Here is a 115639-nt window from a genome sequence, read left to right on the forward strand (position 1 = left end):
ATGGGTCTTAGATTTTCTAGTTTAGGAGGCTTGCCCGGCTTTGGAATTAGGATCACGTTTGCCATCTTCCACTGGCGTGGCAGGTGGCCTTTAGTCCAAATTTCTTGCATGTACTCCGTCAGAGCGCTGATGGAGGCATCGTCCAGATTTCTTAGAATTTTGTTTGTTATCCCGTCAGGGCCCGGGGCTGATTTGGTTTTTAGTCCCAATATTACTGCCCTGACCTCCGCCTCCGTGATGGGTGCGTCGAGCTCCTCATTGGGAGCTCCGTCGTATTCCGGAAGGGGGGTGCTATGCGTATCGCCAATGTACATGGTGATCAGTTTGTCCATAAATTCCACGTCTGTACCCTCATACGCGTGCCTGGCTTTTGATAATCTAATTCCCGATAGGGTTTTCGAATTAGTCGGATCTAATAGGTGTCTCAGCAGACCCCACGTTTTGGAAAGGTTCATGCCCCTCTCCATCTCGTCGCATCTGCTGCACCAATTCTGTTCGCATAATTTGATCGCGTAATTTTCAATTTCTTTGTTATGTCTAGCAATCCGCCTTCTAAGATTACGGTTCCATTTTTGCTTCTTTAGTCTGCGCTCCATACCACGTTTTGCCTCCCACATGTGAAGCAGTTTGCTATCTATTATTTCCGGGGCATCATCCCCTTCAATCGTCTTGGTTGCCTCTTCAACGTGACGCGCGATGACCTCCGTCCATTTCTCTATGTTTGTGATTTTCCCTATGGCAGCTTTCTCTCGCTTCTCCCTAAATAATCCCCATTCGGTGATCCTCGGTTGACGCACACGACGCGTCTTCACCCTTTTTTTAAGGATCGAGGCCAGAACGAAATGATCACTTCCGAAATTGAGCTCCGAGTTTTTCCAATTCAGATCTGTCATGTTTTTTGAGAAGGTCAGGTCAGGGGAGGTGTCTGCGCACACGCTGTTACCCACCCTGGCCGGACAGCTAGGGTCCGTGTGTAGGGTGAGTCCTAGCTCGTGCGCGTCCTCCCATAGCTGCCTACCTTTTGGATCTTGCTTAGCGTAACCCCATTCCGGATGCGCTGCATTAAAGTCACCTACTATTAGCAAGGGATTAATCCCGGCTGCCTGAATAGCTTTGCGAAAGAGGGCCCTGAATCGCACCTTTCTCTGCTGTGGAGTGCTGTACAAGTTTAATAGGAACACGCTCGGTTCCTCTTTTCGTCCCGTAATAATTTCCAGAAGCACTGCCTCAATGTCTCTCGAGTTGATTTCGTGCACGATTGCCGCAATATTCCTCTTAATGAACGTAGTGACGCCAGATTTCTCACCCCTGTCACTTGAAAAAGCTTGGTATCCCGAGAGTTGTGCTGCTTTGCCCGTCTCCTGCAGGGCTATAGCTAGCGGTTTCTCATCTAATAGCGTCAAGTACTGTTGCACTAACGCTCGCTTGCGTTGGAAGCCGCGACAGTTCCACTGCCAGATTACAGACTCACTTTGCGCGCCTCTGGCCATGTTGGAGCTGGTCGAGCTGTTCCTCCGCTTTTAGTTGCCATTGTCCGATGGCTACTAATTCTGCCCTTTGCTTTTGTACTTCACCCGTAAGGGCTTGGATCTGGCTTTGAGTCTGCTGTATTGCTCCCATAATTTGGGCCATGAAAGAATCAAATTTAGCTTCGATTTTGGCTTCTAATCTTTTCTCTAGTGCCAACAACGGATCAACGTCTTCCCCTTTGCGTTTCATTGGGGGTGGTCTAGCCGATTCGATAATCATATTTTCCTCCTCCGGTGCCGCAGGCTGCATGGGAGTCGCAGCCATAGGGACCGGGCGGGTTGGTTTCGATACCAATTTTGGTTGCGCGTTGTGGTTGGAGGGGGACCCCGTGCACGCCTGTGATTTTGATCTATGCAACTCTTGAGTGAGCTTATTAATGACCTCTTTAAGCTCCCCAACCTCTTTCCGTAATTTATCGATCTCCTCATCTTTCTTATCTTTTGCCTGGGAAACCCCACTGCCAAAGCTTACATTGTTTCGGTCCCTGCTCTGCTTCCGCTTCTTAGTCCATGGGTTCGCCGGGTCCCTGGAGCTTGATCTCCCCCTTTGTCTGGATCCGGAGCGGCCCCTGGTGCGGGACCGCGAACGGCCACGCTGCTGTTGCCCTCCGGTGGTCTCCTCCAGCCTCGGAAAGGAGTCGGTTCTGACGCGAAAGTCCTCGTTTTCGCGCCTGACCTTGTAACAACCCCTGGGATTCACTTCGGCAGTCGCTCCGGCTTGCTGCTGCTTTTGAAGTTGCTGCTGCTGTAGCATGTTGAACAGAATAATGAAGTACGTACCTGCTGACCTTTGGTGGATATTCTTCAATTTTTCTGCCTGAGTATTCAGCTGCTGCACTCTTGCATGACAAGGGCCATAAGAGATTAAATATTGAATAAGAAAAGTAATACATTCTGCGCAATTGAAATGACAAATCTAGAGTACAGCAGAATACTCTTGAAGTTATTTATATTTTACTGCCTTTTATTAGCATTAATGTTGAAACAAGGATTTTCCTCGGGGCGGACTAGATTTAATAATTAGTATGGGACAGCGTGGATGGGAGAACGGTTGTTTCGTTCGCAGCATCGCTCGTCACGTTCGTGTACGTCTTGTTGACTCGCTCTTCTCCAGGAGTTCCTTGCGTATCAGCAGACCTGTATATATTGATCCTGGCAGGGAAAAAAAAGACACGATACCACATTGCAAGTACGTCATTTAATTATCCCCAATAATAGCGGCTGTGGTTATAGCTTATGTTCTAGAATGAGCTCACTGAGCATACGGAGGTCAGCGACCAGCTGACTGATTAGCGCTTACTGATGTCGCGGCACTGACTTGCCAAAAAAGGCCCCCGAGTTTTCGGTAAACGCGCTGACTCGTAGCACAATACCCACGAAGCCGACTGCAGGACAGAACACAGGCACCGAGAATTTTGCGTGTGAGGACTTTCCTCTAGTTATGAATAGATGATGTGCGATAATTAAGATTTCGTATAGGTATCCTTAGAGCCTTTGAACAACGAAAGGCCGGTCTCGCCACATGAAAGCGCTTGAATCTCATGGGCAATAGTACGGGACTCCATGGGCGCCAAGTTACAGCCACATGGAGCCAGTTGAAAATACAGGGAGTTTCAATTAAGTTGCTTAACTGAAATCTGGGAATAACAAGGAAAAAGAACTTGGTCTCGGTGGGAGCCGAACCCACATCTTCCTCAATACGCGTGCGATGCTTTACCAATTGAACTACGGCAAGGGCTGGCTAGCCTTCGAAGATATGTGTGTTTTGGTCATCATTAATATTATGTAGGAGGAATGGAACCCTGAACAACTCTTGAATGCCTTCCACGAAAACTGCTCAGTAAGCTGGGCGTTGATTGTGTGAAAGATATGGTAGAACTTGAGCTATTCACAAACGAGCTGATCGAACCAGGCATGGTGGGCAAACGTTGCCTACCTTGCCCAACATTACACCATTGTCTATACAGCTCATTCCACATGGGTTAACGCCAGCGTTCCTAACACGTTCCAAGAGTGCTATTAACTGTGACATCCATGACTTCGTAACCTTTGAAACGTTTGTGTCCGACGAAATATAACAAGCTTTCGGGATGTTTCCAGACTGCAATGTCTGCACGCTGTCGAAAGAAAGCATATGTTGCATGTTTAGCCTTTACGAGCCATCAAATATCAGCCTATGACCGCCTCCATGGGAATCGCGAGAAAGGCATTACATGGTTAAAATATAAACAAATTAGGAGAAGTGCATCACAAGTGAACAAGTTCTAAAGAAGAGTCACGTTGCGCTGTAAGAAATTGCTTACGCGTCCCCTAGAAAAACTTATTGATCCCAAAGTGCTTGATGTGGGAAACTACGTATAACTTTGTCTAATATAATAATCAGTATTGCTTGCCTTTTTCTAGGCTAGTCGGTCATTTCCCGCCACTTCTCTCTCAGAAGCTATTTTTCCCTTTCATTGCCGTGCAATGCTACGGCTGCTGCTAGGTTGCCGTTGCGTTATAGAATGAATAATCGATGACATAGTTGGACAAACGAAACACGTTGAGACACTGAAGGCCTCAAAGCTAAAGTGGCACAACGTGCACCCCTTGCGAAGAAAATGCGTGAAAACGAGCTGATATTGACGATAAGACCTGCAGTATCTTCGGCTGGTCGTTTTGGAGGGCTCTAGACCACTCTCGCAAGCAGCGTTCTCTTTGACTGGTCAAGAGAGCGCCCTCGCCTTCGTTCGGCTGATTCTTTTGATCGCTCTCCTTGACGCCTCGAGCGCTCTCAGGGGCTCCGAGTCCTGCCATCGAAGCAGTGGTTAGGATTCAGCGTGTTTCCTGCCACGTCACCACAACATAGCATAGCGATCGCAATTACGGCGATGGTCCACCGTAACCTAGATGAGTGTGCGCTGGTTTCTCAACGAACGCTAGTCCCACCGCCGCGTGGACCCTTTTTTCGCCGCGGCTCCGGGGGCTTTGGTTAAGCGAAATTGGATGATTGCTGTAGTAACGTCGTTTAGCCTCTGCTATTTCCTCCTCGGAGAGCGAATGGCACGTTCCTCTTGCGTTTGAGTTCGAGAAACTACGTGTCTGCCCGACTCCGATTCGTCGGATGGAGGCGAACAGTTGAAGTGCCATATATGTGATAGAGCCGTCTTTCGAGTACGCTTGCACAGGTGTCAAGTGTCCGTCACTCCACTATGCACTCACAGCCAATTTGTGGTGGTATCTGCTTCAGTGCGGTACTCGTGAGCTCGGCGGAAGGTGCCACCAGTGCGACCTAGGGCGACGGCCGTTGTCATGACTGCGGTAACCAGGATGACGACCGAGCAGGCGATCGTCCAGAGGCGCCTGCTCTCATGGCGAGGGTCAGTGGGTGGCGGAGGCTGGGGCAGCTCCGAGGTGCTCAGTAACTCCATACGTTTCCTGCTCTTTCTGTCCCCGGTTATCCTGCACAAGGCCAAGGAGAACGTAACGCAGGCCCCGAGAGGTTCCTGCTGCGTCTTTTGATAGTGAGAGCTGGCCGCATGAGAAGGAAAGTTGTGCATTACGTAAGGTTGAGTTAGGGCTGTGTATACGGCCTTTGTCAAAAGTACACGGGTTACACAGCGCCTTCACCATATACGGCGTGTTTTTTTTACCTAGACATAATTTTTAAAAATCGCCTTTGGCAGACAGTATAGTTGTAGTCATTGAATTGGATCGCTCACGGAGGTGAACATTACTTGCACATAAAATCGAAGTGCATTATCTGACTTTTAACAAACATTCACTAATTGAGTTTGCAAATGATTATGATAGATATTACAATTTACGAATGGCAGCAGTCGAGTTTGTAAGACGTAGCCACTTGGAAGGAATTTTCATGATGACCCCAGTTTGTACATATTTACAACGGCACTGTGCGACGAAATACATGGTCGTTGGAGTTACTTTTGTGCTGCGATGCACGAAACGCTGGTTTCCTATCAAAGTAAGTGGAACGATAGTGAATTTTTAAAGCCAGTTTTAAGGCGCATATCTCGAAACACAATCGATTTGCTTAGTAAGCTCACCGGCTTGAATTCGTAAATTGCAATATGTGCCATCAGGTAATGACTTAAGATTACTTCACGAATTCTTGTTATCTACTCATTTATGCATTTCGATTTTTCGTACCAGTAACGTCAGTCACTTCGAGTAATCTAGCTCAAGGAGTACAATTACGGATTACGCCACACGCGATTTCTAAAAATATTGTACGGTCTGTAAAAGACAATTATGCAGGCACGCTTGAGACTGCTTATGTGTGGGAATGCGAAAGCATTACGCTGTTTGTAGGCCACGGCACCTCACGATCGCGGTCGTTCTATACACTCGTGACGTGGCGCCGCATCCTCCCCATTGGCTGCACTGTCACGTGCCCAATGACGCACGTACTAGAACGACCTTGAGTCAGCCAAAAGCGTGGAGCTGCCGTAATGTCGGGCAAGCGTGCTCTTCTCGCACCCAGGAAGCCCACTTTCTATTCCCACACAGACCGAAATGCACAAAACTTCATTTTCAAAGCCACTTCGTGCTTATTTTACAGGAACCTCCCTGAGAAATTTGACAGCAATCCGTGCAATTGTTGATGTGTTTGGACGTTTTACGCCGTCGGACATTTTTCATACCATCGTTCGGCAACGTCGACGCCGACACATTTTCGCGTAATGGGGCACATAATGCTTTCGCAGTGAAAATTGCGGTAACCCGCCGTGGTTGTTTAGTATGGTGCTGTGCTGCGAAGTACGAGATCACGGGATCTAAATCCCGGCCATGGCGGCCGCACTCCGATGGCGGCGAAATGCGAAAAAGCCCGTGTACTTAGATTTAAGTGCACGTTAAAGAAGCCCAGGTGGTCCAAATTTTCGGAGTCCCCCACTGCGATGTGCTCCAAAATTAGATCATGGTCTTGGCACATGAGAGCCCATAATTTAATTGACTCAGTTGTAGAAGATACCAAGTTAAAGAAGCGATTATGAGAGCACTAAGATGTAGGTGGCGGCTTAACCGGCCCGAACGTTTTAGTGCCAGCAACGTAACTCGGCGGGTCAGGGGCCCTGTAACGTAAAACTATTCCAATGTGTTTTTATTCCAATCTCCTGACGTTAAGTTTGCGTAACCACCGACGCAAGCATCGGGAGGTCACCTGCAGGGTTGTCTGAACAGACAAATCAAACGGTCTCCTCGATCGTAGGTTACTTTTCTTTGCTTGAAAAACGAACAACATTGCTTACACTGAGCAGCTTGTCTAATCTAATTGGCTGACAAGAGGCGAGAAGCATGCTCAAGAGGGTGGTGCCGGCGTCTGCGATTGGTCCGCTTTCCCTTACTTAGTTTGTGGTGGCCGGTCGAAAATCGCGGCGGCAATCATCGGAAGCTTAAGAATGACGCTAAAACCGATCCTCAGCAAAGAAGAGTTTCCAGAGCGGGGTCGTAAACGTGTCGAAAGTGCTCGAAAACGTTACACGGCCACGCAAAAGGTTTTATCATACTCAAATAAACCAATTCTCTCTTGTAGTGCGAGCAGCCAGTGCCTGAGCGATCGGCAGTAGCCATCGTTTATTCCTTTCCGACATTCTGAATAGTCTGTGGCTATTCAGAAAAAAAAAATCAATTTTGTTCGGCATATTAATGCACCTTTCATGCGTACACGTCCCTTTGATGGGGAGAGATTTCGCGGTATTGTGACTTCGCGTGACCGGCAGGCGAAGTGGGTGCAGCCCGAAAACGTTTGACCAATAGCCGAGGTCTTATGGCAGAAAGGCATCGAATCAGAAATAATTATTTTTCTTTTGTTCGGTCCAATCATGCATAATCAGCATGTGCAAGTCATATCATATGGGAAGCTATCGCAGTTTTCGTGACGTCGCGTGACCGACAGGCAAAGCAGGGGTGGTCCAAAAAGTTTTTGACCAATTGCGGAGGGCTGATTGCAGAATTGGAATAGAAACTTTAGAATAGATTTCCGTTATAGCTCTCTAGGTCGTATAACATAACGTCGCGGTGTGTAATTAAATCACATACATAGCACACGCTAAATAATTTACTGAGTGTTGCCTCTACATGTTCAGTCTGCGAACATGTTGAAATGAATGTGGGAGATGCGTTTTTTAGGAGGAAGATTCGCGTGATAGGCCGTATCCCACCGCAGCAGACAGATGCGTTTCTACTTACTCCAGCACCTCCGGCAGTACCTTCTGTTTTTAAATGAAACTTTCGAGGAAGTTCCCTGGCGATAAGGAAAGTATTGAATGACCCCGGTACTGCGTTCCTAGGAGTTGCAAACAGAATGATTTGTCAATAGCGCTTTTTGCTGCCTACAACTGCAAGTTGCCGTTTACCCGTTCATCCTCCTGAGTGAAGCTGTAATACAGATTTCAACGATGTGCGTTTGACGGAGCGGGAAGAACGAATTTGGTACGCGAGCTTCAGGAAATGCACGTGAGTAAAGCTGAGGCCACACGAGTGGACTTATCATTGACTTAGTCTGCAATATGGCGCAGGTCACTTGCAACGAATAGCACTGCTCGCACCACGTCTGCGAGGTCGTTGCGTGCGAAGTTATTTGGTGGCAGCAAGACACGTCATTAAATGAATTTGGGATCCATATCGCCTTGTGAATCCAGCTTAAAGGAAAACGCACTGGACACTGCATCGGTGTGCTACCTAACGCACGTTCAAATAGGGCTCCAATGGTCTGATGCAAGAGCAAATTGTTTGATTACGGTTTCCTACCAACGGAAAAAGGAGTCGTAAGTCTCGCGTTTGTTGTGCTACCTTAGTTGACTTTGAACGCGTCTTTCTACGGCGCTTTCTTTTATTTTCATCAACGCACGCTACCGCTGCGACGATCGAGAGAATATGTGAACAGAAGCAGTGCGAGAACAATAAGCAAAATGTGTGGACATTGTGCTAGCGCAGGCTTGTTGGCTGTCATAACCGCGGTTTCACGTCGTCTTAACGGCACATGGCTAGGGAAATGATCAACGCAACGCTGTTGGCATGGTGAGCTGGGAATGACGAAATTCCGTTGTTTCCTTGTTTCTTTTTTCTCATTTCTCCTGCCGCATCACTGTTTTTTTTGTGTGCAGCTCCGCGCAAAAGCGCAGCGCTTTCCCGCTGAGCTCGTTCAGTCATACGGCGGTGTGAACGTGTACTTGCGGCATATATGTTGTGCAGTCACACTTGCATATATATTGAATTTGCGGGAATTTCCAAGAATTTGACTTGAGTAGTTTACGTAAGAAACGCATTTGCTTTGTCTCATATTGGCAAGACGTATTACTATATCTAGGCCGTCAGGCCCTACGTCTTAACCATATAAAGACGCCTGACTGAAAAAGATGCGTGATTACGCGCACCCTCACGGTTGTTTAGGAACGAGGAAGAGATCAATGTTTGGCTCGACTAAATTTCATCATCTAAGCAGGTCTTGTCAGTTCTGATTGTTGTTCATACAAGCCACTCATACCACGTGATTTGTGGCCGTGCACTATTCGTTATTCAACCATTATTTCAGTAATTATTTTCTCAGTGCCCGTCTTTTTTTTTTCTCTGATCATTGAGTTTCATCCAAGGAACACGAGTAAGGTAACTAGTGCTAGTGCCTGGCTAAGCCGCCCTGATTGCATTTCATTCAGCGTAGAAATGATCGGCAGTACAATGATTTGCATAAGCTCCGTCTTTCTTGGTTCCCACAACCATGGGGATTGTTACATTAACATATTGAAGTGAACTGTTTATCACAACTTGCTTGCACCGCGCTTTGTTTTATGTAGTCTCTAAGGTCATTAAGAATAATAATAGTTATACAATGAAGAAGTGTACCAATCTTGGTGTAAAAAAACAAGGCTCTTAATAGTTTGCGTAAAAGAAGTGCGCATGTGTTGCCTGGCGATCGTGATCAGGATAAGCGGACATAAATACTCGAATTTTTCGTCGATTTATGCTCTTGTTATCAAATGAAGTAACTGCGAATGTAAAACACTTATTCGCTACAAGCATACAACAGACAACATAATCTAACTACAGAAGCATTACAGACAGCCAGAAGGTACGGTGCTTTTTGAACGAAGCCACGGATAAGAATATTAATAGAAAAGCCATGTAATGCGTTTTCCTGCGATGACTCAATCACTGGAGCGGAAAATTTCAGTCTGGTTTTCTTAGTGGGAAGCTCTATGAACGAATTAGGCATTCAACCATACTAAAAGGTTGTGTGAGTGGGCTTGTTCGCTCACCGTGTCAGCGGTCTCTTCTGGCTGGGACTCGGGAATCCAGTATGGAGCTGAGGTGGCACTATGGGGATTCCTGGCGAAGCCCCAAAGAAGCGGCGCTCTGCAAAGAAATAAGGACGAAGTTTCGCGCTGACTTTTGGAAGTTTCGGAGAATCGTCATGTGGTCCTTTCATACATTTGTCGATGTCTTTTTTTTAACCATCAAGGCTCTGTCACATTAGCACGACTAGCTGGTGCTTATCGAACAGGAATTTGAACCTCGCAGCATTTATGCGTCACAGGCTGTTTGTTATGCCTATAGATCATTGTGGCGTTAATCGCAGGCACGCGGGTTTACCACGTCCACTGCACTAATAAAGCTTTCCTCAGCAATATTAATTCAACCCTACCTTCCATGACGCGACTGCATTCCAGGTCTGTAAATTTTCTGATCTCATTTCTTCACCAAGCTGTTAACCTCCGTAATCTGCATATCTCTTCCCATGGCAACCAGTCTGTAAATCTCAAAGAGCATTGGTTAATTGTTTTACGAAGTAGACGGCTTGACTACAAGCACTTATCACTGTTAAGCACACTCGGGTCGCGAACTGCCATCGGCTGCTCTATAAATCCATATCTCCCTTTTTCTGTTCCTTATGGTCTTGCGTATTTTTGATTTTGGTCTCAGGCAGCGTGAAGGGAGCAGCACTTGATCGAACTGCAAGACTTGATGGGGTACTGTAGGGTTATACTAGCCCCACAGGCCAGGTACAGGCACAGCCATGATACGAGGTTTACTGAAAGGCAGAAAATAAACTCAGGTGACAGAAGAGGAACTAGCAATTTTAGCCAGTAATTGGACACTGTCTATAAGTGAACATTGTCTGTACGTCCTTGTCTACTAATACGGGAAAGCGGTAGAATTCTACAGCGGGCACAAAACATTCACGCTACTGTCCCATCGCAGACGTGAGCGGAGGCGGAAGGCTTGCTCTGACCAGTACTTATCTAAACCAGTGGCTGCTGCAACCTTTCCTGAATAAACATTCGAAACATGGCTGCGCGTCGTCGTCTGGATGCAAAACCTGTGGGTCAACTGAGTGCACAGCGCCAAAGACACATGACGCTCTGTATCGGCACCGGTCGCTCGACTTCCTAACCCGCGGGAAAACCGTGTGACGCAAGATTTCGGTGTTTTTCACGGATTGTAAAGTTTTAACGCGACAGCGTTAAGGAGCTTGTGTCGCAGAAAAGCCGGTGTCGTCGGCGTTGGCGGCGTTGGCCGTGAGCGATAAATCCCAGCAGGCACTTCATTAATAAAAAACAACTTGCAAGATGGGCTGGGTGGGAATCGAACCAGGGTCTCCGGAGTGTGAGACGGAGACGTTACCACTGAGCCACGAGTTTTTTTTTTCTTTTTTTTCCTTTAATGCCTGACTTTGACAAAGAAAGAACAGCAATAGCAATACACAAAGCAAGACATAAAAGATACAATGAACACGTAGTATTGACATAAACAGCCTGGTAGGGGGCTGGCAACGCCACATTAAAATTTATTTAGAGCCATCAATGGCTCCACTCTTGACAGCTACTCGGGGGTATCGCCACCGGCCTTCAAAATCTCAACAAACCGATGCACAGTTTCACGGAAATAAATTCGCGTAGGTCGTGCATAGGGATCACAGTAGTATCCTGCCATTCGAGAGCGCCAAATACTGTGGAGGCCAATTAACATTATTAAATCGAACGGAAAACCATCCTCGTTAGTAATGGGTAGATACCGTATTCCATGAGGGTCGACGGGGAATTGTTTCTTTAACGTTCTTTGTAGTACGTCCCAAAAAAATACCCCTCCCCAACAATGAAGAAAAACGTGATCTATCGTTTCTGGTTGTTTGCAGATAAGGCAGTGAGATCCCCATGGAAGAAATAAGCCCTTTTCCTGTAAAAACATTTTTACTGGCAACGTTCCAGTGTGTAACTTAAAAAAAAAAATGTTTTAACCCCTGGCGCAACTTGCATTTTTTTTACTCTCTTTAACACGTCCCTACCAGGGCCTCCACTGTACAAGGCTCTGTACATTGGCTCCGGCAGAACAACTTCACACAAATCCTTGTACAATTTTTTCTTTTTGACAGTAGATAAATACTCATTTGAAAACCTCGTTGCAAGGAATCGTACACTTGCGACAACTTCTCTAAAATATCCAAAAATGCCTCCCGTGAGTGTTTCGGTTGAAACAACAAAGTCTGGCAACGCGCGCCCGAGCCTTACTTGGCATGCGGTGCGCAAGAAAGGATCGCTGACGTCGCGAAGGAAAAGAAACCTGTTCACAATCTGCCGCAAAAGAAGGTGTCCCAGGCCCAATCCACCATTCTTGACTCCTCTGAACAAATTTGTTCGGCTGCACCTTTCCCATTGCGCATCCCACACGAAAATGGCGAAAATTCGATGCAGCTTCTGTACATTGAGCCTTGCACAATGTAACACCTGCATTACATACCACAGCCTACTAATAAAGAAAAGATTGCACACGGTGGCTCTAGCAAAAATCGATAAGTTCGTTCCTTTCCACCTTTCCGCCTTTCCACGTGTGTCATGCGTCTGCGCTGTCCAATATGTCGCGCTATCACGGTAGCATTCTAGAGGTACTCCCAAATACTTCGTTGGGGTCGTAACCCAGGACACGTTTGCAAAGCGGTCGGGCGTAGATTGCCATTCTCCGTGCCAGAGCCCTAGTGATTTTGCTAAGTTCACTCTGCTGCCTGTGACTTGGCAAAAGTTCTCTACACATTTAATAGCCTCAGTTACACCTTCCCTACTGGTTGAAAAAACCGCCACATCATCCGCATATGCCAACAGCTTGACTTCCGCTGCTTGCAACCGAAAGCCGGGAATTGTCTGTTTTTTCACGATGTTTAAGCACATCGCCTCTATGTATATGCAAAACAAAAGAGGGCTGAGGGGACAACCCTGGCGTACCGACCGCTGCACGCTAATTGGGGCCCCCAGACTCTGGTTAACGATCAATCTCGTCGTGCAGTTCCGATACGCCAGGGCGACACCCTCGCGAATAACAGAACCAACGTTAACATGGTCTAGTATGCAAAGCAAAATTGATCATAATGTGGAACACTATGATCATAATGTGGAACGTTGTTTCTGGTAACGTAAGGCTACATGAGCCCATAGTTTATAACAAGTCGCTAAATCACGTGAGAATTGGCAAGAAGTGACGCTGAAGAGGGCACGTTTATCATTTCCTTTCCGTCAGCCATGATTGTGTCCAACAAGCCAGAGATTGTATAAACAGCAATTGCAACGAAATTTTGTGCCCTGCAAAAAAGCCTGACTGCAGATAGTGCATGCACCGAACAACCAGTATGCAAGATTTTACGGTTGAAATAGTGGATGCGCCACGAACGCCTCGTAAAAGTAAGCAATTTCCATACCGAAACTGAAAGAAAATGGAACGCCGCTACTACCTGTTGCGAAATGGCGGACGACTCCGAATGTGCAGCTCCTCGGCAGGACCTCTGAGATTAGGGGTCACGCACGGCTGGGCGACGCGTGGTGAGGAGTCGTGCAAGAAACGTATTGGAACGTTAAACTTATCCGTTGGCAACCAGGTTCAGGCGTCGTCTGCTTGGATACTTTTTAAAGCTTACTAATAAAAAAAATACACTTCTCAGCGTCGCAGCATCGCTAGGATTTCTTCTATAGATGTATATGCTAATCCCTTGAAACCTATTTAAACAAAGATAAATTTTATTGAAGGAGTCATTTAATGCAGCGATGGCATATTGTGGGCGAACGCGAAAGTGGACACTCGCGAACTGCAGCCAAAATAGCGACAAAGGAGATGCCGAAGTTATTGTGAAGCCTAAAGACGTGAACGCGCGGGATCAGACAGCTATCAATTTAAAAAGAAACTGCACGTCAACGAAATGAGTCGCTTTTGAACATGTCACGCCCGCTATATAGCGAATGTGGCCACGTTATTTCTTGATAAGAGATTCATTATTCACATATCACTTGTTTCCTGGGAGTAAAGGATCATAGCGCTCGCTGAGGTGAACAGCAGCACAAAACACAAGGACAGATCGCAGATATGCGATAGCTTTACGTACCTCATAAAAAATCTGATAGGCAAGCTCCGATGAACGTTCTTCTTCTTCTTTGGGCACCACCAAAAGCGAAGAAGAAGAAACTTTATTAATGAATGGTCCGGCAGTTTTTGTTGTGGTGGTATCAGGTGGCGGCTCGAAGTCCTCGGACTCTGGCGGCATCTTCGGCTTGCCGGACGGCCCAGAGCTGGTCTGCCAACTCTGAACTTTTGAGAGCCGCCTCCCAGCGGCGGCGACGCCGACGGAGAAGGTCACCGGTGGCTCCCGCAAAAAAAAAAAAAGCGAACTCGAGGCTTCCCTCGAGCGAACTCGAGGCTTCTCGTACTGTGGCAATGGCCGCGATTACGGACGCGTCGCGAACGGAGGTGGTTTCATTACCGTGGTTGCCGGCACATTCCCAGAGCATGTGTCGCAGCGTTGCTCTCTGTCCGCAAGCTTTATAGGCACCTGTTGGATAATAACCCGGGTAGCAGTGATGTAGGACGGCGGGGCTAGGGTAGGTGTGTGTCTGGAGCAAGTGTAAGGTTACGGCCTCGTTCCTGTTTAATTTATCGTGTGGGGGCGGGAATGTGCGTATTTCGAGTCTGTAGTGTTGGGTGAGGTTTCTGAACGTGGTCAGGCGATCGCCCCACGCCAATTCTGATTCTTGTTGCTGTATTCTGTTGTAGTGTCCCGATCCGGCAAATCCGATGCCCGGCTGTCGGGGGCGGAGGCGGCGGCCACATAATCTGCGGCGGCTCGGCGTCCGAGACCTCGAGCCGTGGCGTGGGCTGTCTCGTTGCCCGCCAGCGAGACATCGGTGTGTTCCGGGGTCTACAGGAGCAAGACCGTAGAATTCTGGGGTTGCGAGGGCGATGACGAGTCGCCGTCGTCACAAGATTGGAGTATGCGGGCCGCTTCCCGCGAGACACGACCGCGCGCGAAGCCTCGGATTGCCGCCTGCGAGTCGCTGATCACATACGCAGCGTTCAGCACCACGGCCAGTGCTAGGGCTATCGCGGCTTCTTCGGCTGCCTCCGTGTGTCCCGTGGTCACCATGGCTCTCGCGAGGCACTTGCCCGTGCGGTCCTCAACAGCGACCACGTGTGCGCTACTCCTTCCTGCATATCGTGCAGCGTCTACATGCACCACCTCGTTGCTGTTACCAAACTTCTTCTGAAGGTCTCTTGCTCGTTTGTTGCGTCTCCCGGCGTGGTGCGTCGGGTGCACGTTTTTGGGAAGCGGTGGGGTGATCAGGCGGTCGCGGACCGAGGCCGGAACCACCATCTTTTCTCCGTGCTGAGTGTGATACGTGATGCCGAGTGACTAGAGGATGCATCGACTTGTCTTTGAATTACATAATCGTTCACATTGCGCAACGTCGTGCGCCTCGATTAGATCAAGTGAGTTGTGAAGTCCGAGCTCTAAACCTTGTCGGTGTTCGCGTTGAGTGGAACGCCTACCACCCTCTTGAAAGCCTTTGGTATCATGCATGCGAAGTGAAATTTTTATTGATAATAGCATTCTTTGCTGCCCATTTCAGCCGTTTTGAATTTGTATGTCTGTCTGCCTGTCCTATCTGTCTCTCTCGCTCTCTCTTACGCCACCCCAGTGGCCAGCGTTGTCTACGTTCTTGGGCCTTTGGATATAAGCTCCTGGTCATGATACTGTCGTGGTCAATCCGTTGCCGCCATTCCAGCCTCGTGATGTTACTCTCGCTATGCCGTCGTCATAACGCCCTCTATCATGACCCATTCGCCGTCGTGGTCTTTGAACCGTCTTTGGTCTTTGAACATTACAGCTTTCTCATCTGACAATCGTCATGCAGTCACAGTTCCGCCGTCGTCTCACAGCCATCATCCATTCATGCCATCGTGGTCGTTCAATCTTAGTCATTCCAGTTTCGATGTGTGACTCTCTTCACGTTGTCGTCGTCACATCTTCGACTTCTACCTAGTCGCCCTCAGTGTATAATAGATTGTGCCACTAGTTAAGTGTTAGGTGTCATGATATCGTCGTGATCATTGCATCGTCGTCATTCCAGCTTTGTCATCCAACACTCGTCATGCCGTTGTCATCACGCCATCGTCACACATTCAATTCCAGCGCAGTGGTGCAAATTGTCTAATAGTTTGGACTGCTAGGTATGTGTTCGGGTTCGTCATGTCGACGTGGTTATTGCATTGTCGTCATTCCAGCTTCATCATCCCACACTGTTCCTGCCGTTGTCATCACACCATCGTCGTCGCACAGCCGCCGTCATGTCGTCCTCGTCACGCTGTCGTTTTATCATTGTCGCCACTTCAGTAAAAAGTGTTATTGTCTTCAGTAAGGTCATGTTATTGTCGTCATGCCATCGTCGCTATACCCCCTTCATCGTCCCATCAACGTCAATATTCGTCATCGTATTGTATGCCATCGTCGCTATACCCCCTTCATCGTCCCATCAACGTCAATATTCGTCATTGTATTGTATGCCATCGTCGCTATACCCCCTTCATCGTCCCATCAACGTCAATATTCGTCATTGTATTGTTATCATACTGTCGCCGTTAAATCATGACTTGGCGTACCTGTCCTACTGTCATCATCAGTTGTTATCATGTCTTTATTGTCAGACCTTCGTCGTGTTGCCATCGTGGTCATGCCATCATCGTCGCTCCAGCTGCGTCATCCCACTCTCACCATGCCGTCGTCGTCACCGCGTTTCGTGATGCAGTCATCGTCACCCCATTGTCATCACACCCTCCTCCTCATCCCATTGGCCTCATTCCATTGTCTTGCCATTGTCATTTCATTATCGTCTAGCCGTCGTCATCATACCAACTTCTTCGTTCCATCGATCTCGTTGCTTGTTCGTCATTCTGTCACATCAAGCTGTCGTAATTCAATCGTGATTCGCCGTCGTTCTCATCAAATCGTCGTCATTGCGCCATTGTTGCATAGACGCTAGCTATAATATATCCGGTGTCATTCCATGACCGTCATGCGGTCTCAGTCGCGCGACCATCGTCGTTCTCGCTTCATCATGATGATCATCATCATCATCTGGGCTACGCCCAGTGCAGGGCAAAGGCCTCTCCCATACTTCTTAAACTGCCCCAGTCATGGGCTAATTGTGGCCATGTCGTCCCTGCAAACTTCTTAATCTCATCCGCCAACCTAACTTTCGGCCACCCCCTGCTACGTTTGCCTTCCCTTGGAATCCAGTCCGTAACCCTTAATAACCACCGGTTATCTTCCCTCCTCAATACGTGCCCTGCCCATGCCCATTTCTCTTTCTTGATTTCAGCAAATATGTCACTACCTCGCGTTTTTTCCTTCCCCCTATCTGCTCTCTTCTTATCCCTCCCGCCCTTAATGTTACACCCATCATTCTTCTTTCCATAGGTCGTTGCGTCGTCCTCAATTTAAGTAGAATTCTTTTCTTAAGCCTCCAGGTTTCTGCCCCGTAGATGAGTACTGGTAAGGCACAGCTGTTCTACACGTTTCCCTTGAGGGATAATGGCAACTTGCTGTTCATGATCTGAGAATGCCTGCCAAACGCGCCCCCCCTTCCCCCATCCTTATTCTTCTGATTATTTCAGTCTCATGATCCGGATACGCGGTCACAACCTGCCTTAAGTAGATGTGTTCCCTTACCACCTCCAGTGCCTCGCTACCTATCGTAAACTGCTGTTCTCTTCCAAGACTGTTAAACATTACTTTAGTTTTCTGCAGATTAATAGTTGGACCCACCCTTCAGCTTTGCCTGTCCAGGCCAGTGAGCATGCATTGCAATTGGTCCCCTGAGTTACTAAGCAAGGCAATATCATCAGCGAATTGCAAGTTACTAAGTTATTCTCCATTAACTCTTATTCACCATTCTTCCCAATCCAGGTCTCTGAATACCTCCTGTAAACACGCTGTGAATAGCATTGGAGAGATCGTATCTTTCTTCCTGACACCCTTCTTTATTGGGATTTTGTTGCTTTCTTTATGGAGGACTACGGTTGCTGCGGACCCGCTATAGATATCTTTCAGTATTTTTACATACGGCTCGTCTACATCCTGATTCCGTAATGCCTCCATGACTGCTGAGGTTTCGACTGAATCAAACGCTTTCTCGTAATCAATGAAAGCTATATATAGGGCTTGGTTATATTCCGCACATTTCTCTATCACCTGAGTGATACTGTGATTATGGTCTATTGTTGAGTCACCTTTACGAAATCCTGCCTGGTCCTTTGGTTGACAGAAGTCTAAGGAGTTCTTGGTTCTATTTGCGATTACCTTAGTATATACTTTGTAGGCAACGGACAGTGAGCTGAACGGTCTATAATTTTTGAAGTCCTTGGCGTCCCCTTTCTTATGGATTATGTTAGCGTTCTTCGAAGATTCCATTACGGTCAAGGTCATGAGACATTGCTTACACAGGGTGGCCAGTTTTTCGAGAACAATCTGCCGACCATCCTTCAACAAATCTGCTGTTACCTATCCTCCCCAGCCGCCTTCCCCCCTTTGCATAGCTCCCAAGGCTTTCTTTACTTGTTCCGGCGTTAGTTGTGGAATGTCAAATTACTCTAGCCTATTCCCTCTTCGATTGTCATCGTCGATGCCACTAGTACTTTATAAATTTCTATAGAACTCTTCAGCCACTTGAACTATCTGATCCATATTAGCAATGATATTGCCGGCTTTGTCTCTTAACGCATACATCTGATTTCTTGCCTATTCTTAGTTTCTTCTTCACTGCTTTTAGGCTTCCTCCATTAACGACAGCGTGCTCAATTCTATCCATATTATACTTCCTTATGTAAGCTATCTCAAGCTTGTTGGTTAACTCGGAACGTTCTGCCATTTATATTCTAGCTGTAGGGTTAGAGGCTTTCATATACTAGCGTTTCTTAATCAGATCTTTCGTCTCCTGCGATAGCGTACCGGTATCCTGTCTAGCGAAGTTACCACCGACTTCTATTGCACACTCCTTAATGATGTCAATGAGATTGTCGTTCGTTGCTTCAACACTAAGGTCCTCTCCCTGAATTAAAGCCGAATACCTGTTCTGTAGCTTGTTCCGGAATTCGTCTATTTTCTCTCGTACCGCTAGCTCATTGATCGGCTTCTTATGTACCAGTTTCGTCCGTTCCCTCCTCAAGTTTAGGCTAATTCGAGATCGCACCATCCCATGGTCCTATATGCTATAGATATATATGGTCGTACCATCCTATATATATATATATATATATATATAGGCATCTATGTATGTTTCTACTATCTGTCCATTCTACCTAGGTCCCTGATAGTCACTAGTTACTGGACTCTCGTCTTGCCGTCGTCATCGCGCCTTATACCCTGATCCAGTCACCCAAGACGCCTAATAGCTTGGTCGAGTAGGTATGATTATATATATATATATATATATATATATATATATATATATATATATATATATATAACAAAAACACAAACAAAACAAAAAAATGCTTGTATTACTATTTTTCTCGCCTTTTATCGGTTAACTTATGTTGCTCACCATATAAGCAATACTTCGTTTAGACGACGCTAAACCCGAACATGTCTCTACCATTCGGTTGTCGAGAAATATTTCATTATTTCGAACATCCGAGAATACCGAATAGTTCCTTTTTGATTACAAATTGAATAGTTAGTGCGTAGTGCTCGGTTTGTATCTAAATCTTCTGATATTCGCCCACTGCCTCATAGGCACTGATGCATTCCTGATATACGAAAACAGCACAGCGTGATGCGGCCGCCGCTTTCCACTGCGTTATTTGGGAATACCATGTCCTCAAGCCGCACCCAGTTCCGTAGCATTAGGGCTCGCAAGAAAGCAAACTTCCCTCGGGGTCAATACCAAATGTCGACGACTTTACATCCACGTATCACCGTACCTCCACATAACAGCGATTGCTGCGGCTGTTCAGCTGCTAGATCACCTCGAGTCAACAACTTCTGAAACATGGTATTGTTACTCGAATGAGGGACTAACCGTCGAAGGCTATTTACAAAGTATGCATCTAAAAACAACTGCAGCACCAAATACATATATACTTAAGGCGAAAGATTGCATTAGATTTGATTTCTTTCTCCAGTGGCGATGCCTGCTCCTCGCTTTCCCTTTCCTGTTGATTGTACATATGTGTTCGGAACACATAATAATAATAAAGGCGCGTACCCATTCCGGGGGATTCACAAAGACTTATATGGTATTGGGAAGTTGTGAATATTAAATTTGGTGAAACTGTCAGGAGGAAATGAATAAACATAACGCATGAAGAGTTTAAGAGAATCTCCTTGAAATAACAATGAACTCCTCGGCAGCTGACCAAACATCCCTGTGGTAGTTTCCAGGAGAGGAGGCGCCTAGAAGAAGAACATCCAGAATGGAAAAGAGTAAACCAAGTGGTCTGAACGTTGAATTTAAACTGTCTTTCGTTAAAGATGAAAAACGGTGGCAGAATAAAAAAGAAACAATGATGTATTGTCCTCACCTCTTTGCAAGTTGGGCACAGTGGGGAGGGCGCGAGACCAGCCCTGTGACGATAAAAGTTTAATAATGGTGTTCGACAACGTAATCGGGTAAAGATTACTTCAGTTTTTCTGGTATGAAAGAAATTTTTGTGCCAAGAGAAAAGGAGATGTCGACATGCACAAAAGTTAGCCATAGCTCTGTTCAAAAAGACGAACGATTGCACATCTCCTGAATCTAGCAGTAGTTAGGCTAGCTAATCTAGGAAATGATAGTACAGGGCCATTTAGGGCGGCTCTCGCGAGACTGTCAGCCATTTCGTTCATAAATAGTCCCTTATGTCCAAGCACCCAAAATAATCCAATTAAACTTATGTGGGTAGGCACTATAATATTGAAACGTAGGTAAAACGTTAGTTATACTATTTGTTCTGAGCGATGAACGTAACCACGAAGAATCCGTTATTATGACTGCCGTCTATAATGATGAATTTAGTTTGCGTAAAGCCATCACCACAGCTACAAATTCAGCCAGAAATACGGATAAGTAGTTCCGAATCCTGATTGAGAATGATCACCATAGAGCTGGTGGGAAAATGCCAATTCCAAATTTTTCGCGGAAATGTGTGGCGTCTGTCGCAATGACAGTATTTTTAGGTAAACTCACTGAATGATGTTGTAGTAGCCCATTTATGTATTATGTGCGAGAAGTCTGGCGTTGTGTGGGCAGATGTCGTCGTAGATGATTTGTACAATTTATCGCATGTAACAAATAGCTGGCAGCTCCCAGATGCGAACATTTAAGGGATTAACCAATGTTTGTACGAAGACCACTTGTGTTGTATGTAACCGAGACAAGTACACCACAAAAAAAAAATAATGCAGGCTGGGAAACGAATGCAATTTTCATCTTTCTAATAGGACATGCGTACATATCTAAGAATGGTTGCACCGTCAGTAAAGGAAATGTACACAATATGGGGGGCAACCTTACTTCTCGATGTGGTACTTTATCGGCAACAAATTGCGGTAATCCGCAGCGCAATCTGTGGGCTTCCCGCTCAAGCAGAACAGCAAAGTAGTGCTAGGCACGCATTCCCATGAATCGCACTTTCAAATAAAGAACAAAAAATAATAATAACAGCCATTTCACTTTGTGAATGTGGGCTACCTGCGACGCCGTAAAAAAGACACAGCACACCACTTACTGTAAAAGTTCACTTGTTTTGGGGATTTTTCTTAACGCGTTTGTAGAATAGTCTGCGAACACGCACAACCGCTACTTATAGCGGCTCAACCTGTCGAGGTGTCCAAATTGAAACGCGCCAAGTGTCTGAACACGGTAGTTTGCCGGCAAGAAATTCACAGGAGCGTTCTATGCCGCGTGTCGATGCATGTACCTGCGGCGTGATGGGACCACCAAGAAAGATCTTCCGTTAGATCCACAGAGTATTCAATACTTACCTACAGAAAACGATGATGGACTGTCGTTTGACCATATTGCGCTAGTTGGCCTTCACTGTTTATAGCGCTCCCGCATGGCAGGGTTTTATGGCGATACGGATGCTCGGCCCGAACGACTGTATTTTCGAAAATGCATGACCAGATATTTAGAAATTCAGAAAGCACAAGAATGTGTACCTGCGTGGCTGTCGAGAGTGGAACCCTTGACTGCGCTAAATGAATTTTAAAATAGGCCAGTAAGGCTGACACTTGGTGTAGAGAACTTGCTATTTGATTTGATTTTATTTTCCCAACATTTCGTTATTGTTTGATGTTGCATTACAAAACAGGGAATAAAGAAAAAAAGCGTCCGTGGCGTAATATTTTCAATGTCGGCCTTTTGTACTAGAGGTTCTGTGCTGGAATCCTGCCGATGGATGGCTTTATTAATCTATATTTAATTACTTTTTGAGCAGCACTTTTTTGAAAACGACAAATTTACAAAGTTTAAGAGATTCAAAGCCTCAAGGACGAAGTTTATGAAAATCCATGTACTTCCGATAATGGCCATCGTGGCTGAATCGCCCCGATTGCAGCTCCCTTAGACACTAGCGCCACACTTCCCTCTAGTAATTATGTTATGAAATTATGCATTGGGTGGTTTTAGTTTTCCTCTTACTACGCCAGGTGTCAGCACATGCCTTCCTGGTCTGCTTTGCCTCCTCATAGCGGGTGCGGGAGCTTTGAGGCACGGACATTGAAAAATGTATGGGACGGTAGACATATACAGTTCCGCAGTAATATACCTTTAAACAAGTTGGAAATTGTGTGAACCACTCATGTCGAAAAGAAGAAAACACCGAGCCACTCTTATCGTAAGGTTCAATTACATTAAGAAGAAAACAGATCAAAAGATTGCTATGGAGGTGCCAGACACAACACGGTGGCGCTCTCACAGGACCACGGCAGGTCAGCCGGAGTCAATTTCGACGCCTCCCACCTCCGTCGTGACCACAGGTCCTCTTACAGGATGCGAGTGAAGAAAACCGGTTAGTCCCGGTCAGACAGAGTCGTTTCTGTAGGCTCAGAGCCGATGTCTTGAGACATCGCATCTTGCGCGAGCCGGGTAGCTTGGCCGCGAAGTAGGGGAACTTAAGGTGGCGGGGGCTGCAGGTTCCTGACGGCGGTGTTCGGCACAGCGGCAGGTACATCTGGTTGTTAACGCACTTCTCGATGCACGCCTGTCGACTGCCGAAGAGGTCACCGTCAGCCATTGGACACCTCCCCGAAGGGAAGTCCCACGGTTGGCACGTTTCGCCCTCGAAGAACCACATGCTCTTCTTGAGGTCAGCGCTGCGTCGACGCGAGAACAGCGATGTGATTTGACCGGCTGACGGAATAATTGATTCTATGAATTTACTGATGGCGTTTAGCGTCTCAGAGCAACACAGGAGTTAGGCCGGATGCCGTAGCGGGGGAGGGGGGGGAGCATCGGATGACAGTTAAGGTGAACCTGGTTTATATAACGTGCCCGTTAAGCTAAGCGCACGAATGTAATTGCGTTACAGGTCGTTGAGAAGCCACCGCGGTGGCCACAAATCGAGCACATGGCTCCGTGTTCAGAAACAAGAAGCTGCCGCAGCTTACAGCCACCGCTAGCTATTTTACTACATTAGCTACGATGAGTCCATCTGAGTATACAAACTGAGGAAAAGTGCTGGAAACGTGAAACGCTCTATTAGTACAGACGTTCTTGCCCGAAGTTTATTACACACCACATTGGCATCACGCTATACGTGCTGAGCTGTTGCTTGCGATAGCAAATAGCTGAAGACTAGACACGCATGACTCAGTCTAGGTCCATCATACCATGGACGTGGCACTTCGGGAACTTCAGAAAGCGGTAAATATACGCGGTAATTAGAGACGCGCATCTTTTAGTTGGTCGCGCTTACTGCCAGGAACGACTGCTACTATCCTCGTTCCTTTTCCACGATCACTTTGCCGTACCTTCTGCATTGAGAAAAGACAGGCCTGTCTAGGCACCTGCCCGAGGGGTGGCTGACGTGCACGCAGGTTTTCTCGCAGCTCGCCCTGGAGGCAAACCTGTTGGGGCTGCGGTTGCACACCTCCGCACCGTACGACGTGGTCGCTCTCGCGCACGAGTTTGTCGCCCCGTTGAAGTAGAACTCGCGAGCGGTCCTCGGGCAGTGCGTGTAGAACACAATGTCGCACAGATGGTGGTAGCTCTACGAAAAAGAGACAAGCAAATACGTAACCGCCGTATCAGGCATTATTCAGACAACCTTTGTCAGTACGCTGATGTCTGAAAACGCTAAATTATAGCGTGTACTAGATGCAAAGCGTTTGGTCGTGTCCTTTTTCTTTTCCTGGTGCGCTCCTTATCGACCGACTGAGGCGTTCTCGGCCTTTCTTGGCCTTTCTCGGCCTCAATGTGTTGGCGCAAAGGCATCAGTATTGGTTCTCCATCGTGCGGCATAGTAGAGGTGCTTATACGGCACACTGTACTTATAGATAGAGGGAGTGCAAAGTTCTTTTTGGTAATCTTAGCGCTGGTGTCGCGAGGCTTGCTATGTGGGCTTGTTGGTAACGCATCTTGAATAGCTGTACGGTGGCGCGATTGGTGTCACACACGAAGTACTTTCATGGGGCGCATTTTATTTTTGCACAGCCCAGGAAGCCTGCTCAGTCGTGGACCGCACGGGTTCATCCAGTTTCCTAGTTCGCAATGGTTTATCGCAGGACAAAGCATTCATAGGGTGTGCTAATAAGAACAACGCCTGGCTTGAAGGCCAGTAAGCGCCGGTTCAATTCTGCAAACGACCATATATTAGCTTTTTTACTGCGGTAGCAGTTATAGGAACACTCAGTCGAAATCCCGCCATCGTGGCCGTCGTCGGTGGGGGCGTCGGCGTCACCTTGAGGTTCCGAATAAAGTGCGATAACATCAGGGCCGTGCGCCATGTGCCGTAGGTGCGATGGAACGCGTGCCAGATTTAACCGAGAAGGATGCTACTTTGATGAGCGGCGTCTTGCGCGCAAGGGATGAGGATGACATGCGCCACCATGTCATGTTAAAAAGAAGATGGGGAGGGGGCGAAGTGGGCGTGCGTGGGAGGGGGGAGGTAGGTTAACGCGCGTCTCCGCACCAGTCCGGCGGCGATGACTGCTCAAGGCGCTGCTGAACGCGGCAGCGCAGTCCTTTCTTAGAAGTAGTCTGCGGTGGGTACAAGGCAAGGTGAGCCGAGACGGCTGATTGTTTCGTGTGCGCTGAGATATCGCGCGCCTGATTCGAGTTAAGGCGAGGGACAACATGAAGGGGAATTCGCTCGCCGCTGCCGCCGCTCTTCATTACGCCAGCCTTGCGACAGTGAGTGTTCGCGGTCATCGAAGCAGATCTGTTCATGTTTGGCCGTGCGGGAACGACACCGTGTTGGACAAGTTAAATTACTAGGCGAATGATCACTGCAATTTTTACAGCCAATGAAACTACAAACCTTGCTTCTTGTAATTGCGTAATGTTTTGCTATGCCTATGAGTGCTTCGCCTTCCGGGCAAAACTAAATTTGTTTGTGGTGTGAGATTTATCAGAAAAGTTCACCGGCAGTTTGATATTCCCGAATGTGAAATGTGAGCGCAGGTCTGTACGTTTTTTTCATTCCGCGATATACTGGCTTGCGCAGACAATGTGTCTAGTGCGGCATGTTGCGAATCGCGAGAGCGAGCCCGTGGGTGACGCGTGGCCACGATTCACAGCAGCCACCACCGTCGACAGATCTAGACGATTAAGGCTTGTGTTGGGGCTAGTTGGAGTGTCATACTTGTGTTTAAAAACCAGCGCTGGAAAGTTGAACCACAGAAACAAGAACAGCATATACGACGACGCGCACAACTCTGGCACCATTCTGGCGTCATGTCGTAGCCATCATCGCCACACTATGCTTTTCTTCTCACGCTTCAGCCGTACCCTCCTCCTCTTCCCACCTCATGGTACCTGCTCCCTCCTCTTCGCTTTCCTCCTCGCGTCTTTCACTCCCCGCTGTGCTCGTTCGCTCGGTTACGCCACCTGCGACGCCATCGCCGACGCTCGCCACAAGAATGGGCGCCTGAGAGCTGTGCTCTAAAGATTATTAGAACAACCTACACTGTAGGAATCGCTGTAAGCGAAGCTTTTAGGGCTGTTTGCTTTGAATGACGACAATTAGCGTTTAGTCCAGTACGAGTGGCGAGTTGATGTGAAGCGTTACCTTGCCTGCACCACTGCTGCTTGTTGCGTAGTACACAGAAAACTCAGGGAGACGTGTTTGATTGTAGCGTTTTCTTGCGCCATTGTTCATGACTTGGGAGAGGGTTGAGCATTGTGATTGCCTCACATGGCACATCGCATCGTGGCAGTAGTATTGACAGAAATATGGGGCTGTGGGTGCCAAACAATATAAGATTTCGAGGAACTCGGTAATGGCGGACTCCGGTTTAATTCTGACACCTTGGTGTTCTTTAACGTGCGCCTAATTCTATGTGCACGAGCGCTTCTGTATTTCACTCCCATCGAAATGCGGCTGATGCGGTCGGAATCGAACCCACGACGTCGAGCAATGCTATCGCCCCAAAGCTACTGCGGCGGGCACAGAAGTGTGGATTTTACGCGCGACCACTTCCGTAGTATGGCCTAGACCCTAAGATAATTTAATGCAGCTTTTCATCTGCACGCGGCAGATGAACTGCCAACTGCCACGCGGCAGGTATCCACTTGACAAATTTGCATGTTTTCAGAAATACCAGAAACATACAGTACCGTCAGTTTGCTCTCAACCGCTGTCGTATCTGTATCAGTAGCGTTTACTTGCTTTCTCACGTCAGCTTTTCCTGTCCCGCCCTTCCCCCTGTACGGCACTGCAATTTCTTTAATGCTATTGCGGGGGGTCACGGATAACTACAGCTGCCAAGAAGCTTCAATGACGCCCAGGGAGTTCCAGAGGGAATTGTGCACATGCAACGCGATGGAAAAGTCCAAGAGAGCTTCCCGCGTCGCATTTCTCTTCTTGAATCTATATACATGCTCAGAACGACCCCTCGACAAGGCGTGCAAGACGGCAGGCAGCAGCAGGTGCAGTGGAAAAGTCGAGGGAGGTGGCAAAGAAGGCTTCGCTTTAAAATCTTCGGAAAAGATGGACAGGTTGAGCGCATTTCCTAGCTAGCAAATGCTGTTTAAAGTAAAAAGGCTATACGAGACGACAACAAGCAGTGTTCAAGGTGATGCCGGAAGCGGTGACCCTGGATTGGGGCGCAAGCTTTTCGCTTTGGATTCAAGCAAAATTTCTCCGTTGACAGTCTCAATAAACTAATTTTGGTGCAGCGGCTTCGCGTTCAACGCGAATACTTAAAATTTCTATAATCGCTTTAGGGGGTGCAGCTTGCTTTATTTCAAAAGTGCGTTTTCTGGCAATGTGTTTGACGATACGTTGTATACACTCGAAGCTTACAATGATAACAGTGACACACGGAGAATTGTGAAAATAACATCAACTTTTAAAAATCTGGGCAGTTGAAAATTGAAAAGTAAGATATGAAATCACATCTACAACGAAACAAACTGATAACATTGAAATATACTGGTATAGATGTTCGTCACCCTGACACGTTACGAAAATGTGGTGGCGTTGTCACCTATGTCGAATCCACTGGCCACCTCGGTACCTCGTTACCTTGGGGTTTTCGTGGTTATTTGTACATTTACAATGCTGCACGTCGGGTTACGTTGTAGAGAGTTCAGCTGAAAGACACAATATGTTTAAGTTTTCATAGGCTCCGTAATGATGAATACCGCTTTAAAGCAAATAGGTCACCGCAGATTGGATTCCAGCAGCGCTTGATTTAATATGTGGCAAACATTCCTACACATGGAAACTTTCGTTGGATCTTGCAGTTTACATGACATGCTGTATACAAGAATTATTCTTAGCTGCGTCAGTGCCTTCTCAATACGATTTTCCTCGGAAAATATGTGTCAGATTAGCTTTATGTGAGAATGCAGAAAAGAGTTGCTGCTGAACGGACGCCATGTTAACGGTGCAGATAGCCCAGCACTACTTTCCTGTCACAGCTTTAATTTCAGAGCGCAGCTCTTACGCCCGTATTCAGGAATGCATGTTAATTTGGAGCCCATGGTTGACTTGATTTAAACGACGCCTGTCGTCAACGCACCGAAGAAACGCAAAGTGCGTCTTCGGCGCGTTCGCACCAGGCTTCATTTATATCAAGTCAAGCATCAGCTTCAAGTTAAGTTGCAGTTCTGAATACGGAGGTTAGATGCCCGTCCCAGCGCTGAGCATCGGCTTCCCTCGGGGTAACCGAGAAGACGAGCAAAGCTAAGGATGAAAGAGCCTTGCAATACAATCGCGCATGAGCGCGGTCAGGTGGTTTTATTGTATATTTCGCGGGCTTTACTTAGACGTCAAAAGAAATCACCGCGAAACAAGCACCTTACCACAGGAAAATCGATCGGTTGTTTGTGTACCCTCTCTACAACGCAACGAGACGCACTTGTCCCTAAAGTTAATATTTAAAATTTTGCACCATTCATTTTAGTAATTATTTGTTTAAGCGGAATATAAAATTTGCTCTAAGGAGTGCCACATGACAGAAAACCTTATGGTTTCATTCAGCTGCGGCTAATCACATTTTTTCAAAAATCCTCTTTTCAAGTTACGTGAAACCCCCTGTACCAGAACGCATTACTCACGTCGTCGGAGCTTTCTCCACCTGGAGGCACTGCTGTCCTAATGTTTTCCGGAAGCCCTCGAGGGTGCTGCACGGTATTATTTCTCGAATTTCCTTCGCCCGCGGATCTGCTGTTGTTGGAAACTTGTTCTTTTTCCTCTTCTGTCATGGAGCCCATGGCATGCAGCAAGCCTTCGCCCCGTGGGTTGGCTGCAGTGGCATGGACTGTGGTCTTCGCTGCCGGTGGTGGCGCCATTGCAGAGCTCGGGACAGCTGCAAAAATATTTGTGATTGCTTGTAGCTGCTTTACAAGGTGCCGGAATATTTAACGGAAGCCTTCTTGATGGAAATATCCATTTTGTTTAGTCTCCGCAACAATGATAATCATCATCATAATCATCATAATCATCATCATCACACCACCACCACCACCATCATCATCATCATCATCATCATCATCATCATCATCATCATCACTTTCATTATCATCATCATCCTATTTTATGTCCACTGCAGGACGAAGGCCTCTCCCTGCGATCTCCAATTACCCCTTTTTGCACCAACCGATTCCAATTAGCACCCGCAAATTTCCTAATTTCGTCGCTCTACCTCGTCTTCTGCCGTCCTCTACTGCGCTTCCCTTCTCTTGGTATCCATTCTGTTACCCTAATGGTCCAACGGTCGTCTAACCTGCGCATTACATGACTTCTCCAGCTCCATTTTTGCTCTTGATGTCAATTAGAATATCGGCTATACCCGTTTGCTCTCTGATCCAAACCGCTCTCTTTCTGTCTCTTAACAGTATGCCTAGCATTCTTCGTTCCATCGCTCTTTGCGCGGTCCTTAACTTGTTCTCAAGCTTCAGTGTCAATCTCCAAGTCTCTGCCCCATATGTCAGCACCGGTAAACTGCACTGATTGTACACCTTCCTGTTCAATGATAATGGCAAGCTTCCAGTCAGGAGCTGACAGTGTCTGCCGTATGCGATCCAATCCATTTTTATTCTTCTATGAATTTCCTTCTCATGATCAGGATTTCCTGTGAGTAATTGACCTAGGTAAACGTACTCCTTCACCGACTCTAGAGGCTGATGGTGATCCTAAATTTTTGTTCTCTTGCCCGGCTATGCATCGTTACCTTTGCCTTCTGCATATTCTGCACTAAGCTGTTCCAAATATCATCAATTACAAGCACATAGCTATAAACGCTCCGTGCAGGCGAATGCGGTCTACAGCCCAAGCCTGTCCCCATTTTTATTTGGCTTTTTATTTTTACTGCAGGAAGAAAACCCCTCACAGTGATCCCGAATTAGAGCCGCACTTTTGCTACTGAGTGTACCAAGAACCTGCAAATCTCGGGCTCCGGTTCCATAACACCCCATGCTCACTGCCTTGCTCTGATGCGTTTCCCTTCCTTTAGCATTACTTCTGTTACTGTGCTCGATCAACAGTTATCTACTGTAACTATCACACGATCTGCCAAAACATTTCAGCCGAAGGCGAACCGTTGAAAGCGATAGCAAGGTTTTGGGCGCCGCTGGACCTCCTCAAGCTTTGCTCTAACAATACGGGGAGGCAACATGGCGCTGCAGGAAAAGCGCCTTAAAAGAACCAGGCCTGTCATAACGCTGGCGCAATGATGGACACATGCAGCAGTGTTACAAACGTCAGTCCATGGTGGCAACGCCTGTAAAACTGGCGGCGTTTGTAAGCTCCAAATGAATTGATTAGATTTATATCGACTCTATATTTGTCCCGCTCACGTTAGTGTATGCACCATGGTGTGGTATGCCAACAGCCGCTCACCGGGAAGGCTTATGCCAAAGGTGGAATGCAGAGTGAGCGAGTGAGTGAAAACTTTGGAGTCTTTCAAGAGTTTCGCGGTTACGAGGTCTCCATCGTCTTCATCTTCTTGGCGCTGGCGACTTGAGACTCCTCTTCAGCAAGGGTGGGCCCCTATTCCAAGGCTCCACTGAGTCGTGCTGCATCGCTCGCGTGCTGCACTAGGGCCCTTTGGACCGTGAGCTCGCTGCTGGTGAGCCGACTTCCCAATGCAGAACAATGCTCTGGCTCCTCCTAACCCTCGGCGCGTGAGCCACGCATGCGCCCTCGTTACCAGGACAGCATGCCGGCGGCCACAGTGAGGACGCACCTCTAGTGCCCGCATAGCTGCTATCGCAACAAAAGGTATCAGCCGACACTGACATACCCTGAGCACCAACGATGGCAAGCACATGTTGGCGTGTGGCCGATCATAGATGAACAAGTTCTTAAAAAGGTTAGCAACAATAGCCCGAACGGGCGAACGAACGAAGAAATGAGCGGACGCGTGATCGAACAAAGACCCGCCGTGGTTGCTCAGTGGCTATGGTGTTGGGCTGCTGAGCACGAGGTCGCGGGATCGAATCCCGGCCACGGCGGCCGCATTTTGATGGGGGCGAAATGCGAAAACACCCGTGTACTTAGATTTAGGTGCACGTTAAAGAACCCCAGGTGGTCGAAACTTCCGGAGCCCTCCACTACGGCGTGCCTCATAATCAGAAAGTGGTTTTGGCACGTAAAACCCCATATATTATATATTATAACAAGGAAATACCCCCCCCCCCCCCCCCCAATAAAAAAAAAGAGAAAAACAGCTAACAAACGAACGAATGAAAGGACGAACAAACGAATGAACATTTTCCTCGTCAAGTCCGACCGTGGACAAACCAAGGAACAGCCGTAAGAGCCACAGAAAGCCATTGACTTTGTATTCGTACACAAAATGTCATGGTTAGCTCTGATTATGACCGTCTACGAGTGTAGATGAGCTATGAATGATTCAGTGTCGTGTCCCTCAATTTTGATACCGCCGTTCGGTGCATCTCAATAAACTTTCTATGTCTGGTAAAGCGCGTTATACAACAGGAGGCAACTATAGTCAGGGCTTTTATGCGCACGTTATGGTAGTGGAGCGTACTTGCAGTGACGTTGATAAGCCGAGAATATCTCATTGACCATGTGAACAAACTTTCTTATATTGCGGCGAGTATAGGAAATAAATATGCGGTATCTAACTGCCAGTTTTATCCAGAACACGTAAAGCATAAGCTGCATAAAAAAAATATCCTCACCCACATGCAGTTTTATGAAGGCACCAAGGCACCAATTTAGGCGTAACATTCAAATGAATTCGAGGCATCTTCTATATACGGATGACTGCTTCGGTGACCTATACGCTGATACGAAAAAAACTCAATTAAGTGGGCAGATGTTCGTGAATATGTAGCTTTGACTGTTTTCACTGCTTATGCGTGGTCCTAAAATTGTCAGTTTCCTGCGTGTTCAGAAGAACCGATTGTTCAGAGTGGAAGGAAAAATAACATACCATTTCATGGCACTAAAAACAATATTATCAACAGTCTGCTGATCCCGTATCTGCCACGGTAGTTTAGTGGCAAGGCGCTGCGCTTCTGAGCTCGAGGTCGCGGCTTCGATCCCACCAGTAGCACACGCATTTTAGTTGGTGGGAAATGCAAGAACGTTCGTGCACTTAGTTTAGAGTGCACGTTAAAGAACAGTCGGTGGTCAGTCACCCACAACAGGAGTCAGTCAAAACGAAATCGTGGTTTTGGCCCGTAAGACAGCAGAATTTGTTTACTATCACAAGGAACTTCTCAGTAATCACGTGGTGAAGCTATATGCCGTACAAAAAGAAATTAGAACATAAATAAGTGCTCGCAATCTGGTGCCGCTTCATCCGAAGATGTTCGCGCGCAGACTTGGCTAACGACTTGGCCAGACCGCCAGCAGGCTGAGTAAGACCCTGTGTAAATATTAACCAGCAATAACGTACATTTGGCTTTTTCAGTCGAAGCATTGTGGCAATGACGAATAGTATGCCACCGGGAAGCGAAAACGGTGTTTTTCAGCATTTACTCTGCATGTCATCTGCTACCGGGACAAAGATGCCCTAAGGCGGCCAATGACCGGCAGGCTTGTTAAACTACGGCAGCGTCCTTGCTGCGATGCTGTAAAATGTGTATGATAAAGCAGCACCGTCTTTTTCGGCAAACGAGCCCTCACTTCTCGTTCACGGGCAGCGGGTTGTCCTGACTGCATCCTACGTAACAATATATGTAAACGTTTTGTTTGCCGTTTGCCGTGCGCTGGACATCTCGGCTGATCGAACTATTCAAGCTGCAGGCCACTGCGCCAGCGCTACTCTCGGGACTGGAGAGATTCTTGTAGGACCACATAATTGAGAAGAAAGAAACGGCGTCACGAAGAATGTTGACACAATCGAGTACTTCACCGTTGTGGGCTCGAGATCCTTGAGCTGCGTTGGGGGACGACACGCTTTCGCTGGTGCCGGGTACCAGCCGGACCAGCACTAGCGCTGTGGATAGCGCCAGCAGTGCCGTGGCGAGCACGAGCGCAGCGTAGCAAAGGCTCGTAGTCACGGACACCTGGGATGCGTCGGTGTCATCCTCGTTGCACTCCGACGAAGAGGAGTCCTTTACCAGGGTTGACCATGCCCCATATGGGAACGAAGACGGGGGGCGAAGCGCGGCTTCTCTGCAAGAGGAAGAACCGAGAGCTGTCACCTTGAAGATTCTAGATGCCTCACATGACCAAGAATAATTCGCATTCGCGAACCAGTGCGGTAATAAACTAATGTTAACGTTTCGCACTGTAAAACATGTTATGAGTGACATCTTCGTAAAAAATAGAAGCTTACTTATCGCTCCACAGAGGATCGCAAAGTCCGATTTCTCCTGCCCTTTCAAAAATATTTCCGTTAGTTGCACGAATATGCGATTATCTGTCCGTTTCACAAACCTTTGGGGCGTTTTGCAGCGACCTTCTAAACATTTATTTCGTAGCACTTGTTATAAGGCAGGCGCTTGAAGTTAATGTCAACATGTGCGGACGTCTCCAGGGGATAGAGTCATGCCCTAAATGCCCCACTCAAGGAAACATTAAATCCTGTTCTAGCAAAAATTTTTGCATTATTAAACTGCCACGTTTATCGCATTTGTTGTGTTAAAAAAAGTACAGTTAATTGCTTTTATGTATTCAGCTCATGGTTTAGATGTTTTAGTCACGAAGGGCCCCTTGCGGTACTTTCAACGTGACATTGCATTACTTTGGCCAACTATGTTCTGCAAGAAAAGTAATTCCTTGAAATAAACATAACGGCTTATATCGCTGAAGCTCGTACGCCGACGTTTTCACGTCTTGCACACTTTCGGCGCAGCGGCATAACTGTATTGCTTACCTGGGGGACGCGGCGAGCGGAGCGCCACCGTGCTCCGCCTGGCGATCCCTCGCAAACGCAGCGTCTCGGCGTTCAGGCAGATCGTGGCGCTGTACGAGCCGTTTCCACGAGGACAGGATCTGCACGGTGTCTTCGGACAGTGACGTTCCCGAGGACGTGAACGACGTCTCGGCATCCCTGCGCCAACTCGTGTCTTTCTTGAAATGATTCATGCCGTTCCCTCCTGGTGTTGTTTCGTGGCTTGAGGTTAGTTTGCAGGCTGATTGGTTCGCTGGCGGAGCAGCACAGTCCAAGGTGACGCTAGCAAATATGGCTGCTTTCCACTTCTTTGTCCTCATTCGTGGGTGCTGCTCGAGGTCAGCGTGTTGGCTTGCTCCTCAAACCGTGGCACTTACCCACTACGTCGCTTTGTTGGTTAGGTTCTTGTGATACGAATAATATAGCTCGGGCCCCTCGGTTCCCTTTCCTCTCGTTCACCCCATACCGAGGGTCTCGAATTCGGAAGCATTGATGACTTTAGGTAACATGTGTGGGTTTATTGATCAGTTGCTGTCAACCGAATAGATCATGTACTCGTGACGCCTACGGCAGAAAGGATGTTCCACATCCGCCGCTAAGGCTTATGAGTGGTGGCGATGGCTAACACTCCCTGGGTTAGTTCTAGTAGATAAACACAAAAACTCCAGAAAGTGGATGGGAAAACGGCGTCGTGGTAGCTTAATCGGTAAGAGCATCGGACGCGTAATGGGAAGACGTTGGTTTGTGTTCCACCTGCGGCCAGTTTTTTTCGACCACATTGATTTTCAATAATTTATATTTCGTAATTCAGCTAATGACTACAAGTAATTTACCCTGTGCTGTCTCGGTGTCTCTGTCTATTGACATCTTTAATATATATATATAAACATATATATATATATATATATATATATATATATATATATATATATATATATAGATATATATATATATATATATATATATATATATATATATATATATATATATATATATATATAATATAAGTAGAGGTAACCATAACTGCCCGTTGGCGTGATTCAGTCATAGTATAACCAGCACTGAAGCTCGCTGCTCTGACCATTACGCCACACAACTGAACGTGTGTACTGAACTGAACTGAAGTGTACTGAACGTCGCTTAGCCATGCCCTAAGAGGCGGAATGACAAATTCTCAAAAATTTCCTGCATGCAAGCCAGTGCATGGTGACGCTTGGCGCGTTTTTCGAATGCCGACGGCTTCACTTCGTGCACCGTCGATGTTGCAACGCGTTCAACGCCACTCGCGGCGTCCTTCATCACGTCAGCGTCGTTAGGCGCATCGTAGCTGAGAAGGCGCCGTTACATCTGTAGAGCACGAGTCGCGAAAGTGCTGCATCGCTACAAGATGTTTCACCCGCGTATAATGTGAACATCGTCGGAGGAGTAGACGAACACTGAACTTTGCTATCGCTCTCAACGGTTTGCCCTTTGGACGAAACTGCCAATTTATAAAGCAAATCAATAACATTTTCTAAGCGCCAAGTTAGAGAGGACCTCTAGCACAGAAGCGTGATACTGTAACTATTAAGCCATAGACGCTCTTTCTACACAGTACCATCCCTTATAATCAGAGCTTAGTTCTGTCATGTGAAACCTCGAAAATTATATAAATATAGCTAACGCGTGATCGTAAGTGAAAATGTGGCCAAATTCCCTAAATTAGAACTGTCTAAAAATGGGTGCCAATCCGGAAGATAGGGCAGTTTAAAATCCGACGACACGTAAACACTTTTTATGAGTTGTGAATCCGAAAGCATTAATGTCTAACTCGAAGGACATTAATGCCCTTCGAGTTTTGCTCGGCGAGTAATGTTTTAGAGTTTTGCTTCGGGGTATGTTATCCAGTTTTGCAATTGGTGTGGGTTCTGATTTTTTTTCTTTACCGTTTCTACGTTCGCCCCGCACTACATGGTCGAGTGCTTGAAGCGCATCGAATTCTAACACAGGGGCTGTGCGCATGTACTACATGTTTTGCTATGGCTCAATGCGGCGCCTGATCAAGAACGCGGCCTGCACATGCAGACCTCGACGGAGCGGAGCGGTCGAAACGGAGCACCTGCTACCGCATTTGCGCGTCAAGTATTGCGCGAGGGGAGAGGGCATTGCCGGGACGTGCCTCCGCCTCTTGCGGCGTTATTCCGCTCCCTTACTTCGTCTGCGCTGTGCTGGTGTGAACGGTCACGTTTCGCTACTGCCGTGGCGGCGGCTGCCTACGATGTAGATCACTCCACGACGGTACGTGCTGCCCAAGCCAGTGAGCAGTGGCACCCTGCGGTACCAACGACGCCAGCCACCAACGTCCTGCGCGTTAACAGAGTTACGAAGCAGCAGCGGCCACCACGGCCGGCAGGCGCGCGCAGGAACTAAGCCTAGCGAGGTTCAGAGCGAGGCAAGTCGTGGCGATGACCTCCCTCTCCACTCGCGCTACACCTGGCGGGCTAACGCTGCAGCAACTGTCCCGTTTCGCCCCATCTGTTCCGTCGAGGCGAGCTCGTGACGTGGCGTCGCAGCGAATATGAATTTACGTGCCGTTTCAATGCTAAAGACGCTGGCATTTTCGCTCAAAGGGCCATTTGACTCTTTCGCATGAAAAATATGAGTCGTTGCTCTTCCTACTCCCCTCATACGAGGACTGAGACGATGGAGTACCGCGCAGTGTTCTGCCCCAATCTCACCACATCTGGTGCAGGAACTTTTGTATTTGATCGACTTCAACAGGAGTTTGAATGACTTTCAACCTTTTTCATTTCTTCTCTCCGTTTCCCGCTCATTCCGACAACGGCCTACTTGACCGCAATTTGATGAATTTTACAGCTGTCATTGACTTACTTTGCCTACTTGTTTTGACGTCTGACATTAATGGTAGATTCCGTCTATTGAATACAAAATTCTAAGAATTTATTAACGAAAAATAATCACAGTGCTCGTACTAACCACTTGTGGTTCTTCCATGTCAACTCCATGCATGGTACACAGCCGTTTTTGCACATCGCATTCACCGAAATGCGCCCTCTAAAGAGAAAAGCCAATGCACAACGTAGCAAGCAGGGGAAGTCGCATAACGGGCAAAGTAGCCACTGCTTTATTGATTATGCATGGGAACATGAGCTTTCCATAACAAGCAACGCTACTGCACATTTGCCTGCGCATTGTATATTTTGCATGTACTCTCCGCGGCTTCGGACGATCAGGATTCTGAGGATAATCGAGAATTACCGTGCGACAGCGCTGATGGAACCGTTTTATGTTGCATCGAGATGGAGCGCATATGTAGTAGTGAAACTTTTGTTTGTTTGTTTAGCTTGCATGGCATGTTGCTGTGACATAAGAATCATGCGCCTGTTTCAATAGATTTGTGTGTTCGTGCATCTGTAGTAAGCTCCCTTGTATGGATGCCCCTACCAGAAAGAAAAAATTAGTTGAAAGTTTGTGCTTGTCCATGTCAACACCCTCTCGTCTTTGCCTGTCTTTGGCACGGCGCATTCCTGATTGTTCTTTTCGGCCTAACTTTCCGTCCTTCAGCCCCCACTTGCCTCTCCCCCACGCACCCACCTGAGGCTGGTCAATGCTATCAGTCAAACGGTCAGACAGTTACATGCTGCTGTGTCGAATTGGCTGCTCTCGCAGGCACGGGGGAACGCGGCGGGGTCACTATTGTCCTCATTGTCTCCCTCTGTCGCTGCCGCCCAAAGAACGCGGTCGGGCTAGGTCCAGTGGGGGAAAGCGTGGCGTTCACGCCGTTTTCTTCATTCACCCTTTCCTTTCGCCCTTTCCTTCTATGCATAGCTAGCGCACCGACTGGGTGCAATACTACCTGAGTGCTTGCAATCTTGTCCGTTCTCGCTTGCGGTCGTCATTCCTAGTGAGAAGCCTACATCTTGAAACATGCAGCAAAGTGGCCACGAATTATTGTGAGCGTTAGAATTAATATTGGGCAAAACAATGAGTAGAAAAAAGTCGGCGTTGGTGGCCACCGTCTTCGATGCAGGATGAACTCGGGTACACAGAAGCGTGGTTCTTACACTGGTGAGTGCATTTGTTTTGCGAATGTTGTGTTTTTTTGTGTTAGTCAGGCGGAGTGAATTAGGAAACGACACATTAGGTTGTGTGTCTTACAAGCAAGGTTGTTTGAAAGGGCTAAATTTCAGGATACTCTTGCCTTTAAAATTATTTCCAGCTGCTCAACGCTCTTTCTTTTCGCTTTTTAATTCCACGATTTGTGTGCATATTACTGCTGAAGTTCTCACATTTCTCATGGTTTCGCTGCTTCCTTAACGTTGAATTTTTTTCCCATTCATGCTCACCACTGCATTGATATTGGACGGCCTAAAGAACAATGTGTGGTGGTGATAGCAACCTTAGTCGGCGTTTGGATGCATAAGATTGGGGCATTGATGTGCGGAGTATAAATTTAGGTTGACTAGAAATTTAAACACTTCTTATGTGTAGTGGTTATATTTCAAATGTGATAATACATATCTTTAAGTAAATTTTATTTAAATGAATTCGTTTTCATATAACCGCTAGATCTTTGTCGAGTTCCCAGTAGTGGCGGAACACAATTATTTCAGGAATAAGCAGGCAATCTAAAATGAAATTGTAGTCTTCACAGCTGGAAAATGCTGCTATCACAGTAAATTAGCGCACAGCCGAAAGAATAACTGAAATGTGCTTTCTTATTTTATTGATTTCTTGCCTGCGGAAATTTAGATGCTGATAAATTGCTCGTGTAGGCCCATCAACTTTTACTGAGCATAAAAGCTGTGAGCCGAATTGACGATTCTTTTGTTATGTTTTAGGATGAATGTTATAAATTGCTGCCAACCCAAGCAATATCACGCGGTTTATATTTTACTGAAACAGCCCTGGCTAATGTAGACTGCCTGTAATTACATACCTCTTTTTATTCGCAGCCCTTGAATAGCGCCCGGAGTAGAACACGTGTATATCTCTGTTTGTGAACTTTACCCAAATTCCAGGACTGATTTTATCAAGCCATGCGTGCTGTCTGATCCTGCTAGTCATACCGAGGAACCGCGCTTCTTCTCACTGTTCTAGGTTAAGCATCATTTCCAGCCGGCAGTATTTCTTTCTTTTCGTATAATAGATGCCTATTTTGCTAGTGTTTCCTGACGAAACTTCTCGGATTTCGCATGGAAAATTTCGCACGAAGGCCGCATTGTGTCTACACTATGAAACTAGGCATTTTGTGTTGTAGTAAGTTTTCCTGCATTTTTTTAATTATAAAGTGCTACGCTGACTAGGTGTGGGAAGTGAACAAGGCGTACGGATCCTGCGCATTTTATGTCTGTGTTCTAGATATCTTATGGTACACCTTCTACAAAATATGACATATATGTTGAAATATTAAAGACTGTTACCTGACAAATCTCTTGCAAGAACACTTCTTGATTCACCCCTTCAAACTCTTTGTTCAAACTTATATTCTTGCTGTATGGCGATTTTTCAAGTGAAAGTACTGCCACATACATTTGTCATACCAGCATCTCTGATAATATTCCTTTTTATTTTACAGTGCAAGCATCTCCTCCAAGTAATGGTGAAGTCGCTATAGGAAGTGGTAGCAAAGTCAACGAAACTACCGCGTTATCGTGGTCGTCGGGGGCCTGACCAGCCCGTCGTCATCTAAGCACTGACAAACCTGCCTACCTACGTCAGCTCCCTGCCCTGAAAGCCCTGGCTAGCCCACGGTCCTCGTCACTTTGCCCAATTAGTATGCTGAGGGCCCTGCCTGTAAATAAACTGTTTGAACACAACCGAGCGTCACCCATCTAGGTCCACGGAAAATGCCTGTTTGTGCAAATTTATTCGCAAATAAACTGTCCTAAAAGTGAATTTCAGTATTCTTCTACTATTATTATTTGCAAATATAGGGGACTTAGGCTTCTTGACATACTATCTTTCTGTCGAACTTTCCTAGCTGCTATTGAGGAAGACGGTATGGGGGCAATTGCTATAAAAAATGCTGCTAGCAGAAGGTTCGCGGTAAGAATGGTTGCATACCCTAGCGCCAGTGTATATACAATATTCGTCATGCAAAGGGCATCAGCTCGGAGCTGGCAATAATAATGGCAATGATATGGCTCAACACTGGTCCTACGCTCGCAGCACAATGGTTACTGCATTGGCATAACATTGGTCCAATCTTGGCTTTAACTCTGGACCAGCATTGTATTGGGTTGCACTTTGCCAATGTGCCAACAGTGGATGTAGGTTGGTACCAATTTCTGCCAGGATTGGGCCATGCTTGGATCATTGCTGGTGTGTTGCCAGGGAAGTGGTTCATGGGTTGAAAAGTCAGTGTTCGGGGTTATTGAAACAAAGTTCGCAGGGAGTCGAACCCTGGACTTTTGGTGGGAGCGCAACCCATGACCTGGGGCGCTAATTAAGGTGACGTTATTTAATGAGCACTTAATCACGATGTAGGTAATTGGGGCACTCGGACCAACGACATTTGGTGGGAGGCAAACCCTCGGCCTCTGGTGGGAGCAGAACGCACGACATTCGATGTTAATTAGGACGAAGTTAATTTAGGTACAGTTTATAAGTATAGAGCTAATTAGGCCAATCGAACCCACGGCGCTTGGTGGGAGAAACCAAGTAACAGGAAGAACGAATTTGAATGAAAATGCAATGTAATGAACGTCTCAAGAGCGCGCACGCTTTTGTCTTCATTTTCTTTAGCCTTTACTAAAGTGACTCTCAACATCTTATCGCAAAAAGTGGCGCATTGTATTTCTTAAGAAATTAAAATTGAAAAGCGTTTCCAAGTAAGAGGCTGGTATAACATGTGCTGCAGTAATAAGCGCATCGCTCCACGCAAGCCAAGAGTCTTATGTGCAAGATGACGTTACCACATGCAGATAGCGAGTGAGAGCACAGAACCATATATTTTTTCAAATCATTTCTTCGACAGGAGCAAAACAATGATGTGGCACAGTTAAGGGAAATGTGCGGCGTTTTTTCCTGTTAATTTACAAGTTTCGTGTGTATTTAAGAACTTCAGCATAGAAGTTTAGTATAAAAATAACGCAAGTAAAATAAGACGTAAGAACATGTGCATTTGTCTAATAAAATGTGTTGTCCCATGACGCTTATACATATGATACATTCGCAATCCAAAATTTAGGATAGGTGTACAACTACGAAGAAGTGCTTAAAGTATAAAGGCTGGCTCGCGGCTAACGTTAATTTCATTCCGTGCGAGCTTCAGCGTCAGACATCGAGCGATAAAAAGACGTATATTTAGGGTGCCTTGTTTATTTACTCCCAGGTTTCTTGTCATGCTCTTGAGCCAACTTGTCATGTAGTTCGCAGCGTTCACGATGAATTGGATATGATATAGTTTTTTCGCCGTTGCAATCTCTGTTGAAAGTATCAAAGCAGACTTGCTCATCTATTCCGCTTGCGTTCTCGGGACCCCAGAGTGAGCAAACGTCGTTGCCTACAATAAAAAAGAGGCACAGTAGACTTCGTCAACCTCGCCCATTTACAACTTGATTTCTAGCAGAACACATTGTTTCAGTTATTACGAATTATTTTTAATTTGTGCATAAGCCACACATTCTTAACTTTCACAGGTCATAATGCATAATGTGGCCGCAATTTCCGGATAAAGTGACATGCGTGCCACTTTTGTATCTAATAGGGCACCAGTAGACTATGTGCAATACGCTTTGAAATAATTTTGAGTGAGCTCCGCAGTAATCATTCACTATGCCAGCAATTACTATAAAACCATCCATCCGAATGTAGCATGAATATACAAAGGAAACTGCTTCGAGAGCGTCGCAGCTGAGGAAAGGGGATGTGGTTTGGGATTCGAAACAGCGAGGAACAGCTTTCCGGGTTGGTTTCTCTACAAACTAGGCTAACCAGGAGCCTAGCAAATGGCGGCCTGAGGGCGAACTATTCAACAACTCTAAGCCCATGCAGACAAAATACGGCAAGCCAGTCCTGCGATATCCCACCAGGTGGAGGAAATGTTGATGAAAGAAAAAAAAAAGTTGCCATCCAAATGAATCTTGAAGGAAAATGCATAGGACACCCTTAGGAGTTTCTTGGAAGAAAAAAAAAACTTCGCATTTGAGGAAAAGTCAGCCCATATTCAGGATTCAAACCCAGGACCAACGCCTATGTGGAACGGTCGCTGTGACATGCTCGGCTCCTCAGCCGAGCAGATCACAGCGAGTGGTCAAATGCATTAAAAAGTTAAATTATGGAGTTTTACGTGCCAGAAACCACTTTCTGATTATGAGGCACGCCATAGTGGAGGGCTCCGAAAATTTCGACCACCTGGGGTTCTTTAACGTGCATCTAATTCTAAGTACACGGCCGCTTTCGCCCCCATGCAAATGCGGCCGCCGTGGCTGGGATTCGATCCTCGTGCTCAACAGCCCAACACCATAGCCATTGCGCAACCACGGCGGGTAAAATGAATTGACAACTCAAAACAATGGGACACGGTTAATGGCAAATTAGTTCTGCGGAATCCCTGAAGGTAGATGACGTGTTTATGAAAGGCAGAAATTGTCATCCACCCGAATGTGGCACAAAGCTGGAAAGCGCCAGTGAAATAGTAGAACGTCAACCTTTTCAGCGCGAGGTAGCAAGTTCGAATCCCGGTGCTGCCGAAAAGCCACGAGTTCTTTTTTTATTGGGTGCAGATATACCACGACCTGACGCTCCGTTGCTATGTGGTTTCTCATCCCAAAAGGGGGCCCTATATATATTTACAGGAGAGTTTGGGCGAGTGTGTCGGAGCGGAACGAAAAACGAAAAAAAAAAATGATACTTTGGCCCCGAACGAAACCAATTTATGCGTTATTTTCATTTTTTTCCGTAGTGAAGCCGATATATTTTTGATCGGCTTTCAGTTTAAGGGGAAAGTCGGTAATCCGGAACAACCGACTTCAGGCAATGTCAGAATTAGGGCGTACACCTCAGGCAGGGAAAGTGCGAGCGATGCACTAATCTGAACCTAGGGCTTGAGAGCTGAAGAGCTTATCGTTTCGTTTTGCACGGTTATCAACGCTTTCTCACCAAACTTTTCTTGTTCATTTATGTTCGTTTGTGTTTGTTTTATCGGAACAGTGGTCTCGCATTTCGGCGAGTACACTCGATGACGTGTTGCTTCTGAGATCATGCGCAGTACTTTGAATCATGGCAGAAAGCACAGTCTTAGAATTCATAATTCACCTATTGAGATTCAGTAAACACGTCATCGAGAAATAATAAATAAATATAAACTGTTTGAGAAGTAATAACTCAAAAAAGCTTTTATCGTTGCTCTCCTTCAAAATTTTTTTGCAAGCGACCCACAACCGTTACGAACCGTTACAGATCATTTTTTTTTCTTTCCGGTGCAGAACCATAGCGGAACGCGCTTGGGTGGAACAAAACTAAAACCAGAACAAAAAAGACCGTTCCGACACCCTGGTCTGGGCGTCCCTTCTCCCCATTACAGCTTCGTTGAAACTCTCGAGCACATGCGGTTGCTGCGGGAGGCAGACCAGTGCGGCTGCCCGGTACCTACCAGTAAAATAGGTACACGCGCGCTCCCTGCCTGGTGATCAACAACTACGGAGTGTTCGGATGCTATGAATGACACCCACCCAATGGGAAACTGGCCCCATGGGAACGCCAGACTCCAGAACATGGGACTAACGCCACGAATAAATACCGGATCAGGACAAATTTTCTTCTCGACGCTGAAGCTTTCCTAGTGAAGAATTTGTATGAGTTTGTCGTGTTGATTCGAGCTAGATTCGAGTGGCTGACATTTGTTTCCCTTACATGGACACTCATTGCTCTTGGGATCTGGCGGGCCTCCTCGTTAGACTAGTTGCTAGTGACTGGTTGGTTAGACTAGTTTGCGTGACTAGTTATTAGGGCGACCACCCCGGAAAGGTGTTCGTCGCTGCTTCGAATCCCGGAGCAGAGAAGTTTTCCTCAACTGTGAAGCTTTCTTTGGGGAGAAACTCGCTATATTTCCTTTGTAGCATTGTGCTACGTTCGGGTGGATCCCATTATTTTTCCCTTTTCCTCAAGAAAAACGTCGTTTTATTCGTTGCTGATATTCTTTCATGAAGACGCAACCGCGCAAGACTTCTTCTTTGTCTGGCGGCAGGTATAAAAACACGAAAAGCGCTGCCGAATTAAACTAGATTTCGGCTCCCTAGAACACAACAACTTCTTTCATGCGTCTTATGTTGTATTTGTAGATGTTAAAATTACAGTTTAGGCATACTGGTGGACCTAGAAGACGCCGTCACCAAGAAGAGATCGTTTCCTTTTCTCTTGGGAACATCTCTCCGTATGGCCCTAGATATTCACTCTATACCCTAATTGCCCCAATATAGATTCGCTTAGTTCTAACAGTAAACGCTGTAACTGTGAAGGTTTACCTAGCAATTACAACTCTGCAATAAGAATTTGCTCCCCTGCTCTACAGCAGTGAACCTCGCTAGGTTTCTGTGTTTCACGCACGAACTTATGGCATTATCTCTGGTGGTTATTTTAGCCTTGCGAGTATTCGATTTATTGGTTCCATGCACTGTGATCACAAATTTCAAGCGCACCATATTTTTGAGCTATTGTTGGTCGCTATGTACAAACAGGGACCCCCTTCTCTTGTGGACGAATTTTCTTGCCACTAGGTTAAACTTATTTTAACGCGAAAGTCTGAAGTGGCTCGTTGAAATGGCTTATATCCGAAAAAAGTGGCATCTGGTCTGGTGATAGAAAAAAAGTTGACGAGTGGTGCAAAAAAATATCATCAACAGCAATGGCTCATACCAGAAAAAAACATATAATCTGGAATGCCTCATACACCGGGCCCGTAAGCAAGCAAAGATGCAATGGCTGAATATCACTGAAGACACAAAAAATAATGAAGGAAAGAAAGAAAGAAAATGTCAACGTCAGGAATGGCTCATACTCCCGAAAGCAACCAAAGATTCAATGGCTGAATATGAAAGAAGAAACGTAAGGAACAATGAATGAAGGAACAAAGAAAGTACGAACGAACGAAAGAAAGAAAGAAAGAAAGAGAGAAAGAAAGAATGAATGAATGAATGAATGAAAGACAGAAAGAAAGAGAGAATGAAAGAACGAACGAAAGAACCTTTTCATAGGGCATTAGGTGCTCGCATGTGTCGTTGAGGAGATCGACCTACAGTGCAATACATTTACTTCGCACTGCAGCTCGTTATGTCTTTAAAGAATGCTGACCCCTCTGATCGTGTAAACTAACACACTGCTGCCACGTGTGCAGCAGGCTTTCGCTGTGACGTCTTACAGGAGTGAAGCATGCTGCCGATTATCCACCTATGGCTTGGGGAATGTTTGAGCATTGTTTTGAAACAGAACTGATAGACTTCAGCAGACCATGGTCAATAAAACGTCACCGAAGATCTGGAGGAGTTTATTGTTAACACACAAAACCCCTTCTCATACCAAACAACGCCCATATAGAAAATTCACATCGGGTATGGTTGTATCGAATGTCAGACTTATGCACAGGAAGTCATAGAGAATACGAAAATGTTCGATATGTAGGCGATGAGGAACATCACGCTTCTCATTCCATCGCCAGTGAAACGAAACTGCAGTCAAGCATGAGAAGTACACACAAACTTATGTAAGAAACCTGAAAATACACAAAAATATTTCACGCTCTCACAGGGGCGTTACAATGTAAATCTCAAACTACAACAAAACAAGAAGCTTGACTGCACGAAATGTTAGCGTCTTAGAAGCCGAAAGTGAAATAATTTGTCTAGTCACCACCTCTAAGTGCACGTACGTATAGATATTCTAAAACAAGCGAGCAGGTTTAAAAGCCACTACCCTACACGTATTACTTATCGTAGAAATAATGTATCATGCTCAAAGTGGCTGCGCACACTTTGTTGTGAGAGACAAGTTCGTGCACAGTATTTCAAACTGAATACTTGAAGTATGAATGGTAAAACTAGGTCTAAGAAAACTGTTCTTACCGTTTGCTGTTCCAGGGAACTGCCACACAATGCAGTGACCATTGGCATAAAGCACATTCAATTTTTTTGGAAGATCGAACGGAATTTCACTGATCTCTGCAACATATAAAGGCCACCCGGAATTCGAGACGTTAGAACTCCATGCAATTAATTTTAAAATAGAGTATTTCAAGGTATAATATATGGCTATTTTACATACTGTGTGTCCAAGATAACGCTAACCAAACTGCTTACAAGGAGCTACGAGACAGCAATAACCAATGGTGTTTTTTTACCAACCGTGCTTTTTCAGCAGTTCGCTTGTGCACGATAGATGATTTTTCCAGTTATCACAATGTTACGCGAACTAAAGATTAATTGCACTGAATACTTAACAAGATACATTTAACTATTCAGAGCCAATCAACACTGTGAAGGTGGATGACCAGCGGAGCTGTATATATCTAGAAATAAAATGAAATAAAACAAGAGAACAATGTGGCACATGTATGGCCATGTTTACGTTTATTTGTATTAACGTTTATCTCGTGACCACAGTAATTATTGCTTTATGGTCGCTATCATAGACGGCCCTAGTCTGGATGACCACACTGGAGATTTTAGCGAATGTTAGGTTTATGCACCAACGAAGGCGCATCGTGAGGACGTTTGTCTCGTCGTAACATAGAAGGCCGAACATCCGAAGAGAAACGCAAAGAATAACTTTCTGTCCGGACGAGACACATCGACGTTAAGGTCACCTACAATGAAAATCGGATTACAGTCCACCGGGAGGATCCACCCGAATGTGTCGTTTATACATTCTTCAAGATCCCTCTTTGACCTACCGCGATGAACCTATACGGTGGCGGCAAAGATTGCGTTGCCAGTCTGTACGGTAACGGCACTAGCTTGAACTATTGGAAACTCCCTTCGTCGGCAACTACGTCCAGTCTTTCTATCTATCCATGATAAGGACAAATGTACGCAACTCGATGGGCTCCCAATCGGTCATGACCTTGATCCCCCGTCCCCGAGCAGCATGTGCGATGCTTTGATATGAGCCAGACGGCCAATATGTGGCACATAAGATTTCACCCTAATAAGCACTAGAGCGCGCGCGTCCCCTTCGGTGTACTCGATCTCTCGAAGTACACAGACGGCGCCGTTCACGAGTCCGTCCTTCACGCCCATGTTGAACGCGACCGTGTGAGAGCTCACCTCGAGCGAGCAGTAGCATATGGGGTAAATTGCCCGTTTCGGCATGCGTCATATGGGCCACCTTGGCCTGTGCGCCAACACACTCGTCGTCAGACCTGAATTCGAAGTACTCATGTGCGTCTTCCACATCCTGTAGGGCAACATCAATGTTGAACGCGTCGACGTTCTTATTGGAGTAGAAGAGTTGCAGAACTTGGCGCGACAACCAAGGCTCGATCGAGGCTGACGAAGCGACTCTCGATGACGCGCACCTCTTCCGTTTGCAGGGCCCTCGCGTCCCCGATAGTTGTGAGGATTGCCGAGAACGCGGCGTCCATTTGACGCACAATATGCCGCAACGGAAAGTAGGAGAGATGATACCTATAAACCTCCGAGCTGAACATCGTGTTGGGACCGCGTGCACAGATTAGGACGTCGTTAGCACGAACTAGAGGCAGTTGTCTAAAATCACCGGATATTATGACGTCCAGACAACCGAACGCGTCGTCGTACTTCTACTTGATCTCTACATCGTTCACCTATAGAGCCATACACTCTAGAGACTCATAACCCCTTAACTGATGGCTCACACCCCCTTAAAAGCGGCCCACATGATGATAGTTTCTGTACTTGTGCATCATGAAACGCTTGAAGCTAGGCTAAGACAGCTCCGCTGTAAACACCACTGCAGTGCTGGCCACTTCAGCCGGCGGCTCGATCCCAAGGAGCAACCCGTCTTCTTCGTTACGTAGCCCGCGCGCGTCATCCAAAAGAAACAGGCGATATGTCTTTAGCACTAGCCTCGGCAGCAGAATTACCGTCTCGATGCGTCTAAACATCGATGTAAGTCGAGCGAGTGAGAGCCTCCGACAGCGAGCGTCGATGGTGATCTTCGGCGCCGGCACTTTTCACAAGCCGCGACGCATTTTCGAATGGAGCGGGCAAGGCCTGGTCAAAAGAAGCGATGGCGAAACCGGTCATAAGTGCGAGACACGCCGTGGTGTCCGGCATTTGTTAGGTGGTGAAGTTAATGGAGAACAGATGAGCGGAGGTGCTTGGGAATTACAAGTGGCAGTAATGACTGTCGGGATGAACACTGTGGTGATTTCATACATCCTTCTGCAGGACAACCAAGTGAAGGGACGAATATTAAGATGAATATTACAGGCACTCAATGATGGCACGCGAGAAGACATCGCGGCGTTGGTATCAGTACCAGGGACGGTGGTTGGTTCATCCACTTGATAGCGTGGAAACGTAATAACGTGATAGCACACTGTGTCTTTACGATGGCAGCCGCACTTGTGCACTACAGTATAATAATAATTTATTCATGTAGCCGCAGAGCCCAGCGACCACGGCGGCTGCTAGGATCCCTGATTGACGAACGCTAGCAGAGCGCGTTATGGTCCGTGATTACAGAGAAGAGCGTTCCATATAAATACAGTCGGTATTACTGAACCATCCAGACGATATCAAGGCATTCACGCTCTTCAATCGAATAGATGAGCTCTGTAGCAGTGAGGAGGCAGCTGGCATAGGCAATAACGGGTTTCTCCACGTTGACGTTGGGATAAGACGGCTCCAATCCTATTACACTGGTATCGGTACGGACCGCTCTAGGAGAGGGCTGGCGAAATTAGACTATGATAGGGTTGTGATGAGGTTGGTGGTGAGGCGCCATCCTCTGTGGCAGCTTGAACGGGACCCCACGTAAATACACACCCTTTAGAAGATCAGCGACTGGTAGGACAATCGCTGCAAAATATTTCATGAACAGTCGGAAGTAGGAGCATAGCTTTACAAAACTTCGGACGTCTTTCGCAGACTAAGGTACAGTAACAGACGTAACAGCATCACTTTCTTCGGGTCTGGTTGAATGCTGAAAGCGTCGACGAGGTGGCTCAGCACTGTAATCTGTCGGTGCCTGAAGTGGCAGTTGAATGAATTCAGTTGGAGCCCAGCCTTTCGGAAGACGACGAATGGAAAGAGTGCCCAAGGTGTGTCTCAAACGTAGGGGAGATACGAGAACATTGTCTAGGTAGCAAAGGCATGTTGATCATTTGAACCCTTGAAGCAAAATTTCCATCAAACGTTCGAACGTCGATCAGGTGTTCATAGACAGAATGGCATAATCTTGAGTTGATATAGACCATCATGAGTGGCGAACGTGTTCTTGTCTTGGTGCTTTCGATCCACAGAAATCTGTAACTAAGCCGACAGAAGGTCTATTGAGGAAAAGTAGTTGGCACCGTGGAGACAATCGAGGGCTTTGTGAATGCTAGCTAAACAGTAAACGTCGTTGTTGATAATTTGGTTGAGATGATGATAATATACGCAGAAGCACCATGCAATATGTTTCTTCTTTTCAAGCACAACGGGCTACGCCCAAAGGCTCGACGAGATTTCAACACTGCCGTTTCGCAAGCATCTTATTCAATTCTTCTTGAATTCCATTACGCTCTGCTGCAGACACCTTATACGGCCAGCGACGAGTGGGACTAGCACCACCAGTATTTAGTTAAATATGACCCAATTGTCGATTGGTGAGGTGAAATATGTTCTGGTGAGAAACAAAAAGGCGGAAGAGAGCTGCTGCTCGCTCAGGCAATATGTCTGCAACATTGTAAGGGACTAATTGTGGCATTGAGGCAAATTGCATATGTGGTCATGCCGAAGGATCGGAGCTGACGTACGCGGAAAAAGTCGGGATGTGGTCACCTGCCACGCCAGGCAGCGTGGCAACCGATATCATTTGAGGTAACACTTGCTTTTTCGGGCGTAATTTAACATGAGGAGGCATGTACGGTTATCGGCAATCGTTACGACGGAGTTGAGCACTGTGATATTGGTCATGGAAATGACGTCAGGAACAAGTGGGACGACGTAATCACCATCGGACAAGGGGAAGGATGATCAAACACCGACGAAAATTTTAGAAGGCTGGCGGACGAAGACAGTAGCGCTCAAATTGTTCGAGATTTCTGCACGAATACACGGGATAAGTAGAACTTTGAGGCAAAGGGTGCCAGCAGAACAGTCGGTCAAAGCGGAATGTGCCATAAGAAAGTCTAGTCGAAAGGATAAGGCCATGGGGACAGATATTCAGCACTGTAAATAAACTGGAACGTGGTGGCCAGCGATTCTTATAAGGGTAGTACACATTCCAGTTACGGCAACAGTGCTGTCATCGGCGACGCACATAGCTCGTGTAGTAGTAGGCATGCGTACGCTTTTGAGTCGACAATGGAGGTTAGCACTCGCAATGAACACCTTGGTTCCAATATCAAATAACGCCGTCAAAGGTACACCGTCGGCTTCAACACCAAATAAGTTCTGGTTCTTTGGGAGCGTCAATGGAGAATTTTGGCGCGATAGAAATAGAACACCACTAACACCAGAAGCTGCATGGTGTAGTTGTTCATCCCAGAGAATGCGTGGTTCGTCAGTGTTCAGTAGCAGCGTGGCTGCGTCGATGGGAACTGAAAGCGCTGAGGTGACGGCGAGCGAGTGGAGCGGGTGTCATCTACAGGAACGTCAAAGCTGACATACGACGGGGCGACTAGGGCGAGGATCGGCATATAGACGAGGACAGGGGGAAAGCTTGAATACCGCGAGTGCCTAGAAAGTGCGACAATGGCTGGCTACAAGGCCAATTTGGTGGCAATGGAAGCAGATTATCTTGTCGTGTTGAGCTCTCCACTCAGTAGGGTTGCCGAATCTAGAAGGAGAATAGAGGTCGTTGCCAGGCACAGCTGTGAACACTAGTTTGCCGTAAGGTCGGGAGACTGAGCAGGTGGACGGGAAACAGAGGTTGGGAAATTCTTGCCGCACCACTGCCTGAATAAGGGAGATGTCTGGGGCCGATCGGTCAGTGGTGTGGTTTAGTGGGCGTGAATTGAACGAGTCTGGACTTGCAGCCTGAAGCTCGCGGCGAATAATACGCGTCACGTTCTCATTGATTAGGGCTACGCCACATAGGCTGGAAACATCTGAAGTAGGCAAAGAAAGGTATTCTCCTCATTCCATGAGTACACAAATGGGTACCTCTTTTTTTAATTTGACAACGATTTGCAGAACGCAATACTCGCTTTGAGACTCGTTTTACCCGCTTGGGTGCATTGTATTTTCCGCTTTGTGCAAGAGATGGCGCTCTAAGTCTTGCCGCGGCTGCCGCATCTCCAGTCAAAGATGGCTTCCTACAGCCCGCACACGCGTTTTCGTCCACGCGGTAAGTGAAGTTTTCTTACGCTGCCTTGTGGCCCTCCTCCTAAACTTTGTAGCTGTGATAACAATGAAGACACACTACACACCTTGCTGGAACATGTTTAGTACGAGTATTGCACGAAGTATTGATACTAGGTGTGCGTGAAGTTTCAGGTAGCCAATTGGGTGCTTGGGGATTCAGTTGTTCTCTGGTGATTTACAGGAAAATACCTCACCGACGAAGAAATCCAGGCTCTTTTGGAGCCTGGATCTCCAGCATCATGGTGCGTAGTAAGAAGTGGACTGTGCGCGTTTTCACCCATTTTTTGGTAACATGGCCTGCTGCAACAGTTGGGTGCAGTAGATGAGGGACTGCGAAAAGGCCATGCTTCTAAAGAGGGATCGGCTAGATTTGCTGAGCTTCAAAACAAACATTGCTCATGTGCTATGAAATGCACACCTTCTCAATTCACAGCAGCCTAATTTCGACGCAGTCTACACCTCCCAAGAGAGCCAAGGTGATTCCTCTACCGCCAGACGAGGTGCACTACGACAGGACTGGCACTTTCCAGAACATGAAAAGCTGAAGTTCCAGATGGAGGGTCGGAACACGCAGTGCAAAGAGAAGTCGCGAGTAAAGTGCCGTAAATGTAACGTGTTTCTTTGCCTGCAAAGTAGGAACTGTTTCCTGGAGTTCCATACGGGTATTTATGTGTCCTAGTAGAACCCTGGGAGTGTTAGCCAGCGCCACCACGCACAGACCTTGGCGGCGGACGTGGAACGTCCTATTTGCCGCAGGCGTCACGAGAATGTGATCATTTTGGGTGAAGGCAACCGGTCAATAAACCCACATATGCTACCTGAAGGCATCAATGTAGCCGGATCCGGCTACATCGTGGGCCACAATACCCAAGAAAGTGGATGGGGAACAGCGCCGTGGTAGTTCAATTGGTAGACCATCGCACGCGAAATGGGAAGGTTGTGGGTTCGGTTCCCATCTGCGGCAAGTTGATTTTTCATCCACTTTAATTTCCATTAATTCATCGTTTCTTTATTTCATTTATTAAGCACAAGTAATTTCCCCTATGTTGTCCTTGGTGTCAGTGTTTGTTGGCTTCTTATAATAGGACTAATAAAAAATCGGGCCCCTCGGTTAACACCCTTTCTTCTCGTTTATCAAGTATAGTTGTTAAACGCTCAAGGTGAGTGTCGGACGTTAGCAAGAAGACGATGACGTCGTCGAGGTAGCAGAGGCGTGTGGACCATTTGAAACCTTGGAGCAAGGAGTCCATCATACGCTCAAAGGCGGCAGGGGCGTTGCCTAATCCAAACGGCATAACTCTAAATGGGTAAATGCCATTAGGCTTGATGAAGGCGGTTTTTTCTCTGTCTATATCGCCAACAGCAATCTGCCAGTATCCAGAATGAAGATCAATAGAAGAGAAATAGGTGGAACCGTGGAGGCAGTCAAGGGCGTCGTCTATACGTGGGAGCGGGTAGACGTCCTTCTTAGTAACGTTGTTCAGGTGACGGTAGTCTACATAGAAGCGCCACGAGCCGTCCTTCTTCTTAACCAACACCACAGGTGACGCCCAGGGACGAAGAAGGCTCAATGATGTTTTTATCTGGCATTTTGTTCACTTCACTTTGAATTACTCGGCGTTCCGACGCAGAAACCCGATATGGTCGTCGGTGAATAGGCCTAGCATCGCCACTAAGAATCCGATGCTTGACCGCGAGCGTCTGGCCTAAAGGGCGATCGTCGAAGGCGAAAATATCTCACTATCACGATAATACTTGGCGTCTTCAGCCTGCGCGCAGGACAGGTCCGTCGCACCCATTTTCTTTATGTCGGGAATTGCGCCCGAGGCTGGCGCGAGGGCCCTGCTAAGCCAACGCCAACTTGATAGCACAAGGCTTTTTCACTCCAATCCATGACGTCATGTTACTTGGCCCGATTGCCATAGAATATAATGGGGATGCTGCCGAGTAGGCAACAGTGATTTTGACGTCACCGCTTTCATCACGCCAGCCTTGTCAATGGAAATTTCGGGCCAAGTATCGTGACGTCATGGATCGGAGTGAACAGGCCTTGTGCTATCTAGGTGGCGTTGGCTAAGCTCGCAAGAACCATCGGTTGATAACGCTGCCACATGACGGTCGCCGAGACAATCAACGTTGGCAAGGCCAATACCTCGCGGTAGAAATCGCTTTGCCAATCCAAAGTTATAGATAGGCATGAGAGTACGGTTCACAGTAATAGTAAGTATACTGTGAGGCACGGTAACGTCATACTGTAGTGGAATGTCGGGCAGAGGAGTGACGAGGTACTCGCTATCAGGAACTGGTGGTGAAGACAACAGTTCAATATGGGCTATTGACTTTGGCGGCTGGCGAAGAAAGACGGTGGGGCGTAAGCGGCACTGGGGTGCGCCAGAAGGTTCTGCGTACTCAAGGCAAAGGGTGCTGGCGGTGCAGTAAATAAGAGCAGAATGCGCGGAGAGGAAGTCGAGACCGATAATTAGGTCGTGGGGGGCAATGAGCAATCACGGTGAAGAAGACAGGAGTGTGGCGGTCGGCGACGCCGACACGTGCCATACACATGCCGACGATAGGCACAGTACCGCCATCCGCAACGCGGACGACGTGTGCCGACGCTGGGTTGAGCAGTTTTTTGAGTCGTCGTACGAAGGCAGCACTCATATAGACAGATGTGCTCCTGTATCGATGAGTGGAGTGACAGGATAGCCGTCAACGTCAACGTCAAGAAAGTTTTGGTTCGTAGGTAACCTGAGCAGAGGATTCGAGGGCAGGGTCGACAACGCAGCTTCATCTCCAGAAGCTGCAGTGCCTAGTTTTCCGGCTGGATCCGGGAGGCGATAGGCGTCGAAGAGAAGCTACGGGGTTGGGGCGAACGAGACTGATGGCATCGCGGTGAGGGCGAGAGGTCGTACGAAGGTTCGCAGCAGGGGCACCAGTGGCAGTGGGTTCATGGTGGGTGGCATAGGGAACAGAAGGTCCAAAGGTGCGGAGGTAAGCGGCGGCGTATCTCCGAGGAGGTGTTGGCCATCGGTTGCGGCAGTGACGAGCGACGCGGCCGATGCGACAACAGTGGAAAAAGATCGGCCTGTCATCAGGGGTACCCCATTCGGACGGGTTGCGGCGAGATGTGGCAGAAAAGGACTGCCGGGGACGAGGAGGACCGCTAGAGAACTGGGGAACGCTGGGTTGAGACTGAACACACGGAGTTCAGACCCATGTTCTCAAATTCCTGTCTGACGATGGCCTGAATCATCGCAATCGTGGTTGCTGACGGATGGGGAGGCGTCGCGGAGAAAGTTGGCGAACAGGCAGCCTCGAGCTCGCGGCGAACAATACGGGTTACGTCGTCACAGATGGTGGTCTGACACGCTCAACCCTCGCATGACGACGTAGCAGCAGTGTTGGGTAGCCGCGTGATGTGGTGTGTGATACGGCGGCTCTTAGCTTGTTCAAGGCGATGGCATTCTTTTATGATGGCGTCGATAGTCGAGACGTTGCCGAAAACAAGCAATTGAAAGCGTCGTCGGTGATTCCTTTTAGCAAATGTGCCACTTTATCTGCTTCAGAGTTAGTATCGTCAGCTTGGCGGCATAGAGCCAAGACGTCGAAGATGTATGAAACGTACGGCTCTGTGGGTGTCTGAACACGAGACGCAAGAGCCTTTCTCGCGGCAACCTTGCGGCCAATGGGGTCGCGGGACAGTTCCCGTAGCTTTTTTTTTGAAACTGGCCCAACTCGTTATCTCGTCGTTACGCGTTTGGTGCCACACGCGTTTGGTGCCACACGCGTGGGGTGCCGCCGACCTAAAAGATGACATTGGCGAGCGTAATCGTTGGGTCCCACCTGTTATTAGCACTTGCGTGTTCGTAGAGCTTCATCCATTCGTCAGCGTCCTGTCCCTCCAGGCCAGAGAACACACCAGGGTCGCGATTTTGGACAACGGTGATGATAGGAGCAGTCGGACAAGCCGAAGCCATTGCAGAGGCGGTCTCGTCACCGAGAGGCTGACAATCTTCACTACTATTTCTTTTTTCGCGTTTTGCACCACAACTGGGAAGCGTCGAAAAATATTACTGGGAAAAATGTGGCTAACTGGAAACGCATGAACGTAATGTTTTTCAAGGTGGCACGCAATTTGGCATTCTATCTTGCGCACTTGTAAGAAAAACTATAGAATTGGGCGATTGTTTCGCCAAATTATCTACTCAACTAGAACAGAGGTATTCACCAGCGTGCACAAGTGAGTGCTGACAAAACACTTATTGAAAGATGGACGCATCCCCTAGCGCTTTCCCTTTAACAGCATGGCCTGTTTTATCTGAGACACAGTATAACACACTCCAGCTAATACAGAGTGTTTTAGAAAAAGCAAAGCCTTTGGTGCCAAACAAGTGAACAACATGTAGTCAGCAACGTTCTTGAGAAGTCTAATATTTCAAATATGTGATTGGAATTTTTGGTGATGTGACACTGGTTTTCTTTTGGGCTATCTAGCGCCCCCTCCCTTCCTGTCTAGCTGTACAACCGAAGTAATTTTGGGTCACAGGGTCTGCGCTGCTGTACTGAACCTCACTGAGGCAAACTTCGGTTACTTGACATGTACTACTGGGCATCTTGCACTCTTCATCATACTCAAAGATAAAAAAATCGCGTTTTCTCTTTGCAATGTAGTAGTACAATAAATGAAGCGAAGTAAAATGTGGACGCCTGTTGAAGTCCACCTCACAGTAACAATGGAATTCGTATACGCCCTTTTCAGAATATTATTCGAGGTTTGGCATTATAGAAGGCTAAAAACACAGTATATCTGCTTGAAAATTAAAGACAGTCCAATTTTAGCAGTCTGGCGTAGTCGTGCATATTTTTCATTGTGTATATTACAGTTTTCTTTCACTACAGTTTAACGCTAAATGTCATGTCACTAGCTAACAGCTATCATACAAGAAGTGCATTTAGCGTTTCCAACCGCCAAAATTCAGTAAAAGTATACCGCACCAGATCGGTATGTCCTTAGGTAAAATACAGTGACGCTGTCTTCAACGCCAAGCTCGAACATAATTTCTGCCGAACTGAAACAAATAAAAGAGCACTTTGCTTACTCGCACTGAAAATGTTTCGATTCATGCATTGGAACGATAATATATCTTCAAAATGAGGCAAAGTGCCACTTGTAAAAAGAAAAATGGTTCTCCTTATCTCTTGCATAAGTATTACACTAGTTATCAAACAATAGAAACGCGCAAACTTTCATAAAATATAAAAAATGACATTAGCCCTAAGCTACAAGGGAAACCTGTGAAGGTTTCACATAAAAATAAGATTCTTTTTCTAAGGACCTGTGTGAGTTTACTGTGAAGCTCCTTTCCACACCTTTTCCCCTTTCACATTATACGGTGGGTATACTATTGTGACCCTACTGGCAAGTGCAGCGCTATAATAGTGAAATCTTTTGGAGGCAACTGCTTTTACATTATCGCCACCTGACGACTTGATGCCACACAGCTAAATAATCTCCCGTAACATCAGTAACAGCAAAAAACAAATGTGCAGGTTACACAGGACGTATTGTGTGTTTCTTTTACTATGTACGCTAAAACAGTATTGGCACTCAACAAAATATAAACACTTTGTACTGCAGCCCTCTAGTGAAGATTCCTCGGGCACACGCACGCGTTTTCGTGCGCAAGACGCTGCAAAGGAAGGCAGTTTTCATGGATTGGCAGGCATGTAATCGAGACAAAACGCTAAGGCGCTTGAAAGACAACATGGTTCTAATGCAATTTTTAGTAGCATGAAATTAGCGTCGCTCGTGATAATCGTGAACTATGAAACAGTGGGATTTCCGTCGGAAAGGTATTTAACAATGAGACACGGAGTTAGTCACGAACAGCAACTGTCGAGCGAAAACAAACTGTAAATGGCCAAGACTATTTTGTCGATCGTGTTGACAGCTGTCCAGTAGTCGCGTCCCCTTGCCTACGGACGGCGCTACCAGGCCAATCAAATGAGTAGCCTCACAATCACAATGGTGAAAGCGATCATGTAGCAGTTTAGGCTATACACGAAGTTACCGGCGCAGTGAAAAGCGAGTGGCGCACGCATTCAGTTAAGCCTAAAAAAACCTGTGGTATATAGAACTGCTTTGCCTCTCCAGGTCAGTTAGCAATGCATACTCACTGACCTGGAGAGGCAAAGCAGAAGGGTGGGTCCAAAATTAATCTGCAGAAAACTAAAGCAATGTTTAGCAGTCTCGGAAGAGAACAGCAGTTTACGATAGGTAGCGAGGCACTGCAAATGGGAATACATCTACTTAGGGTTGGTAGTGAGCGCGGATCCGGATCATGAGACTGAAATAATCAGAAGAACAAGAATGGGCTGGGGTGCATTTGGCCTACATTCTCAGATCATGAACAGCAGGTTGCCATTATCCCTCAAGAGAAAAGTGTAGAACAGCTGTGTCTTACCAGTACTCACGTACAGGGCAGAAACCTGGAGGCTTACGAAAAGGGTTCTACTTAAATTGAGGACGACGCAACGAGCTATGGAAAGAAGAATGATGGGTGTAACATTAGGGGTAAGAAAAGAGCAGATTGGGTGAGGGAACAAACGCGAGTTATTAATATCTTAGTTGAAATCAAGAAAGAAATGGGCATGGGCAGGACATGTAAGGAGGAGGGAAGATAACGGATGGTCATTAAGGGTTACGGACGGTATTCCAAGGGAAGGGAAGCGTAGCAGGGGGCGGCAGAAAGTTAGGGTGGGCGGATGACAGTAAGAAGTTTGCAGGGTCAACATGGCCACAATTAGTACATGACCGGGGTAGTTGGAGAAGTATGGGAGAGACCTGTTCCCTGCAGTGGGCGTAACCAGGCTGATGATGATGATATAGAACGAATTACAAGCGCTGGAAACCACTATCACTAAAGTGTGAAAAACCTTGGGCTCTTTTACTGCTACAAATGCTGAAAGCTAAAAACTGCGTTTGGTGTGTCGGTCCTCCTCTTTCTTTTTAGTTTCACCGCTGTCGCTGTCCAACAAGCAGCATCGTAATCATGTGCTTACACTTCACCGTATGGGACAGAAATTTTGCACACTGATGCCTCATACCAGTGAGTAAATTTGCTGCATGAAGCGGGAAGCACTAAGCCGTGGCCTATCAGATAGAATCCCTATTCAAAATTTGTGCTGCGCATAATGTGCGAAGTAGACACTGATAGTGGTGGCGTCTGTACACATGATTTGAAAGACCCAACAGGCAGTACAGTGGCAGAGAAGCACGACAATATATGCTACGGCTTTGCTTCTATGTGTAGAGATCGTCGTTCTCATTTTTTTCCCTTGGTGCAGCCTGGTAATTCAAGATCAGGTTTCATTTCCTTACAAGGTTTTCATTATTTATTTATTACTTCCAGAATGTGTACTTATTATCTCGTTCTGCGTGAAGAGTTCAAGTCGTGGGATTTGTGTTTTCTTTTTCCCTGAACAAAACATAATAACCCTGGCTATTCAGGCATTTTGTTTGTGTTTGACAAGATCCAATACCAGCGCTGGGAGGCGGGACATGTGAAGATGTCGACACGACGCTAGGTTGCGCGTTCGTCTTGTGTCCAGTCTCATAGCGCTGGCACCGGGCAGCATAAAGAATGGCAGCACCTACGTTGGGGCCCACAGCTGTGGCAGTAAGCAATTTCAGAAAATAAGAAAGCCAGATGGATTATTCAGACGTCCTGATTTTATTGAGTGCGCAGCGATTTTTTTTTAAGAGTGCGTGAAGCATATGGCGCAAGTCAGCCTGTTTATGCGGTGTGCGAAACGAGGCGGACATTACATGAAGCAAACTCCGAAATTACAAAGTTATGGCTCATAAACTGCGATGCATTATGCTTACCAGTTATTGCAAGACTAGTGCATGTATTCCTCACTGAAATATGCTGCAACATACATTGGCGCAGCAATTCACTCTTTCACAAAACCTGCGTCTGTCAGTTGGGGACAACATTACCTGGTTCGTCAAGGCATGTATCACGCTTTCTTTTTGAACGCTGTCTTAAGGTTGTACTAGTGTTTGTGTTTCATCTTAGCAGAAATAAGTTCGCTACGGTTCAGTTTCAAGTTCGCAATTTCCGATTCCATACAAAGTGCACGATTGAGAAGGTGAACACTTGTTCGTATGATTCGGTACTTACATAGTGTAATTAGATACTTAGGCAATCCAAGCGATGTCGCCTCTTCGAAAAATCTAATTCAATAGCGAAAAACAGCGCGGTTTGGGACACGCTCTATATCATTTCCTAAGTTAAAAGGATAGACGGTATTAAGTGTGTTGCAGTGGACTAAAGAGCGAATTTCATCAGAACGCAGATGAAGCTTGGTGCCATGAGAAGCGGCATGGTTTATTTTTATAGAGGTAAAGAAAGCACACAAAGTGGGGGTTGCTGTGAAGACCTAGGCTATTATGTATGTTGGTATGTGCAGCCGATGATTGCATCACTGGAATGGGCGTGCGTAAAGCTTTCGCGATTGCTCATCTAATTCTTAAACCAACACTCACCTCAAGACTAATCCTGAAACATCAACATTCGCAAGACGTCACAGAGGCAAAGGAAACATGCGAAGCAAAAAAAGTAGCAGGTGAAGACGCTATTGCACAGTGCGTAGAAGTGGAGAAACGCGATGGAGGCCAATAATGAGGTTTTTGGTGACTCGCGAAAATTTATTTATAGCGGAAATGAAAGCTTATGGTAAGAACCCTCAACTATTGCGAAATAGATCCGTAACGTCTCCGGTGGTGGGAAACCCTTAACTGGCAGCTCATAAAATATCGTTGGCGTAACGAAAACATGCACAAAAGCAAGTGAAATGGAAAGGTTAGTCCACGCTTTTAGTTTAACCTCTATTCAGTTACCTGCTCAGTGGTGGCATTCACAAAAATGTCGATCATGAGCACAAGCCAATGCTGTTGTAGAAAAAGAAAACTGTCGGCTTCGTCGTTCTCTTCTAAGCACAAGCTGTGGCCAAATTCTCGACAATGCGAAAATTTTTATTGCACAGACAAGAGCCTCAAGAACACACGTTGGCCTTGTGAAAGTGTTTTTGGCAATTGATTATTGTTTATCGACGATTCCTGCAGGTGGTGCTTGCTTACGCTCAACAAAATTGTTCAGCTGTCAGCTAGGGGTTAAAAATTATAGGGTTTAACGTGCCAAAACCACTTTCTGATTATGAGGCATGCCGTAGTGGAGGACTCCGGAAATTTCGACCACCTGGGGTTCTTTAACGTGCACCTAAATCTAAGTACACGGGTGTTTTCGCATTTCGCCCCCATCGAAATGGGGCCGCCGCGGCCAGGATTTGATCCCGCGACCTCGTGCTCAGCAGCCCAACACCATAGCCACTGAGCAACCACGGCGGGTCAGCTAGGGGTTGACTTTCCGTGTTGCGCGCCTGATGCTTTTCTTTCCATGGCCTTGATAAACATCTGGCAAATATTATTAGGTAAGTATTACATCTACAAGAAATACAGAGTTTGAATCGCATATTTCAAACGATCTTCAGTTGATGATATAATTTCAATAAATGCGTCATTTTGTGAACTCCTATTAAATACAGTAGTGTCTACGTAGCCAAGGACAAAACGCTATTCTGCGCCATATCAAGAGGGCAGTGAGGGCCGGTAAAAAAGCTAAACTCTTTCCGATCCACTAGAACTTTCATTCACGCCGTGATAATGTGAACTCATCAAAATGTGGATCCTAAAACTAGAAAGCAGTCTGCAGCCAGCAATAATGCGTCTTCGCTGACTTTGTGGTCCAGTCCACTTCTCCACGTAATATTTGCTTCTGTAGGCTGAGTACACTCAGACTTCTTCGACGACTCCGAAGAGTTAAGTTTTCGCTTGAGTCTTGTTACTGACAAAACCGAACGGAGAGCGACAAAGGAGAGAGGCGGCTCTATATGACCATATCTAGAACATATAACATAGCTACATTTTCTAAACAGAAACACATCAAAATCCCTCAAGAAAAGCCTTCAAATGTTGTGGCAAGTTACCTAGCTTCCGCACGAATGGAATCCTTTAGTTTCTCTTTAGGCGCTGCTTATGCAGAGAGGCCAGCATTGTTTTATAGCACAGAGGCGCTTCTGTTTTCCAATGTTCACAATGGAAAGTGTTTCTTTGTTTGAAGAGTTCAAAGCACATTTCATCTGTTTTTATCATTACTAAAACTCTAAAAACCGGTGCGCTCCACCTTGCATAAAAGTACCAAACGCCATTTGTAGACCCTTGTGTTACCTTTACTTGGAAGCTCCACAATATTGTTGACCTACTCTATCGCACTCCGGTATTTATTTCGAGAAATGTTTTCGTATTTCACATGGTATGAATTTGTGCAAAATGAAGAACATATAAAGCAATACGAAATTGCAGACCAAGTATGTCGTATTTTGTCAGTTAAAGGCTTAACCAAAAAGACAAAATGAAACAGCTTAAAATGACTGACGCAAGCTTTAAAGTGCAGCGTACTGGAAGATCTAGCAAGGATGTTGCCGCAGAAGAGCACGTTAACATTACGTAAAATGCAGCCCAATGAAAAGAATAATGGCATCAATTAACCGTGGTTGTTACGCATGTCCCGGAGTAATTCGCATCAGCCGTAATGACGTGGTTACATCTTTTTGTACTTTAGCATTTTAGAAGGAGCTTCAAGCTAGCTTTATGACCTAATTTTGTCGTGAGGGATTGTTATTTTTTTCTGTTCATGATGCAGCAACCTCCTTACTGATCATTTGCCACCTTCCCAACACTTTCTTGCCCGGAGCGGAGGTCAAGAGGTTTTTGTTTTCTTTCATGGAATAGCCACATGTACAAAGTCTAGTTAACCTCCTTGCCTTCTTCCCTTTCTTCTCCGTCTTCTTTCTTTCACAGCATAGATAGCAGTAGACATGCTACCTAATCAGCTTTTTTATGAAATTACAGTTATGAACCCAATTTTTAACATAAAATAACTTTCAAAGTTACGCCTTGTTACGCCAGCATAAAATAGAAAAAAAAACGTATTGGCATCATTTTTTGTACAGAAAGAAAAAAGACTTAAATGCGATAATTAGGATCGGCTCACCTCATGCAGTAAAGAATATTTGCCTACATAACGTTCTTTGTAACATATATCGAATGCACAAATTTTGTGTATTACTACTGTGTGAACATATAATCTTTGGTGCGTTTACTTGCGCGCCGCAGAGTTTTACTTCGATCGAAGTTCTAGGATCACATCAGCATCATAATATGCCAGATAATAAATTTTGCTTGACTCACAATTTCACCATTGCGTTGTTGAACGACCTGAAATAAAACAAACACACTCAGGTAAGCCTTGGTAGAGTAGTAATATTTTTGATGGAACTTTATCAGGGCACCGTGCGTGAACGTGCAGAATATTGCTGACTGCGCGGTAAACATAGTAACGAGAAATACAATGTTGATAAGTGAAAGCAGTGTTGTGGGCTGCTAATTTTATAGATTTCTCAGTCTTGCATTGAAGAGACTTTTGAAATGGCCGTTGACTCCTGGTCACGTCCATGAAAATGGCACGTGCGTGAAAATTCACTTTTAATTGGATGGTTCCAACGCCGCAGTGATTAATGCACAATGACACCGGCAAATAAAAGCTCCATTCTCTGCTGAACAAATAAGTCCGCTAAACTGGCGGACACAAGTTCGATCGTATTGAGTCGCTTATTGGTCGTCGAATAGTGCCGCGTAAGCCAGCAACCTCAGCAGTACTGCAGACTGACTTTGATGCTATATCGAACGCACCTATTACACACCTTCTAGACCTGAACACTGGCATAGACGATCATTAAGAAACAGGGAGAAAAGCAGGCATAGAATTGCTCGGCATCCACCACACGGCATATGTAGATGTTTGTTCTGTTTAAAAAGTAAGGTTAAAATGTATCGACTCCATGGAGTAGATTTTTTTTAGGCCTTCAATATTTTTACACAAATTCTTGCACCTTGCAACTTTGCAAGCTTGTAAGTCGTTAAGTTGGCAATAAAGAACGATATTTTAGTGCTGTAAGCTGCACCAATTGAGGGAGCTTCCTGTACAATCAACTTCCGTTATTTTGACCTTGGTTAAGTTCACTCTTCGCTTGATTCGAACGTGCTAAACAGTCCTTGGAAGAAACCATAGATTCATTTGTAAGACATGCTCGTTTAATGTGAACTCAAACACATGCCGACTTGGTTCTATTGGTTCCCACCGTCCCGCAAGCACCCCTCCACCTTACCTCCAGGCTGAAAGGGGTTACATCAAGCCTCAAGACACAGGAAATTCAGCCGATCATGCTGCTGCTTCCATAAGAGCGAATTTGATTCAGATAAATTTATTTTCATCTTTTTGTACCCGACGCTCCATCCGCCCGTGAAACGATATGATACTGCTTGTTTTAAAACGACGACCCAGCGCATAAACATGTCAGTGGTATTCGTCTCATGCTGGTTGAATCGCGCTTCGTGAGCAAGAAAAAGAGAAAGACCTTACAGACTACTTGAAGCAATAGAAAAAGTTAATTAGTTTAATTTTGCTGTCATTTAATTTGACCTTTCGGATAATTCAACTAAATCTTGGGGTACCGCGAGGGTCATAGTAATGTGATTTGACCACCACACACCGCTCTGAAATGCACTACTATCTACTATATGTCGTAAATAGAACTTTACGCGAAACGCCTGTGCGCATTGTAAATATGCCTAGTTGAAAAACACGACAGGAAATCTCAGTTTGTCCTACTTTGGGACGTTGTTTTGCCTGACGTCCTTTAGCTATTGATCAACATTTATTTAAACTTGACAGAGACCTCGTTAAAGCTACGTAAATTTGTGAGTGCAAAAAGTATAAAGCTTTCCACCAGGCATTCGAACTCTCGACCTGACGATTCTGAACCCAGTATTTTACCACTGCACCAGGCGGAACGACATAGAACCGTTACATTTGGCCATGTCAACGGTAAGGGTGTCTGTCTGCACTGATGTTTACATTTGTATGTTGAGAGCCAAGGTGCCCTTTCACTCCACCATATCAGCTAGCGTCTCTCTAGAAGAGCAAAAGTGTTAATATCATCGACAAGTACTTCGTGATGTGTTAGAACATCAATTTTGCTTTACAATATCTGTATCAATTAAGAAATTTAGAAATCGACAACCGTGACCGGGGACACTGTTAGGTTTGTTACTGCCAATTTTGACAGCTGTCTCTTGCTCTTTACACTTTTTAGCGCGCATATAATTTTTTTTCAATGCATAATAGCTACATAACATGCGTGCATAAGTGCTCATTTAGAGAGCATAATGGTTTCTCACGGCAGCGCTGTGCCAAAATACTGACACCTGAGCAACACAGATTTTCACGCAACTTCGTGGAACAACCCGAAGATTCTTTTCCACTTTGCAACATCGCATGCAATATTTCTGAGGATATTACCTAACGTGTCAGCGTAACACTACGTTTATGTCCACATGTGTGTGTTCCACATTTTACCAAATAAGATAAAATGCATAGGCAGGCGTTCCCGCAGATACTTTGACGTTGATCAGTAGCCGATGTTGAGGAAGGCCGGTAGGATCATTGCTGGTGCCTCGTCATCACGCACAATAACAATTGTGGGTCGACTTTAATATGGCTGTCGCTGCTATCAGCATTGCCTGGTTTAGAGAACGCACCATTGTATACCGAGCAAGAGAAAAGTACACTGTACACCACCCATGTGAAATTGACATACAATTTTAAAGCGTCGCGACGGTAAGCGCTTCTGTCGCGACGTCAGAACTCATGTCGTTGCCATAGGAAGTGACACATTTCATACGCCACCACAGAAAATGTCTGTCGTCGCGATAGAGAGTTCCTGTTGCGACGGCAGAATCGATGTCGCGATAGAAAGTTGTTGCGACGTCATAACTCTTCGTCGTCGCGACATAATGTTTCTCTTGCGACGTCTCAATTTCTGTCGTAACGTCAGAATTGTTGTCGCGATAGAAAGTTGTTGCGATTTCAGAACTTTTGCTATCGCGACATAACGTTTCTGTTGCGACTCCAAAACTCTTGGTTTTTGCAGCAGCATGCTTCTGTTGCGACCTCAGAATCTCTGTCGTAACATCTGGAATGTCTTTCGCAACTACAAAATACGTCAGGAACTTCTGTCGTACGAATGAAACTTATGCAGCCCCGACAGAAATTTCTGTTGCCTTTTTCAATTCGCTGTCACGTGAGCTCTAAACTTATATATCACGCGCACATCTGCTCAATTTATGAAGAATTGAGGCTTTCCGAATTGGCATACCTGTTATCCGTACCGTATTACGTATATATAAAACTTGTGTTTCAGTTCTTTGTCATAGCGTAAGCTGTTATGAGCACAATCCAATAGCCATTTGGGTTGGCTATGACTTCTCCATACGTTTCCAATGGGTACCCTCGCACATAGGTATCATAGGCAACGAGATGGCAGACAGCCTCGCCCATAGAGCGCTGTCTCCATAGAGCGCTGTCCCTGAAAAGCGCCTCATGAGGACAAGAGACTCTTCAGAGACGCGGTGTTGTGCCACTTGAGCTCTTTGTGGAGCTCACCTCACAAGCCATGTATGATCAAGGGTCTCAAAAGAAACCAAGCCACATTACTGCTCCGCATTCGCACGGGCTCTGCTCGTACCCCTGCGTGGATGTATAAGACTGGCCTGACGTTGTCTTCCATTATGTTCAACGTGTGGTGTGTGCGGTGACATAGAACATTACCTAATGTACTGTACTCTTTATAACGCGGAAAGGAGTGTGTTATTCGGGTCTCAAGAAGACAGGAGTTCCTCACAGTTCTCTTCAGGACACTGTTCTCCCGCGGGGGAACCAGTTGTGTAGGAAGGAGGTTTCCCGCCTTCTTTTAAATTGCCTGCAGGACACGGATTTGGCCTCCACATGGTGACCTTAGGAGTGACCATTTGTAATTGTGACGTCTGTGTATGATTTATGTGATTTATTTAAGTGTCGCTACGATGGAGCAATTGCCGGCAGCAACTACAAGTCTAATCCCACCAGTAGCCTACAACAACTCAACTCGATGTTGTCCGCCTCTGCCGCCAGCGGTGTCTGTCTCAGTTATCGCCAGAAATGAAAAAAAAATCATTCCCGCCGCGATCGAACACGGTCCTTCTGCGCAGAAGTCCACTACTCTACCACTGCGCCACGCCAACACTTGCAAGGTGCCGCGGAAGCATACCCTATACAGGTGTCCTCGCGCGTGAGGACTCACGCGCTGGGCGATGTGTGCCCTGTAGCATCGATAAGGGCATACTATCCATGGCAGTTTTATATTATTGCACAGAGTTTCACGCCATGTATCAGTTCCATCATATCGTGACACTTGTCACGCGATGTGAGATGAGCATCGCGTAGCGTCGATACGTGCAAAAGCTTCACTGCAATTTCGTTGTGTTCCACCAGGTGTAACGACACCTAGCAGTTACATCGCATCGTGCCACGTGTCAAGGGATGTGACATGGGCGCCACGTAGTCTCGATACCCGTGTCGACTCTTAGGTACACGTTATGGCGCCATCTCGCAAGGTACAAACTACCTCTGAAGAGTCGAATCATAGAGCTAGGCACGTGGCTGCAACACGGCGATATCCGGCTCAGCAGACAGCTGTCGAGAGAGAAACACAAGCTGCAGGTCGCCGTGGATGCCGGGTATACAATTCAGTTCGTACAAGTGAGAACGCCGCAAACAGACTTTACCGCGAAGGCACACTAGAGCGTGCTGTCGAAAAACGCGGCCCGAGAGCTTCGCCACCAAGACCCTCAAGATGATGCTACTGTAAGTGCTGGCCGGCAGCTTCGCCGCGAAGACGCTGAAGTGCGTGTTGCCGAAAATGAGGCACAACAGCTTCTTCACGAACAACATCACTTGAGTGCCACCCAAAATTAGGCACACTTTCGCCGGGAAGACCGTCATGTGCATGCAGCAGAAAATAAGGCCCGGATCCAGCTTCGCCAATGCGGGGGCAATTTACGATGGTCGCCTATGGAGCCACTACTCCCCCAGCTTATGCTTTGCTGTGCTGCGTGTACCGGACAGGCCTGTGACTTCTTTACTAAATTTTGGCAGTGTCTGTAGAGATTCTCATAACCTAAATAAATATTTCGCTTTTGCAGGTGGCATAAAATAGGATCTCTTCCTGAACTGCCGTAAGTTTCATGTAAATTTGTTCGCCAGTTGTTCAATGACAGTATTTTGACATTTGGAATGTATACACCCGAGGAATTGAAGTTGGCTTGGAGGCATTGTTTCTTGTGAGAGCTATCTTTGAATAATTCAATGCATGGCTGAAGTCCTGCCATAAAACCAGTGAAATATGCTTTTGGCTGCGTGTTCGCGAAATGATTGCAAGTTGTTTATTCATAAGCGTTCTGGCCCATTTTTATTATTTCTTACAGTTAGCGACTTCTTTACATTTAGAAGTCATTATACCTCTTTTCGTTTTGTTTGCTTCTTTTGCATTAATGTTTTCAACTGCGGTCTTCAGCCATTCATCCTGTAATGTCAGTTGCAGTTTCGCGCAAAGCAGTCGGCTAAGCCTTTTATTGAACTGCTGGCCTTTCTAACGCAAGTACATTTCACTTGACTGAGTATCCGTAGAAGTGAGACACGAAAATTGCAGTCCCAATAAAAAATTTCAACGTTCCACGGTGAAAGCGTCTCTCATTTTCTTGCCCACCTCCTAAATTAGGTTTTGCAATCACTATTTTACAATGGTCACTGTGTCCAATGCCAGTCTATTTAATTCCTACTAGGAGGGAAAGCGATTTGCCTGCTATTTTTATCCTAATAAGGTTATATTCTGGTGGGGTACCATTAAATAAAATATTCTTCCGTAAGCTGTATAAATATTGAACCATTGAACATATTTATAATCATAAATGTATATATGTTAAGATCACGGCATTTTTAATTAAAGAAGCTGGAAATTTGCCATGCTGCTTGATTTTGTACTAAATTTCATCGTTAACGTCATGCATGCTAGAGGAGATCGCGCGATGGCGTGAAATTCTACTGCATTAAATAGTGTTATTGTTGTTGAATTCTGTCACTCTGAGCAATTGTTGTGAACTTCAAGTAGCAACGTACTACAAAATAATTGCTGATAATAAAATATGAGAAAGCCTGCGTTTGCTTTTCAAGCTTCTTTCCCGGAGATTGTGTCACAATTTGCTATAAAAATTACCAGCCAATGCTCACCCAAATTTACGGTACATCCTGCAGGACACCGTGCGGACGACCTTTCGGGGCGGAAAAGATTCAACGTAATCTGAGTCCATACAGAAGCAGTCGCTTGCAAGCCATTGGTTTGTGGTTATTAGGACTTGCACGAGTCTTTTCGGGTTTTCAAGCGTCTGCAATCATAAAAAAGGCAATTTATGGTAATCAACATTTATAAAGCATTTCAAGTTGAGAAATAAAATTTTTGTTTGCCCTGAAATCTAGATGCGAACGTTCAGACGCCCCATTGAACATTCGCCTATTTTTTTATGGTTATGTATTTATCAGTAAACGTGCAAATAAGATCAATATGGAAATGTGTTGCGGCTTTTTATTATGCAACACAGTCTTGCATTCTCGATTGGCGTTGTTACGACTGACCTGTGTGGTGAACAAACTTATGTCGCGCCGCCGGAGCAACGGTGAAAACCCGGATGGTTTATGTACGCCGTGTCGCCCTCAACCATTAAAGAAACGCTTAAAAGGCCGCAACAGCCAAAGGATGTTAGCATTTCTGCGCGGTAGTGAGTGAAAACATTATTTTAAATAAACTAGGAAGGAGCTTCAAGTGATTCTACCAGCCTTTGCATGCCAACGTCCTCTGAAGCCACCCTCCCACTCGCCGGGGCCTTGTGCGCGGTGCATAGGAATAGGTTCACCTTGTTACCGGACCATTCGTGTTTGTTTCGTACGCGGTAACGATTAGTGGCTTAGCGGCACCTGCCATCAAAGGCGCTGAGGCATGTAGGAACTATCACGTGTGGGTTTCTGCTGCCGCGGGCGTGGTTCTTCGCTTCAAATGTGTCGCCTTGAAGCTTTGAAAAAGACTGCGGAGCCAGACCCATGGCGACATAATTTTTAAAGCATCACCGCAGTTAGGCGGCGCTCTCACCTCGAAACCCGTATAGAGTATCACTGCCGGAGCGTGGTCTTTTGTTTCGCCAAATCGGCTTTTGTGTACCTGAAACTCCCTTGCGTATTTTCTTGCAAATTTTTCTTCCGCTGTCTCGCACTTGTATAGGATGAGATGAGATCTTTCGCGGGGTAGTTATTTGTCGCGTGTTCGCTTAGTAAAAGGTTCTGTTGGGCATCTTTCGTTGTGAAAGAAACAAATAGCATTACCCTGCACTCGAAACGCCGAAGTCGTCGCCTTTCTTTGAGGTTTACGTGCACTATTTTGCAAGATTGTGTGGTGCGGCATCCTTGCACTGTTGAGACGTGCCTATTGAGCTCTCGTTGGTCTGTTGAGAAGCAGCATACTTTGAGCAGAACGACAGCGTCGACCGGGACAGTCGGCTATAACAGAGGGCCAGTACAGCCTCAGATATGGTTAGGGTCCCTGGCTCGCCAGCCCAGCATTGGGCACAAGACGGGACAAGTTTTTTCACGCGGAGAAGCAGTCGCTGCGGACCCTGGCCACTTATTTGAGCGCCTGCACATGTTTGCAGGGGCGAAAGATATCATACTGTTTCCCAGAAAATGCCCCAAACGCGACGATGCGCCGTCGGAAGGGTGCAATATTTATTTATTTATTTATTTATTTATTTATTTATTTATTTATTTAAGTACTGTTGGCCTGTAGTTCAGGCCTTAGCAGGAGTGCGTATTAGAAGACAATTTACAGTAGTGGTTCATAACATGGGGGGCGCTGAACTACGTAACGGAACTAGTGTAAAAATTCAATACCAGCATAAGGATACAAGAATTTGCCGTCACGTGCACTGTGAGGAGTATACCTCTTATATACAAGAAAGAACAAGAAGGCTTGGCTGCCATCACACGTTTGCAGGGCGAAAGGTTTTCTTGTTTCCCTGAAACCGCACCGAAACGCGACCAGCCGTCCTTGAGGCGGCCGTCGCGGGTTTTTGGGCACAATGCTGGTTAATTACCCGACGCCATCGTTCGCTACAGCATTCGCGCCTTCCTGCGGCTTGCTTAAGCGGCGAGTCGCGCGGTGGTTCGGAGCGTTACCTGACTGGCATAACACTGATTCGACTGCTTCGCACATTTGAATTACTTCACTCAACAGCGGCGTGCGCTTGCCACGCGACTATGTGCGCATATTCCAAAACCCCCGAAGTAGACGCAACCAAAGGAGGTCGACTAAAGCTACCGCTTGTTAATCACGTGAGGACCTACTTAACATAATCTCAATCCTCTAAATATTTTTATGACTAGGGTTCAAAACTGTCACATGACGCTCCTTCCTAGTATTTGCTTTCCTCCAATGTGCGCGCATTCTCGCCTCCTTATCCCCCCGCGCGCGGCACCCTGATGTTTGCGTAGGTTCGCCAGTGCTATCCCTCTTGAGTGAGCGTCACGGTTAAGCTTTGCTTGTTCATTCGTTCCTCCTCCTCCACCGCAATAAAGACGCCGGCGGTGTCTGTGTGCGTGCGTGTGCGTCAGTGCCTTTCGCTCTCTTATTCCAGTGGTGGTTAGGGAATTCGTTGAACTAGCTTGAGTGTACAGAGCGGCGGCCAAAAGCGTGGAGAGCGTTCGCTCTCTCTTTCCCGTAGGCGAGGGCCTTGCAGATTCCAAGTGTTTCAACGGCAGGCTCGGTGGGTAACATTGGTCACCGCACCAAATAAACGCCGACCAGCACAGCTGCTCGGCGGTCAGTCATTGTTCGTCACCGCTGCGCTGCGGAGCGCCTGTCGAACGGATGGTGCCCCGAGCCCTCCCTCGTTCACGAACCCGGACGGATCGTGACACTGGCGACGAGCGCACAGGTATCGACCTACACCGCCGCGAGCGGCAAAACACCGCCCCCCGTTGCTGCCGCCATGCTTCCGTGCAGAAGGCTCGAGCCATTCGAGGCAGATGGGTCCGCCTGGCCATTCTACGAGGACTAAGTCCACGTGTACTTCCGGGCAAGCGACACACCCGAAGCCAAACAGCGGGACATTTTCCTGACCAGCTGCTGGACCCGCGTCTTCCGTCTCCTGCTCGACCTTCTCAAGCCAGCAACACCGCATGTTAAGACGCTGACTGAGCTACTCACCATACAGCGCTCGCATTTCAGCCCAGCACCGTCCGCAATAATGGAGCGTTTCCGCTTCAACAACCGCAGCGGCTGGTAAGGAGAGACTCTTTGGCAGTTCGTCGCTGCGCTACGAGGGTTAGCGAGTGCCTGCGCCTTCGGGGACAAGCTGGACTGGCTACTCCGGGACCATTTCGTCTGCGGAATGAACAATCGCACAATGCAGACGCAACTCGTGGAGTTACCAGACCCCTCGCTGGATGACGCACTGGCGATTGAAGCTGCCGCCAAGGATGCCGGCGAGATTGCACGTGCGACTGGCTCACCTTCGGCGGAAGCGGTGGTAAACAAGCTGGCGACAAAGGGCAGCACCTGCAGTCGCTGCAGTGGTTCCCACTCCCCCTCGCAGTTCCAGTTCTCCCAAGCACAATGCTTCATGTGCGGGGAAACTGGGCGCCTGTATGTCGAGGGGCAAGGACGAACAACGGACAGCAGCAGCCTGATTCACGGCCAGGTCCCACGCAAGCCCGCAGTCAGGGTAGTTGTTGCAAGGGTACGTGGGTACGTACGTGCAAGGGTGCGTCGTAGCCGAGGACCCACTGATTTTCGACATGTGGCACACAGGCCTTGTTTCGTCGTCTGTGCCGCCGTACATGCTGACCGTCGAAGTCTGCGGGCACCCCATTTCCATGGAGCTGGACACAGAGGCGAGCGTATCAGTCATGGCAGGGAAACTGTTCAAGCGAACCTTCCCCGGCGTGCCCCTTGAGGCTTCGGGCGTGATGCTGCACAGCTACTCCAGGCAGCTCTCCCAGGTACAAGGCCAGGCCCAGGTCAGCGTTTGCTTTGATGACAGGGAAGCTGTCCTTCCCCTTAACCAAGGGTTCGTCGCCGATGCTGCTGGGCCGAAACTGGATTCTTGCAGTAGGCACTTGCCTACCGAAGTACTAGGAAACCAGCATGCATGTGGTGAAAGACGACCCTAGCCTCTTGACCAAGTTCAAATCCCTGCTGAAGCCAGGAGTGGGCACATTCGCCGGCATGACGCCTGGCATCTATGAGGGAGCCCGGCCTCGTTTTTTCAAGCCTCGCTCACTGACGCTCGCCCTGAAGGACAGGGTCACCCTGGAGCTGCAATGGTTACAGCAAGAGAGCATCCTGGTACCCGTAAAGACGTCTGAATATGCCGCTCTCGTGGTACCAGTCCTCAAGCGAGACGGCAGTGTCAGGATCTGTGGGGATTTCAAGGTAACCATCAAGACTGTTGCTACCGTCGAAAAGTACCCGGATCCCCGGATTGAAGATTTCTGGTCAGCATTGTCCGGTGGACAGAAGTTCACGAAGCTCGACCTCAGAGACGCTTATCAACAGGTGGTGCTTCAAGATGCCTCCCGTAAGTATGTAATAATATCGACAACATTGGGGTTCTTCCAGTACCCGCGCTTACCGTTTGGCGTGGCCTCAGCCCCAGCCATTTTTCAGAAGGAGATGGACAACCTCTTCAGGGGCATGAGGCACGAGGCGGTGTACTTGGGCGAATTTTTGGTTATTGGCAGCGACGACGGGGACCACCTGTAGAACCTGCCAAACGTCCTGACACGACTGCAGGACGCCAGTCTCAGGCTCAAGCTGGAAAAGTGTATTTTCCTGGCCCCCAGTGTGGCATACCTGGCACATGTTAGTTCTTACGCCGGCTCCCCATGGACACCCGCCAAGAGGATGCTGTGCTCAAGGCGTGTAAGCCCCAGAACAAGAAGGAGCTTCAGAGCTACCTCGGCCTCATCAAGTTGTACAGGAGTTTCCTGCAGAACCTGTCGGAGAATCTACTGGCACTCTATCCTCTGCTTCGAGATGGTCAGCAATAGGTCTGGAAGAAGGAAGAGGAGCGGGCCTTCCAGCGCAACAAGGAGTTAATCACCGTAGTGCTTGTACACTTCGACCTGGCCAAGCTTGCCGTCCTGACCGTAGGTGTGCCGCCGTTCGGCGTAGGAGCCGTCATGGCACACTGGGACAGGGATGGCCAGGAATGCCCTGTGTCGTTTGTTTCTCGTCGGCTTCGTGCTGCAGAGCAACACTACAGCCAGCTGGAAAAGGGAGGCTTGGCCGTCATATTCGGAGTCGAACGCGTCCATGGGCCGGAAGTTAGATGTGGTCAGGTACCACAAGCCGCTGTAGGGGCGGCTGGGGCCTGACAAGGCAGTGTTTCCATACAGGCATCTCCTCGAGTCATCTCGAGGCATCTCCACCACTGGGCTTTGGGGCTGGCAGCCTACAGCTACCAGCTGGTCTGCCGTCCCATAGACCAGCTTATGCTACTGTCTGGGAAAGGACCTGCTGATGCCCTGAGCCGCCTGCCCCTGTCAGGGGTGCCTGCTGCTGTTCCAGAACCTGCTGAAGTGTTCATTCTGGGGCACGCATACCCTGAGGTACTTTCCAGGTCTGCGGTACCGCAGCCACCAGCCGGGACCCAGTCCTGTCTCAGGTGGTCAAGGCAGTGGCCTGTCCCGTGGGGAAGGCAGTGGGGAGCAGGAGGAAGGCAATGCCTCCCCCCGTTCCCGTGGGGAAAAATTGGTTCAGCGTGCCTATAGCCACTGCCGTTGAGCTGAGCCTGCAGCAGAGCTGCCTACTTTGGGATTTCAGGGTGGTAATCTAAAAAAGTCTCCGGTCCATGGTCCTGTAGTTGCTGTACGCTGGTTCTCCTGGCGTGGAAAAGACCAAGATGGTGGCCCCGTCCCACGTTTGGTGGCCTGGACCAGGACATCGTTCACACGGTGCAGATCTGCGAAGTCTGCCAGGAGCATTGTCGGGCCTCACGTCATGTGGAAATCACCCCCTGACCGTTCCCGCAGAGACCCTGGTCCCGCTTGCAGTGGATCTTGGGGGCCCTTCAAGGACCATTACTTCTTGGTGGTGGTGGACGCCTTTTCGAAGTGGGTGCAGGCTCTATCTCTCACCCCTCAACCAACAGATGCGAGCATTGCGGCGCTGCGACACGTCTTTGCCGCCCAGGGGTTGCCGGACGTCATAGTGCCCAACAATGGTCCCGCCTTCGCCAGCACAAAGTTCCTGGCCTGGCTGATGAAGAACGGAATGCGCCGGATGATGGTTCCGCCTTATTACCCTGCTTCAAACGGTGCAGCCGAGCGGGTGGTGCAGACCATCAAGGACAAGCACGAGAAGAACCAGGCTGGAGATTTCCGGACGCAGGTTACCCGGGTACTGTTTCAGTACCGGACCGCGCAACGCGATGTCACTGGCCGTGCGTCAAGTGAGCTCATGCTGGGTTGGATGGTCAAGACACCCTTGGACGTCTTGCATCCGGACCTCCGATCCACAGCGCTCAGGAAGCAAGCAGCTGAAGCAGAAGCTGGCTGCTGACAAAGGCTGCCGTCCCGGGCCTTTGCCGGAGCCGGGACCTCCATTCTTCACCAGATACTTCTGTCCTGGCCCACCCTGGTCCGCCGGACAGTTTGTATCTCCTGCCAGCACTTCATCGCTGCTCGTTCGCATGCCGGACAGGGCTACCGACAAGCCGACCATGTTAGGCCTCACATCGGGACCTGGCTAGCAACCTCAGCTGCCACTTCAGAGTTCCAGCCTGCAGGATGACCAGTGGCAACACCAGTAGCTTCCAGCGAAGCACCACCCACTTCGGAGGCGGCAAACGTTGCCAGTGGTGCGGCACTCATTGGGCCGGTGTCACGTCCGGCACCACTCTTAAGGCTGGCCACTGTAAACACTCCGGACGGAACGAGGCTGGTTCACGCAGCAGCCGGCGTTGCCACACCCGGCCCGTCAACATTGGTGCCCACGCTGAGTACTCGACTGCTGAGGCCGCCTGACCATTACTCGTCTTGATAGCAGGCACCGCCGATCCAGCTGGGACGGAGCAGAGCCTTATGCTTTGAGCCTGGATGTATTTTGCTTGTATCGACAAACTAAAGGATAGGGGTGAGCATGTGACGCCCCCCACTACGGGCATAATCTTCGTTAGCCCGCCAGGTTCGGTGGCCTGCCAGGCTCAGGGGGCAACATTGATCACCGCAGGGAATAAACACCGACGAGCACAGCTACTCGGTGGTCAGTCATCGTTCATCACCATTACAATGCGGAGCGTCTGTCTTATGGAGGGTGCTTCGAGCTCTTCCTCGTCCACGAACGCGGACGGATTGTTACAGCATAACAATGACTTCGGACATTGATTGCATCTGATGGCACATTGACTCGCACACTTGAATTCCTTCACTCAACAGTGGTGTGCTTTTGACACGCCGATATTGTGCGCATATTCTAAAACCCTCGAAGCAGACGTAACCAAAGCGAGCCGACTAAAGCCACACCTGTCAATTACGTGAGTGCCTATTTAACATCATGTCATTCCTTTAGATTTCTTACTCGGCTTCAAAATTCTCACGTGACGCTCCTTCTTAGTATTTTCCTTCCTCAATGGTGCGCGCATTCTAGCCTCCTTCCCTCCGGCGCGCGCTGTGCCCTGATGTTTGCGTAGGCTCGCCAGCGCTGTCCCTCTTTAGCGTGCGGCACGGTTAAGCTTCGCATGTTCATTGTTCCTGTTCCTCTTCCTCTGCAAGAAAGATGCCGGTGGTGTGTGTGCGCGCGTATTACGCAGCCCTGCCTTTCTCTCTGCTTTTCCAGGGGTGGTTAGGGAATGCGTTGAACTAGCTTGCGTGTACCGAGGGGCGGCCATAAGCGTGAAGAGTTTTCTCTGTCTCCTTTTCCTTAATGAGCGCCTTCCAGACTCAATTAAGAATGCCTCCGCCAACGTACCAGGGTCGACAGGTTTGGCGACATTTTAAGGCTCGTGGCGTGAAATTTATGCGGTGGGCTTACTTGCCTACTTGCTGGCTACTTTTAAAGTCAACTTTTTCTCTTAAATAAAACAAAACCACCAAACATTTTGCGAACAAATGGTATTATTCGCTGCATTACACCTCTTATGATACACGCGTTGTGCAGCGACCGTCATTACTTTGTGTATTCGAAGCGGAGGACTTGACCTCCACCTCGCCACCGACAAATATGGCTTTTCTTTTGGTTTATTCGTCCACAAAGTGTCTTGTAGTGCGACTAATTCATGTGCGATATTTGTGCTACTGCATTATTTTGGTAACAACGTGGCGTTGAAATGAGGAATTAAGCCTGGCCAAGCTTAATGAGGATATGTCTTGTCTTTGCCGGCTGAGTGGTTGCTTTTCCAGTGTGGTTCCGACTGACCCAGCCGTGAACCAGAAACTGCAGGTTGGCCTCACAAAGCATTCAGTGATGTTCTCAACGCGGAATGAAGCGCCTGTCGGAAGCAATTGGCCAGTTATCTACCGGATGCAAGCTGTAGGACAACCTCCTCTAGTTACAACCACAAGTGCAATCCCTCGGGATTGCGGATGCAGTCTTCTGCCCATCGGGATCTCCCTTCCCAGGCGGGGCAGCCACTGTGGTGAACAATTTTTATGGTGCGCTGCCGAAACAGCGGCGAAAGCCCAGATGGTTTAAGTACGCCGAATCGTCCGCAACTGTTAAAAAATAAGCGCCTAGGAGGCCGAAACGACGAAATACTTTGGCTTTTGTGCTCGACTTCTGGCCTCCATAACCCTGGCGCGCGCGGCACGCTGATGCCAATGGCGTTTAGAGAATTCCTTAAACTGGCTTGCGTTTACCGAGCAGCGGCTGCAAGCACGGAGAGCTTTCGTTCGCTCCTTCTCCTAGGCCAGGGTAATTCCGGCTCTACAAAGGGCGCCTCCGCCAGCGCACTTCTGCCTTCAGCTTCTGAACAAGCTTGACCATGTGTTGCTCTCAGGTAGGAAGCTTGTTAGCTGACCGCTCTATAACCATATATTAAACGTTCGTTTCTGTTACTTGTTACGTGGAGCGCCTTTTCACTTTGCGTGGGCCCCTCCATGCAGGTCAAGCTTAAGGCAGTCAGGCTCACTCCACCTGCATGGTCCTAGGTGAGCGGTCTCTAACAGTGTCCAACATGCTCTTGTAGGAGCAGGGGCAGAAAATGACAGATAATATTGATTAACGTGGCGATATGTTGCATTGATCTTTGTTTTCGTATGTATTGCCTAAATTTTATGGTTACCAAAGACGTCGCCGCTAAAGGTACCCTGCTATAAAATTAAGGGCGACATGTAGAACATGTTTTTCTCTCAATTGTTAAAATATACAATTTCCTCAACGGAAATCAACGGCTTGTAGCTGCCACGGTTGTTGACTGGCTATGGCGCTATGCTGCGGAACTTGAGGTGGCGAGTTCAATTCCGACCATGGAACCCGTATACCAGTGGGGCAAAATTACAGAAGCACCAGTTTACAGCAGTGCATTGGGTGCTCGAAAAACAAATCAAAATGACAAAATCCAAAATAACTATGCGGCGTGCTTTATGAGATCATAGGTTCAAGGCAGCGTAAAATACCCAAATTACATTTTTAGGCAATGGTTTGTAGTTGCTACCGATGGTTCTGCCTATACAGCGTTCGTGACGCACGAACGATGAACTGCAGGGTAATCGACGTAGATGTGACGAATGTATTTTTCCCGTCTGCTTTGCGCCACTGAGTATTCTGCTTATACGCAATTTGTAGCGCGCAGGTTTGTGCGGCCGTTTTTGCGCTACAATTAGAATACATATATCTATCGAGCTCGGATTAACAAAGTGGAATGAACTGGAGCTAATTTTAGTGGAATTCATGAAAAAGCAATAATTGCGTATTTTCAAAACTTCCGAAGACGTTGTGACGCATGAGATCCAGTGCTCCTCTCTCCCTCACTCCGTGGTTCATCCACCATGTGGGTTGCCTCTGTATGATAGATCGGCACATTAGGCACTTCATAGCGTAGCATTTGCGTTTTACAGCATTCCTCTACGACTGCATGAAGACAACCGAGACAGAGCTTTGTTGTTGAATTCGTAAGGTGTCAAACTTTGTACACGTTGGAGAAATTCTATAATAGACTTTAGGTTTCGTTATTTCAAAAAAAAAAAAAAACTGATGCAGGTTGCTCTAGGCGAAATAATTACAACCTGTTTCAAACCTCGATATGCTTAGGCCAACACGTGGATTGCAAACAAAGGCATAATGCATTGACTTTTGCTTCACATGTGTACTGGTAACAAAACAAGAGCAAACCTCGGAAGTATTTTGAACGCGCTTATACACTCAGCAATGCAAGGCAGTGAACGTCCCACAAATGACATCGCCTAAACAGAGACTATTCCAGTGTCCATCACTCACAAGCTATTCCTTGATGTCTGATTGATGCCCAATTAATTTTATTTCTGCGTAAGCAGTTTCGTTTTGTTGTATCTCCTGCTCAAACGGGTGATGTAAATTTTGCGTATGCAATAATTACTACAGAATATTTTCTGTACAAAAAACATCTTTTCTCTTGTTGATGCCAGTGACCGAGCTGATTCATTTTTGCTTTATGTTTATTATATCAACTAATTCTGTTTTAAATTATTATTCTTTGCCACTGGATGGTGTTTCGAAAGCCTTTGCCACAATCCTGATGTGACGTTCATTCGTAAAAGCTTTTCAGCGTCTTTGCCGGAAACATAAATTCAATATAAAACTTGCAGCGTTAATTTTACGCACAATAATAGTGGCAGCCTCATTCCTTTTTTGAAAAGCTAACGAGCGATTTCGTAAATGCACAAGCCTACCTTCCAGGCTCCTCCTGGAATATAAGTTCCACGAGGGAACTTCGTAGTTCTCGGTTTCGGTGTCCTGTACTTTGGATCTGAAAGGCCAAAATATAATTGAAAACCCACTGCATACTTCAAGCATATCATATAATATGTAGCGCCAATTTGTTTTCTGTATACGATAAATGCTCTCTAGTAAACTTTCTAGGGAACGCTCGTCTAGCCGTGCTGTTTTATTACCTCAATGTCTCAACCGTGTCTTTACGCAGCCTATCCCACATGTCTTAAGCAGAACCAGACGGCGAACAGCTGCGATGACATCTATTATCAGCAATTACGAGAGGCACCGTTACAATCAGAACATACATTGGCTATGTCGCCAATATGACGGACGCCGGATGCACAATCTTACAGATGTCCGCGTTCGCGTTTCAGCAATCTAAGAGAGCGAAACCTTGTACATTCGGTAATACCAAGCGTGTCATTCTATCCACAATGATCAAGAAGTACATAAGTAATCACGCCAGTGTCTGAGAAGTGGTGATAAGTACTGCTTGTATATACCGGGGAAACCGGTGATTGCCTGAACGACCATATTTTTGAATACTGTAGTATCGTCAAGAACGGAACGAGCGGACATCTCTCCATCTGCTGAAAAAAGTGCACCGGTACTTCAGTGTTCTGTAGCTGAACCGCTCCAGCTCGAACTTGCAATCAGTAGGCAAGGCTTATTATTCAGGTGAAGAATATAAGCCAGGAAAAAAGAAATATGTGGCAGTGTAGGCTCCGTGACGTTGACGGAAAAGGAACTTAAGTTCATAATTGTCTAGGCATGTGTGTATCTCTGCACGCTTAACTGTAGCCATATTCAGGTTTTTCTGTCTAGTGTGCCGTCGCCCCGTGAACCAGAATGTATTCAGCGTTGTGTGAGCAAGCATTTTACTGGCCGTGTCATGTAGTAAAGCGATCCTGCACTCAATACTTCTATGACCATCTAGGGCGCCTGCCAGGATCCGCCAACATACCCAACAAGGAGTACCGCAATTGAAAAGTTAATTATTTTTGTAGAAAAGTTAGGATGATCTGGCGCGGAACTTCGTGTATGTATCAAGAAAAATCAGGCTAGGCAGAGCGACAAGCGCGTCAGTGAGCGAGACGGTGCTGTTTAGCCAAGGAAAGGCAGGTGCAATTGGTTCAGCTAAATTTCAAGCCTCAGACAAAGGCTCAGCGCGAAATCTAACGACCGTCGCGTGGTTGCTGCATGGGCTGGCCAGAGAGGCACGATGAACGCTTCAAGTTTACAATGTTCAGAAATAATCAGATACAGCCGATAGGCATCCATGACAAAGGGACACTGCTTTGGAGTGACAGCTGAGTGCTTGAAGACTTAGTATTTGAAGTCGAAAGCAAGCCTGTAAACTTTGCAACTGTCAATTCAGAGAAGGACCTCCAGGTACTGTGTAGGGGGCACAAAAAGGCCAATTATGCACCTGTGGGTTCCATCGGTAGCTCTGGGGTTGCTGCCTATGCAAGCTGTGCCACATCAAGTGGTGCGACAGTGTGTCACGTGTGATGTGATGCCCATGCCAATGTAGAGATTGAGCACGTAAAAACAGAAGAGGGCATTTCAGTTTTAAAGCTTGTTAAAAGAGGGACAATTATGTGCAAGGCGACCACAGCAAAAATTGGTCATAAACATACGAAGAGCATTTGCAGGAATTAGAAGCTTCGTGGGCGTGTTCACACCCTTTGGCTCAGAAGAAATTCGTGCATGTCACTCTTCAACGCGGGATCGCGCTGAAAAGACTTGGAATTAAGTGAATATTAAGCGGTGCAAAGCACGGGATTGGTCCACCGAGTAATTTTCCTTTCACGCTTTCGCACAGGTACGAAAATGACGTAAATCAAAGCAACGTGGCGTCGCCTGCGAAAATGCTTAACTTCAAGCGGTGAGGAATAGAGAAACATGATCAGAGTATAGAGTGGCATCGCAGTCACTGCATAAAAAAGCGCGTGTGTTGCAGATTAGTTGCCAGCTGACTGTGTTGTTCATAAGATAAAGTGCTGATCACACGTTAACGTGTTTCTGAGTGCACCTTGAACTTTTTGAGCGCACCATGAACTTATATTGCCTACTGTCCACCTGTCGTTTGTATTAGAATAGTTGCGGGGAACCTTCTTAGGCGGGCGAAGTTGTGATGATAGCGATTGTGTGGCCACGGCAGAAAGAAGAAACGCGTCCCCATGGAAGGGAGCTGCGTAAGGCGCCATAGAGGAAGCGTCGGAGGCCATGAACGGCAGCTTACTGACCGGCGGTGCCAAATATAAGGAAGGAGGAAAGAGAAAAGCAGAAGACAGGGAGCTTAACCAGAAGAACGTCCGGTTGGCTACTCTACACCGGGGGAATGGGAAAGGGGAAAGAAAGATGACAGGGAGAGAGAAGAGGGAAGGAAAAAGGAAATTAGCCGTGAGTTTGCTGATGCCTGTGGTCTAATAGAAATTGCATTAATAGTCACAGCCGCCCTCACAAGCCCGTCGTCCTCAAGAAGCACAATAGCGCCTTCACCGCTTTATAGATGTCAGACTCTGGAGTTTTGCAAGACGGATAGCGCCACCTGCCGGTGCGAAGAGGCAGTAATTGAGTAGTGCGAAGCCCGACTCCCTTGATAAGTTGCGTATGCAGCTAGCGACTGCGAAACAACGATTTAACTAGATTTTGGTCCTTATTACGAGTGTTTTCCACATTTAACACCCAGAAAGATAGCTGTGAATTTCTCCGCAAGTCGGACGCGCCGTCGAACTGCCATAAAGCGCTTGCTGGCTCACTCTTCAGACTGATGGTGGAAACTACGGCAACCACGATAGCTCCGCGCGCTACGAAGAGACGCCGCAATCGACGCTACTGTTGTGTTGTAAATTGCCATGAACGTGAAGGACTGAATAACAGCGTTCAGTTTTACCGATTCCTGTCGCGATCGTATGAAGGGGAAAGGCGAGAGCGCTGGATACGGGCCGTTCAACCTGTTGGGTAATCGAATTACTTGCATTCCCACAACACCGCGGCTCGCATGAGAAAGTGCGACAATTTTGTTCTGCTGTAATTGTGTTGCGTAGCCTTGACGGAGGACCGTGGTAACCAAGCGAAAACTCAAGAATCTGCAGCCACCACTTTGTTGGCAACAGAAAAAACAACGTTGCGAATCATCCTGCGTATGTGCGATTGATATTTCCACCTGCTAACAGACGTCCGCCTCCGCTTGACTCAATAAGTGGAACGGAGAGATTTGGCAGGTCAGTTTAACGAAACATTTTGGTTCGTTTATGAATTCACAATCCTGTTATAGAGCATCGTTGTATCGTGAGCTCATTTCTACTTTCGGTATTTTGTATGTCTGCGCAGATAGAATAAGCACGTTTGTCAATGTGCTGAGCCTGCTCGACTGTGTTTTTCAAATGTGAGCAATAAAGTTGCTGTACGAGTACTGGATGAGTAATTGCGAAGTGACGCATGTATGTAAAGAAAAAAATGTCGCGTTTATTTACATTTATTTGTGCGCGCTTGTTGCTCGAAGTGTTTGCGAAAAGTGCAAAGGTACTGAGCGATGCTGTGGCTCCTACGAGAAAGAAAAATGCGGCGCGTAGGCACTGTAGGAAGCTTACTTTTGTTATGATCGCACGCTGTTTGCTGCCTTGGAAAACGTTTTCTGTTTGCTGCTCTGAAAACGGCTACGGAAGGATTTACTCTCTGTAAATAATTGTGAGAAAAAAAATTACGATAATAAAATGCATAAAAATATAGGAGATACCTAAGTCTTGTGTCCAGGACATTTTCAATATGAACCAATTTGAAATGCTTAGAGTTTCATGCTGATATGCCTATAAACAAACCTGATGCTCTCTGTACTTGCGACCTGCAGCACGTCGAAATAACACCTAGCTGAGACTTCTTTTATATTGTACACGTACTTCGCTCTGGTGAGCTTCCTCCCTTTCCGAAACGTGGATGGGCGGAAGAAGCTTTGCAGGTCCTTGAGGAAACCATGCCTCAACACAACTAAAAGTGGAGGGTTCATTGTGGCCTATGCACCTTCGCTTGTGGACAGCTCTTTTTGGACTACTCAGTTCGCGCCAAGTCTGCGATGGGGGCGCTGGTGACGGGTTCTTCCGCAGCGCCGCCTGGGCAGAGTTTGAGGTCTATGGGCCAACGAGCGATGAGGGCGGTGTTCCAGCAGCACATGCGCGGAAAGCGGCCAATTGTCCAGTTTTTGAAGAGCGTTAGCAAGTTCTTCTCTTTCTGGGGCATATCGTGGACCGTGGCACAGCAGGTGGTCGATATTTTCTTCGGTGCGCAGACTTCGCATGCTGCACTGCGGTCACGCCAATTAATGTAGAGTATGCCTCTGTGAAGCCAACTCTTAACCAAAGGTGACACAAGAGCATAGCTTCACGTCGAGGAACTCTGAGTGGAAGGTCCGCTGGTACGCATAAGGTCCGCTGGTACACGCGGACCTTATGCCGCGTGTACCAGCGCCCTGTTGCGGGGTACACTTGCTTGCCTGCTTCCGGCCTGCGTATCAGTGAACAGTTTTCATAGCGGCCTGGTACAGCTCCTCGCCCGGCGGACCGGGTGACCAGCCCCCCAAGCGATCTTGTGTCCTGGTGCCCACTTTGTAAAGCTGGTGGTCCGGTATCCTACCGGCCTGCAGCTTTAGACACTTGGCTTGCTAGACCCTTGCTAATTGACAGTTGTGGCCAGATGCTCAGCTGGCCTGCTGTCCACGTCTGCCGCTGCGTCGAGCTATCCTTGCACACATCAGCGAATTTTTAGCCGAATGGAAAGCATGCAAATCTTTGCAAAATTTACTATGCATTGTGCGCAATTGTGCTCGGTTTAGCGTCACTACTTCTAGTTTTAAACCACAGTTTTCTTTTCCTCTTCCGTCTACTTTTCCACTGCTGCTGCAGCTTTTGTTGCGGTACCTGTCTTGCACGCCCCGTCGAGGGGTGGTTCAGTGCGTGTATATATGCACAGTGCGTGTATACATGATGTTCGAGACGAGTGGCGACGCAAGAAACTCGTTTCGGCCCTTTCATCGACAGTCGTCACAATGCACTCTGGACTTCCTTGAACGTCGCCAGAATAGCCACCCGACGGCTGTAATTATGCGTGATCCTCGGCAAAAGCATTGCCGACTTTGCAGCGCTACTTTTGTACTAATGTGCAACAGTCCTGAGGAGACGTTGCACATTATTTGCACAATTTATAATGCATTATTCGTGTCTCACATACATTATGGGCATCTTGTATTGGGCACCACAACTGAATGTAACTTGAGCAAATTATTTCGTATGCAGAAGAAAATAATACGTGTCATCGCTAATGTACCATTTGCCGCCCATACTGAAAACCTGTTGAAGAAATACAACATTGCGACAGCCCATAACATCTATAACTACAGATTATTACGCGAGTATTACTTTAATACCAAACGTAACAATACTTTACTTGCAGAACTTGCAAATCTATCCGTAAATTCATACCATTATTCAACTCGTACACCTGAAGTCTGGAATGTTCCGCGCTCTAGAACTAACTACGGTTGTCAAATGTTGTGTAATAACCTTCCAAGGTTACTGAATTTATTTGACAGAGCAGGCTTAAATTTACAGGATTTATCACTGTCAGAATTTAAAACTCTATTGCTTTCACCTCTTTAGAGCGTGTTTGTTAATGATTAATAATGTATGTTATGTTCCTCTTCTTTGTCTGTTACCAAGTGTATATAATTTACTTATTTTAATGCCGCAGTGTGTTTTGCATTGTTATTGTGGAAATATTTAACTGTTCTTTTTATATATTGTATAACTGCAATGTTTTATGGCCACTATATAAATGTAATTTATATGGCGCTTGATGTGTTACCCCATGCAGCCATATTGTACCTAAGGGGTTGAGGTTTCCTCAAGCCGCGTCTGTGCGGCTTTTTTCCGTCATCCACCTCCATTTACCACTCCTGTGTACATGTGTGTGTGTAAATGGAAATCAATAAATCAAATCAAAATAATAGAGAGTAAGTAGGGAAAGGATGCACAATATGTGTAAAACCAACGCAGCCACGAAACGAGTGAACACCAGCCTTGAACTCTTCATTCGCAGCTCGTATACATAGTGGAAGAGCGGGAGAAGCAAAAGCTCACGTAAGAGGGCAAGGAAATACCACACACGACAGCGGTTGTGGACAAACTGGACAAATAAAGTTTCTAGGTGCGATACGGTACGTTTCTGATATTTCTGCAAAATAAACACCGTGCAAGTTTGTCAAGCGCAAAAGGGAAGCAGGGCATGCAGACGCAGTGTAACCGTAGCGTCTAGGAGACGCTACGGAAGCGGCCGCACGTCAAATCCACATTTGTGTGGCCGCTGTGGTAGCTTTGCGGCTATTGCTTCTCTCGAGATCACGGGTTTGATCTCAACCACGGCAGTCGGACTTACACGCAGCGGAAACGCAAAAATACTCGTGTACTTAGATTTAGTGCATGGTAAAGACCACTAGGGGTCAAAATTATTCTGAAGTTCAAGACTGCGGCGTGCCTCTTAATCGAATCGTGGTTTTGACCACATATCACTAATATTTCGAACAATGTTTACCACTTCTGCGACGATACGATGTGCCATGTGAGGCAATGACAATGCTAACCCTCTCGCAGGTTAGGAACAATGGCTCACAACAACGGCTCAAGCAACACGTCTCGCTGTGTGTTATGTGTATTACGCAGACAAACAGCAGTAGTGCACGCAAGGTAACATTTGCCATCAACTCCGCGTTCTCGTATTGCTCCAAACACAGAAGAAATTAAGGAAAAATTTGCCTTCAACATCACCGATAGTTATAGTCAATCAAAGTAAGCTGCACAGAAAGCTTGGCTTATATCGGTTTGCATAGTGCGTGTGATATGCATGATTTTTAATATTCTATTCCGCAGCGGCGTTTCGCTATTGGAGGATACAATGTGATATATGCGTGTGCGCAGTTCTTACCACACTTATGTTTTTGGACACAAGCTCCATCGGCACTCCTAAGAAGTGGTTCGACGCACGCGCACGGCCACGTCCCGGTACTGCATGGGACACGTGCGACACGGGGGCACATGTTTTGACGCACGGCCCCGCTTTTAGTGCAGTAAACACGTTTCTGGTTGGCGTCTTCACAACTCGAACCTGAACAAAGGAAGAAAATTTTTCAATATCAAAGGCAAACAAACAGAGATAATATGACTGAATAACTGAAGCAAATGCAAGAGATGAAGCCTTTTTCTTTAATCATACATTTTCATCCACGACAGCTTAACATCTAAGACTCCTCACTTCAGAAAGTGCGAGCGGCGTTGTCAAAGATTGCCTACAAACCCTACCTGAACCGCTTAAAGTAGGGGAATGACCAGTTTTATCCACATTCCTTGCAGCTTTGTTTCTGCCATCCGTCATTGTTCCCCTCTTCGGTGAGCGCCCCGTTTACATGCCCCATTGTATATCTTCAATATTTTCTCACGAAAACGTGTATACAACTGGTAATACATTAGGAGGTTGAACAGTAAGAAAGAAAAAAAAACAGTGGTGGGTGCTAATGTAACGTTGCACCAACTAATATGCCTTCTGAAGCTACTTCAATGTAAACAGAAGCTTGTATATTTCTAACCTCGGTTCTTCTGGTTCAAAACTACGTTGCAGCCCAGCGTTTTTAAATAAGAATCAGTAATAATAAATATTATTTATTCAACAGGCACTCTAAAATATTCAGAGTGGCAATTGTTCTAACGGCAAACGATTCCGTTTTGTGAGCATTGCATTACTCTTGCATAATGCTCCCATTTGTTGCATTTGTGCTTTTATTTTCTGCCACTGAAAAGCAAGCAGGACACCTAGGATGGCGAAATTCGGGCGATTGAATAGGTATATACGACCTCCTTTTCATTACTTTCTGAAACACTGCTTCGCAACCACAAATGTAAATGCTGCAAAAAAAGTGCGCTTGCCTTCAACCTGGTTTTGAACTGACGTACACTATGGAAATATACAACATGGTTCTCTTGCGACAGCCATAAAAACTTCGACACTGATTTCTTTGTGTACGTTCATACGATAGTTAATGATGACATCAATGAAAAATTAGGTAGGATAGAGGTAGGATCGGTAGTCTCTGTGGCGGATAAATGAAATAAAATATTGTTACGGGGATGTTGGGACTTTCTTTTCTTTTATCCTTCCGTAACAATATTGACGCGTGGACTTGTTTATCTTTTTCGGGGGAGCGCTTTTCACCGTCTAAGAAATGTTATCGTTCCGCTCGGGAAAAGCTGCATGTAACGGAAGCTTCTGGAATGTTATCGATGGTTCTGTCCGCTGTCTGTTGTCACCGAACCTTGTGTAATCTGATGGCATGTATGCGCAGCGCGAATGGTGTAGATCTTTCTGGAGGACGCGGGGACACCAGCGATTTCTCTGGAACGTTCAATGGCTCGTGTATAATAGCCGACGCGCTGGACCGGCAGATCAGCTTTTCGACGATCGCCGACTGTGTTCGCCCCTATCGTTGTTCTTTCACTGTAGCCTGCTTTTGAGTGCATAAGTTCGCCAATAAAATGCTAGTTTCGTCAATGAGAGTTTTGCTGCCTTCTTCACCGTCCCTACTGCGTGAAAATATTAAGGTTTAGCTCCTAAATACGGCACAGCGCTTTAAGGAAGCCGCCTGTAGTGGAGGACTGCAATTTGACTCGGTTTCTGTCAAGGCTCAAAAAAAAAAAAAATCTAAGCAAAAAGATTGCGGCAAGGTGCAAGTATCGTAGTTTTTCGTTTTTATCGACAGTTTATAAGTAGCACCTAAGCAGACTACATGTGTAACTGGTGGCTTTCGGATATAAGTCGTACCATAGTGCCTCCGAGATTTTTCAGCGTGACACGGGTAGCCGCGAGCGTAGCCTAATCTAAGAAGCCAAGCCGAGGCGCAGGGCATCCGTGTGTGTGTTTTTTTCCAGTATTGGTATTAAAACCAATTATTGCAAGTTCATGACACAAGGGTACTGGTATTTCAGACTTGGAATTTTACAAGGAACTTGCTCTATCAACAAGTTCTTAAGCCAGGCTTCTTTCGCGGTGGTCCATACTTTCGGTGCTGTCGGTTTTGTGCAACCCATTTCTGCAGAAATGTGGTTGCAGCAGCCGTGAACCTAGTTTTACTGAACGAGGACACTGGGTAATTTCGGGCGGTTACTCAGTGGCACTGGTCCGCAGATTTATTTTATTTTGCCTTACGATCATTATGAAGTTTATTAACTGGAAGTGGTCATACGACAATCTGAACATAACCATAAATTGTGGATGAAGAAGACGGCCAAAGTTCTCAGGAAAAAGGACGAACAGACAGGCGGATGGATCGTGTGAGCTGAGCTTTTAGCTTGTAACTTCTGTTGTAGCGAAAATGTAAAGCAGAACACAGGAGGAAAAAGAACGAATTGAACAATAGCTTGATCAAAAATTTCACCGACGATTACGATTCTTCGTAATGCATATGCGGTTTCATTTTGCGTTATATTGGCTGGCGCGGACAATTAGTTTCATGCGGTACGCTGCAAGTGGAGCGAAGTTGGTGCGACCGCCTCGCTAATCAGGAGATCACGAAAGCCAGTGCTTGCGCGACGTGTCGATCAGCCGATTTCTGCTTCTACGCAGCGTAATACTATGATATATATATATATATATATATATCGTGACAAAAAGAGACCAAGGACGGGAAAAGAGCAGGACGAAGTGCGCTTGTCTTTGGAGCGGCTCTGTGTTACCGCGGCAACCGTTTCTGCCCTTTTAACCAATTCAAATTTAAGTAAACGGACCCCACAGGAAAAGATTTTGTGGAGGTTCTGCATAAAACAACGGCGCCCCTGAGAACGACAAAGAACCGAATGAAGAGGCGCAAATCCGTGGAGCTTCGCTGAAGTCGCAGAATTGCCAATCGGCCACCAAAGATGGATTCCGATGGTGCCACCCTCTTTAGTAGGATCTTGATGAGGTCTAGTTGGTTCATATTTAGAACTGAGGTTAAACAGCGCGAATAAAACTAGGACACGAGTAAACAAATACCACAGACAAGCACTAACTGCCAACTGGAAGTTTATTTGAAATTCTCCAGCCATTTTATACCATTTTAGCATAGGCATGCGTACACCAGTCGCAAGAACATCTGCAAATGAGCAGCATCATAATGTTTTATCTAAAGAAAGCTATTTCTGTTCCCGACAAGGCAAGAGAGGGTGCATTTGCACATTTATCTTTTTCCTTTCTAATGTAGTAAGCCTCTATTATTTACCTTTCCCTTGTACCTTTTTCTTTTCCTATGAATTTTGTTTTTTCAAATATGGGAGTGCAGTGACACCTGTTAAAGTGTTATTGTGTACAAGACGTTTGCACAAAAGATGTAGTAGACACATCGTTGCCCTGACTGTAATAAAGCACGTTTGGCAACTGATAAAGGATGTCCCCTATCCAAGGGTGAAGTTAGGGTTTTAAATAAGAAAGCCAAAGTAACGGTAGCAGTAGGCGAAAGCTTGCGTCGCTGTATTGCAGGTCCAGCTACTGGAAATGCCGCAAGCAAGCAAAAACAGCGCGTTCAAGGAATTACAGATACCCCGTATCCAAAAGGAAGGGGCGGGCTTTCGGCCTATAAGATTCATTGTGGCCAGCGCTGCCATCGAAATCCTCGCAAGAAGTTTGCACGAAGACTGGGATTTCTGTGGTGTACATTGGAAAGAGAACCTAGAACGGGCTCAGACAACGCTGATGCGTTCTTGGACCGTATTTTTAAGATGCTTGTCCACATAATCAAATCTCTAACCGCAAGTTGTCAGACACCAGCAGTGTGAGCAGCACAGGAGCTTTTGGAGTCGTTCTTCTCAGTCCTCGACGGCCTTAACAAGACTTTTTGCAGGAAATTGCTTGCTAAAAAAGCCTTGCTTTTTTATGCTGGTATGGAATGTCCCAATGCCGTGCCCGCGGCTTGCTTGTATAGTTCTTCGATTCATCGCTATGGATGATCTACCAAATGTTATAGCGCTTCAGGAAGCCAATGCCAAGGAAGACGTATATCGACAGCCAGGCTTTCTGGATTCCCACAGTAACACTCAATGCGGGGAACCAGCTTGAGGAGAACCGCCGCGTATACACAAATGCTTAAGCATCCGTATATGCAGACGCTGGCTCATATTTCACGGTTCTCGACACAGCCGACATCTGTGATGATGAGTTTGATTGTAGAGACGTTAGTGTGAGCGTCAAGTGTGTGACTACGATTTCGGCAGGCATGTGCAATCAGCGCACCCTTTCTTCAGACACCTCTCGAATGAAGTGCTTAGTCTCTCACTGTGGTGCATCGTTTGTCTTATACTGATACTTCATTGCCTGTCATTCGCGGTGGTGCTGCCGTCACCAAAGTATTCATGACGCAGAGATTAACGAGCTTATGATGATGAATGAACGCCAAACACGCAGCGACTTTCCACACACATTTGTAGGCAGAGGAAAGGAGAATTCCACTGTACACCTCGCAAAATCAAAGACAGATCTGTGTTGCCGTGGTCATGCGAAGCTGCCCGCGTGGCTCAGATCACCTGCCCATTTCGTTAACGCCACCGAATACTGCAAGCCACCAGACTACCTTCTATACAATGACAAAATGGGGAAGTTACGCCAGCCGATCTCAAACGCCCCATCTGAAGAAAGCCTGTACAAGCTGATGAGCTGGTGGATGTGCCGGTCGGTCAACGCGTGGTCGACGCTGTATGCCTTGCGGATAACAGCAACAGCCTGCTCCTCCCTTCATCGGCCCGTCACATTCCACCGCTTAATCACCGGCATATGAACTTCCACGGCGACATGGTTTGCGGCTATAAAAGCGTCTCCGGAAGTTCCCTTCTTCGGTACGTGAGGCAACAGCGGTGTAGGCATCATGTTTATCCGTTATCTGTTCATTACGCAGGTATGTTACCTTGCCAATTCTCGGTGCATCCGTTCTGATGACCCATGTATGTTGCTGTTCCCTCGCCCTCCTGACTGCTACCATTCTTTTGCTTATATTTCTTTGTATTCTGCTCTGATAAATGCTGCCCTCAGTCTTTTACTGAGCGGTGATGTGGAAGCTAACTCTGGTCCCAACACTCGTTGTCAGCGTGGTCTTTCCTTTCAAACCCAGTTGACATATGTCGATAAACAACCCGTGGTTGCGGAAATGCTGTATGAACTCCTGAGCAGCCAAAAGAAACTGGCTCTGGACATTGCTTAAATAAAAGTGTTTCAATCAACTGGCAACAAAAGGTTTGAGGCTGTGGAAGCTTGTGTATCTTCTGTGGGCTGACTCTCCACATTTAGTGGAGTGCAGGCTTCTAATGGAAACCTGCACACTCACATCCAGCAATTAAAAACGCTGTCTCAACTCTCTCTTGTAGAACTGACAATTTAGAAAACAGGTCGTGTAGGAACATTATTATACATGGTCTCAGCGAGGGCCCTAACGACAATTATGAAGAATTTTCTTCCCACATTGTTAAGTGGTTCCAGGACACTCTTAAGATTACATGCCCCCATACAAAGGTGTCATAGACTCGGCAATAATTTTAGAGACCGGCTATATCTCGTTGTTATGAAGCTCCTTGATTTTCACGATAAGGTGCTGGTGCTGAAGAATGGCTATAAACTTAAAAACACTAGCTTTCATGTTTCGGAAGACTTCTCGCCTCAGTTCCGCAAGTGTCAGAAGAAGCTCTGGGAGGCGTCCTTCTCTCATAGAGATAGTGGCTCATCTGTCCAAGGTCAATTTGATCATGTATTTATAGATAGGATAAAACACGATTGGGACAGCACGTCCACTGCATTCGTTAGATCACCAGCTGGCTCAACTAAACCCGTCGAAACACTTTCTAAGGCCAAAGCTTCTTGAGTTCACGGTACTGGCCATAAAATTTTCATTTTAAACTTTACTGTAAGACGACTTGTAAGGAATTTCTCTAAATTTCTTTCCTTGGTCTCGTATTACTCGCCACATATTGTCGGTGTTACTGAGACCTGGTTACATGATGGTGTGCATGATTCTGAAGTAACCCTCCCTGGCTTCAATTTGGTTCGGGGAGACAGAAAATTCGGGAGTGGAGGCGGTGTTGCTATATTTCTTGAATCTCACCTCCACTTTTCTGTACTCCCTGCCCCGCCTGATACTGAGTCTTTGTGGTGTAAAGACGAACTTGAAAATGTGTATTTGATTACAGGGGTCGTTTACCATCCGCCTGGTTTTGATAACGAGTATTTACACAATCTGAGTGAATTTTCGCACAGTTGTAATACTTCTTCAACCAGCGTTATCTGCATGGGCGATTTTTATGCTCCTGGTGTAGATTGGTCTTCTATCAAAGCAAGCGGACATGAAGTAGCTATCGATTTTATTGTCCTGGGGCTTCCACCAGATCAATAAGGATATCACTCGGCAAACATCAGTCCTTGATCTTGTTTTCCTTACTACATTTCTTTTAGATGTCGCTTACAAATGCGATGTTATTGATGGCATATCTGAGTACAATGGTGCGCTAATTTCAGTTCCAGGCATCGTCCCTAAATCCCGCTATATCTACGGCACCTTTCCTGACTTAAACCGCGTTGATGATTTGGCAATAAGAGACCCCCTATGATATTCTTTTGATTAGTTTGAGCTAATAAGTACCACTCGTGACACTAATACCTAGAGAAGATTCTTCAGAAATCTTGCCAGTAAGCGGTTCAATCTTTTCATTCCTTTAAAAACAAAGAAAACAAGCACTGAAATTTATTAGGTGACTAGAGACCTTTTTCATTTATCACGTCATGTGGCCACATTACGTCGATCAAAACGCTCGGGTGACTCAACAAAACTCATGCAGTTCCTTAGCGCTAAAAACCTTGCTGTAAAATGGGTGCTTCAAAAAAATGATATTACAAGGTAACCTTGCCGATATTAAATAAGGCTAATCGCCGTAAATGTTGGAAAGCTATGCTACCACCTGGGTTATCCTCGGACACGTTGGTAATTAACAATGTTGTAGTTTCTGATATGCCGTCAATAGCTTCTTCTTTTAGTACCTACTTCCACTCTGTCTTTACGACTGATAACTCGGTAATCCTTGTTTTTGATCACGAACCATACCCTCCAATCGACAATGTGTCACTGTCTCCTGAGAGTGTACTTAACTGAATCCTAAACTTAGACACCAAGATGTCGTGTGGTCCTAACTGTCAGCATAAATCTAACAATCATCTTTTGAAAACCCTTCTCAACCCTTCCTTCGTCGCAGAAACTTGCTTCAATTCTCCCGTTATTTAAGTCAGGTAACGTTTAATTGTTATCTAACTATAGGCCCATCTCCTTAAGAGCACATTCATGTGAATTACTCGAACTCATTAACTTTAAACAAATAATTGAATTTCTTGCAACTAACAAAATTTTATGCACTTTTCTAGATGGGTTTAGACGTGTTCTCCGCACTATAACACAACTGACAGAATTCGCTCATGACATCGGCAGCTCTTTACACATAGGTAACCAGATTTATGCTATTTTTATAGACTTTGCAATGGCCTACGACAATGTCTCACACCCTAAACTTATGGAACAACTTGTCGCTATACTAAAAAATGCATCCTTGGTTGGTTGGATATCGGAATTTCTTTCCCAGCGCTCATATTATTTATGTTTCAACTTACTCACTCTTGTTGCCTGTTTCATCAGGGGTTCCCCCAGGCTCTGTACGGGGTCACCTTTTATTCCCGCTTTATAGTAATGGTCTCCTCCTATCCACCTCTGTTAAAATGCGCCTTTTCGCCGAATATTGCGTCTTATATCATACAATTAAATATCCAACTGATCATGTTGCCCCTAACCATTCTTTCGCTTATTTCTGTAACTGGTCCAAAGCATGGCAAATCAATATCAGCTTTTCCAAAACTGTCTCCATGTCCTTTACACGACGCTGATATCCTTCCTTCTTTGCCTAGGCCTTTATAATATCAATTTTGTTTTATTAAAATATTTAGGTATCCTGCTAACACACAATTTGTCGTGGTCGCAACACATTTATTTCACCTGTAACAAGGGCCTTAAAAGCTTAGGTTACTTACACCATACGCTGTGTCTTGCGCCTCAAAAAACTAAACTTCTTACATATAGAACAATAATTCGCCCCATCCTGGAATATGACTGCGTTACATGGATTCTATGCAGACATTGTGACGTCAAAAAAATAGCATCAGTGCAAAAAAGGCAGTGCGTTTTGTTTGTAGGAGTCATGACAAGGACTTTTCGCCGTCTAACTGTCTTCTCTTACTTGGTCTCACTCCTTTTGCAGAGAGTCGCAAACCTGAATGCCTCAAATTCCTTTACACGTTAATGAATTCTCTTCGTCTCTCCTCTCTAGGTAACCACTTGACTTTTTCCACACCTTTATCTACGAGGAGTCACTACACTACGCAAAGGACGAGCCAGTAAGTCGAGCAATTTTTACAGGTTATGTTTACAACAGCGGTTGCAGCGCTGACCAGCTGGATTCACAGCGCGAGCCCAGTTCGTTCTTCCTCCTCTTTTCTCGAGTGATGGCGCCCTAGCGCCTCGTTCAAACAATCAAATAACACACGCGTGTAGCAGTATTTTTATATTGGTGAGTGAACCATACGTCCTGACTATAGGCTAGGAGCAGCCACATTTAAAGAACAAGAGAACATCTCCATGAACGCTTCGCAACATGATCATCACAATTACGAACTTTTTATATTGAGTAGCCATAGCTCAATTACGGCGATCTTTTTTAGAAAGTTCACTGGTGTATATTTCATCAGACGATATATATTGCTGGATCTTCAGTTAGTAATATGTTTTTAAATACGCCCAATACTGGGGGATTCTTCGGAAAATATTGCGCAATGCATGCGAAAAATCGCAACGAATATGCACGTGCACGGAATCCTCTTGCCTGTTTTGTTTAGAAAAAGTCGATTACTCTAAAGTTTAGGACACTTAAGGCACATGAAACTAACTTAATAAATGCAGAAGACTGTCGTGAAGTCACAGTGGTTAGCATAGCTGCCTGCCAACTCGAAGGTAGTACAAGCTTATTTACTAACCATAATTCCTATGAAAGCTACACTATCGCCGCGGAAGAGTAGTCTGTACTATTGTTATTTGTGAAACTGTGAGCTCCAATGGTCTCATCCCATCAATGGAACTTTTGTGGTGCTATAGAAAATGAATGCGCTAGCGAGTGAACGGTATTAACATAAAAACTTTACTTCTGAAAAATATTAATTTCGGAAGCATTTTTCCCCCACAGGCCATCAAAGCTACCTTAGGGACACTTTCATAGTTTGCCTATTGGGTATCTTCAATAAAATTTCGAAATAGTGTTTTCCATGCTAGCTTCATATCGATCAAAAGCCAAGGCAATGCTGACGACAGGACTCAGTGCGTGTGCTTGCGTATCAAACTTATTTAAAAAAAAAATTGATTCCGGAGCTGAAAAAAGCGAGGCCACTCACATTTCACGATGCTTAACAGCCTCCAGTTGAGTACGAGAGTGACGTAGACAAACTTCCATGTCATTGCGTTGCCTTGTTCCTGTGATGACTGGCGAAGAAAAAATGGATTACGTTTGCAATCCTCGATCCGGAATAAAAAAGGAGATAACCCCAACTATCATAATTTCACAGAATGTTCATAGTAAGCATATATAAACAAACACCTTTTCCGGCCTTAGCAGGCATTCTCTTACACACGAAGTATAAAAGCTATTTACCATAAAATTAAAATAATATTTGCTACAGAGTATTCGCAAAGCGTGTTATTTCTTGATATTTCTTCCGCATTTAAAAACCACTACTACTACCGAAATATGTACATGTATTGCCATAGTTCTTGCAGTAACTCCCTATCATTTGACGACAAACGATCCCAAAGTATGGCACATTCTTTTGCGTCAGAATAAATTGCCATGAACAATCCAGGGCTTCAGAACTTATGAATGCGCTAGAATATAATGGTTAAAACGGAACATAAAAACTACATCGCAAGAAAGGGCGCGAGATAAGAAAGTATGAACGGGGCAGATCTTGTAACAAAATTTGTTTTTAAAGCCATAGCCTTAAGTGGTCATACTCCCGATGGCCGTGAAACAAGTGCGTAGTCCAGTCCAATGCTACAAAAAATAACATCATGAACAACGGCGCCAACCCCTCTAAGCAAGCAAAAAATGATATGGCTTACCCGTCTCGTAATGCAAAGGCTGCAAACACCGATCAAAGTTAAGCGTACTAGGGCAACCATTCATTAGAATCAAGCATACAACCGTAAAGAAACGCGGCGTCTACTCGAATAGTAAAAAAAAAGGAACATGTGATCTTCTGAATGGTTCATACCCCCGTAAGGCTGATGCTGTAAGCGCTCAGCAAAATGAAGCGAACAGTGCATACCATTAATTGAAATCACCCATACAACACACAGAACTATGTACGTTTTAATCCCCTGCTGTAAGGATGCAGCATAAATCGGACGAGAAACCTCGTTGGCGGGAGTCTTACCTCGCTATACGAGTGCGCTAAGCCGCAACTAGGAGTCGAAAACCAGCCGAGGAAGCCGAACTGTGAAAGCAGCAACGTGACGATGCGAAACAGCGCATTACTAAGCGTGCAGCAGGCTTTCGGCTTCACGTGCTACAGAAGTGTAACATGTTGCCGATTTTTTTTTGTCTTAGTTACTAACACGGATGCCTTCTAACCACCGCTATCACCGGCACTGGGCACTTCTTATGAGACGCAGTAAGAATCCACAAGACTTGAATAAAGAATCTAAGCGGGATTCAGGACAAGGGTCTAATTTTAGGGAGCCCCACCACGGTATGCATGGTTGCTATGACGTTCACTGAAAAAAAAAAAAAGAAATTAAAGGAGAAGCGTTACTTTTACATTTGGTTTTATTTAAACCTACATCATCATGCTGATAAGAGTCTAAGTACAGTGAACAGGCAAATTCATTTGAGTTGGCCTTAACGTGACAAACACGTTGAGAAGATCAGTTAACTTACAATTATAACTTACTTTCTTAATAGCTTGAATAATTTCTCAGGCTAGCTGCCTAAGCACAAGTAAAAACGACGTTACTTCCAGCCTTCTGTCGAGGTAAATGCGCTTAGACTTGCATTTGGCACATGCAGTGATTGTTTTTTCTTGTAAACGCAGGTAAAAAGTTACGGAAGATGCTTAATGGTTAGAACATTCTAGTAATGTGAAGGCAAAAGCCTAGTTGGAAGTTTTGCTCATCGGCTATCGAACTTTCTAATGAACGCTCTGATGATGTGCTGTTGAACTTTCGGACGAACGCTCTGCGGATCTGGTGCTGAACTTTCTGTAGAACTTTCTTCTGATCTGCTGCTGAACTTTATTACGGATGCTCTGATGATGTGCTGCTGAACGTTCTGCGGAAATTCGTGTTGATCGGCTGTAGAACTGTCGGCCGGTCTTACTGTGAGACTTTATATAGACATCGCCTTTCAAGGCGGCTCGTCTTGCACGTGCGGAAGCGGCCCCTCTTTCCACCAATTATGCATTCTCAGAGCGCCTGTGTCGCATTAGGGCAACTGCCGCAGCTTCATCTATAGCTGCTTCCTCCCGACGGCGGTTACGACGAGCGGCATTTCGAGCTGCTACAGCTTCTGCCGCAGTGGCGTACTTTGTCGGTCTTCCCCGACCGAGACTAGGGCCTGCTTCGTCACCTTCGGTTACTCGTGCATAACAGCCAACGCGCTTGAACGGCAGATCACATTTTCGACGACGGCCGACTGTGTTCGCCTTTATCATTCTTCTTTGAGCGTAGCCTGTTTTTGAAGGTACAAGTTTGCCCAATTAAACGCTAGTTTCCTCATTCACAGTTTTGCGGCTTTCTTCACCGTCACTACTACGTGACATTATGAAGGACACGATGTGCTTCTGCGCACAACGCGCGATTTATACGGCAAGTATTGTACAGTCAGCTATCACCTCTCGTACATCGGTGCTCTGTGTACCATCATCCGTGCATTTCTGCAGCTTTAGTTTTCATCTTTTATTTGAGACAAGCCCAGTGACCAGGCGCACATGCTTGCCTAACTTGATGCGTCTCGCCAATAGTAAAAAGGTCGATTTCGCCTTTCAGGTGAGTGAAACTGGTGTGTGACGTAGCATATCTAACTGCTTATGTGGCTCTTCCTCTCCGGTAGCTGGGATGGTATGGAATTCGAGCTCTTCTGCTTGCTTTTCACGTATGTTCAACCCTTCTGTTGCCGAATACAAGCGCCTCATTTTTTTACCTGCGCGATTTGATTCCGACCAAGCAGCGGACAAACATAAATGTATTTTGCCATTGAAGAATGACACATACTAAGTGGCGCACAGTCCACCACGTCACCGTGAATGACGTCATCCTAGAGCAGCACATACCCAGGGGCACAAACCCCGTGACCCAAGTTGATGTGAAAAAGGCTAATTGAGTGTCGCTGCATGCCCATTGGCGCATACCCTGTGATCCATGCGGCGTCAAAAAGGTTCAGTGAACAGTGGAGCATACCCATAGGCACGTGCCCGTAGGCCCAGCTCGACGATAAAGAGGTTAATAGAAGAGCGGTACATAAGCAGTGGTAAATACCGAGTAACACAAGTCGGCACGCAACCTTCACACTTGCTGGCAAATGGATAGGCATTTCGGACTTGCTTATATCTTTGACGGGCTTATTCATTAATGTCAAATGTAACAAGCAAACGGAATACTATGTCTCTAACTTGAACTTTATAGTTGAATGACTTCAAGGCCGCATACGCGAGGTAACGGTCTCCTTCGCTCACGGCCGTTGGCACTTTGAGAGAATCTGACGCACATACGCGCGCGAACGCAGAAAAACTCCCTATTTAATGCCAAGCAATGGGACAAAATAAATGACATAAAGATATGAAGATCCTGCGCACTGTGGGAATCGATGTAAGCGCAGCTTTGTGTGGCTGTTTGCATTCATTGATGTCATTTGTAATTTGGCGGTGATATATTGACAGGTACAAGATCGGGCTAGTTGATATTCCAAGCTGATGTAACTAGCACAGAAGTGGACACGGGACACTAGTAACACGACAAGGACAAGTGGAGTTGGAAGTCAGCGCTTGTCCATGTCGCCTTACTAGTGTCCACTCTTGCGCTGCTTACATCGGCATGATATAGTGACGGCATACGACAGTCGTGACGGGATCTGAAATGTTACCTTGCCTGCTCCGCTTCTGTTTGTTGTTCTTGCTCCACTCGACGCTTTATGCGAACATTCGTCTAGTCGGCACTAAGTCGCCATTCTGGGTTGCAGCTTTGTAGCTCACAAGACTGCCTCCTCTCTCTCTATCACTCTCTCTTTCTATTCCCTAGCTAGCATTCCGCCCACGTCCTCCCTCTGCTGTCGTTGCTGTTGCGAGTAAACACAGAGACAGGTGCGGCATCTTCTGCGCAGCATTTCTGAGGCGTCACGTCTAGTAGGCGTGAAGGTGACATTGTGCAGATGTGATGCGGCGTAAATCTTGACACGAACTTCTCGGGCCGTCTTTCGATTGTGCTACACTTCTGTCATGTAATTACGCGATATCGTTAAGGGCCCAGTGTCGCAGGAAATCCTGTGTCGACATTAGGCGAATAATCGCTCTGAACTACAACCGCGCAGGCTCTTCACATGGCGCATACCTTGTCTTACATTATTTACACAGTTATTCCTTGGAACTTTGATAATGACAAGTTATAAACAAATCTCGTGAAAGAAAACACCGATAGCGCAGGCCTTTTGTGTTTTTGCGACATGACCACGTCTCTACCACGTCCTGACACGGCTGGCGTTAGTTGTGTGCGTCTCACCTACGTCCTGACGTGGCCGTCATTAGCGGCGTGCCGGACAGCAGCAGCAGCCGCAGCAGCAGCAGCAGCACTGGGAAAGCTGAAAGGAGAGGCAAAGAAAGCTTCACTTTAAGAACAGATTGTCTTTGTTCCTTGAGCCATCTTGGACAGTGGACTTTTCGTGCGAAAGGCGAAGCATCGATGGCAATAGCAAATTAGCAGACAGCTATACGAAGCAACGATTGTAGTTTTATCAGATGTATAAAGTCGTAAACATTCGCTTACGAACTAAATTAACAAGCTTGGTGTCACGCGCTCAAGCAAACATGAACACATCTCACTCGATGACCGCGCATTCTCGCTGTCAAAACGCTAGAGGCAGGAAGCGCAGCAGCAGCAGCGAGCCCATATACCTTTCTGCTGCATCTCGGTTCGACCCCAACCAAGCGACGAAAACACAACTCACACGAAGCTATCAGCAGTCAGTGCGCTCTGTCTCTATAGCAGAGTCTTCATGATGGGGTCCACGTGGCTGCTTCATGCGCAGCAGCCGCCAGAGTAGAACGCCCTCTCCCCTCGTCCCGGTGCCTTACACATGACAGGAGACGGCGCACTTCCTCCTCGCTTCCCTCACTTGCGCGCGAGATTGAGCAGCCATCGTCCGCTCACCCTCGCAAGCTTTCATTCGCACATACAGCACATGGCTCGCCTCTACGATTTTCTGGCACTTAAACTTCACAAAGACCATCAAGGCGACGCGATGATAGCGGAAACACGCCTGAAGTGTCTATATAATTCCTATCGCACCCGCCGTGGTTGCTCAGTAGCTACGGTGTTGGGCTGCTGAGCACGAGGTCGAGGGATCAAATCCCGGCCACGGCGGCCGCATTCCGATGGGGTCGAAACGCGAAAACACCCGTGTACTTAGATTTAGGTGCACGTTAAAGAGCTCCAAGGGCCCTATAACGTCAAACTATACCAATATGTTTTTATTCCAACCTGGCGACGTCGAATTTGCGTAACCGCCGACGCATGCATTGGGCGGTGACCCGCAGGGTTGTCTGAACTCACCAATCAAACGCTCTCCTCGTTCATCTAAGGTCACTTTTGTTTGCTTGAAAAACTAATAACATTGCCTGCACTGAGCAGCTTGTCTTATCTAATTGGCTCACAAGAGGCGAGGAGCATGCCCAAGGGGAGAGGGATTCAATGGGGCCGAGCCATTGTCTGAAAATCGATAACCGGATGAACAAGGTGGTGCCGGCGTCTGCGATTGGCCCACTTTCCCTTCTTTAGCTTGCTGTGGCTGGTCGAAAAACGCTGCGTCATGCAACGGACGCTGAATAATGACGCTAAAACGAATCCTTAGCAAAGAAGAATAGGCAGAACGAGGTCTTAAACCTGTCGAAAGTGCTCGAAAACGTTACACGGCCACGCAAAAAGTTTTGTTATACGCAGATAAACACATCGTCTCCGGCAGATGCGATGAGCCAGTGCCTAAGCTACCAGCGGCAGGCATGTTTTATTCAGTTCGGAACGGGGCAGCCTGTGGCTATTCAGAAGAAAATTCAGTTTGGTTTGGCATATTAATGCATCTTTAACGCGTACACGTCACTTCGACCCACAAAGTCATCGAATTCAACTTACGCACAGTCCATGGAGAAGGCCACTGAGCTCCTCCCCCTCTTTATGTCACGGTGCCATCGTCTTTTGCTTTCGCATAAATTACAGATGCATAGTCCGCAGTGTTGCGGCTAGCCTAGTGAGATCTGCAAACAGAAGATCAGGAAACTTGGCTGCAAGGTCGCCTTGGCAGAATATAGTCAAGTCTCCCCTTTTTCTAGACAAGCTCTTGGCGAATGGCTGTTTTAATTTGTGTTTTAACCATCAGATCATCCTTTTTCTTTCCACTATCATCAAACTGGCGCAATTTTCTAATCACGTGGTTGTAGCACACGCAGTCTATTTGGTACAAGGACGTTCATCGCAACAGTGCCATATTCAACCTCAACCTGTTTCTTCAACAGCTGCATAAGTTGCGTCTGGTTGTCATCATTTTACAAATTCGCGCTGATGACACGTAAAATACCCGTATAAAAAATTCAATGCGATTCCACTTTGCATCGCATCTATCGATGTACAGAACGTGCAAGCGGCGAATATGTTTCTGCAATAAAATGTTCACACTTTACAACCGTCTTTGTCGGCCATGAGGAACACTGCTATCTCAGCTTTGCAGGGTATCCCGTCATGGATTATTTTTAATTTTAAAGTGCGGTGATTCAAACAGTAGCAGCAGCCAAAAAAAAAAAAAAAAAAAAAACGACAGTCGAGGGAACTAAAACTCAGTCGTGGCTCCAGTACCATGCGAAAATTGCCCACTTTTTCTCAGAAAGATCAAGTTATTGCAACAGGCTTTCATATCTCTGCTCTTCAAATACCATTCATGAGCGATTTTGACGACATCCTCGTAGCCAGGCACTCTGACTCACATAATGATGTTGAAGTCGACACTAGTAGTCCTTGACTTTGATACTTAATAAACATTACAGACTTGCCTTCAACGTTGTGCTCAGGTTACTTATTGCAGCCTTGGCGGCCGCCGCCTTTGCTCTCAAACGGCTTTACAAAGAAATTCTCAGGACCGTTTACATTTTGCATCACTCAGGTTAGTACGTTGTAAAGGTCGCGCAGAATACAGCTAATACTTGTGCCTAAACAACAGTGTCTAAATGTCTTGTGCGTACTTTATCCGATAGAATTTGCAGCTGCAGCCAATGGTATTGTACCGAGACTCACAGTATTCTTTTGGAAGACGCGCGGGTGTCAGTGAACTATTCATTGCCTAGCAGGGCATTCATCACTGCTGCCTTCGCTCGCTGACATTTGCGCGTTTTCGTGGCTTAAGGTTATACATTATTGTGACCATCAAGTCCTCATTTACGCTGCTGGAAGGCACGGTATACAAGCATTCTGCATTCGGGCCCAAGTTAGGGCAGTCGCTGCGTCTGGTCATAGAGCTCATCGTACAAAGAGAATGGACGTTATAGCCATTGAGGGAACACGGCGGCTTTACATTGTTTCGTGGGCTTCATTATTTGTGCAGTATCATGAGCGTTATCTGAGCCTCGGCCTGTGAATGTGTGAAGAAAACAAGATAAAAATTATGTACCAAGGTAGCGCCACTTCTAAGGAATTTTCACCTATGTTCGCATTCAAAGGCATTCAGCGTTTAGACCGTTGGTGAGATATTTTTCTGTTTTCATTAAGCTTAAAAAAATCACATTTGCTGACGACAAGCGAATTTGACGCATAGCATGTGCAAGAAGGAATATTGAAAAAAGGTCAGCTCCATCTATGGAATAGCGCCAAAGCACCACCATCCATCTTATTTACGGTTTGACAAAACCAACTAAATGCAATGCTACAGGAATAGCTCCTGCTTCAATCGTTGTTATGTGGTTTCGTCCCACCACTGTTCTTCGCTGTGAGTGAATAGATCCGTGGCAACGCGGGCAACAACCCAGGGTTGGTTTTCTTGGCAGTGAGCCCAACAAAAGGAGCAAAAATAAAAAAAATGCTCAGTGAGAAACTGCTATGAGAATTGTGTACGTATGCGAAAACATTGTGCCACTTGCCCATCTCCACACAGCTCGCTGTCATTATCATTGTTGTGAAACTTGATACGACCAGTTTAATCAACAGAGCTGTGGCAACACGAACTACATCAGACGGCGGCGCAATGCAAATAGACGAAATAAGTAAATTACTGCTGGTGGCGGTGCCAACTGCGCTGATTACGTTCCTATCTGTGAGCTGGTATCGCTCTGAAGCGCCTTACCCATCGACGACGAACCATTATGAGCCGCGCGCACTACATCGTGAAAGCAATCTGCGATGCGGGGCAGAGATTGCCGATTGTTGATAGCTTCGCGCGCAGTGTTATCGCTATTTCATGTTGAACAAAGACGCGTGGTCCGATATCTTCAAAGAATCTGCGAAAGGGGCAGGGTGCGGAGCGTGCTGAAATCTTTGTGATCGCTGTGTTCTCGGAAGTGGAAGTGACAGGTAGCACAAAGGTGAAGTCGTTTGCTGCTGCGTGCTATATCTATATTTAATGCGTGATCACAAAGAATGTATGCACTCTTTCCTTCACTTTTGTTGAGTTCTGTAAGCTTCCTTCCCCTGCGTTGCTGTTCCGCCCAGTCTTCCGGGATTGGCCCACATCTTGTCTTACATGGCGGACGGACGGGTTTCTCGTTGAATAAGCATAGAAATGCTTAATGCTTACGCATTTAAAATCTTCATGATAAACAATGACCTAAGCTGATAACGTTGCCGATCGGGTGCTGTGTTGGCACGTAACAGTATAACATTTACCTTTTATCTCAGTGTCTCGGGTTTGTACTTGAATTAGTACAATAGTAAGATCTTGATGAGGGCTAGTTGGTTCATAACATCAGTTCTTAGTACAATAGCCCCTCCTAGTACAGCACCCTGCCAACTAGACAGTTAATCTGGTTAACCTCCCTGCCTTTTACCTCTTGCTTTCTTTCCTACCTTCCTAGTTTTTTAAAGTTATGAAATTTTAAATACGCTTAAGCCTCGCCTTTAAGAGTGGAACGCGATCTCATTCGAAGATCACTGACTGCTGCTCAAGCGTCTCGACAACTGCAGCTTAAGTAACCGTAATGATTACCGAGAAACGCTGGCAGCGGACGCTATGCAAAAAGGTGAGCTTTCAGGTAAGTTTCAGATAGGTAGCTAGGCCGATCACCGAGGTCGTGCACAGCCTCGCCGAAAGAATTACACCGTATTCATATTCCTGGCATTGTTTCTCACATTTAATATTTAAGTCTGAGAAGAAGTAACAGAAAAGCCATGTGTTGTCGGTGTTTTGTATTATGGGCTCTGTTTTTGTGCTGTTATTCTGAAAATTCCGAGAAATAACTTTGTCATAAATGTCAGACAAGCTGTGAGCAACATTAGCGATAGAATGCTGTGGAAATCTAAGCCGCATACACGGAATGTCATAATATAAGGCGTGGCATATACATACACCTAGATATATGCGGAAATTTCCGCTCACGGAGAACTGCGCCGGCGCCGACAGCACATTTTCTGCGTCACGGCGCTCTCTACGATATCGCGTTATACCGTTAGCATTCGAAATCTGAAAAGCCTGTAAAGAAATATTGCTGACCAAGGAAAAATAAACAAAGAAAATAATTTGAGAAACAGCGCGACGTTCACTACAGATGCATTCGAATTTGTACGGCATAACGACGACTTTGACGCCATAGCGTGCGCATGCTAATAGACCATTTATTATTGCCATTTAATAACTCAAAAGTTATGAGAGCTGCGTAAAGTAGCAGCAGGGAGGATTTGTCAGCTGGGGGAGCAAAATGGAAGGGCGGCTGTGACGTCGGCGCATATCGCTACTTCTCTTAATCACTGCAGCGCAACAACGGCGGAGAAAGGCAAAGTTCGCGCGCTGTGTCCTCCAGCGGTCACTGCTTCATTACGCTGCCTGCTGTTGAATCGCGTGCGCTTTTTTTCTGTACTTTGGCACTTAATGAGCTTGCACTCCGTTACTGGCCCCAATGCCGAGACGCCGCGTCAGTGGGCCTCGCCGCGCGCTTGCACGTTTACTCATGACACTGCACGTTACTTGGAGCCATAGCGTCAAAGAACACTCCTCGTAGACGCACTGACACAAGAATAGTACAATAATTGGGCAATTAGCCGAACGTGAGTGACAGAAAACAAGCAGAAAATTCTACTATATGCAACAACTTGATACGTACAGCGGTGAACGGAAGAACCCAGCCCTCGGAGCCAACTGCTGACAATGAACTGGGCGATCATGTGTGCCCTCCATTATCACAACGTATGCATGATGCATGCAACGTATGCAATGCATGCCCGAGTTGCACATGTTCGGCTCCCTCACTCCAACATTGAATCCATGCCGGCAGAGCACACAGAGTTATTGATAAGGTGCGTGCGTGGAGCTTTACTATCAGCTTCCATGAACAGCACGACTAGAGGGTCTTCTACTTTTCGCATGCGACATGTTTTGTCGCGCACGCCACAAATTTGGGCATTGTATTGCAAAGCAAGCTTGCTTTGCAGGCATGATGCTAAACTTTTAATAGCAACGATGAGCCTTTTAAGTACACTTAATTCAGGTTCAAAGTACGCGTCGTGACCAAAAGAAGCTGGCGTAGGTTTCTGTTAGAAAGGAGTACACATTTTATCATTGCCGTATAGATGTGTATCTGAGGGTTCAAGACTCAATGACATGGTTTTGTTTATTTGTGGGGGCACAGTGGAGGTCGCAATTCAACGATTGCTGAACGATGAAGGTGGCTGTTGTATTTTAGAGTCGTGATTTCCCGCACGACGAGAAGGATCGAGCCTACCGGGATACAGCCGCCACGCTACCACCCCGCCATGAAGAAGGTGGACGCGCTAAGCTTTTCCAGAGAGAGGACAATGCATTTCAATGCGTTTTATTTCCTGTACTAGCTTCAAAAACATTACCAAGTCTGGCAAAAGACCTTTTCCACAAGATAATGAGGCTCCTCCTTATAATTCAAAGCTTTCACATCATCGCTCGACTCCTGCTCATGACAGGGTCACAGAACAATGAAAGATACATTGACAGATCGCCGCGCAATTCGTTTACGGTACTCACAGATGTTCTGACTAAAATGCGCACTTTGCTTAGATCATCCTCGAAGTCTTTCGCTGTATGGCCTCTTTTTTTTCAGTTATTAGAATTTCGCATCTCAATCAGATTCAGCGTTTCTCTAAGAGATGTAAGCGCTAAACCTACAGGAACTTAACATCGTAAAATGTACTTCGTGAATGTAAAGATATTTGTCTCCAAAGATCATCGCGCCTCCGCTTTGCAAGCTGCTGAATGCTATATAGCGCTGTGCAGGCCCAATGATCTCCATCAGGTTCGTGGGCAGATAAAGTACTGTAGTACATATTAAAAGCTACAGAATGGGTAGCAAGAGAAGGGAAGCGTAGTCGAGAACGCCTAAAGACTAGGTGGGGTGATGAAATTAGGAAATTCGCGGGCGCTAGTTGGAATAGGTTGGCGCAGGACAGGGATAATTGAGATCGCAGGGAGAGGCCTTCGTCCTGCAGTGGACATAAAACAGGCTGAGGATGATGATGATGAATGATAAATAATAAGTTAAACCGTATTAGCAAATTACTTACTCTCCCAAAGTAATCCGAGCGATTACACTGCGTTGACGCAGGGACCACATTATCGATCCCTCTTGGACTTCATTAGATCAGCAAATCTTTTTTCATTCGTTTAATCATTCTTATTCACCCCCATCCCATACCCCTGTATGCCCTGAGGCATTTACCGTCGCATTAAAGAAAAAAGTAAAGTGCGGGTGGTTACCGCTACAACCGGCTCTTTAACCCGTATGACTTAAAAACGGAAGAATTGTAGGGTTGCCGCCACAAATTTGGGAACAGCTATCCTGACCTAGAATATAAGAAATGCTTCAATGACAACCTGAGAAAATTGAAGACTTGACGTTGCATGTTAACAAGATAATTTGCTTCTCTAAAGCGGCTTAAAAATCGGAATTACATCGATGTTCCTGACTTCACAAAGACGTGTCGTTGCGGAAATACAGTCGCGATAATCCTTATGAGGAAGTTAGGAATTTGGTAGCAGGGTGATTCAGGTGTCAACCGCTGAGAGAGAACTACAGTACCTCCCCTCGGTTTTCAGTGTTCACTTTTGGCGTTTATTAAATTACTTCTTAGTGCTGCTACCTTTCGTTTCATTAGTGGTAATCAAAAATTCTCGTTTGAATGAATGAAAATGACGCCTTTGAGGAATAATTTTTTCAATGTAAAGTGATTTACTTTTTTTATTAATGCGAATGTGCGATCGCCAACCAAGACATTTTCCTGCCCTAACTTGCAATTGACACTTCAAAAAATAGAGCTTACAGCTTAGCTACAAATATGCCAATACACCCAATTTGGGGGAAACTTACTTTATCCGCAACGTAGATACACACAGGACTTATTTCGATGTGATCGTGATGATTGTTTCCTTTTAATTTAGTGACCACGTTAAAATATGGAATAGATTTGTAATTCAACGTTTGGTTTTCATCACTACTCGCAGAACATATTGAAACATGTAAATAAACATTTATCTCTCTCAGAGCCGATGGTTGTGAGAACTTACTTCAAGAAAATCCACTTTTAACATGCTGACAAACCATAAGCAACACTAAACACTCAGCCTATCATGTATCGCGTGATAAATATGCTATCATGTGTATTCTCTTAGCGCGTGGGCGTCCTGGCAACCGTGAGCGCCACAAGTGCAAGCAGCGCACACCACTCAAGACTTCTTTGTTCATCGGAATGGTGGCACGCCAGTAAAACTCGGATTATGCAGACATTGGTTGAGTCGTTGTATGAAAGGTATAACTGCACTAACTAGATCATTACATCTGGTCAAGAGACCCTGGTAAGTCAGACAACGGCTATAGAAGTCTTACAAATAGAAGACAAGATGGGGGAAAAATTTGTGTACCTAAATTTCTGCGCACGTTAGAGAACCACTGGTGGCGAAATTTATTATGGAGTACTGCTCCACGGCATGCCTCATAATTTTATCAATTCATACAGCATATTTCTAAAGCCTTAGGATTAGGAGTTCCAAGATGAAAAAAAAAAGCGTATCTGTGTGAAGTGCGAGAAGCCGGTCACGTGGCAAAGAGGGGGGCAGGATTGCTTAAAAAGAGCGTCTTTGCGTGTCGAGGGAGCACCCGAACAACAGTTTCTAATGTGGTAAATATTGTTTATGTTACGTCTCCGGGACATAAGAGGTGCGACTTTATGCTGACTGATTTATCTCGCATTCACCGCTAAGTCGCTATTGCATTTTTGAACAACGAGTCACAGGACGAAGAAAAGAAGCACAGTAAGAGCGCTGAACACGTTGCCATCAATCATGTGATTATTTTAGCTTGTAATGTTCCCGAATAAATATTTCTGCTTTTAAATCGAACCTGCAGGGTGTAAAGCTGTAGTTCTTCAAAAGAAATCCGACATCCATACTCGGACCACGCCCGGTGGCACACGAAAAGGCACTGTTGAACGTCGCATTTCGGAGCAGGCGAACTGCCTTTATAACTGCGCGAATACTTGGTTCATATTGTCTGTATATCGAGCTCTGGTTACCGATAGTGTGGTCTCAAAAAGCATACACCGAAATATATAAGGTAGATTTAGGATCGGACCATCCAAGTTTAGAGTGCCTCTACCGAATCGCGCCTCACCACAGCGGTGGAACTGAACGGAAAACGCTTTCTTATGCTTGAGTACTCACTCCCCCATAAGACAACGTTTTTTATAAAGCGTGGGTGATTCTAAGTTTTTCCAAAAGGGACATGGCGACCGTCCAATGAACTCACGTGTCTAACCTAGCACCAAATATGCTTTGTGGCAAGCAATGCGCGTTAAAGTCAAATAATGCTTCTGACTTTCTCTTTGTCTTATCCTAACTATTTCACCGATATTCAAAAATAAATCACCTCTCTATTTGAGGTCGGTTGTGGATGCGAGGTCTGACACGCCTAAAGAAAGTAGATTTAACGCGACGGTGTTAAGGAGCCCGTGCCGCAGAAAATCTGGTGTCTGCGTCGGACGTCGTTTCGGTAAAAGGCTTTTCGAATCGCACATTCAGAACATCAATGTGACGCAAGAAATGTACTGAACTAATTTAATTTCGCAGGCTAAAATACGTGAAAAAATCGTAAACTACGACAAACACACCACCTACAGAAATGATAGCTGCCGGATTGTAATTTGACTATAAGAGGAAACATAATTCTGTTACGCGAGAACTCAAGGAGACCCCTTTTCAAGCGTTTTGACAATTCACAGACCGGTCGCGGCGTCAGCGTTTTGCACGCGCCGGCACGCGGGTGTCTCGGGCCATGGAGTGGCGCGCGCGGTTTCTTGCAATACCTCCAGCTGGCGCTCGGCTCCACGGCGTTGCGGCCCACACAAGAGGCCGCGTTTTAGCTGGCGCACAATAATCTACATTGACTTGGCTGTTGAAGGCAGCTGTTTTGCTTCAATCAGGCCGTGGTCTAATAATCTGATATTGTCCTACAGCGAGAGTCTGTAAGAAGTTTACACAATTATATATTAATGCCCTGAGTAGTTTTTCCTTTTATTTTGTATATGTGTGTTATGAGCGCGGTAAGCAAACAAAGTTAAATCAAGCCAAGAACCTTTACGAGAACTGTTCTGTGCCGAGATGCATCGGGAGTGCAAAGTAGTCACTGTTTGGGGCATCTAAAAGTTGGGTACCATATTTGTGTATGTTCCTGTTGTCATGCACAAAGCTACGATAAATAATGAAAGATTAAAAGAATACTTAGACCTCTGAAAGCCTCGGTAACGTCTGGGAAGTTTAAAAAATAACGTACAATGTCCTCACAACGAGCTTTCATTTCAAGGAATACTCATAATGTTAGCGGGTCCATTCAGGTTTTACTATCGGAAAGAAAGTGGCAGGAAGTGCGTCGTATAATTAGCCAGCAGGCACGAAGTCTGTGAAAACCACCGTGTGATGTATAAGCTTGCTGTAAGACACTTTTGACATGTAAGGCGTTTCAATATAGCTGCCAGCCTTACTTCCCATATATATATCCTATTTATCTCGATATGGTTACTTGGAGAACTGACAGTTTGTAACGCCTGCCTGTACGTTATTTTATGTGAGTATATTTAAATATAGACCAAAAGAGCCGTACCAACCAACCAAAAATGGCTTACAAACCAGTCCGCGTCCTATGGAGAGGTAGAAGACCCGCCAGCCATCGTGCTCCTTCTGTCTGCTCCAGCCCCGCATAATGCGAGGCACTGTGTTACGTTTTGTATTACACAAAGATATGTTCAGTGTAGGGCAAGTGGAAGTGCTTCCCTCTGCGCGCTCTTCAATGCACGTCGCCTAGATCACTCTAGGCAAGGATTTCTCCTCTATTGAGCCAATGGCTGTCTAGTTGCTGCTTCAATATTTTCATCATTCCAAAATAACATGAATTGAAGCACAGTAAACTGCTGCCCTATATATTTAAGTCAAGCTTGCCCTGTTGCATCTTTTTTATATTGAACGCTTGAAAGCCCTCCTGATGCTCAAATTCTAGTAGTTTGTTAGCGAACTTGTCCATGAAACAGTGCCTAGAAGCGCCTCTCTGATGCTTGTCTGATGCATGTCTGATGGTGTTCTTAAGTTAAACCTAAACACAGGCACGAAAGAGCCGTGCGGTCCTGATGGTATCCCGACTGTTTTTCTCGTTCGATGCTCTCTTTGGTGCAGCAGATATCTAAGAATTATCTTTAGGAAATCTCTCTCAACCGCCACCCTTCCTCCTTCGTGGAAACTTGCCTCAATTCTGCCCTTATATTAGTCGAGTAACGTTCAATTATTATCTAACTATAGGCCAATCTCCTTAACTGCACACTCATGTAAATTACTTGAACGCATTATCTTTAAACATATTATGGAATTTCTTGAAACTAACAAAATTTTATGCACCTTCCAGCATAGTTTTAGACGTGGCCTTAGCCCTATAACAAAACTGACAGAATTCGTCCACAACATAAGCAGTTCTTTAGGCATAGGTGGCCAGGTTGATGCTATTTTATAGACATTGCAAAGGCCTTCGACACACTCGCACACCCCAAACTTATGGGCAAGCTGTTCGCTATACTGCGAAATGAATCTTTGGTTGGATGGATATCGAAATTTCTTTCCCAGCGTTCGCAATATGTATGTTTCAACTCTACTAACTCACCCTTGATGCCTGTTTTAACAGCGGCTCCCCAAGGCTCAGTACTGGGTCTTCCTTCATCCCTCCTTTATATTAATGATCTCCCCCTACACACCTCAGTTAAAATAAGCCTTTTTGCAGATGATTGTGTTTTATATCATAGAATTAAATTTCCTACTGATCATGTTGTCCTTAACAGTTATTTTGCTGACTTCTGTAACTGGTCCAAAGCATGGCAAATGAATATCAACTTTTCCAAGCCTGTCTCCAAGTCCTTTACACGATGCTCATACCCTTCTTTTTTTACCTAAGTCTTTAACAATAATACTTTAAATAAGGTCTTCGAATTCAAATATTTAGGCAGCCTATTACCACATGATTTGTCATGGTCAAAACGCATTGATGTCACTTATAACACGGCCCTTAAAAGACTAGGTTACTTACATCGTACGCTGTGCCTTACTCCTCAAGATCCTAAACTTCTTACATATAAAACCCTCATTCGCCCCTTCCTCGGATATGGCTGCGTTGTATGGAATCCATACGAACACTGTGGCGTCAAAAAACTGGAATCTGTGCAAAAAAGGCAGTGCGTTTTGTTTGTAGGAGATATGAGAAGGAATTTTCGCCGTCTCTCTTCTCTTACTTGGTCTCACTCCTCTTGCAGAGCGTCGACAATTTGAATGCCTCAAATTCCTTCACGCCCTAATCAATTCTCCTCGCCTCTCCTCTCTAGGTAACTATTTGACTTTTTCCAAACCCTCATGTACGAGGACTCACAATGCTCTAAATATCTTAATCTTTTTTGCCTGCACTGATTCCTTTAAATACAGTTTTTCCCATCAATAATTTAAGTCAGGAATTCATTACCGGGCAACATCCTTTCGCTACCACTAAAACAATTCACGCAAGCTTGTTTATAAATGTTTGTATGATGTTCATCCCATTCCTTCAATAGCCTCATTGTGGCTGCTGTATGTATGTATAAATAAATAAATAAATAAATAAATAAATAAATAAATAAATAAATATTTCAAGCTATTTTAGTTAAAAGTGCATTCATAAAATTTTGAGAGTGCCGGCAGCTTGCTGATTTAGAACAATTGTATGAAATACATCCAGACGGGTAGATGTTTATGTCACCATGAATAATTGAAAGAAAAACTTTGATAATGCTAGTTGCAACTCCCGAGTCTTAATAACCCTGCTTTCTTTAGTAATTCAGTCGGAGAATGCGTCAGATTGTAGTATTATGAATGAACCTGTTGTCTTCCTCTGTACGCCCTCGATTCTTGCAATAAGTTTCTTTGTGTACGGTGACATAATAATATAGGCGTACTCCATAACTGGTCTAACAAGCATTTTGTAGGCTAGCAGATTTCTATGTGCGGGCGCAAGAGGAACGCGTCTTCTTAAAATGAAAATTGGCTTTAGTGCACTTTAAATTAAATTGTTAACAGGGGTTTCCCATCGAAGGTTATGCGTTAAAGTGATGCCTGATTATTTATGCTCAGATGCACGAGTGAGAGGGTGTGCCAATAATACTGTGTGTAAAATCAGATATTTGTTTGTTTCTAATTAGGGTAACAGATTCTAGTGCACTATTCAGCACATGGTGACCATCATCTGACTTAATTTCACGGTACAAAATACAATCCTTAACGAATAGATGCACGTTAAGATGTAATCTGGAAGACAAATTGTTTAGGTATATTAGAAACAAAGCACCGAATGCACTGCCCTGGAACATTCTCGATGCAACAAGTGCTAAAGTTATGAATGTGCACGATTGCGAGCGGTCAGTCAAATAGTTTTCTATCCATTTAACAATAGGGCGTTCTCTTAGTGCAAACTGAAGCTTCCTAATTAGGTTTTTGTGTGGTACACGATCAAAAGCCTTGGAGTAGTACAATAATATTAAGTCTATTATCTACACTTTGTGATATGTCGCGTGTTAGTTCTAGTATCTTTGTGACTGTTGAAATATCACGACGGAAGCCGCGTTGATAGGAAGAAAAAATATATTCCTGTTCAAGATACGTGTTTTTGTGTTTGGGTACAATTTAAGTAGGTGTTTAAGTGAAATGCATAGAATGCACACAAAAAAGTAAAAGACTTGTAGTTTGCAATATGTTCGCACTTTTGCCCACAATTATTTCCCGTTATTCCATCTTTCATAAATATATACGAATTCTCACAAGCTTCAGAGCTGTTGGAAATAACTTAGAGAGACAGACACTGAATGCAAAGCAATTTTGACCATTTCAGATGACTTTATACAGCGCCTGCATGCGCGTATATGTCATACAAACGCCCATTGACATTTCGGAAACCACGAATTTGTGAGACCGTTTTCTATTTTTAAACCACAAAGTGTAGCCTTGCATAGTTTGCCTTGATTGCTTGCAAGTGCGCTTACAATTGATTTGAGGCACGACAGGCTCATTCTGACTTTAAAGCCAAACTTTAATTACATGTAGATGTTTGAGACGCCATAACGGTCAGCGAGCAGCGAGCAGCAGCAGCCTGCGGTACCAACTCCGCAAGCCACCAAGGTCCTGCGCGATGATAGAGTGACGAAGCAGCAGAGGCCACCGAGGCCGACAGGCGTGCGCAGCAGCTAAGCCCAGCGAGGTTGAGAGAGAGGCAAGTCGTGGCGATGGACCTCCCTCTCCCCTCGTGCTACACCTGGCGGGCTAATGCGGCAGCAGCTGTGCCGTTTCGCCCCATCTGTTCCGTCGAGACGCGTTCGTGACCTGGCGTCGCAGCGAATAGGAATTTAGGAGCCGTTTCGATGCTAAAGACGCTGGCCTTTTCGCTCAAAGGAGCATTTGGCTCTTTCGCATGAAAAATATGAGTCGTCGGTCTTCCTACTCCTCATACGACGACTGACGCGATGGAGTACCACGCAGTGATTCTGCCCCAATCTCACCCCATCTGGCGCAGGAACTTTGTATTTGATCGACTTTAACAGTAGTTTGAATAACCTTACAACTTTGTGATTTATTCTCTCCATTTGCCCCTCATTCCGACAACGGCCTACCTGACCACAATCTGATGAATTTTACAGCTATAATCGCCTTAGTTTGCCTATTTGTTTTGATGTCTGACATTACCGGTAGATTCCGTCGGCTGAATGCAAGAGTTCCTTTAAGAATTTATTAACGAAAAATAATTACAGTGCCCGCTGAGTGCTCGGGGTATGGACCCTCTTATCGCGAGTAGAAGATTATAGCTCAGGCACTCCGCCGTTGCTGAAGCATCGAATACTCCGCCTTCTTATTTGTGTGTCTAGACTCTCGAGCAGTCATTAAAATGAGTCATTGAAGCCACCTGCTGCTGCTTATTCATAATGCGGGGCTGAGCTAGAAGGACGTAAAAGAAGGCGGCCGAAAGAAGAGAAATGCCGCATGTGATAGAGTTCCAATGAAGCATTGTGCCTCCGCTTCTCTCACGGAGGGAAGCGCCACCTGAAGAAACAAATACAGTTCAACACTTCGAGATGTCCACTTAACTGCGCCCAATCGTACACGCAGTGGAGCAACATTTCACTTCATTTCAGTTCAACCACTTCATTTAGCGCAACACAAATATCCGCTGTGCAC

General features: G+C 46.2%; 1 protein-coding gene and 1 long non-coding RNA gene across 4 annotated transcripts; both read right to left on the minus strand.

The window, feature by feature from the left end:
* Positions 1–2494: 2494 nt before the first annotated feature.
* LOC126529376 (uncharacterized) lies at positions 2495–33457 on the minus strand. Its single transcript, XR_011889895.1, has 4 exons — positions 32815–33457; positions 28544–28794; positions 9785–9881; positions 2495–2681 (listed from the first exon to the last, which is right to left on the minus strand). It is a non-coding gene; the product is annotated as an uncharacterized lncRNA (long non-coding RNA).
* A 7659-nt stretch (positions 33458–41116) lies between these two features.
* Positions 41117–99740, minus strand: LOC126529382 (uncharacterized). Of its 3 annotated transcripts, XM_055069806.1 has the most exons (9): positions 99578–99740; positions 95838–95925; positions 86280–86459; positions 79259–79335; positions 68576–68730; positions 62602–62628; positions 56283–56356; positions 45861–45956; positions 41117–41305 (listed from the first exon to the last, which is right to left on the minus strand). In XM_055069806.1, exons 2-9 carry the CDS (start codon positions 95899–95901, stop codon positions 41121–41123), a joined length of 858 nt encoding a protein of 285 aa, XP_054925781.1. In that variant the 5' UTR covers positions 95902–95925; positions 99578–99740; the 3' UTR covers positions 41117–41120. The 3 variants fall into 3 exon arrangements, with proteins under 3 accessions (XP_054925781.1, XP_054925784.1, XP_054925782.1); XM_055069809.1 differs by lacking the exon at positions 79259–79335; XM_055069807.1 differs by lacking the exon at positions 45861–45956.
* Between the last annotated feature and the right edge of the window lie 15899 nt (positions 99741–115639).

The sequence above is a fragment of the Dermacentor andersoni genome, chromosome 8, assembly GCF_023375885.2.
Source record: "Dermacentor andersoni chromosome 8, qqDerAnde1_hic_scaffold, whole genome shotgun sequence".
Lineage (NCBI taxonomy): Eukaryota > Metazoa > Arthropoda > Arachnida > Ixodida > Ixodidae > Dermacentor > Dermacentor andersoni.

Excerpts from the sequence above, each read along its gene's own strand:
- LOC126529382 (XM_055069806.1), bottom strand. The coding sequence starts at position 95,901 with ATGACATGGAAGTTTGTCTACGTCACTCTCGTACTCAACTGGAGGCTG. Across the intron at positions 62,629-68,575 it reads AGGATGTACCGTAAATTTGG|GTCGTTCAACAACGCAATGG; the intron begins GTGAGCATTGGC and ends GTTTTATTTCAG. Across the intron at positions 41,306-45,860 it reads GTTCCCTGGAACAGCAAACG|GCAACGACGTTTGCTCACTC; the intron begins GTAAGAACAGTT and ends TTTTTATTGTAG.